Source organism: Coregonus clupeaformis, chromosome 6, assembly GCF_020615455.1.
Source record: "Coregonus clupeaformis isolate EN_2021a chromosome 6, ASM2061545v1, whole genome shotgun sequence".
NCBI lineage: Eukaryota > Metazoa > Chordata > Actinopteri > Salmoniformes > Salmonidae > Coregonus > Coregonus clupeaformis.
The window spans coordinates 34,358,120-34,460,619 of NC_059197.1; the positions used below are offsets into that span (position 1 = coordinate 34,358,120).

A 102,500-nucleotide genomic window follows, 5' to 3' on the forward strand; every position below is an offset into this window, starting at 1 on the left:
GGTAACTGGTTAGCAGCTAATTGTATCATGGACGCATTACATTGAATGGACATTCTGCTACCGGTAGCTAGCCATATTTTTACCTAACATAGCTAACCAACGTGGCATAACAAGACTTGTATAGCTAAGTTTGCTAACTACCCTATGCCACCACTGGTTAATATATTACTCAGTTACTGTAGCTACCTAGTTGGTATATGACAGGTAAAGTTATCTAGTTAGGTAGCTACTTGTTGAGATTGATAGTGGTTGTGTTGGGTGTTGTAGTTAGCTAGCTACGTTATCCCAGACTTTGATTAGCTAACGGGCACGTCATTGTAGGTAGCTAACGTTAGCTAGTCTATTCTGTTCACAGTGACACTACTATATAATACTAGCTATCATAAACAGAGTAGTTATTGGTCATGTGAACTGTTGTGACCCTCCGTGTTTGTGGTCTTCCCTTGTTGTGGTTCAGGGCTGTTCTGGAGGATCTGGCACATGGACCTGGTCCAGTCAGCGGTCCTGTATGCAGTCATGACCCTGGTCAGCACCTACCTGGTGGCCTTCGCCTACAAAAACGTCAAGTTCGTTCTCAAACACAAGTATGTTTGTTATACAAACATGAACACTCACTTAACTATGGCCTCTGTGTTCTGCAATGCTTGGAGGTATGGTGAGCATGGTATCAATCGGTAGTAGGTCGGTACCTAACTTCTAAATGGGCTTTGTCTCTTGACCACAGAGTTGCCCAGAAGCGAGAGGATGCCGTCTCCAAGGAGGTGACCAGGAAACTCTCTGAGGCTGACAACCGCAAGATGTCTCGCAAGGAGAAAGATGAGAGGTCAGTCCGTCAGCCAGTCTGTGATTGGACAGATAACATGTCAGTCACTCCTCTGAGGTTGTTACTGGAGGATGATAAGGTGCCTGATGAGCTCTTGGTTGCTCATTTACAGACCTCACTAAGAGACAGTTCTTGTTCCCCAATCAATGTCATGTTGTCAAAGCTGTAGGGGTCTCACCCAAACAGCTAGCCTGGGTGCTAGTCTGTTTCTGGTCTCTTTAATATAGCCTGGGTGCCAGTCTATTTCTGGTCTATTTAATATAGCCTGGGTACCAGTCTATTTCTGGTCTCTTTAATATAGCCTGGGTACCAGTCTATTTCTGGTCTCTTTAATATAGCCTGGGTACCAGTCTGTTTCTGGTCTCTTTAATATAGCCTGGGTGCCAGACTGTTTCTGGTCTCTTGCCAACTCCTTATGGAATGTTTATGTAAAATGGCTTGACGATGGAGTAGGCAAAAGCACAAACAGATCTGGGACCAGTCTACCAAACAGCATGCACAAACACATGCACAAATGGTTGATGAACCCTTCCTTCCATATGTTAGGATCCTGTGAAAGGAGGAGGTAGCTGACTATGATTTGATAAACCGTTCTCCTCCCCATGTTAGGATCCTGTGGAAGAAGAATGAGGTAGCGGATTATGAGGCCACCACCTTCTCGATCTTCTATAACAACACTCTGTTCCTGGTCCTCGTCATCATCGCCTCCTTCTTCCTGCTCAAGAACTTCAACCCCACAGTGTATCCTTTTAAGCACATTAATCATCAATTTAACTAGACAGGTAAAGTTCCAGTAGAAACTATGGGTGCTTACTAAAGCTGAAAATAGATGGATGATCCTTTACTAATAATGATAGTTATTTTAATAATAATGATTGTTGAGGCTAGACTAACATCCTGGCATTCGCATTGTCCTGTTGCGATATAGTACTTGCAGAGGAAAGTTCTTTGCTTATTCATTGGCTGTAGTCTGTGGACTAGCCAATCACCGGTTGGTTGAAATTCAGATTGCATCCTGTATTTAAGCTCCAGGTTGCCACTGCTGCATTCTATTTACAATTCTGGATTGCTGTTTACCTCTGGCTGAATAATGTCTGAGAAGTGGGTGGATGGGGTTGAGTGGAGGATGCTTAATGCTGAAATCTGTGTGTGTAGGAGATTCTTAATGCTCACCCATATACGATAAGTATGTAGCTAAGCCTCAAGCATTATTCCCTCTCACTACTTGCCTGCCATTTCCTCCCAATAAATGTGTATGCTCTACAGATATGTTTTGTCCTTAACCCATTGTTCCCCCAGTAACTACATCCTGTCCATCAGTGCCTCATCTGGTCTCATCGCCCTACTGTCCACTGGATCCAAGTAAAGGAGGAAAGAGAGAAAGAATCTGAGAAGAGGGAATGGGGTTGGGGTCAGGGGTCAGGGAGGGCTGGGGTGAAGCTGGGGGATAGGGAGGATAATAAAATAATTCACATTTCAGCTGTAAGTCTTCATGAAATTCAGGATGTCACTCCAGGTCTGTCCTTCGCCTTTTGTACTAATTCATTAAAGTGGCCAGATCAAGAACCACTGTGTGTGTGTGTGTGTGTGGTTGTCAACCAGCAAATAATCAGAATTGATTTACATTTCCAAGAATGAAACACCAATCGACCTCATCTGCATTATGCATTTATTAATGAAGTCGTATTAATTTATACACGGAACAAAAATATGAACTCAACATGTAAAGTGTTGGTTTCGTGAGCTGAAATAAAAGATCCCAGAAATGTTCCATATGCACAAAAAGCTTATTTCTCTCAAATGTTGTGCACAAATTTGTTTACATCCCTGATAGTGAGCATTTCTCCTTTGCCAAGATAATTCATCCACCTGACAGGTGTGGCATATCAAGAAGCTGATTAAACAGCATGATCATTACACAGGTGCACCTTGTGCTGGGGACAAAAAAAGGCCACTCTAAAATGTGCAGTTTTCTCACACAACACAATGCCACAGATGTCTAAAGTTTTGAGGGAGCGCACCATTGGCATGCTGACTGCAGGAATGTCCACCAGAGCTGTTGCCAGAGAATTGAATGTTAATTCCTCCATCATTTTAGAGAATTTGGCAGTACATCCAACCGGCCTCACAACCGCAGAACACGTGTATGGCGTGATGTGGGTGAGTGGTTTGTTGATGTCAACTTTGTGAACAGAGTGCCCCATGGTAGCGGTGGGGTTATGGTATGGGCAGGCATAAGATACATACAAAGAACACAATTGCATTTTATCGATGGCAATTTGAATGCACAGAGATACCGTGATGAGATCCTGAGGCCCATTGTCGTGCCATTCATCCACCGCCATCACCTCATGTTTCAGCATGATAATGCACGGCCCCATGTCACAAGGATCTGTACAAAATTCCCTGAAGCTGAAAATTCCCCAGTTCTTCTATGGCCTGCATACTCACCAGATATGTCACCCATTGAGCATGTTTTGGATGCTCTGAATCGATGCCTGCGACATCTTGTTCCAGTTCCCGCCAATCTCCAGCAACTTCGCACAGCTATTGAAGAGTAGTGGGACAAAATTCCACAGGCCACAATCAACAGCCTGATCAACTCTATGCGAAGGAGATGTGTTGCGCTGCATGAGGCAAATGTAATCACACCAGAGACTACTGGCTGGTTTTCTGATGCAACCCCCTATTTTTTATTTTTTTAAGGTATCTGTGACAAACAGATGCATATCTATATTACCAGTCATATGAAATCCATAGATTAGTGCCTAATTTATTTATTTCAATTGACTGATTTCCTTATGAACTGTAACTCAGTCAAATCTGAAATTGTTGCGTTTATATTTTTGTTCCGTATGTAAGCAATTTACAGGGAGGTCACTGTTCTCATGACAGGATAGGAAATAAATTGGTGAACTGGATAGATGGATGGACACCGATGTTTAAGTAATATAGTCAGGGTTTCCCAAATTCGGTCCTGGGCCACCCGGGTGCACGTTTTGTTTTTTACCCTAGCATTACACAGCTGATTCAAATAATCAAAGCTTGATAATGAGTTGGTTATTTGAATCAGCTGTGTAGTGCTAGGGCAAATACCAAAACGGGCCCCCGGACCGAGTTTGGGAAACCCTGATATAGTTGGTAAATCCTCTCTCCTGATAACTTTAGAAAACAACACTTTTTATAACGGTCTGCTATCTTTAAATACAGTAGTTTACATGGTCAGCCTGGTCTAAATGGGTAAACCCATGAGGGAAGCAGGACTTGGATCTGGACCAAACAGCCATGGATGTATTGTGCTGCTGAGAGAGGAGAAACAGTGGAACACTATTTACACAATACTTAAGAGGTTATTTATAGAATACTTAAGAGGTTATTTATAGAATACTTAGAGGTTATTTATAGAATACTTAGAGGTTATTTATATAATACTTAGAGGTTATTTATAGAATACTTAGAGGTTATTTATAGAATACTTAGAGGTTATTTATAGAATACTTAGAGGTTATTTATAGAATACTTAGAGGTTATTTATAGAATACTTAGAGGTTATTTATAGAATACTTAGAGGTTATTTATAGAATACTTTAGTTTCATCTGCAACAAAGGAGGCTTGAGGTCTGTTCTGCATATGTTACAAGGTTTGCCCCGTAAAGTTTAATATATACACCCCTGAAAGACAAAAAATATTCTAACACACAGAAGAAACGTATTTTCACATACTATTATAGAATAGTATTTTTCAAAAATACTTCACCTATCTTTCGCATGATCAAACAAGCAACGCTAGCAGTTAACATTGGTCTGGTGGGAGGTCGCGTCACAGGGTGGAGGAGGAGAGGCAGGATTCTCCTCTATGGATGCAGACAGACACTCTACAGCTACAGTACAGGAGGCCACCTACTCACTCAGGTGTCTCACTGGGAGAATCTCAATTGCATTTCCTTTGGACTCCTCGCATCCTCTCTCCTCGCCTCCTTCTCAAAACCCATTGGATGAGAAAGCCAGAGGTCCCCGCCCCTCTGACCTTCTCCTCCAATGGGTTTTGAGAAGGTGGTGAGGAGAGAGGACATGAGGAATATGCAAATTGAGATTCTCCCAAGGAAATGCAATTGAGATTCTCCAGCGCTCTCTCTAAGAATCTATTGAAGATATTAGATAGCAGTTCCTCGTATGACCAGAGGGGGACGACAACATGCACATTCTTCCCCTCACAGACAGAACAAATGCCTGTCACTGAAACTCAATGTCCCAGTGTGCTCTGCTTCACAAGGTCAAACAGTGGTCAAATACAGTAGACTGGTTGGAGAGAGGAGTTTGTTTTCAAAATGCACTGTGAAAGAAGCTTACGGTATATTCTAAGTATTAACCCCTTTCTGTGTTGTTTTGTAAAATGAGCTTTTGAAGAGAACGCCCAGGCACACCAGAGAGGGGAAGCATGCAGTCAGAAAACCTACTGATACTGGGTTAGGCTGAACTGAGCTTGGTTACACTGGGCTAAGAAGGCTTGGGCTGGGCTGAGCTGAGCAGGCCTGAACTGGGCTGGATTAGACTGAGCTGAACCCCGTGGAGGTTGGTGGAACTGGATCCACAGTGGTTGTCCAGTAGTGGTTCTGCTTCCTCCTGGGTGTCTAGGAACGGTACTCCTTCTTACTGTACGGCTTGTTCTCCAGTATGTGATCGATGTCCGACACCACATGAGACGTCATTTTTGGAAGGAACTGTGGAAAATAGCAGAATTTGTGTGAGTGTACGTGTGTGTGTGTGTGTATACATGTTTTCCTTCATTATCAGGACCACAATGTCCTGACAAGTCACCAGGAAAAGAAGACATTTTCTGAAAAGTTAGGACTTTTTTCATGTCCTGAATTTGTTAAAATGCTATGTTAGACATGAGGGTTAGGTTTAGGGTTTGGGTTTAGGGTTAGAAGTTAGGGTGAGATTTAGGGTTAGGTTTAGGAGTTAGGGAAAATAGGATTTTGAATGGGAATACATTTTTACTCCTCAAAAATGTGTGTGTGTGTGTCTGTGTGTGTGTTTACCTGTATGGCACCCAGGTTCTCTGTTAGCTGCTCTGGACTGGAGGATCCCAAGAGGACTGAGCTCACCCCCTCGTTCCTCAAACACCAGGCTAGGGAAGGAGAAAGGACAGAAGAGAGGACAGGAGAGAGGGAAGTAGAGAGGGAAGGAGAGAGGACAGGAGAGAGGACAGGAGAGAGGGAAGGAGAGAGGAGAGAGAGGACAGGAGAGAGGGAAGGAGAGAGGACAGGAGAGAGGACAGGAGAGAGGGAAGGAAAGAGGACAGGAGAGAGGGAAGGATAGAGGACAGGAGAGAGGACAGGAGAGAGGACAGGAGAGAGGGAAGGAAAGAGGACAGGAGAGAGGGAAGGAGAGAGGACAGGAGAGAGGACAGGAGAAAGGGAAGGAGAGAGGACAGGAGAGAGGGAAGGAGAGAGGACAGGAGAGAGGACAGGAGAGAGGGAAGGAGAGAGGACAGGAGAGAGGGAAGGAGAGAGCGGGGGACAGTTATGGGTTGTTTAATCTAGTGTGACATTAATGGAATTCCTCATAGAAATGTGAATGTACTGCTGGCATCCACTTGGTGGTGCTCTACCATCATTAATACTAAAGTACTGAAACAAAGTAGTGTTTGTACGTGTGTGTCTGCCCATGCTCCCACTCTCACCCACTGCCAGCTGAGGGAGAGTACAGCCCAGCTTCTCAGCGATGTGTCCCAGCTCCTTCAGCTTAGCCTGCTGTTTCCTCCCGTCCTCACTCACGATCTTCTCCTTTAACCACTGGTACGACTGCAGAGAGAGAGAGGGAGGGAGAGAGAGAGAGGGAAAGAGAGTAGAGAGAAAGAGAGAGAGAGAGAGAATGAGAGGGGATATAAAATGTGAGGAAGGAGAGAGGGAGGAGAGGATAGAGGAAGAAGATCTCCACCGTATTGCCTTCCCTTATCCAGTCCCAGTGGATAGATCAGTGGATAGATCAGTGGATCAGCCAGGTCGCTCAAGATCCAAGGCGAAATTCAACAGCCGTCCAGGTACCCAGGATGTCGAGAGATGACTTAATGGGCATGAGCGGATGGGCGTAAGCCGCAAGCTCCGGCTAGGCACTCGTTTTACATTTTTGTTTTTAACCCTATCCCAAACCTTAACCCTTACCTTAACCATTTGTAGTTAATGCCTAAACTTAACCTGAAAAATTGAACGTTTATGGAGAAACGTCGGATTCTGCAGTGAGACTGTAAGAGGTTGTTGAGTGGATACAGGTCTTATTTTTTTATTTTATTTTATATTTATTTAATTTTTTATTTTAAATTTTTTTGGGGGGGATGGATCAGCTTAATATTGCAGATAGATTGTATCTTCTATCAATGTAATTGTCTGCATCACTTCCAATCCCCCATGTTCTTTTTATTTTTTATATATATATTCCCCTTTATTACTTTTCAACCCCACCATCCTTTCCCTACTTGGAGTAAATTAGTGAACAACAACGCCCAGGCCTCTACTTCCGGTCTATACTTACTATCTACACCTTATGGACAGAGTTAATTTTACAATAATTCTATATATATATATATTGTGATGTCACGAGAGGCTGTGTCCTGGAGGGACGTTACATCCCCCTGAGGTGGCTGCAAACCCAGACAGCTATGGCTCCATCTGCTGGTATGGTCGGGAACTCCACCCCTCTATGGCCAATCTTCCCACGCAGCTGAAACAAATGAGGAGCTGATGAGCTGAAGGTTTGGGCAGTGAAGAAACACAGTCTCCAACCTGGGCTCTCTGGAGGACAAGAGTGCTGCACGTCCACTTCCATGAGGAATATAAGGATTTGGAGATACTTACCTTTGGGAAATACTCACCTTTGGATATATGCACCTGTGGAAATACGTGTGGGACATTTGGAAGGACGTTTTGCTGGGTTGGCCACTAGCTGCAACGTGGAAGACAGTAAGACTGGGGAAAAGTTATTTGAGCGAGGGAGAGTTATGATTTTGGATGTGGAAGAGACATCCCTGAACTGTTAACCCTTCAGAGCCACCAGAGAACAGAATTGTGTTATACTTTCGTTAGTTTCCCAAGACCTTTAATAAAATCCTTGTTTTGGTTGAACCTGGTCTCCTTGCACTACTTGAGCAATCCCGCTGAAAGCTGTGTAGCCTCTCGTGACATCACAATATATATATATTTATTAATTTTTTTGCTCCTGAACCTCTTCTACTCTCAACCTCTCCGATCATTTTCATGATGTCCATCCGGTTTGCTTCTAAATGCCATATCTTTCTAACTGTGCTCTTTCCCAAAAGCTCCCAACATACAACCTATATACTTATTATGGACACAGTATGCTTACATTATTAGCTATCTTTGTTATTATTTGTTGTTATTTGTTATTAGTCCCATCCTTCAACTCTATTCAATACCTCCCATCTATCTCTTAACACCATCCATATAGGATTTCTATTTGCCATATATATTTCAACCGTACTGTGATGTTTTACAAAAGTTCTGAACCTTTCTATTCTCATTGCTTCTACAGATTGTGAATTAAAAATAAACATTTTTGCTAAAAGTATTATTATATTATTGATTGATTGACTATGACTTTTCAGATCACCCAGTAATGCTATCTGCAAGGTTAGTTCCAGGTAAATATTGCAATCCTTTAGCCATTCCTGGACCTGTGTCCAAAAACAAGCTACAAATGGACAGAACCAAAACAAATGATCTAATGATTCTATCTCTTCACAGCAAAATCTGCAGAGCTGGGAAGATTGTATCCCCATATAAATAACATTCTATTGGTAGCAAGAATTTTATATAATAATTTAAATTGAAAGATTCTAATTTTTGAATCCGGTGTCGTTTTGCGTGTCAGTTCATAAACACTATGCCATGGGATCGGTACGTCAAAGATCTCTTCCCAACTATTTTGCAATCTATATGGGACGGCTGTCAATCCTTTGGTCCTTAAGTGAAACTGATATACTTTTTTATTTATCACAGTTTTCCTTAACCAATTATGTTCTTTAATGCAAGGCCGACAGACAAGTTCCTTACTTTCTCCCCCTTCAACTTTCCTCTTCCACTTTTGCGGTAAGGCTGCAATTATTTGGTTGTAATTTTGGGTAGAGCAGACATTTTCATATGTTTTTGTTAGCTGCATGTGCGACATAACTCCACCAGTCCTACCGATGATATCATTTACGAAGATTATAACTTTTTAAACATTCTGTCAAAAAATAAAGGTTTTTTTGTCAATTAGTATATTTGAATTTAACCACAATATTTGTTGCATTATTTGTTCTGTCGTTTCTGGAGGATTAAATTGAAATTGCAACCAACTTTCTATGGCTTGTTTTAGAAATAGTGACATTTGGGAGATTATTTCCTTTTCAAATAACTGAAAGTGAGAGGTTGTAATCTGAATAAAGGGAAAAAGGCCTTTCTTGAACAGTGGGTGAGACAATCTTACTAATTTGCTTGAGAACCAGTTCGGATTTAAGTATAACTTTTGGATGACTGAAGATTTTAGTGATAGGTCTAATGCTTTAATATTTAATAATTTCTGTCCTCCGAATTCATATTCATTATATAAATATGCTCTTTTAATTTTGTCTGGCTTGCCGTTCCAAATAAAATTGAATATTTTTTTCTCATATAATTTAAAAAACTGTTTGGATACAGGTCTTACCTTCATGGATGCCCTGGAGGTTTCTGGGATGCCGTTCTGGTACTTCCCCGTGATGATGCCACAGGCCAGCGGAGACCACGTCATCGCCCCAACACCTGTCACCATGGAGACCAGAGGGAATATGGGAACAGAGAGGGAGGGAAGTGAGTGACAGATAACTATGAGATCTTTAGCACTGTCAATCTGACAGACACCAAACAGATGCTCTGAGGACATCATGAAATCCCCAGACTAAACCCCATCAGATGTTAGGGAAGTGGAGTGTTCTCAGGAGGGCGTTATCATATAATAATATAATATGGCATTTAGCAGACGCTTTTATCCAAAGCGACTTACAGTCATGCGTGCATACATTTTTACGTATGGGTGTTCCCGGAGATCGAACCCACTACCCTGGCGTTACAAGCTCCATGCTCTACCAATTGAGCTACAGAGGACCACGTCATATCAGTTTATCACAATAACCGTCATTCATATAAGTATTGATTATGGAAGTATCCACTGATTAGAACCCCATAACAGATGGGAGGATGGTTGTGTGAACCTCCAGCATATGTGAGCGAGGGGGCGTGGCCAGTCTGGATGATGGTGACACCTGCCTATCTTGTGGTAGAGCTCTGGCAGCTGGACCTCCACCTTCTCCCTCTGGAAGACATGGTACTCAGCCTGCTCACACACTGGAGGGATCAGGTTAAACTGTCTGGCAACAGAGTACGCCTCCTAGAGAGAGAGAGAGAGAGAGAGAGAGAGAGAGAGAGAGAGAGAGAGAGAGAGAGAGAGAGAAAGAGAGAGAAAGAGAAAGAGAGAGAGAGAGAGAGAGAGAGAGACAGAGACAGAGAGAGAGAAAGAGAGAGAGAGAGAGAGAGAGAGAGAGAGAGAGAGAGAGAGAGAGAGAGAGAGAGAGAGAGAGAGAGAGAGAGAGAGAGAGAGAGATGTGCGTTTGCAAAGAGAAATGCCAACGAATTTGGCGTGACAGCACTCCGGTTACAAATTACAGGGCTGGTTTGCCTCTCGGCTCTGTTCCCCTGCCACGCGCCACGGGAAACCCTGTGTATACCCCTGCATTATAGATGTCATCTAAATTACAGTGCTTTCATATGAGTTGCTACACTACTAAACTATCTCCACAAATCCACCCTAATCACCATCAACACAACGTCATGTGTTTAACACAGGCTGAGGGAGAAGGAGAGGGAAAGGAGGAGAGGTTGTTTACTATAGAAAAGCCTGAATTGCTTTTGCAATCAGTCATTATCAGGCTTCTTTCAGGAAATGTAGTTACCCACCACCTCTCCTATCCTCCCCTTTCTCCTCCAAATCACCTAGGACATAAAAAGGGCCACAGACAGAAAGCCTGTTCCCCCCGGTCTCCCCCCTGTCTCCCCCCAGTCTCCCCCCTGTTCCCCCCAATCTCCCCCCAGCCTGTTCCCCCCTGTCTCCCCCCAGTCTCCCCCAGCCTGTTCCCCCCAGTTTCCCCCCAGCCTGTTCCCCCCAGTCTCCCCCCTGTCTCACCACACAAACAAGAGGCTCTGAGTGTCTCTCTGATTCTCTCTCTATGGCTCTGAGGCTCTCTCTGAGTGTCTCTCTATGGCTCTGAGTGTCTCTCTGATACTCTCTCTATGGCTCTGAGTGTCTCTCTGATACTCTCTCTATGGCTCTGAGTGTCTCTCTGATACTCTCTCTATTGCTCTGAGTGTCTCTCTGATACTCTCTGTATGGCTCTGAGTGTCTCTCTATGGCTCTGAGTGTCTCTCTGATACTCTCTCTATGGCTCTGAGTGTCTCTCTATGGCTCTGAGTGTCTCTCTGATACTCTCTCTATGGCTCTGAGTGTCTCTCTGATTCTCTCTCTATTGTTCTGAGTGTCTCTCTGATACTCTCTCTATTGCTCTGAGTGTCTCTCTGATACTCTCTGTATGGCTCTGAGTGTCTCTCTATGGCTCTGAGTGTCTCTCTGATACTCTCTCTATGGCTCTGAGTGTCTCTCTATGGCTCTGAGTGTCTCTCTGATACTCTCTCTATGGCTCTGAGTGTCTCTCTGATACTCTCTCTATGGCTCTGAGTGTCTCTCTGATGCTCTCTCTATGGCTCTGAGTGTCTCTCTGATTCTCTCTCTATGGCTCTGAGTGTCTCTCTATGGCTCTGAGTGTCTCTCTGATACTCTCTCTATGGCTCTGAGTGTCTCTCTATGGCTCTGAGTGTCTCTCTGATACTCTCTCTATGGCTCTGAGTGTCTCTCTGATACTCTCTCTGTGGCTCTGAGTGTCTCTCTGAGGCTCTCTGTGGCTCTGAGTGTCTCTCTGATTCTCTCTCTATGGCTCTGAGTGTCTCTCTGATACTCTCTCTATGGCTCTGAGTGTCTCTCTGATACTCTCTCTATGGCTCTGAGTGTCTCTCTGATGCTCTCTGTGGCTCTGAGTGTCTCTCTGATACTCTCTCTATGGCTCTGAGTGTCTCTCTGATTCTCTCTCTATGGCTCTGAGTGTCTCTCTGATTCTCTCTCTATGGCTCTGAGTGTCTCTCTGATTCTCTCTCTATGGCTCTGAGTGTCTCTCTGATTCTCTCTCTATGGCTCTGAGTGTCTCTCTGATACTCTCTCTATGGCTCTGAGTGTCTCTCTGATACTCTCTCTATGGCTCTGAGTGTCTCTCTGATACTCTCTCTATGGCTCTGAGTGTCTCTCTGATACTCTCTCTATGGCTCTGAGTGTCTCTCTGATACTCTCTCTATGGCTCTGAGTGTCTCTCTGATATTCTCTCTATGGCTCTGAGTGTCTCTCTGATACTCTCTCTATGGCTCTGAGTGTCTCTCTGATACTCTCTCTATGGCTCTGAGTGTCTCTCTGATTCTCTCTCTATGGCTCTGAGTGTCTCTCTATGGCTCTGAGTGTCTCTCTGATTCTCTCTCTATGGCTCTGAGTGTCTCTCTGATACTCTCTCTATGGCTCTGAGTGTCTCTCTATGGCTCTGAGTGTCTCTCTGATTCTCTCTCTATGGCTCTGAGTGTCTCTCTGATTCTCTCTCTATGGCTCTGAGTGTCTCTCTGAGGCTCTCTCTGAGGTTCTGAGGCTCTCTCTGAGGCTCTGAGGATCTTTAGACCTCCACTGATGATTGACTGCCAGACTTGCTGTGTGTGCATGATTTGTAATGAGAGTTTTTTAGTGAAGGTTGTGTGACGATTGTTGAGAGGTTTTGTCACATTGGTTACAGGTCAGGGGTTAGGGGTTAAAGGTCATAGGGTTAACTCACCATGATCTCCATGGCTGTCCATCGAGACGTCCCCCAGTACATGGACATCCCCTGGTTGATCACATACGTCATGGCTCTCACAATCTCTGAGGAGATAAGGACATCAATCAATCAACCAATCAATCAATCAGATCATCGATCGATCAATCCATCAATCAGCTCATTAATTAAACTAATCATTATTTGTGAGATGCATTATGTTAACATTGTCAAAGCAAGTGAAGTAGATAGTAAACAAAAGTGAAATAAACAATAAATATTAACAGTAAACATTACACTCTGAAGTTCCAAAAGAATAAAGACATTTCAAGTGTCATAATATGTCTATATACAGTGTTGTAATGATGTGCAAATAGTTAAAGTACAAATGGGAAAATAAATAAACATAAATATGGGTTGTATTTACAATAGTGTTTGTTCTTCACTGGTTGCCCTTTTCTTGTGGCAACAGGTCACAAATCTTGCTGCTGTGATGGTACACTGTGGTTTTTCACCCAGTAGATAAGGGATTTTATCAAAATGCTCTCTCTCTCTCTCTCTCTCTCTCTCTCTCTCTCTCTCTCTCTCTCTCTCTCTCTCTCTCTCTCTCTCTCTCTCTCTCTCTCTCTCTCTCTCTCTCTCTCTCTCTCTCTCTCTCTCTCTCTCTCTCTCTCTCTCTCTCTCTCTCTCTCTCTCTCTCTCTCTCTCTCTCTCTCTCTCTCTCTCTCTCTCTCTCTCTCTCTCTCTCTCACTACGCTGTCTGGAAGGAGTAAGGAGGACTGAAAGTGGAGCTGGGGCAGAATTGTCCATCACACAATGGTGCTATAGAGAGAACAAAATGAGTTGGAGAGGAAGGTAGGTGGAGGAGTGAAGGAGTTGGAGAGGAAGGTAGGATAGAGGGATTGGACAAGGAGAGAGAAAGAGGCTTCCAGATGCGTAGATAGGGGAGAGATAAATAGAAATATTGGAAAAGAAAAATCAAAGACTGAATGTGTCAGAAAGAGAGGGAGGAGAGAGAAAGAATGAATGATTTGGAGCCCTGGGTCAGAATGTACTTGGCAAAGATACACAAACACTATCAGACCTGAGGGGCTGACAGCTTTACAGACTGATCTACAGTATATGCTTTCATCTCTCTTTTTGCTTTTTCACACACTCTCACTCTATGAACATATATTTTTCGAATATTTGGTAATTACGAAAGAGCAAGACTGGGGGACATCGTATTTGTTCGTTTAGATGTGTCAAGATGTGTATGGATTCATTGTATTTGTACGTGTGTGTTTGTGTAAGAGTGAGTTCCACAGGAGTGCACTCAGGGAACAGCACTTTGAACATTTTTCTTCAGTCCATACAGTCACGGCCTGGTAGGTCTACTCACTAGCGCCCTGCACGGGCATGAATTTTAAGCCTGAGCTCCACCTCCACCTCCACCTCCACCTCTACCTCTACCTCTACCTCTACCTCTACCTCTACCTCTACCTCTACCTCTACCCTCTACCTCACTCACCTCCAATCCACCTCCACCTCTACCTCCTACCTCTACCGCCTCTCACCTCTACCTCCCCACCTCCCCACCTCTACCTCACCTACCTCTCACCCCCACTCTACCTCTACCTCACCTCCACCTCCACCTCCACCTCTACCTACCTCTACCTCTACCTCTACCTCTACCTCTACCTCCACCTCTACCTCTACCTCTACCTCTACCTCTACCTCCACCTCTACCTCTACCTCACCTCCACCTCTACCTCTACCTCTACCTCTACCTCTACCTCTACCTCTACCTCTACCTCTACCTCTACCTCTACCTCTACCTCTACCATGACCTCTACCTCTACCTCTACCTCTCTATCTACCTATCTATCTATCTATCTATCTATCTATCTATCTATCTATCTATCTATCTATCTATCTATCTATCTATCTATCTATCTATCTATCTATCTATCTATCTATCTATCTATCTATCTATCTATCTATCTATCTATCGATCTAAATCCTGATTCTGCTCTGTTTGTTAGCCTGGCAGAGAAGGCAAAGCAAATCTACTGCTTGCATTAACTGCCTTAGTGTTGCTGGACCCCAGGAAGAGTAGCTTGGGGATCCTTAATAAATACAGATACAAACCAATCAGATTGTAGTATTTCAGGCTATGAGACTAATCAACCAATTGCCCTCCTGACTGACATTGGCTCGTTCCCCAATGGTGAATGCTGATAGACAGACTCACCCTCCATGGGCGTGTTGGTGTCGGGGCGGTTTGCGAAGACCACATCTACGTATTCCAGCTGCAACCTTTGGAGAGAGCCCTTCAGACCTGGACCGAGAGAGGAGGGGAGAGGAGGAGGGGAGAGAGATGAGGGGAGAGGAGAGGAGAGGAGAGGAGAGGAGAGGAGAGGAGAGGAGAGGAGAGGAGAGGAGAGGAGAGGAGAGGAGAGGAGATATCAATCAATACAGTTCACAGGGGTGAGATAGGGTGAGACAGAGTGAGATGGGGTGAGACAGGGTTAGATAGAGTGTGATAGGGTGAGATAGGGTGAGACAGGGTGATGTGTGTGTTTATGTGCTGTGTGGTCTTACCTTCAATAATGTGTTTCCTTGAAAGGCCTCTTTCAGTCTCTGCTCTGTGGGCACAGACAGGACAGAAGGCCAATTCAGTAAACTCTGTTTCTCAACCTACATGGCCTAACTGCTGTGTCTCTGTGTGTGTGTGTGTGTGTGTGTGTCTCTCTGTGTGTGTGTGTCTCTGTGTGTGTGTGTGTGTTTTATGTACAGTAATTGTCTGTGTTTAGAGTCTTCAGGACTGTGTTCCATCAACTACAATCCTTTCCTTCTCCTGCAGAAGGATGGAGGACCACAGTGATGAAGGATGAACGAGGGAACGCTGAAGGAGGGACGAAATAATGTACACCTTTACCTTCATCACTACTCTCAGCTGTATAACTGCCACTGCATGCCCCATGGAGCTGTGAGCCTATCTAGTGGGTTCGATCCCCGGGACCACCCATACACAAAAAAAATGTATGCACGCATGACTGTAAGTCGCTTTGGATAAAAGCGTCTGCTAAATGGCATATTATTATTATTATTATAAAACCTCTGCAGTGTGTGTGTGTGTGTGTGTATATGTGTGCGTGTGTGCGTATGTGCGTGTGTGTGTGTGTGTGTGTGCGTGTCTGTGTGCGTGCGTGTGTGTGTGTGTGTGTGTGTGTGTGTGGGTGGGTGGGTGGATGGGTGTTATCAGACAATGTCCCCCTAGTCAGCAGAGCAGGAGCGTATGACAGGATGTTAACAGTGAAGAGATACAGCGGCAGAGAAAGAAAAGTCATGTAGGTATTTTTGTAAAGAGCTGAGCTCTGCAGTATTTGAAACATAGTTGAGACTTTTTGAACAGGCACTTACTTTCCTCCCCAGTACAGCTTGGTAGTGATGACCAGACTTGATCGTCTAGAGAGAGAGAGAGAGAGAGAGAGAGAGAGAGAGAGAGAGAGAGAGAGAGAGAGAGAGAGAGAGAGAGAGAGAGAGAGAGAGAGAGAGAGAGAGAGAGAGAGAGAGAGAGAGAGAGAGAGAGAGAGAGAGAGAGAGAGAGAGAGAGAGAGAGAGAGAGAGAGAGAGAGAGAGAGAGAGAGAGAGAGAGAGAGAGAGAGAGAGAGAGAAATAACAGTTATCAGTGATTAAGAATGCTGTTGTGTTTCTCTAATTACATCATCTGACCCTCCCTCTCCCATCATTATATCCATGTAGATTATGTAAATGAGTTGTGGTCTATGAGTGAACGTCCTGCTGTACTACATTGTGTACTGCCAGGCAGGACTGAGTATTTACTAGTTCTACATAATGATATAAGAGTTGGACAACGGGAGGGAACCCACTGCAGTGATATAGAGAGACATGGAACTACTTTTATATAACACACACACAGGTTCAGGCATAGAACTACACACACTGAACAAAAACATAAACGCAACATGCAACAATTTCAAAGGTTTTACTGAGTTACATTTCATGTAAGGAAATCAGTCAATTGAGGCTGCTGATTGTGGCCTGTGGAATGGCTGTGCGAAGTTGCTGGACATTGGCGGGAACTGGAACACGCTTGTCGTACATGTCGATCCAGAGCATCCCAAACGTGCTCAATGGGGGACATGTAGGGTGAGTGTACAGGTCATTGAAGAACTGGGACATTTTCAGCTTTCCAGGAATTGTGTACAGATCCTTGCGACATGGAGCCGTGCATTTATCATGCTGAAACATGAGGTGATGGCAGCGGATTAATGGCGCGACAATTGGCCTCAGGACCTTGTCACGGTATCTCTGTGCATTCAAATTGCCATCAATAAAATGCAATTCTGTTCGTTGTCCGTAGCTTATGCCTGCCCATACCATTACCCCACCCCCACCATGGGGCACTCTGTTCACAATGTTGACATCAGCAAACCACTCACCTACACAACGCCATCTGCCCGGTACAGTTGAAACCGGGATTCATCTGTGAAGAGCACACTTCTCCAGCGTGCCAGCGGCAATAGAATGTGAGCATTTGCCCACTGAAGTCGGTTTACGACGCCGAACTGCAGTCAGGTCAAGACCCTGGTGAGGACGACGAGCACGGAGATGAGATTCCCTGAGACGGTTTCTGGAATTTTGTGCAGAAATTATTCGGTTATGCAAACCCACAGTGTCATCAGCTGTCCGGGTGGCTGGGCTCAGACGATCCCGCAGGTGAAGAAGCCGTATGTGGAGGTCCTGGGCTGGCGTTGGTTACACGTGGTCTGCGGTTGTGAGGCCGGTTGGACTTACTGCCAAATTCTCTAAAACGACGTTGGCGGTAGAGAAATTAACATTCAATTCTATGGCACCAGCTCTGGTGGACATTCCTGCAGTCAGCAGGCCAATTTCACGCTCCCTCACAACTTGAGACATCAGTGGCATTGTGTTGTGTGACAAAACTGCACATTTTAGAGTGGCCTTTTATTGTCTCCAGCACAAGGTGCACCTGCGTAATGATCATGCTGTTTAATCAGCTTCTTGATATGCCACACCTGTCAGGTGGATGGATTATCTTGGCAAAGGAGAAATCACTAACAGGGATGTAAACACATTTTTGCACAACATTTTTTGAGAAAATAAGCGTGGAATATTTCTGGGATGTTTTATTTCAGCTGATAGGACCAACACTTTAGATGTTGTGTTTATATTTTTGTTCATTTCATATAACACACTCACAGGCTTTTAGACTTTGGAATAGATTGTTGGATATGCCAATTTTCAGAATAGCTAGCAAAGTTTTTTTTTATTAATGGGATCTCTCCATAGGGGGAGCCTGGGCAACCGAAATGTCTGACCTTTTCCAACAGTCTGACTGTGAACATTTGTGCGAAAACCAAATTAAGGGAGACATGGATGCTTTAAAAAAAACAACTGATGATTAAGGGTGAATTCATGTGTGAGAGATATACAGTTGAAGTCGGAAGTTTACATACTCTTAGGTTGGAGTCATTAAAACTTGTTTTGCAACCACAATTTCTTGTTAACAAACTATCGTTTTGGCAAGTCGGGTAGGACATCTACTTTGTGCATGACACAAGTAAAATTTCCAACAATTGTTTACAGACAGATTATTTCACTTATAATTCACTCTATCACAATTCCAGTGGGTCCAGAAGTTTACATACACAAGTTGACTGTGCCTTTAAACAGCTTGGAAAATTCCAGAAAATGATGTCATGGCTTTAGAAGCTTCTGATAGGCTAATTGACATCATTTGAGTCAATTGGAGTTGTGCCTGTAGATGTATTTCAAGGCCTACCTTCAAACTCAGTGCCTCTTTGCTTGACATCATGGGAAAATCAAAAGAAATCAGCCAAGACCTCAGAAAAGAAATTGTAGACCTCCACAAGTCTGGTTCATCCAATTTCCAGATGCCTGAAGGTACCAAGTTCATCTGTACAAACAATAGTATGCAAGTATAAACACCATGGGACTACGCAGCCGTCATAACGCTCAGGAAGGAGATGTGTTCTGTCTCCTAGAGATGAACGTACTTTGGTGTGAAAAGTGCAAATGAATCCCAGAACAACAGCAAAGGACCTTGTGAAGATGCTGCAGGAAACAGGTACAAAAGTATCTATATCCACAGTAAAGCAAGTCTTATATCGACATAACCTGAAAGGCCGCTCAGCAAGGAAGAAGCCACTGCTCCAAAACCACCATAAAAAAGCCAGACTTCGGTTTGCAACTGCACATGGGGACAAAGATCGTACATTTTTGAGAAATGTCCTCTGGTCTGATGAAACAAAAATAGAACTGTTTGGCCATAATGACCATCGTTATGTTTGGAGGAAAAAGGGTGCGCTTTGCAAGCCAAAGAACACCATCCCAACCGTGAAGCACGGGGGTGGCAGCATCATGCTGTGGTGGTGCTTTGCTGCAGGAGGGACTGGTGCACTTCACAAAATAGATGGCATCATGAGGAAGGAAAATTATGTGGATATATTGAAGCAACATCTCAAGACATCAGTCAGGAAGTTAAAGCTTGGTCGCAAATGGGTCTTCCAAATGGACAATGACCCCAAGCATACTTCCAAAGTTGTGGCAAAATGGCTTAAGGACAACAAAGTCAAGGTATTGGAGTGGCCATCACAAAGCCCTGACCTCAGTCCTATAGAAAAATGTGTGGACAGAACTGAAAAAGCGTGTGCGAGCAAGGAGGCCTACAAACCTGATTCAGTTACACCAGCTCTGTCAGGAGGAATGGGCCAAAATTCACGCAGCTTATTGTGGGAAGCTTGTGGAAGGCTACCCGAAACATTTGACCCAAGTTAAACAATTTAAAGGCAATGCTACCATACACTGATTGAGTGTATGTAAACTTCTGTCCCACTGGGAATGTGTTGAAAGAAATAAAAGCCTGAAATAAATCATTCTCTCTACTATTATTCTGAGATTTCACATTCTTAAAATAAAGTGGTGATCCTAACTGACCTAAGACAGGGAATTTTTTACTAGGATTAAATGTCAGGAATTGTTAACTGAGTTTAAATGTATTTGGCTAAGGTGTATGCAAACTTCCGATTTCAACTGTATATACTGTAGATTGTGTGAAGCCCTCTATCACACTTGAATCTTCTCTGTGTGCCAGACCTGGATTAAAAGGCCTTACGTTTATTTTTCTGTATGTATTTATTTGTATAATTTTTACTGCTATTATTATCGCTATTATGTATTGATTTATTTTTCACTCTTTATGCAGTGCGCATTTTGCAGAACACCAGAAGAATGATCACTGAATTATCCCCATGAGTCATTTTAATCACTGTGAGTTTGTTTATGTTGCCATTAATCCTGTAAGGGATGGGTTGCCAACTAGCGATTTGACACAAAAATACACGTGCGTGCCTATGTGCGTTCCTGTGTGCATGTGTGTGTTTGTGTGTCTCTGTACCTGTATATGTCTGGACAGAATGAATGAATGAATTCTGTAGAGACACGCACAGGTACAGAGACACACAAACACACACACGCACACAGAAACGCACATAGGTACGCTCATAGGAACGCTCATAGGAATGCTCATAGGAATGCTCATAGGCACGCTCATAGGCACGCTCATAGGAATTCTCATAGGAACGCTCATAGGCACGCTCATAGGAACGATCATAGGAACGATCATAGGAACGCTCATAGGCACGCTCATAGGCACGCTCATAGGAACGCTCATAGGCACGCTCATAGGTATGCTGATAGAAACGCTCATAGGCACGCTCATAGGTATGCTCATAGGCACGCTCATAGGAACGATCATAGGAACGCTCATAGGAACGCTCATAGGCACGCTCATAGGAACGATCATAGGAACGCTCATAGGCACGCTCATAGGCACGCTCATAGGTATGCTCATAGGCACGCTCATAGGAATTCTCATAGGAACGCTCATAGGAACGCTCATAGGCACGCTCATAGAAACGCTCATAGGAACGCTCATAGGCACGATCATAGGAACACTCATAGGAACGATCATAGGAACACTCATAGGAACGCTCATAGGCAAGCTCATAGGCAAGCTCATAGGCACGCTCATAGGCACGCTCATAGGAACGATCATAGGAACGCTCATAGGCACGCTCATAGGCACGCTCATAGGCACGCTCATTGTAAAGAAAGAGATGATGAGTAGGGGTTAATGGTCTAATGTTATTTGGCGAGAGAGAGGGAACATGATCAGAGTCATCTCTGGAGCTCCAAGCTGAGGATCCCCTTCTGATGTTCCTGGGGTCTAACTGGGGGGGAAGGTTTATGGTGGGACGCTTTATAGTGGGATAAGATCAGTTCCCTCCATTGGGAAACAGACTGCTTCTCCTCAGATGGGACTATATATGTAACAGATTTACTGAGAGGAGCTGCAGGGGAACGGAGGAAGTGTGTGAAGGGAGTGAGTGAGTGTGTGGATCTCTGTTGGAGTCTCTTCATCTTCTCCCCCACTTCTCTCTAAACTTCAGGTCCTTGTGTAAGTAGCTGTCAACTCCTTCATAGAAAAAGCAGGTCAATCAATAAAAAATGTTTGAATGAAAACCAAATCTTCAAAAGGAGAAAATATGAAAAAGAAGCTCTATCTCTCCCTGGCCCTACCACGGAACTCTCAGCGGCTCCCAGCCTTCTGGAAGCATCTGCCAGTCAACATGGTTACCTAGACAGGAAGTGCTTAAGGGAATTTGGAGGTGGAGTTGAGGAAGCAAAACAAAACGGCTGACAAGACTCAGATCAACGCATCTGTGGACACACCGGCGTCACGGCAGCATCACTTTGTTTGACTAACCTCCTGTTTTATACAAACTGTCACGATCGTCGAATGAGGAGGACCAAGGCGCAGCGTTGAAGGTGAACATATTTTATTAATTAGAATGATAACACAACCAAAACAACAAACGATAACGTGACGTCCAAAGGTGCAAAACACAAACCTATACAGGAACAAGATCCCACACCATACTGTGGGAAACAGGCTGACTAAGTATGGTTCCCAATCAGAGACAACAAGCAACAGCTGATTCACGTTGCCTCTGATTGAGAACCACACTGGCCAACATAGAAACACAATACTAGACCGAACACAAATGAAAACTCACACCCTGGCTCAACATACTAGAGTCCCCAGAGCCAGGGCGTGACACAAACACACTGTCTCACGTCTAACCTGTTTTACACATACACTAGATCAAACACACAGTAACCTACCTCCAGGACTTCTTTTTGATGATATTACCCAATATGACTTCAGCTCTGAAAAGCAAGAAGGCATGGCAAATCCTCTCAGGGCTCAGTATCACACAGCTGACCTGTTGTTACAGTAAACTGGTGTATTATTATATCCTGACTCACTTTCCAGCAGCGTACACCTCCGCCGTGTCAAACAGGTTGACTCCACTCTCATACGCTATGGTCATCAGCTGCTCGGCCACCTGGGAAAACACAAAGAGGCCAGAGGTCAAATATGTCACACACTCAACACTTAACATACACATACAGACACACATCCTCATCATCATCATCATCATCATCATACATCAGATGTAGGAACCACTGGTTAACAGACAGGATTTAATCCATCTATCTAGCGTCATAATGCTGTTTGGTTGAAGAAACCCTCTTTATGTCTGTCTCTGTCTCTGTCTCTGTCTCTGTCTCTGTCTCTGTCTCTCTGTCTCTCTGCCTCTCTGTCTCTCTGTCTCTCTGTCTCTCTGTCTCTCTGTCTCTCTGTCTCTGTCTCTGTCTCTGTCTCTGTCTCTGTCTCTGTCTCTGTCTCTGTCTCTGTCTCTGTCTCTCTGTCTCTCTGTCTCTCTGTCTCTCTGTCTCTCTGTCTCTGGCTCTGGCTCTGGCTCTGTCTCTGTCTCTGTCTCTGTCTCTGTCTCTGTCTCTCTGTCTCTCTGTCTCTCTGTCTCTCTGTCTCTCTGTCTCTCTCTCTCTCTGTCTCTCTGTCTCTCTGTCTCTCTGTCTCTCTGTCTCTCTGTCTCTGTCTCTGTCTCTGTCTCTCTGTCTCTCTGTCTCTCTGTCTCTCTGTCTCTGTCTCTGTCTCTGGCTCTGTCTCTGTCTCTGTCTCTGTCTCTGTCTCTGTCTCTCTGTCTCTCTGTCTCTCTGTCTCTCTCTCTCTCTGTCTCTCTGTCTCTCTGTCTCTCTGTCTCTCTGTCTCTGTCTCTGTCTCTGTCTCTGTCTCTGTCTCTGTCTCTGTCTCTGTCTCTGTCTCTGTCTCTGTCTCTGTCTCTGGCTCTGCTCCTCCTATCAGTTCCACTCTCTTCTTTCTCTCTTACTATAGATAGTGTTTCCAGTCTGATGCTATAGTTGTCCCTCTAGAGAGCTGAGCTGTTCCTCTCTCCCGTGTGTTTCAGTGTGTCAGCAGGCTGAGGCAGCAGACTTTACAGTGATTCACCCAGACAGGAGATCATACATCATCAGACTGAATTGTTCCCAGATTCAATTCCCTTTTATGGTGCGCTTATTGCAATGTGGCTGTAAGTGAATTTGCTATAATTTCCCGCTGCAGAGGTGTGTGAGCAAGTGTGTGTGTGTGTCTCTTTGTGAGACTGGGAGTGTCAGTGTCTGTGTGTGAGACTGTGAGTGTGAGTGTCTGTGTGTGTGTGTGTAACCCTCTCCCTGTTTGAGTCGCAGAGGTCTTTGGAAGCATTGCCACAAACAGAGTTTGCTAATCCAATCTCCTCCACTCTGCTGAGGAACTGTCCGTCAACTCTCTTAACATTATCTTTGCCACTGCGGCTAGAAGTAGGCAGGGATCCAAACCCGTCAGATGAAAGAGGAGAGAGGGATTAAAAATAAATAAAAGAGAGGAAAATAGCTTGAAACACTGGCTGCTGAAACACTGGCTGCTCAAACACTGGCTGCTGAAACACTGGCAGCTGAAACACTGGCTGCTGAAACACTGGCTGCTGAAACACTGGCTGCTGAAACACTGGCTGATGAAACACTGGCTGATGAAACACTGGCTGCTCAGAATGACTGGTGACAACAGTCAGCCAATCTCAAAGTGGTTGTGATAGAACAGGGACAATAGACTGTGAAATTAAACACTGATTAATGGATGACTGACTGACAGAGAGAGAGAGAGAGAGAGAGAGAGAGAGAGAGAGAGAGAGAGAGAGAGAGAGAGAGAGAGAGAGAGAGAGAGAGAGAGAGAGAGAGAGAGAGAGAGAGAGAGAGAGAGAGAGAGAGAGAGAGAGAGAGAGAGAGAGAGAGAGAGAGAAGGAGAGAGAGAGAGAGAGAGAGAGAGAGAGAGAGAGAGAGAGAGAGAGAGAGAGAGAGAGAGAGAGAGAGAGAGAGAGAGAGAGAGAAAGAAATAGAGGAATAGAGACAGGGAGAGAAAGGGAGTAGTAGGAGAGAAAGGTAGTGGAAGGAGAGAAATACACATAAAAAAGAGAGAGAGGTGGCCTTAGAGAGAGGTGAAGAAAGACATGAGATATTGTACTTTTTTCATGTTCCCAAAAACCACCTAAGGTGAAAACTGCAGCCTTCAGCACTATATCAATGGGCTTATCTATCAACTGAAAGATGACCTTCTCTAGAACAACACAGCAGGAGAGAGAGAGAGAGAGAGAGAGAGAGAGAGAGAGAGAGAGAGAGAGAGAGAGTGAGAGAGGTCATCTGCCTTTGGCCTAAAGAGCAGGAATCTGGACTTCACCAAAGAAATCGGAAATACAGACATTGTCATCCTACAAGAAGCATGGTATAGAGGAGACGGACCCACTGGTTGCCCCACTGGTTACAGAGAGCTGGTAGTCCCATCCACCAAACTACCAGGTGTGAAACAGGGAAGGGACTCAGGGGGTATGCTAATTTGGTATAGAGCAGACCTAACTCACTCTATTAAATTAATCAAAACAGGAACATTTTACATTTGGTTAGAAATTAAAAAGGAAATTATCTCAACTGAGAAAAATGTTCTCCTGTGTGCTACCTATATCCCCCCACTAGAATCCCCATACTTTAATGAAGACAGTTTCTCCATCCTGGGGGGGGAAATCAATCATTTTCAGACCCAGGGACATGTACTAGTCTGTGGCGACCTAAATGCCAGAACTGGACAAGAACCTGACACCCTCAGCACACAGGGGGACAAACACCTACCTGGAGGTGACAGCATTCCCTCCCCCATATGCCCCCCTAGGCACAACTACGACAACATAACCAACAAAAATGGGTCAGGAAAAATGGAAGGAAAGTAGTGTTGAAACCTACCAAAAAACAATTAGGAAACAACAAATTCAATCCATTCTAGACAACTTCCTGGACAAAACGTTCCACTGTAATAGTGAAGGTGTAAACTTGGCAGTAGAAAACCTAAACAGTATATTTGACCTCTCAGCTTCCCTATCAAATCTAAAAATCTCTAACAGAAAACCAAAGAAAAGTAATAACAGTGATAAATGGTTTGATGAAGAATGAAAAAACCTAAGAAAGAAATTGAGAAACCTATCCAACCAAAAACATAGAGACCCAGAAAACCTGAGCCTACGCCTTCACTATGGTGAATCACTAAAACAATACAGAAATACACTACGGAAAAAGAAGGAACAGCATGTCAGAAATCAGCTCAATGTAATTGAAGAATCCATAGACTCTAACCACTTCTGGGAAAATTGGAAAACACTAAACAAACAACAACACGAAGAACTATCTATCCAAAACGGAGATGTATGGGTAAACCACTTCTCCAATCTTTTTGGCCCTAAAACAGAGAACAAACAGCAAAAAAATATACATGATCAAATGCAAATCTTAGAATCAACTATTAAAGACTACCAGAACCCACTGGATTCTCCAATTACATTGAATGAACTACAGGACAAAATACAAACCCTCCAACCCAAAAAGTCCTGTGGTGTTGATGGTATCCTCAATGAAATGATAAAATATACAGACCACAAATTTCAATTAGCTATACTTAAACTCTTTAACATCATCCTTAGCTCTGGCATCTTCCCCAATATCTGGAACCAAGGACTGAAAATCCTCTGCATTACCATTAACAGCAGACTAGTTCATTTCCTCAGTGAAAACAATGTACTGAGCAAATGTCAAATTGGCTTTTTACCAAATTACCGTACGACAGACCACGTATTCACCCTGCACACCCTAATTGACAAACAAACAAACCAAAACAAAGGCAAAGTCTTCTCATGCTTTGTTGATTTCAAAAAAGCTTTTGACTCAATTTGGCATGAGGGTCTGCTATACAAATTGATGGAAAGTGGGGTTGGGGGAAAAATATGCGACATTATAAAATCCATGTACACAAACAACAAATGTGCGGTTAAAATTGGCAAAAAACACACACATTTCTTTCCACAGGGCCGTGGGGTGAGACAGGGATGCAGTTTAAGCCCCACCCTCTTCAACATATATATCAACGAATTGGCGAGGGCACTAGAACAGTCTGCAGCACCCGGCCTCACCCTACTAGAATCTGAAGTCAAATGTCTTCTGTTTGCTGACGATCTGGTGCTTCTGTCACCAACCAAGGAGGGCCTACAGCAGCACCTAGATCTTCTGCACAGATTCTGTCAGACCTGGGCCCTGGCAGTAAATCTCAGTAAGACAAAAATAATGGTGTTCCAAAAAAGGTCCCGTTGCCAGGACCACAAATACAAATTCCATCTAGACACCGTTGCCCTAGAGCACACAAAAAACTATACATACCTCGGCCTAAACATCAGCGCCACAGGTAACTTCCACAAAGCTGTGAACGATCTGAGAGACAAGGCAAGAAGGGCCTTCTATGCCATCAAAAGAAACATACAATTTGACATACCAATTAGGATCTGGCTAAAAATACTTGAATCAGTTATAGAACCCATTGCCCTTTATGGTTCTGAGGTCTGGGGTCCGCTCACCAACCAAGAATTCACAAAATGGGACAAACACCAAATTGAGACTCTGCATGCAGAATTCTGCAAAAACATCCTCCGTGTACAACGTAAACACCAAATAATGCATGCAGAGCAGAATTAGGCCAATACCCGCTAATTATCAAAATCCAGAAAAGAGCCGTTAAATTCTATAACCACTTAAAAGGAAGCGATTCCAAAACCTTCCATAACAAAGCCATCACCTACAGAGAGATGAACTTGGAGAAGAGTCCCTAAGTAAGCTTGTCCTGGGGCTCTGTTCACAAACACAAACAGACCCCACACAGCCCCAGGAACAACAACAACAACAACACAATTAGACCCAACCAAATCATGAGAAAACAAAAAGAAAATTACTTGACACATTGGAAAGAACAAACAAAAAAACTGAGCAAACTAGAATGCTATTTGGCCCTAAACAGAGAGTACACAGTGGCAGAATACCTGACCACTGTGACTGACCCAAACTTAAGGAAAGCTTTGACTATGTACAGACTCAGTGAGCATAGCATTGCTATTGAGAAAGGCCGCCGTAGGCAGACCTGGCTCTCAAGAGAAGACAGGCTATGTGCACACTGCCCACAAAATGAGGTGGAAACTGAGCTGCACTTCCTAACCTCCTGCCAAATGTATGACCATATTAGAGACACATATTTCCCTCAGATTACAGCGATCCACAAAGAATTCGAAAACAAACCCAATTTTGATAAACTCCGTTATCTACTGGGTGAAAAACCACAGTGTGCCATCACAGCTGCAAGATTTGTGACCTGTTGCCACAAGAAAAGGGCAACCAGTGAAGAACAAACACCATTGTAAATACAACCCATATTTATGTTTATTTATTTTCCCATTTGTACTTTAACTATTTGCACATTGTTACAACACTGTATATATAAATAATATGACATTTGAAATGTCTTTATTCTTTTGAAACTTCTGAGTGTAATGTTTACTGTTAATATTTAGTGTTTATTTCACTTTTCTTTACTATCTACTTCACTTGCTTTGGCAATGTTAACACACGTTTCCCATGCCAATAAAGCCCTTAAATTGAAATTGAATTGAATTGAATTTAGAGAGAGAGAGAGAGAGAGAGAGGGGGGGGATAGTGAGATAGAGAGGAGGAGAGGAAGAGAGAAGTGAAGGGAGGAGTTTCAGAGAGAAGAAGAGGCCAATTGAATGAGAGGGAAAGGGAGAAGAGAGCAGTCCAGAAACAAGGAGAGGTAAGGAGAAAGGGAGCGAGAGAAAGTCTGAAAGATGTAAGAAAAGGTCAGAGAATGTTGCAGTATCGTGGTTGCTCTGACACGCCTTCATAATCACGTTCACTCACTGCAATTTAAAAATCAAATTACTGCTAACCTCTCCACTGTCACCACATGAACCTCCCTACTGTCTACTTACTGCAACCCCCAGAGCCAAACACCACCCCAAGTTCATGTGTCACCATCAAACCACCACCCCAAATTGTTCCCCTGTTACACAATAGGTGCTGCGTGTGTTCATATTGTCCCCCTGTTACAACCCACATGAAAAAATACTATACTATGGTAGAAATAGTATAGTATTCACTGTAGTATTTTTGCGGACTAAAGACTAAAGTAGTATTTACAGTTAACTATAGTATAATTACTGTAGTAAAATAAAACTGTAGTATATACTATAGTAATTAATGTAGTGTTTTGTGGACTGTACTATACTGAAGTATTTACTGTAGTGTTTTTGCAGAAATTACTGTGGTATTTACTAACTAACTGGTGCCGCTGCACATTGACGCTGTACCGGTACCCCCTGTATATAGCCTCCCTACTGTTATTTTATTTTACTGCTGCTCTTTTTACTTATCTATTTTTTACTTCTTAAAACTGCATTGTTGGTTAAGGGCTTGTAAGTAAGCATTTCACTGTAAGATCTACACCTGTTGTATTCGGCACATGTGGGAAATACAATGTGATTTGATTGATTTGATTTGATTTGTTTTATTATCTTTTACATAAAAGTGGAGGCTTTCTCCTTGAAGAAACTTACTGGAGAAATACTAAAATAGCACATTTTCCATAACCTGTAGGTAGGTAGGTAGGTAGGACTGGGGTCTTTTCTATAACCTGTAGGTAGGTAGGTAGGACTGGGGTCTTTTCTATAACCTGTAGGTAGGTAGATAGGACTGGGGTCTGTTCTATAACCTGTAGGTAGGTAGGTAGGTAGGTAGGTAGGTAGGTAGGTAGGTGGGTGGGTAGGTAGGTAGGTAGGTAGGTAGGTAGGTAGGTAGGTAGGTAGGTAGGTAGGTAGGTAGGACTGGGGTCTTTTCTATAACCTGTAGGTAGGTGGGTAGGGACTGGGGTCTTTCTATAACCTGTAGGTAGGTAGATAGGACTGGGGTCTGTTCTATAACCTGTAGGTAGGTAGGTAGGTAGGTAGGTAGGTAGGTAGGTAGGTAGGTAGGTAGGTAGGTAGGTAGGTAGGTAGGTAGGTAGGTAGGTAGGTAGGTAGGTAGGTAGGTAGGTAGGACTGGGGTCTTTTCTATAACCTGTATGTAGGCATGTAGGACTGGGGTATTTTCTATAACCTGTAGGTAGGTAGGTAGGACTGGGGTCTTTTCTATAACCTGTAGGTAGGTAGATAGGACTGGGGTCTGTTCTATAACCTGTAGGTAGGAGGTAGGCAGGTAGGTAGGTAGGTAGGTAGGAGGAGGTAGGAGGTAGGTAGGTAGGTAGGTAGGTAGGTAGGCAGGAGGACTGGGGTCTGTCTCTATAACCTGTAGGTAGGAGGTAGGTAGGTAGGTAGGTAGGTAGGTAGGTAGGTAGGTAGGTAGGTAGGTAGGTAGGTAGGTAGGTAGGTAGGTAGGACTGGGGTCTTTTCTATAACCTGTAGGTAGGTAGGTAGGTAGGTAGGACTGGGGTCTTTTCAATAACCTCTAGGTAGGTAGGTAGGACTGGGGTCTTTTCTATAACCTGTAAGTAGGTAGGTAGGACTGGGGTCTTTTCTATAACCTGTAGGTAGGTAGATAGGACTGGGGTCTGTTCTATAACCTGTAGGTAGGTATGTAGGTAGGTAGGTAGGTAGGTAGGTAGGTAGGTAGGTAGGTAGGTAGGTAGGTAGGTAGGTAGGTAGGTAGGTAGGTAGGTAGGTAGGACTGGGGTCTTTTCTATAACCTGTAGGTAGGTAGGTAGGACTGGGGTCTTTTCTATAACCTGTAGGTAGGTAGGTAGGACTGGGGTCTTTTCTATAACCTGTAGGTAGGTAGATAGGACTGGGGTCTGTTCTATAACCTGTAGGTAGGTAGGTAGGTAGGTAGGTAGGTAGGTAGGTAGGTAGGTAGGTAGGTAGGTAGGTAGGTATGTAGGTAGGTAGGTAGGACTGGGGTCTTTTCTATAACCTGTAGGTAGGTAGATAGGTAGGTTGGACTGGGGTCTTTTCAATAACCTCTAGGTAGGTAGGTAGGACTGGGGTCTTTTCTATAACCTGTAGGTAGGTAGGTAGGTCTGGGGTCTTTTCTATAACCTGTAGGTAGGTAGATAGGACTGGGGTCTGTTCTATAACCTGTAGGTAGGTAGGTAGGTAGGTAGGTAGGTAGGTAGGTAGGTAGGTAGGTAGGTAGGTAGGTAGGTAGGTAGGTAGGTAGGTAGGTAGGTAGGTAGGTAGGTAGGTAGGACTGGGGTCTTTTATATAACCTGTAGGTAGGTAGGTAGGTAGGACTGGGGTCTTTTCTAAAACCTGTAGGTAGGTAGGTAGGACTGGGGTCTTTTCTATAACATGTAGGTAGGTAGGTAGGTAGGACTGGGGTCTTTTCTATAACCTGTAGGTAAGTAGGTAGGACTGGGATCTTTTCTATAACCTGTAGGTAGGTAGGTAGGACTGGGGTATTTTCTATAACCCCGTGAGGTAGGTAGGTAGGTAGGTAGGTAGGTAGGTAGGTAGGTAGGTAGGTAGGTAGGTAGGTAGGTAGGTAGGTAGGTAGGACTGGGGTCTTTTCTATAACCTGTAGTTAGGTAGTTTGGTAGGACTGGGGTCTTTTCTATAACCTGTAAATAGGTAGGTAGGACTGGGGTCTTTTCTATAACCTGTAGGTAGGTAGATAGGACTGGGGTCTGTTCTATAACCTGTAGGTAGGTAGGTAGGTAGGTAGGTAGGTAGGTAGGTGGTAGGAGGTGGGACTGGGGTCTTTTCTATAACCTGTAGTTAGGGCAGTTTGGCAGGACTGGGGTCTTTTCTATAACCTGTAAATAGGTAGGTAGGACTGGGGTCTTTTCTATAACCTGTAGGTAGGTAGATAGGACTGGGGTCTGTTCTATAACCTGCGGGGTAGTGCAGGTAGGTAGGTAGGTAGGTAGGTAGGTAGGTAGGTAGGTAGGTAGGTAGGTAGGTAGGTAGGTAGGTAGGTAGGTAGGACTGGGGTCTTTTCTATAACCTGTAGGTAGGTAGATAGGTAGGTTGGACTGGGGTCTTTTCAATAACCTCTAGGTAGGTAGGTAGGACTGGGGTCTTTTCTATAACCTGTAGGTAGGTAGGTAGGACTGGGGTCTTTTCTATAACCTGTAGGTAGGTAGATAGGACTGGGGTCTGTTCTATAACCTGTAGGTAGGTAGGTAGGCAGGGAGTGGGTAGGTAGGTAGGTAGGTAGGTGGCAGGTAGGAGGTAGGAGGAGGTAGGGCAGATAGGTGAGGTAGGTAGGTAGGTAGGTAGGTAGGACTGGGGTCTTTTCTATAACCTGTATGTAGGCATGTAGGACTGGGGTATTTTCTATAACCTGTAGGTAGGTAGGTAGGACTGGGGTCTTTTCTATAACCTGTAGGTAGGTAGATAGGACTGGGGTCTGTTCTATAACCTGTAGGAGGTAGGTGGTAGGTAGGTAGGTAGGTAGGTAGGTAGGCAGGTAGGTAGGTAGGCAGGCAGGGAGGGAGGGAGGAGGAGGTAGGACTGGGGTCTGTTCTGTAACCGTGAGGAGGAGGAGGAGGAGGAGGAGGAGGAGGGAGGAGGCAGGTAGGCAGGCAGGGGGCAGGTAGGGTAGGCAGGCAGGGCAGGAGGATGGGTTTCTATAACCCAAAAGGCAGGAGGGATGGGGTCTTTAAAACCCCATAGCAGGAGGGACTGGGGTCTTTTCGTAGAACCTGAAGTAGGTAGGTAGGACTGGGGTTTTTTATAACTGTAGGTAGGTAGATAGGACCTGGTGTCTGTTCTATAACCCTAGGCAGGCATGTAGGAGGCAGGCAGGGGAAGAGGTAGGCAGGCAGCAGGGAGGTCTTAAAAGGCAAGGTAGGAGGTTTTCTATAACCCTAGGCAGGCAGGTAGGATGGGGTTTTCTATAACCGGAGGCAGGCGAGACAGGACTGGGGTCTGTCATAACCTTAGGAGGAGGCAGGCAGGCAGGCAGGGCAGGCAGGCAGGCAGGCAGGCAGGAGGCAGGCAGGCAGGCAGGCAGGCAGGAGGACGGGGTCTTCAGAACCTGTAGGTAGGTAGATAGGCAGGGGATGGGGTTTTTCAGTCAACCTCAGTAGGAGTAGGACTGGGGTCTTCTATAACCTGCAGGTAGGTAGGCAGGTCTGGGGTCTTTTCTATAAGGTAGTAGGCAGATAGACTGGGGTTGTTTAAAGCAGGAGGCAGGGAGGCAGGCAGGCAGGCAGGCAGGCAGGCAGGCAGGAGGAGGAGGGAGGAGGAGAGGAGGAGGAGGATGGGTTTTATATAACCGAGGTAGGTAGTAGGTAGGACTGGGGTTAAAAAGGTAGGCAGGTAAGGAGTTAAAATGAGGTAGTAGGCAGAGGGATGGGGTTCTTTTATAACTGAGAATTTTAAACCTAGTAGGAGGGAGGACTGGGTCCTTCTATGAACCTGCAGGAGGCAGGCAGGAGGCAGGGCAGGCAGGCAGGCAGGCAGGCAGGAGGCATGGAGGCAGGCAGGAGGCAGGCAGGAGGCAGGCAGGCAGGAGGTAGGAGCAGGACTGGGGTTTTGATAACCAGTTAGGTAGTTTGGCAGGACTGGGGTTTTTCTATAACCTGTAAATAGGCATAGGACTGGGGTCTTTTCTATAAGTAGGTAGGCAGGTAGGATGGGGTTTTTATAAGTAGGCAGGCAGGCAGGCAGGCAGGTGAGGTAGGACTGGGGGCCTATAATAGTTAGGCAGTTTGAGTAGACTGGGGTTTTTTATAAAAAGGAGGTAGGATGGGGTTTTTATAATAGTAGTAGATAGGACTGGGGTTATAACCTGAGGTAGGTAGAGGAGAGGAGGGCAGGCAGGCAGGAGGCAGCAGGCAGGCAGGTAGGCAGGCAGGAGGCAGGCAGGAGGATGGGGTTTACAACCCGTAGGAGGTAGATAGGTAGGGTGGATGGTAATAAAAAGGAGGACTGGGGTTTGATAACCGTAGAGTAGGTAGGGACTGGGGTTTTTATAACTGTAGGTATAGATAGGACTGGGGTTGCTATAACTGTAGGTAGGTAGGTAGGCAGGGAGGAGGAGGAGGCAGGTAGAGGAGGCAGGCAGGCAGGAGGCAGGCAGGCAGATAGGTAGGCAGGTAGGTAGGTAGGACGGGGGTTTTTATATAACCTGGAGGTAGGTAGGTAGGACGGGGGTTTATAACTGTATAGGTAGGTAGGATCTGGGGTTTTTAAAGAGGAGGTAGGTAGGTAGGACTGGGGTTTTTTAAATAGGAGAGGAGGACTGGGATTTTTCTTTAACATGATAGGTAGGCAGGACTGGGGTTTTTCTATAACCTGCAGGAGGTAGGTAGGACTGGGGTTTTATAACTGTATGTAGGCAGGCAGGTAGGACTGGGTCTTTTCTTATAACGTAAGGTAGAGGTAGGATGGGGTTTTCTCATAACTAGGTAAGTAGGTAGGACTGGGATCTTTTTATAATTAGGTAGGTAGGGGTAGGACTGGGGTTATCTATAACCTCAGGTAGGTAGGTAGGGACTGGGGTTTTTATAACGTATGGAGGTAGGGCAGGCAGGACTGGGGTTTTCTATAACCCGTAGTGAGGGGGGCAGGGACCGGGGTCCCTTCAAAATGTCCAGGCAGGTAGGAGGGGGGAAACGGCAGGCAGGAGGCAGGCAGGCAGGAGGAGGGAGGAGGCAGGCAGGGCAGGCAGGCAGGTAGGCAGGAGGCAGGATGGCAGGCAGGCAGGCAGGCAGGAGGGCAGGGAGGCAGGGCAGGCAGGCAGGAAGCAGGTGGAGGACGGGGTTTTTATAAGTAGGTAGCAGGCAGGATGGAAAAGGAAGAGGAGGTATAAATAGGCAGATAGATGGGGTGTTCTATAACCCTTTAGGCAGGCAGGCAGGCAGGCAGGCAGGCAGGCAGGCAGGCAGGCAGGTAGGCAGTGCAGGCAGCAGCAGGGCAGGACTGGGTTTTATAATTAGGCAGGTAGATAGGTAGGTTGGACGGGGTTTTCAACAACCCTAGGTAGGTAGGTAGTTGGGGTTTTTATAAAGGAGAAGGACTGGTTTCTATAACCGAGTAGGCAGAAGGATGGGTTGTTTATAACCCGCAGGAGGAGGCAGGAGGGAGGCAGGCAGGCAGGCAGGCAGGCAGGCAGGAGGCAGGAGGAGGAGGAGGAGAAGGGGCAGGCAGGCAGGCAGGCAGGGAGGGAGATAGGCAGGCAGGCAGGCAGATAGGCAGGTGAGTGCAGGTAGGCAGGACTGGGGTCTTTTACAGCAACCTGTAGAGGTAGGAGGGAGGGGCCCTTCTATAACCCCATAGGTAGGTAGGAGGGGTTCTATAACCTGCAGGTAGGCAGAGGAGGACTGGGGTTTATAACGTAGGTAAGTAGGCAGGACTGGGATCTTTTCTAGTAACCGTAGGTAGGTAGGCAGGGACTGGGGTTTTATAACCAGTAGGTATAGGTAGGATGGGGTTTTTTTCTATAACCTGTATGTAGGGCAGGTAGGATGTTTTTTCTATAACCTGTAGGTAGGTAGGTAGGTAGGGACCGGGGTTTTCTATAACCTTGTAGGCGCAAGCAGGGAGGGATCATAACCTGCAGGCAGCAGGCAGGAGGGTTAGCATAACTGTAGGTAGGCAGGTAGGACTGGGTTTTTCATAACGAGGTAGGTGGGTAGGATGGGGGGGTCCTTAATGAGGAGGAGGGCAGGGACGGTCAAGAGGAGGCAGGAGGAGGCAGGAGGAGGCGGAGGCAGGCAGGAGGCAGGCAGGCAGGCAGGAGGAGGAGGAGAGAGGAGGGGAGGAGGGAAGGGCAGGCAGGCAGGCAGGCAGGCAGGCAGGTAGCAGGCAGGAGGAGGGGAGGAGGAGGCAGGCAGGAGGCAGGCAGTAGGAGGACTGGGGTTTTCTATAACCTTAGGGTAGGTAGGTAGGACTGGGGTTTTTCTCATAACCGGTAGGAGGTAGGTAGGACTGGGGTTTTTATAACGTAGTAGGTAGATAGGATGGGGTTGTCTAAAGGAGAGGTAGGCAGGGCAGGCAGGTAGGTAGGTAGGCAGGTAGGTAGGTAGGTAGGTAGGATCTGGGGTCTTTTCATAACGTAGGGAGGTAGATAGGGTAGGCTGGACTGGGGGCTTAAACCCTAAGGTAGGTAGGATGGGGTCTCTTGACAACCTGGGTAGTAGGAGGACTGGGGTTTTTATAACGAGAGGGAGATAGGACTGGGGTTGTTCTATAAACTGTGAGGCAGGGCAGGCAGGCAGTGCAGGCAGGCAGGTAGGCAGGTGCAGGCAGGCAGGCAGGCAAGGAGAGGCAGAGGGAGGCAGCAGGCAGATAGGTAGGCAGGCAGGCAGGCAGGCAGGCAGGCAGATAGGTAGGTAGGTAGGGTAGGTAGGTAGGACTGTGGGGTTTTTTATATAACCTGGAGGTAGCAGGCAGGACGGGGGCTTTCTAAACCTTAGGTAGGTAGGCAGGACTGGGGTCTTTTATAAGGTAGGTAGGTAGGTAGGACTGGGGTTTTTTATAACCTGTAGGTAGGTAGGTAGGACTGGGGTTTTTTATAACCGTAGTAGTAGAGGGATTGGGGTTTTAGAACCTAGGAGGGATAGGATTGGGGTTGTTCTATAAACCCGTATAGGCAGGAGGAGGAGAGGAGCAGGAGGAGGCAGGCAGGAAAAGAGAGAGAGAGGAGAGGAAAGGAAGAGGGAGGTTAAACAAGAGATAGGTAGTTGGATGGGGTTAAAAACCATAGCAGGAAGCTGGGGTTTTTTATAACCTGTAGGTAGGTAGGTAGGACCGGGGTCCTTTTATAACGGAGGCATAGAGAGGACTGGGGTCTGTCCTATAACCTGTAGTATGGCAGGGGGAGGCAGGCAGGCAGGCAGGCAGGCAGGCAGGCAGGCAGGCAGGCAGGCAGGCAGGCAGGGCAGGGCAGGGCAGGTAGATAGGGGAGGTATGTGGCAGGGGCAGGGGACTGGGGTCCTTACATAACCCATAGGTAGGTAGGATGGTTTTTATAACCTAGTAGTAGGTAGGATGGGGTTTTCTATAATAGGAAGGAGGATGGGGTTTTTTATAACCTGTAGGTAAGCAGGTAGGAGGGGATCTTTTTATAACTGTATAGGCAGGTAGGGATGGGGGTTTTTTAGAAGTAGGCAGGTAGGTAGGACTGGGGTTTATAAGTATGTAGGTAGGCAGGAGGACTGGGTTAAACTGTAGTAGGTAGGTAGGTAGGACTGGGGTTTTTTATAACCCTAAAGGATGGGATTTTATAAATAGTAGGTAGGATGCTATTAAAAGTAGGCAGGGTATAAATAGGTGGGCAGGGACTGGAAAATGAGAGGAGGCAGGACTGGGGTTAAAAGAAAAGGAGGCAGCAGCAGCAGAGGCAGGCAGGCAGGCAGGCAGGCAGGCAGTGGAGGGCAGGAGGGCAGGCAGGCAGGCAGGTGTGGTAGGCAGGCAGGCAGGCAGGCAGGCAGGCAGGCAGGAGGCAGGCAGGCAGGCAGGCAGGCAGGTAGGTAAGGGACTGGGGTCTTTCTATAACCTGTAGGTAGGTAGGTAGGACTGGGGTCTTTTCTATAACCTGTAGGTAGGTAGGTAGGACTGGGGTCTTTTCTATAACCTGTAGGTAGGTAGATAGGACTGGGGTCTGTTCTATAACCTGTAGGTAGGTAGGTAGGTAGGTAGGTAGGTAGGTAGGTAGGTAGGTAGGTAGGTAGGTAGGTAGGTAGGTAGGTAGGTAGGTAGGTAGGTAGGACTGGGGTCTTTTCTATAACCTGTAGGTAGGTAGATAGGTAGGTTGGACTGGGGTCTTTTCAATAACCTCTAGGTAGGTAGGTAGGACTGGGGTCTTTTCTATAACCTGTAGGTAGGTAGGTAGGTAGGACTGGGGTCTTTTCTATAACCTGTAGGTAGGTAGATAGACTGGGGTCTGGTTCTATAACCTGTAGGTAGGTAGGTAGGTAGGTAGGTAGGTAGGTAGGTAGGTAGGTAGGTAGGTAGGTAGGTAGGTAGGTAGATAGGTAGGTAGGTAGGTAGGTAGGACTGGGGTCTTTTATATAACCTGTAGGTAGGTAGGTAGGACTGGGGTCTTTTCTATAACCTTTAGGTAGGTAGGTAGGACTGGGGTCTTTTCTATAACCTGTAGGTAGGTAGGGAGGACTGGGGTCTTTTCTATAACCTGCAGGTGAGTAGGTAGGACTGGGATCTTTTCTATAACCTGTAGGTAGGTAGGTAGGACTGGGGTCTTTTCTATAACCTGTAGGTAGGTAGGTAGGACGGGGTCTTTCTATAACCTGTATGTAGGTAGGCAGGGGAGTGGGACTGGGGTCTTTTCTATAACCTGTAGGTAGGTAGGTAGGTAGGACTGGGCGTCTTTCTAGCAACCGTAGGAGTAGGTAGGACTGGGATCTTTTCTATAACCTGTAGGTAGGTAGGTAGGACTGGGTCTTATCTATAACCTGTAGGTAGGTAGGTAGGACTGGGGTCTTTTCTATAACCTGTAGGTAGGGTGGCAGGGACTGGGGTCTTTTCTATAACATGTAGGTGGTAGGTAGGACTGGGGTATTTTCTATAACCTGTAGGTAGGGTAGGTAGGGTAGGACTGGGGTCTTATCTATAACCTGTAGGTAGGTAGGTAGGACTGGGCTCTTTTCTATAACCTGTATGTAGGTAGGCAGGTAGGACTGGGGTCTTTTCTATAACCTGTAGGTAGGTAGGTAGGTAGGTAGGTAGGTAGGTAGGTAGGTAGGTAGGTAGGTAGGTAGGTAGGTAGGTAGGTAGGTAGGGTAGGTAGGAGGTAGGTAGGTAGGTAGGTAGGTACTGAGGTCTTTTCTATAACCTGTAGGTAGGTAGGTAGGTAGGTAGGACGGGGTCTTTTCAATAACCTCTAGGTAGGTAGGAGTGGGACTGGGGTCTTTTCTATAACCTGTAAGTAGGGTAGGGTAGGACTGGGGTCTTTTTCTATAACCTGTAGGTAGGTAGATAGGACTGGGGTCTGTTCTATAACCTGTAGGTAGGTAGTGTAGGTAGGTAGGTAGGTAGGTAGGTAGGTAGGTAGGTAGGTAGGTAGGTAGGTAGGTAGGACTGGGGTCTTTTCTATAACCTGTAGGTAGGTAGGTAGGACTGGGGTCTTTTCTATAACCTGTAGGTAGGTAGGTAGGACTGGGGTCTTTTCTATAACCTGTAGGTAGGTAGATAGGACTGGGGTCGTTCTATAACCTGTAGGTAGGCAGGTAGGTGCAGGTAGGTAGGTAGGAGGTGAGGTAGGGTAGGTAGGATGGGTAGGTCAGGGTGGTAGGTATGTAGGTAGGTAGGTAGGACTGGGGTCTTTTCTATAACCTGTAGGTAGGTGATAGGTAGGTTGGACTGGGGTCTTTTCAATAACCTCTAGGTAGGTAGGAGGGACTGGGGTCATTTTCTATTAAACCTGTAGGTAGGTAGGTAGGTCTGGGGGTCTTTTCTATAACCTGTAGGTAGGTAGATAGGACTGGGGTCTGTTCTATAACCTGTAGGGTAGGTAGGTAGGCAGGTGGTAGGTAGGTAGGTAGGTAGGTGTAGGTAGGTAGGTAGGTAGGAGGTAGGTAGGTAGGTAGGTAGGTAGGTAGGTAGGACTGGGGTCTTTATATAACCTGTAGGTAGGTAGGTAGGTAGGACTGGGGTCTTTTCTAAAACCTGTAGGTAGGTAGGTAGGACTGGGGTCTTTTCTATAACATGTAGGTAGGTAGGTAGGTAGGACTGGGGTCTTTTCTATAACCTGTAGGGTAAGTAGGTAGGACTGGGATCTTTTCTATAACCTGTAGGTAGGTAGGTAGGACTGGGGTCTTTTCTATAACCTGTAGGTAGGGTAGGTGAGGTAGGTAGGGGCAGGTAGGTAGGGTAGGTAGGTAGGTAGGTAGGGTAGGTAGGTAGGTGGGGACTGGGGGTCTTTTCTATAACCTGTAGTTAGGTAGTTTGGTAGGACTGGGGTCTTTTCTATAACCTGTAAATAGGTAGGTAGGACTGGGGTCTTTTCTATAACCTGTAGGTAGGTAGGTAGGACTGGGGTCTTTTCTATAACCTGTAGGTAGGTAGGTAGGTAGGTAGGTAGGTAGGTAGGTAGGTAGGTAGGTAGGTAGGTAGGTAGGTAGGTAGGTAGGTAGGTAGGTAGGTAGGACTGGGGTCTTTTCTATAACCTGTAGTTAGGTAGTTTGGTAGGACTGGGGTCTTTTCATAACTCTGTAAATAGGTAGGTAGGACTGGGGTCTTTCTATAACCTAGGTAGGTAGAGTATGGGACTGGGGTCTGTTCTATAACCTGTGGTAGGTAGGTAGGCAGGTAGGTAGGCAGGTAGGTAGGTAGGCAGGAGGTGAGTGGGTAGGTAGGCAGTGAAGGTAGGTAGGTAGGTAGGTAGGGGGACTGGGGTCTTTCTATAACCTGTAGGTAGGTAGATAGGTAGGTTGGACTGGGGTCTTTCAATAACCTCTAGGTAGGTAGGTAGGACTGGGGTCTTTTTCTATAACCTGTAGGTAGGTAGGTAGGACTGGGGGTCTTTTCTATAACCTGTAGGTAGGTAGATAGGACTGGGGTCTGTTCTATAAACCTGTAGGTAGGTAGGTAGGTAGGTAGGGAGGAGGAGGTAGGTAGGGAGGAGGTAGGTAGGTAGGTAGGTAGATAGGTAGGTAGGGTAGGTAGGTAGGACTGGGGTCTTTTATATAACCTGGGTAGGTAGGTAGGACTGGGGTCTTTTCTATAACCTGTAGGTAGGTAGGTAGGACTGGGGTCTTTTTCTATAACCTGTAGGTAGGTAGGTAGGAGGGACTGGGGTCTTTTCTATAACCTGTAGGTAAGCAGGTAGGACTGGGATCTTTCTTTAACCTGTAGGAGGTAGGGTAGGACTGGGGTCTTTTCATAACCTGTAGGTAGGTAGGTAGGACTGGGGTCTTTTCATAACCTGTATGTAGGTAGGCAGGTAGGACTGGGGTCTTTTTCTATAACCTGTAGGTAGGTAGGTAGGTAGGACTGGGGTCTTTTCTATAACCTGTAGGTAAGTAAGCAGGTGGACTGGGATCTTTTCTATAACCTGTAGGTAGGTAGGCAGGACTGGGGTCTTATCTATAACCTGTAGGTAGGTAGGTAGGACTGGGGTCTTTTTCTATGAACCTGTATGTAGGTAGGCAGGTAGGACTGGGGTCTTTTCTATAACCTGTAGGTAGGTGGGTAGGACTGGGGTCTTTTCTATAACATGTCGGTAGGTAGGTAGGACTGGGGTCTTTTCTATAACCTGTAGGTAGGTAGGTAGGTAGGTAGGTAGGTAGGTAGGTAGGTAGGTAGGTATGGTGGTAGGTAGGTAGGTAGGTAGGTAGGTAGGTGGGTGGGCAGGTAGGGAGGGAGGGAGGTAGGTAGGTAGGTAGGTAGGGAGGCAGGCAGGTAGGACTGGGGTCTTTTCTATAACCTGTGGGTAGGTAGGTAGGACTGGGGTCTTTTCTATAACCTGTAGGTAGGTAGGTAGGACTGGGGTCTTTTCTATAACCTGTAGGTAGGTAGGTAGGACTGGGGTCTTTTCTATAACCTGTAGGTAGGTAGGTAGGACTGGGGTCTGTTCTATAACCTTTAGGTAGGTAGGTAGGTAGGTAGGTAGGTAGGTAGGTAGGTAGGTAGGTAGGGTAGGTAGGTAGGTAGGTAGGTAGGTAGGTAGGTAGGTAGGACTGGGGTCTTTTCTATAACCTGTAGGTAGGTAGATAGGTAGGTTGGACTGGGGTCTTTTCAATAACCTCTAGGTAGGTAGGTAGGTCTGGGGTCTTTTCTATAACCTGTAGGTAGGTAGGTAGGACTGGGGTCTTTTCTATAACCTGTAGGTAGGTAGATAGGGACTGGGGTTGTTCTATAACCTAGGGGTAGGAGGCAGGCAGGCAGGCAGGCAGGCAGGCAGGCAGGCAGGCAGGCAGGGGAGGCAGGCAGGCAGATAGGCAGGCAGGTAGGTAGATAGGTAGGTAGGTAGGCAGGTAGGACTGGGGTCTTTATATAACCTGTAGGTAGGTAGGTAGGACTGGGGTCTTTTCTATAACCTGTAGGTAGGTAGGTAGGACTGGGGTCTTTTCTATAACCTGTAGGTAGGTAGGTAGGTAGGACTGGGGTCTTTTCTATAACCTGTAGGTAAGTAGGTAGGACTGGGATCTTTTCTATAACCTGTAGGTAGGTAGGTAGGACTGGGGTCTTTTCTATAACCTGTAGGTAGGTAGGTAGGACTGGGGTCTTTTCTATAACCTGTATGTAGGTAGGCAGGTAGGACTGGGGTCTTTTCTATAACCTGTAGGTAGGTAGGTAGGTAGGACTGGGGTCTTTTCTATAACCTGTAGGTAAGTAGGTAGGACTGGGATCTTTTCTATAACCTGTAGGTAGGTAGGTAGGACTGGGGTCTTATCTATAACCTGTAGGTAGGTAGGTAGGACTGGGGTCTTTTCTATAACCTGTAGGTAGGTGGTGCAGTGGGACTGGGGTCTTTTCTATAACATGTAGGTAGGTAGGTAGGACTGGGGTCTTTCTATAACCTGTAGGTAGGTAGGTGGGTAGGTGTGGTAGGGTGGTGAGGTAGGAGGTAGGTGGGTAGGCAGGGGTGGGCAGGTAGGGTAGGCAGGTGGGTGGGTGGTAGGTAGGAGGGAGGGAGGGAGGGAGGGAGGGAGGGGGGGTGGGGGGTGGTGGCAGGAGGGGGGGGTAGGTAGGAGGAGGAGGGTAGGTAGGTAGGTAGGTAGGTAGGTAGGTAGGGGTAGGTAGGTAGGAGGTAGGACTGGGGTCTTTCTATAACCTGAGGTAGGTAGGTAGGACTGGGGTCTTTTCTATAACCTGTAGGTAGGTAGGTAGGACTGGGGTCTTTTCTATAACCTGTAGGTAGGTAGATGGGACTGGGGTCTGTTCTATAACCTGTAGGTAGGTAGGTAGGAGGTGAGATAGGTAGGTAGGTAGGTAGGTAGGTAGGTAGGTAGGGTAGGTAGGACTGGGTCTTTTCTATAACCTGTAGGTAGGTAGATAGGTAGGTTGGACTGGGGTCTTTCAATAACCTCTAGGGAGGTAGGTAGGACTGGGGTCTTTTCTATAACCTGTAGGTAGGTAGGTAGGACTGGGGTCTTTTCTATAACCTGTAGGTAGGTAGATAGGACTGGGGTCTGTCTCTATAACCTGTGGTGGAGGAGGGAGGTGGGTGGGTAGGTAGGAGGTAGGTGCAGGGAGGAGGGGAGGAGAGGAGGTAGGTAGGTGGGGTAGGTAGATAGGTAGGTAGGTAGGTAGGAGGTAGGACTGGGGGTCTTTTATACAACCTGTAGGTAGGTAGGTAGGGACTGGGGTCTTTTCTATAACCTTTAGGTAGGTAGGTAGGACTGGGGTCTTTTCTATAACCTGTAGGTAGGTAGGTAGGTAGGACTGGGGTCTTTTCTATAACCTGTAGGTAGGTAGGTAGGACTGGGGTCTTTTCTATAACCTGTAGGTAGGTAGGTAGGACTGGGGTCTTTTCTATAACCTGTAGGTAGGTGAGATGGGACTGGGGGTCTGTCTCTATAACCTGTAGGAGGTAGGTAGGTAGGTGGTAGGTAGGAGGAGGTAGGAGGTGGAGGTAGGTAGGAGGTAGGTAGGAGGCAGGAGGTAGGAGGTAGGTGGTAGGTAGGTAGGTAGGTGGCAGGTAGGTAGGACTGGGGTCTTTTCTATAACCTGTAGGTAGGTAGATAGGTAGGTTGGACTGGGGTCTTTTCAATAACCTCTAGGTAGGTAGGGTAGGTCTGGGGTCTTTTCTATAACCTGTAGGTAGGTAGGTGGACTGGGGTCTTTTCTATAACCTGTAGGTAGGTAGATAGGACTGGGGTCTGTTCTATAACCTGTAGGTAGGTTGGTAGGTAGGTAGGTAGGTGGGGTAGGAGGCAGGAGGTAGGTAGGTAGGTGGTAGGTGGTAGGAGGTAGGTAGGTGGGTAGGTAGGTAGATGGGTAGGTAGGTAGGTAGGTAGGACTGGGGTCTTTTATATAACCTGTAGGTAGGTAGGTAGGACTGGGGGTCTTTTCTATAACCTGTAGGTAGGTAGGTAGGACTGGGGTCCTTTTTCTATAACCTGTGGGTAGGTAGGTAGGTAGGACTGGGGTCTTTTCTATAACCTGTAGGTAAGTAGGTAGGACTGGGATCTTTTCTATAACCCTGTGGGCAGGTAGGTAGGACTGGGGTCTCTTTCTATAACCTGTAGGTAGGTAGGTAGGACTGGGGTCTTTTCTATAACCTGTATGTAGGTAGGCAGGTAGGACTGGGGTCTTTTCTATAACCTGTAGGTAGGTAGGTAGGTAGGACTGGGGTCTTTTCTATAACCTGTAGGTAAGTAGGTAGGACTGGGATCTTTCTATAACCTGTAGGTAGGCAGGTAGGACTGGGGTCTTATCTATAACCCTAGGTAGTAGGTAGGACTGGGGTCTTTTTCTATAACCTGTGGTAGGTGGGTAGGACTGGGGTCTTTTCTATAACATGTAGGTAGGCAGGTAGGGACTGGGGGTCTTTCTATAACCTGTAGGTAGGTAGGTAGGTAGGTAGGTGGGTAGGAGGTGGCAGGTGGTGAGGTGGAGGTAGGAGGTAGGGTAGGTAGGCAGGTGGTGGGTGGGCAGGGTGGGCAGGTGAGGAGGTAGGGTAGGTAGGTGGGTGGTAGGTGGTAGGTAGGTAGGTAGGTAGGTAGGTGGGTAGGTAGGTAGGTGAGGTAGGTGATGGTAGGTAGGTAGGTAGGTAGGACTGGGGTCTTTTCTATAACCTGTAGGGTAGATAGGTAGGACTGGGGTCTTTCTATAACCTGTAGGTAGGTAGGTAGGACTGGGGTCTTTTCTATAACCTGTGGTAGGTAGATAGGACTGGGGTCTGTTCTGATAACCTGTAGGGTAGGTAGGAGGTAGGTAGGTAGGGTAGGTAGGTGAGGTGGTAGGTAGGTAGGTAGGTAGGTAGGGTAGGTAGGTAGGTAGGTAGGACTGGGGTCTTTCATAACCTGTAGGTAGGTAGATAGGTAGGTTGGACTGGGGGTCTTTTCAACAACCTCTAGGTAGGTAGGTAGGACTGGGGTCTTTTCTATAACCTGTAGGTAGGTAGGTAGGACTGGGGTCTTTTCTATAACCTGTGGTAGGTAGATAGGACTGGGGTCTGTTCTATAACCTGTAGGTAGGAGGTAGGAGGTAGGTGGGTAGGCAGGTGGGTGGGTGGTAGGTAGGTGGGCAGGTGGTGGGTAGGTAGGTAGGTAGGTAGGTAGATAGGTAGGTAGGTAGGTAGGTAGGACTGGGGTCTTTTATATAACCTGTAGGTAGGTAGGTAGGACTGGGGTCTTTTCTATAACCTGTAGGTAGGTAGGTAGGACTGGGGTCTTTTCTATAACCTGTAGGTAGGTAGGTAGGTAGGACTGGGGTCTTTTCTATAACCTGTAGGTAAGTAGGTAGGACTGGGATCTTTTCTATAACCTGTAGGTAGGTAGGTAGGACTGGGGTCTTTTCTATAACCTGTAGGTAGGTAGGTAGGACTGGGGTCTTTTCTATAACCTGTATGTAGGTAGGCAGGTAGGACTGGGGTCTTTTCTATAACCTGTAGGTAGGTAGGTAGGTAGGACTGGGGTCTTTTCTATAACCTGTAGGTAAGTAGGTAGGACTGGGATCTTTTCTATAACCTGTAGGTAGGTAGGTAGGACTGGGGTCTTATCTATAACCTGTAGGTAGGTAGGTAGGACTGGGGTCTTTTCTATAACCTGTAGGTAGGTGGGTAGGACTGGGGTCTTTTCTATAACATGTAGGTAGGTAGGTAGGACTGGGGTATTTTCTATAACCTGTAGGTAGGTAGGTAGGTAGGACTGGGGTCTTATCTATAACCTGTAGGTAGGTAGGTAGGACTGGGCTCTTTTCTATAACCTGTATGTAGGTAGGCAGGTAGGACTGGGGTCTTTTCTATAACCTGTAGGTAGGTAGGTAGGTAGGTAGGTAGGTAGGTAGGTAGGAAGGTAGGTAGGTAGGAGGAGGAGGGTAGGTAGGTAGGCAGGTGGTAGGCAGTTAGGTAGGACTGGGGTCTTTCTATAACCTGTAGTTAGGTAGTTTGGTAGGACTGGGGTCTTTTCTATAACCTGTAGTTAGGTAGTTTGGTAGGACTGGGGTCTTTTCTATAACCTGTAAATAGGTAGGTAGGACTGGGGTCTTTTCTATAACCTATAGGTAGGTAGGTAGGACTGGGGTCTTTTCTATAACCTGTAGGTAGGTAGGTAGGACTGGGGTCTTTTCTATAACCTGTAGGTAGGTAGGTAGGTAGGACTGGGGTATTTTCTATAACCTGTAGGGAACACAATAAATGACCTATACATTTGCATGTAGGTTTCTCACAAATTGGGATATGGGGGAGGGGAAAAGGAAGGGCATATGCAAATTAAATACTGTAGTATTTACTATAGTTTTTGAAAAATATAGTGTTTTGCAGACAGTGGTGTTTCTGCAGAAATTAATGTTGTATTCACTACAATGTTTTTTTTCAGATAATACTGTAGTATTTTACAACATTCTATATTAAGTACTACACATGATTGAGCGATACTACAGTGTGTAGTATAGAATTCTACACTATACTACAGTTTACTACAGAATTCTATAATTAATACTGTAGTACTCTATAGTAAACTGCATATTTCTTTGTGGGACAATAGGTGCTGTGTGTATCCATATAGAAGAGTTAGTCTTTCAAACGCTGAAGGTCATGACGTTTTGGTGGGTTGTGTATGTGTAATCTGAGCAACTCATCAAAATACGTTACTCATTCAAAATGGCTGCCTGTAGCCACTGTAAATGTCAACCTGGGTAACTTGTCCTAAGCGAGAAGCACATGTCATCACACCGCCATTGCCTAAGCCCTCTCTTCTCATACCCTGCTAACTACTAACTACTAACTCCTAACCCTAACCCTAACTCCTAACCCTAACCCTAACCCTAACCCTAACCCTAACCCTAACTCCTAACCTTAACCCTAACCCTAACCCTACCTAAACCCCTATTTTCATACCCTCCTAACCCCTAACCCTAACCCTTCTTCTCATACGCTCCTAACTCCTAACTCCTAACTCCTAACTCCTAACCCTAACCCTAACCCTAACCCTAACCTATACCTAACCCTAACCCTAACCCTAACCCTAACCCTAACCCTAGTCCTAACCCTAACCCTAACCCTAACCCTAACCCTAACCCTAAACCTAAACCTAAACCTAAACATAACCCTAACCCCTCTTGTCCTGTGGCAGATGGAGCTAATGACCAGTGACAGGGGAGTGTGGGGTTCTGAACACACACAGAGGCTTCCCCTCCCTGGTCCATAGAGACACAGTGCTGAGTCACCATGTTATTGGGTGTGTGTGTGTGTGTGTGTGTGTGTGTATGTGTCGTGTGTGTGTGTGTGTTGTGTGTCCTGTGTGTCCATATAATAGTGACAGGGATGGAGACGAGTGTACTTTTAATGCCAACAGATGAGGGCAGGGACCTTGGCCTGTAGGGGAGGGGGTGGGTAGTGAATTAAGAAGAGAGTGTCCAGAGGGACTGTATTGTAGGCAGGCCCAGCTGTGTGTGTTGAGGGTGGACGTCAGAGAGACAGGGACCCTGTAACCCCAACCATAGGGGACAGTGTGGGGGTGGGGAGACATGCAGTGGATAGGTTCTGGGGGAGAATATGGGAGAAGGGATAGGGCTGTGGCAGTCATTACATTTTGTCAGCCTGTAATTTTCATCATAGGTACACGTCAACTATGACACACAAATTGAGAAAAAAAAATCCAGAAAATCACATTGTAGGATTTTTAATGAATTTATTTGCAAATTATGGTGGAAAATAAGTATTTGTATTAATGGCACCTGTTTGAACTTGTTATCAGTATAAAAGACACCTGTCCACAACCTCAAACAGTCACACTCCAAACTCCACTATGACCAAGACCAAAGAGCTGTCAAAGGACACCAGAAACAAAATTGTAGACCTGCACCAGGCTGGGAAGACTGAATCTGCAATAGGTAAGCAGCTTGGTTTGAAGAAATCAACTGTGGGAGCAATTATTAGGAAATGGAAGACATACAAGACCACTGATAATCTCCCTCGATCTGGGGCTCCACGCAAGATCTCACCCCGTGGGGTCAAAATGATCACAAGAACGGTGAGCAAAAATCCCAGAACCACACGGGGGGACCTAGTGAATGACCTGCAGAGAGCTGGGACCAAAGTAACAAAGCCTACCATCAGTAACACACTACGCCGCCAGGGACTCAAATCCTGCAGTGCCAGACGTGTCCCCCTGCTTAAGCCAGTACCTGACCCTCACCCTATACTATTGTAAACAGCAAAAAAATGTTTGGGACATTAGGTGTTGTGTGTGTCCATATAGAAGGGTTAGTCTTTCAAACGCTGAAGGTCATGATTTTTGGTGGGTTGTGTGTGTGTAATCTGAGCAACTCATAAAAATACGTTACTCATTCAAAATGGCTGCCTGTAGCCACTGTAAATGTCACCCTGGGTAACTTGTCCTAAGCGAGAAGCACATGTCATCACACCGCCATTGCCTAAGCCCTCTCTTCTCATACCCTCCTAACTACTAACTCCTAACCCTAACCCTAACCCTAACCCTAACCCTAAACCTAACCCTAACCCTAAACCAAAACCAAACCCTAACCCTAAAGCTAACTTTAACCCTAACCCTAACCCTAACTCCTAACCTTAACCCTAACCCTAACCCTAACTTCTAACCCTAACCCTAACCCTAACCCTAACCCTAAACCTAAAGCGAACTTTAACCCTAACCCTAAACCTAACCATAAACCTGAACCTAAACCTAAACCTAAACCTAAAGCTAACCCTAACCCTAAACCTAAACCTAAACCTAAACCTAAACCTAAACATAACCCTAACCCTAACCCTAACCCTAACCCTAACCCTAACCCTAACCCTAAACCTAAACCTAAATCTAACCTAAACATAACACTAACCCTAACCCTAAACCTAACCCTAAAGCTAACCCTAAACTTAACCCTAAACCTAAAGATAACTCTAACCCTAACCCTAACCCTAACTCCTAACCATAACCCTAACCCTAACCCTAACCCTATCCCTAACCCTAACTCCTAACCCTAACCCTAACCCTAACCCTAACCCTAACCCTAAACCTAAACCTAAAGCGAACTTTAACCCTAACCCTAACCCTAAACCTAACCATAAACCTAAACCTAAACCTAAACCTAAACCTAAACATAAACCTAAAGCTAACCCTAAACCTAAACATAAACCTAAACCTAAACATAACCCTAACCCTAACCCTAACCCTAACCCTAACCCTAAACATAACCCTAAACCTAAACCTAAACCTAAACCTAAACCTAAATCTAAACCTAACCCTAAAGCTAACCCTAACCTAAACATAACACTAACCCTAACCCTAAACCTAACCCTAAAGCTAACCCTAACCCTAACCCTAAACCTAAAGATAACTCTAACCCTAACCCTAAACCTAAACCTAAACCTAAACCTAAACCTAAACCCAAACCTACACCTACACCTACACCTAAACCTAAACCTAAACCTAAACCTAAACCTAAACCTAAACCTAAACATAACCCTAACCCTAACCCTAACCCTAACCCTAACCCTAACCCTAAACCTAAACCTAAACATAACCCTAACCCCTCTTGTCCTGTGGCAGATGGAGCTAATGACCAGTGACAGGGGAGTGTGGGGTTCTGAACACACACAGAGGCTTCCCCTCCCTGGTCCATAGAGACACAGTGCTGAGTCACCATGTTATTGGTGTGTGTGTGTGTGTGTGTATGTGTCGTGTGTATGTGTGTGTGTTGTGTGTCCTGTGTGTCCATATAATAGTGACAGGGATGGAGACGAGTGTACTTTTAATGCCAACAGATGAGGGCAGGGACCTTGGCCTGTAGGGGAGGGGGTGGGTAGTGAATTAAGAAGAGAGTGTCCAGAGGGACTGTATTGTAGGCAGGCCCAGCTGTGTGTGTTGAGGGTGGACGTCAGAGAGACAGGGACCCTGTAACCCCAACCATAGGGGACAGTGTGGGGGTGGGGAGACATGCAGTGGATAGGTTCTGGGGGAGAATATGGGAGAAGGGATAGGGCTGTGGCAGTCATGACATTTTGTCAGCCGGTTATTGTCTTGCAAAAGACTGCCGGTCTCACGTTAATTGACCATTAATTAACATAAACATGTTTAGCATCTCCAGGTCTCCACCCATACAAGCTGCTGATGTGCGTCTTTGGAACATCTATATTTAAAAAAAAAGTATAAAAAATCAATTTAATATACACCATCACAATAAATCCATTATTTATTTTAGTTAGGTCTAACGAAACTTTATGATATGAGAATATGAGTTGGCCTACTGTAAGCCTGTGTTATCTGGCTATGCTTCATGCCATAGGCTGTCGGCTTGTTCATTTACAGTGGGGAAAAAAAAGTATTTAGTCAGCCACCAATTGTGCAAGTTCTCCCACTTAAAAAGATGAGAGAGGCCTGTAATTTTCATCATAGGTACACATCAACTATGACACACACATTGAGATTTTTTTCTCCAGAAAATCACATTGTAGGATTTTTAATGAATTTATTTGCAAATTATGGTGGAAAATAAGTATTTGGTCACCTACAAACAAGCAAGATTTCTGGCTCTCACAGAGCTGTAACTTCTTCTTTAAGAGGCTCCTCTGTCCTCCACTCGTTACCTGTATTAATGGCACCTGTTTGAACTTGTTATCAGTATAAAAGACACCTGTCCACAACCTCAAACAGTCACACTCCAAACTCCACTATGGCCAAGACCAAAGAGCTGTCAAAGGACACCAGAAACAAAATTGTAGACCTGCACCAGGCTGGGAAGACTGAATCTGCAATAGGTAAGCAGCTTGGTTTGAAGAAATCAACTGTGGGAGCAATTATTAGGAAATGGAAGACATACAAGACCACTGATAATCTCTCTCGATCTGGGGCTCCCCACAAGATCTCACCCTGTGTGGTCAAAATGATCACAAGAACGGTGAGCAAAAATCCCAGAACCACACGGGGGAACCTAGTCAATGACCTGCAGAGAGCTGGGACCAAAGTAACAAAGCCTACCATCAGTAACACACTACGCCGCCAGGGACTCAAATCCTGCAGTGCGAGACGTGTCCCCCTGCTTAAGCCAGTACATGTCCAGGCCCGTCTGAAGTTTGCTAGAGTGCATTGGGATGATCCAGAAGAGGATCGGGAGAATGTCATATGGTCAGATGAAACCAAAATATAACTTTTTGGTAAAAACTCAACTCGTCGTGTTTGGAGGACAAAGAATGCTGTTTTGCATCCAAAGAACACCACACCTACTGTGAAGCATGGGGGTGGAAACATCATGCTTTGGGGCTGTTTTTCTGCAAAGGGACCAGGACGACTGATCCGTGTAAAGGAAAGAATGAATGGGGCCATGTATCGTGAGATTTTGAGTGAAAACCTCCTTCCATCAGCAAGGGCATTGAAGATGAAACGTGGCTGGGTCTTTCAGCACGACAATGATCCCAAACACACCGCCCGGGCAACGAAGGAGTGGCTTCGTAAGAAGCATTTCAAGGTCCTGGAGTGGCCTAGCCAGTCTCCAGATCTCAACCCCATAGAAAATCTTTGGAGGAAGTTGAAAGTCTGTGTTGCCCAGCGACAGCCCCAAAACATCACTGCTCTAGAGGAGATCTGCATGGAGGAATGGGCCAAAATACCAGCAACAGTGTGTGAAAACCTTGTGATTATAGTAAACTGCATATTTTTATTTGGGACAATAGGTGCTGTGTGTGTCCATATAGAAGAATTAGTCTGTCAAACGCTGAAGGTCATGATGTTTTGGTGCGTTGTGTGTGTGTAATCTGAGCAACTCATCAAAATACGTTACTCATTCAAAATGGCTGCCTGTAGCCACTGTAAATGTCAACCTGGGTAACTTGTCCTAAGCGAGAAGCACATGTCATCGCACCGCCATTGCCCAAGTCCCTCTTCTCATACCCTCCTAACTACTAACTCCTAACCCTAACCCTAACCCTAACCTTAACCCTAACCCTACCTAAGCCCCTTCTTCTCACCCTCCTAACTCCTAACTCCTAACCCTGAGAAATGTTCACTTATTTAATTATTTATTTATTAGTGGATTTATGTTTTTATATATGTTTTTTAAGCACTTACCTTGAATATGATGGCACTTTTTGTTTATTCCTTAGTGTGGCGTGTATTGTGGCACTTATTTTTTTATTCCTTAGTGTGGTGTGGTTTTATCTCATTTATTGTTTGTATATTCTTACAGCACTTATTTTGAGTTGAAAGTATGTTGATTTGTTTATTGTTGATTTGTCCTGTTTGATAGCACTTATGATTGTCCTTATTTATTTTTTATTTGTTTATTTATTGGGTGGTTCTCCCTTTTGGCCTTCCCCTTTTCCCTTATTTTTCTTTCCTTGATCCCTAACCTAAACCCCTGGTTCCTAGCACCCTTACCTTAACCTAACCCTTACCTTAACCTAACCCTTAACTTAACCTAACCCTTACCTTAACCTAACCTTTACCTTAACCTAACCTTTAACTTAACCTAACCCTTACCTTAACCTAACCCTTACCTTAACCTAGCCTTAACCTTAACCTTAACCTTAACCTTAACCTTAACCTTAACCCTAACCCTACCTAAGCCCCCTCTTCTCATACCCTCCTAACTCCTAACCCTAACCCTGACCCTAACCCCTGACCGTAACCCTAACCCTTATACTATAGTAAACTGCATATTTTTATTTGGGACAATAGGTGCTGTGTGTGTCCATATAGAAGAGTTAGTCTGTCAAACGCTGAAGGTCATGAAGTTTTGGTGGGTTGTGTGTGTGTAATCTGAGCAACTCATCAAAATACGTTACTCATTCAAAATGGCTGCCTGTAGCCACTGTAAATGTCAACCTGGGTAACTTGTCCTAAGCGAGAAGCACATGTCATCACACCGCCATTGCCTAAGCCCCCTCTTCTCATACCCTCCTAACTACTAACTCCTAACCCTAACCCTAACCCTAAACCTAACCCTAAACCTAAAGCTAACCCAACCATAAACCTAAACATAACCCTAACCCTAACCCTAACCCTAACCCTAACCCTAACCCTAAACCTAACTTAACCCTAACCCTAACCCTAAAGCTAACCCAACCATAAACCTAAACATAAACCTAACCCTAACCCTAACCCTAACCCTAACCCTATCCCTATCCCTAAACCTAACCCTAAACCTCCAAACCAAGCTGCACCATTTTGATTTCTCCCCAACCCCCTTCCCTCTCCCCCTCCCTACCTCCTCCAGTTCCTTCCTTAGATCCTCCAGTAGAGGTGGCAGTTCCCCCCTCCTTATCCAACATCATGAACTTGTCAAAGTCTTTTCAATTTACAGCACCGCAGGCCCAACTCCTGGAGAGAGGGTTGTCATTCATTCCCCGTCCAATCAAATTCGACTGGGAGGAACTTCATAGGGACACCCACAAATACCATAGACGACTCAAACTTCTCGACTATTTTGACTATCGGACAAATGACAACTACTTACCATTCACCCTTCCTTCGACCTGGGAACCTAAACTGTCCCAGGTAGACAGGAGGGTCCAGAATCTAATCAGAACGGACAAAGACACCCTTCACAACTACCACACCCAGGCAGATAGACAGGACAACCTCACTAGTATAGAAAGACAAGCCATAAAATAACTTATAAACAACCCTCACATAATATTGAAACCAGCAGATAAGGGATCAAAAACAGTGATCCTAGACAAACATCAATACACATATGAGGCAAACAGACAGTTATCCAACACCAAGTACTATGTACCAATAGAAGAAAGCCTACAACCACAGACTCAGACTAAGCTACGCCGAATCATACAAACACTTTATGATAAACGGTACATCAATAAGAAACAACGAGACTTTCTATTTGGACCAGACACCCTACTTTGTAAAATTCACAAAGAACCAGACACCTGGACAATTCCCCATGAAGTTCCTCCTGGAAGGCCCATCGTATCAGACTGCAATAGTGAATCGTACAACATAGCTCAATATATTGACCATCATATCAACCCTCTCTCCACTAGACACCCCAGCTACCTCAGAGACACTTACCACTTCCTTGAGAAGATTAAACCCATAGTTGTTCCCTCCCAAACATACATATTCACTATAGACATTGATAGCTTATATACCAACATAAATACAGCAACAGGAATACAGACGGTTAGAAATCTACTCCATGCACACCCAGATAGGAATAGACCAGACAATGAATTACTACAATTATTAGAAATTAGTCTCACACACAACGATTTTATATTCAATGATAGGCACTACTTGCAGGTGGAGGGAACGGCTATGGGGAAGAAATTTGCCCCTGCATATGCAAACATCTACATGGCTGAATGGGAGAGAGAGGCATTGGCCAAGTGCCCACATCAACCCACATTTTATTACAGATTTCTAGACGACATCATAGGAGCCTGGCCTCATGACATCCAACTATTCACTGAATTCATCAGCATTCTCAACAGTCATCACCCGTCCATTAAGGTTAAATACACAATAGATCCATGTGAAGTACATTTCTTGGATACCACAGTATTCTTTAATCAGATAAATCAATCCCAAAAAACATTACTCACTAAAGTTTATTTCAAACCAACAGATACACATGCTCTACTCCATAAACAGAGTTATCATCCCAAACATACATTTAAAGGCATCGTCAAATCCCAAATTATACGGTTCCATAGGATATCCTCCTGTAAACAGGATCTGGACACAGCAATTCAAACACTATTTCATGCACTTAGACAAAGAGGCTACTCAAAACGATACCTCAGAACCATAAAAACCAGTACCTTGGCGGCCCTCTCTCCCATTCAGCTAACACACCCACAAAACACAAGTCTGTCAATCACTCTTTCTGACCACAACTTTCATTACACAGGTTCTGGAGGCACTTCCAAATCCCCCCCTTCCCCTGACCTTAACCCTGACCCTAACCTTAACCCTTACCCTAACCAGGGTTCGTATCCTGCTCCCGCCCCTGACCCTAACCTTAACCCTTACCCTAACCCGGGTTCGTATCCTGTTCGAACTCCTTACCCCACCCCCCAACCCTAACCCTAACCCTAACCCTAACCCTAACCCTAACCCTACCCCCAACCCTACTCCTAACCCTACTCCTAACCCTAACCCTAACCTTAACCCTTACCCTAACCAGGGTTCGTATCCTGCTCCCGCCCCTGACCCTAACCTTAACCCTTACCCTAACCCGGGTTCGTATCCTGTTCCAACTCCTAACCCTACCCCCAACCCTACTCCTAACCCTAACCCTACCCCCAACCCTACTCCTAACTCTAACCCTAACCCTACTCCTAACCCTAACCCTACCCCCAACCCTACTCCTAACCCTAACCCTAACCCTGACCCTAACCTTAACCCTTACCCTAACCCGGGTTCGTATCCTGTTCCCACCCCTAACCCTACTCCTAACCCTAACCCCACCAAAACCCCCCCCTCTCTGAATCACAACCTTCTCTCCTCTTCTGATTCCTCTTCCAATCAGCAGACAGTCCTTATCCCCTTAGTCACTACATTCTCACATAGGATCAGACCGCTACATCAGGCATTCAAACATAATTTTCTCATTACTCAACAGGCATACACACCCTTTCAGCCATATAGAATTATCTCAGCATTCAGAAGGAATAAGAGTCTCAAAGACGTCCTAATCAAAGCAAAATACAGCACTAAGCCCCCACAACCACCCAAACCTCAGACGGCCCACTTCAAACAAAGAAAATTCATTTCAAATCCACACAGCAAGACCTCCACTCCAGTTCTAGACTCTATCTCACTCAACACTCCAAATGTCATTTATATAATTACCTGTACATTATGCAAAAAACACTACATCGGGGAAACTCAGTATACAATAGAAACTAGACTTAAACAACATCTATTCAACATCAAACGGGCCCATCTACACACAGAACTAGTCACTCATTTCCAGGATCACCCCATCACTTACCTCAATATATCCGGCTTACAGTCATGTTCTGGGTGGACCAGTGGGCGGCGAAAAGCAGTGGAACGTGGGTGGATAAGAGATCTTCAAAAATTACACCCACCGGTCTGAATGAGCGTTTTAACCAGTTAGATGGGATCAATCGAAAGGGATAGCACTTGTTTACAGGGATCTCAAGGAGGTGAAAGAAGGATGCACTATTCAAACAAAAAATAAAGTTTAAGTGGATTTGTCTAATATTTAATATTTGCATGCTTATCTTAAATAGTTTTATTCCTTCCTTTTTTAGGTATTTGATTTTGTTTTGACATTTTAGCACTTTATCTCTTAGCACTTTGTCTTCTAGCGCTTATATATGTGTATATAATTGTGTTTGTATATGTATTATTAAAGCATCTATCCCCTGATCCCTTGTATATTTTAATATCTCAGTCCCTTCATGGTCCTAGATAACCACTCAGACTATCATTTAGAAACAATAATAACCTACTTACTTTTGGTAAGGTTTGTAGGGGGTAATCTAGATAATTTTAACAGTTGAATGGTTTATAGCATTATATTGGAGGGGCACACAACAATAGGCCTGCGCACCACAAGACAAACCAGTCTCTTTTTAACCCTACCCTAATTCAAAACCTAACCCTAACCCTAACCCTAACCATAACCCTAAAGTTAACTTTAACCCTAACCCTAAACCTAAACCTAACCCTAACCCTAACCCTAACCCTAAACCTAAACCTAAAGCTAACCCAACCATAAACCTAAACATAACCCTAACCCTAACCCTAACCCTAACGCTAACCCTAACCCTAACGCTAACCCTAAACCTAATGCTAACCCAATCATAACCCTAACCCTAACCCTAACCCTAACCATAACCATAAACATAACCCTAACCCTAACCCTAACCTAAACATAAACCTAAACATTACCCTAACCCTAAACATAAACATAAACATAAACATAAACATAAACATAAACATAAACATAAACATAACCCTAACCCTAACCCTAACCCTAAACTTAAACCTAAACCTAACCCTAAACCTAAAGTTAACTTTAACCCTAACCCTAAACCGAAACCTAAACATAACCCTATTCATTATGATGTCATTACCTAAATGTTTGGCCGATTTAGAACCTACTACAAAAAAATTAAAATAATAATACTATTCCTTATTGAGGCCTGCTGGGGGAGGAGTTCCCAGGCGGTCTATCCAATTATGTCTCTCTCTGGAGAAGTCATTTATCTCTATCTCCTCCCCTACGTGGCTCCTTCGCCGATAAAATGCCCATATATAACGTAAGGCTCTTAGTTCATGATTACGGCTGTTGAAATGCCTGGCAACAGGTGGTTTGTCCTCATGGTTACGGCTGTTGAAATGCCTGGCAACAGGTGATTTTTCATAATGGTTATGGCTGTTGAAATGCCTGGCAACAGGTGATTTTTCATAATGGTTATGGCTGTTGAAATGCCTGGCAACAGGTGGTTTGTCCTCATGGTTATGGCTGTTGAAATGCCTGACAACAGGTGGTTTGTCCTCATGGTTACGGCTGTTGAAATGCCTGGCAACAGGTGGTTTGTCCTCATGGTTACGGCTGTTGAAATGCCTGGCAACAGGTGGTTTGTCCTCATAGTTACGGCTGTTGAAATGCCTGGCAACAGGTGATTTGTCCTCATGGTTACGGCTGTTGAAATGCCTGGCAACAGGTGATTTGTCCTCATGGTTACGGCTGTTGAAATGCCTGGCAACAGGTGGTTTGTCCTCATGGTTACGGCTGTTGAAATGCCTGGCAACAGGTGGTTTGTCCTCATGGTTATGGCTGTTGAAATGCCTGGCAACAAGTGGTTTTTCCTCATGGTTGTGAACGGAGCTCTTGTGCTCACATATCCTAATTTGGTTCACGTTTGGTCTTACCCACATAATTAAAGTTACAGGAACACTGAAGGAGATATACGACATATTTCATGTTACATGTTATTCTACCTCAAACCTTTATCCTCTCTCCAGAATTGGGACAGAGTTCCCTCTGATCATGGCATCACAGTTGCGACACGGTTGCGACAAGGGAAATGATAGACATTAAATGCAATGCTTTTTTCTTTGGAAAATCTGACCTTTACTAAACAATCCCGTAAATTTAAAGGTCTCTTATTGCAAAACCTCAGGGTGTCTATTAACCACATCCTTGATTGCAGTTGTGGAAAAAGTACCCGGATAGCCAGGGGCACATTCCAACACTCAGACATCATTTACAAACAAAGCATTTGTGTTTAGTGAGTCCGCCAGATCAGATGCCACTAGGGATGACCAGGGATTTTCTCTTTAAGTGTGTGAATTAGACCATTTTCCTGTCCTGCTAAGCATTCAAAATGTAACGAGTACTTTTGGGTGTCAGGGAAAATGTACGGAGTAAAAAGTACATTATTTTCTTTACGAATGTAATGGAGTTAAAGTAAAAGTTGTCAAAAATATAAATAGTACCCCAAAAAACTACTTAAGTAGTACTTTAAAGTATTTTTACTTAAGTACTTTACAACACTGCTTGATCGACCTTGAAATAGGACTGTAGGTGGACACCAAAGTTACAGAGGGAGGAGAGGGATTCTTTGACGTGGTTTGACATAATGCATTCCGCTCAGTTCGTCTTTACTCTCTTAAGGCAATTGTCCAATAACTATTCTTTATACCCTCTCGTTTTGAATCTTTCACATAGATCTTTGGCATTGTACTAATGCGCCTAATGCGAAGGGAATTGGATATATGGTAAACTATTTCTTACTGCTGAAATAAAGAAAGGTATTTATATCCGTTTATTTTCTATACACCTACCACACATTACGCTGCATTACTGTACACTAACTGAAGCAAAGGGATTTTACCCAGAGTACACTCTGATACCCGACTAACTTTGTGCCTGCTAAAGTCCAGAGTAGTTGTAGAGCAGTAAAAACCAGTGAACTCCAGACTGCATCCATTTCCTATCTCCATAAAACCAAATGGAAAAGCATTAGGAAATCATCGTCTTACCTCATCTGTGATCTGACCGCCAAACGTTACCCACGTACCTGAAACAGAAACAGAGATAGCAAATTAGAGGTTGTAGCATCACATAATCGTAAAACGTTGGTGCTTCCATGTGCAGTACTATACATACAGATATGCCCGGTATTTCACTTGGGCAGGAGCTCACCGAAACTAAATACCGGCAACTCAAATTTTATTCTGCTTGAGTTCGGTACCTCCTATAGAATATTAGCTCAAAAAAAGATTGAGGAATTCCTTCACCTAAATATAAACGGTACCGGCACCCAAAATGAGTACCAGCACCTATTTCAGTCCTAGTCAATCACTGCATATGCCATTGTCAGAATCTCAGACGTTGTGCTAACAGTTACTAAACATGTGTAAAGGCTGAGACTGGGATGTCAGTGGGAGTAATTCCTACAGGCCTTATCCCTGAGACAACACTGATGAGCACCTGCAGACTGCAGACAGACAGAATAAGCTGCCGGCACTTCAGATCGAATCTGTCCTGTCAGGAGAATAGCATGCAAGCAGATAACAGCATGTGTACAGAGCAGTGGAGGCTCCTCAGAGGAGGAAGGGGAGGAACATCCTCCTCAGTGAATTTCATAAAAATAAAAATAGTAAACATTAAAAAAGTTTTCCTTTTTAGATAAAACTATACTAAATATATTCATGTCACCAAATAATTGATTAAAACACACTGTTTTGCAATGAATGTCTACAGTAGCCTCAACAGCACTCTGTAGGGTAGCACCATGGTGTAGTCGGAGGATATCTAGTTTCCGTCCTCCTCTGGGTACATTGACTTCAATACAAAACCTAGAAGGCTCATGGTTCTCACCCCCTTCCATAGACTTGCAAAATAATTATGACTACTTCTGGAGGACGTCCTCCAACCTATCAGAGCTCTTGCAGCATGAACTAACATGTTGTCCACCCAATCAAAGGATCAGAGAATGAATCTAGTACTGAAAACACAAGCTACAGCTAGCTAGCAATGCAGTGCATAAACATGTAGTGAGTAGTTGACTCAAAGAGAGAGAAAGACAATAGTTCAACAGTTTTGAACAAATGCATTTCTTTAAAAATTATGGATAAGCAATAGAGAGAGAGAGAGAGAGAGAGAGAGAGAGAGAGAGAGAGAGAGAGAGAGAGAGAGAGAGAGATAGTTATATTTCATTTTATTTCTTTCACTTTCATGTTCACTTAGCTAGTGAATGCAGCTTGCTAGTTTAGCCTACTCAAACACCCGGCTCAAACAGAGAGGGATGCTATCATAGCTAGCTGGCTATGGCTATCCAACACTGGAACTCTTCCAAGTCAAGGTAAGCTTTTGGTTTTATTCATTTATTGCCACCGGGGCCCGCCGGTGTAACTGCTAAACTGCTTGCTGACTGTACACTGTACTGTATGATTGTAGTGTTTTTTTTGGTAATACGTTAGTTGTAGTAGCTATGTTGACTATGATGTTAGCTAATATGGTGACAACAATGTAGGCTGTGTGTAGCGGTTAGCGGTTATGATATGAAAGTTTAGCTTGGAAAGTTATTTTTTGCATGGTCACAGACAGCTGATTCGTTGTGCACTGAAGTCCACAAGTGAAGGGAAAAGGTGAGAGGAGGAGAGTGTGTAGATGAGAGAAGGAATTATGTGATCATGCTGTTTTCCTTTCACACAATTATCTTCTTGTATCTTTCTATCAGAATGGCTTCATCACCCGGTGCACTGTCCCCGTGCGTGTCCGGGTGGCAGGGGGGCTGTGGGAGGATGTCCAGTTTTTTATTGTGGACTTTCCGGAGTGTCCCCTCGTCCTCAGGCACCCCTGGCTGGTTGCCCAAAAACCCCGGATAGACTGGTCCACGGGGCGGCTCAACCTGGAGGGAGGCTCCGCCTCCGTCCTGTTCCGGTGTCCACCAACCACTCATCAGCCCAAACCACCGTCCCAGACCACCTACCTGTTCTCACCTCTTCCCCAGGTCCCACACTCCAAACCGCCTACCGCCCTAGCGGCGGTTGCCCCCGGGAGGACGGCGGCTAAAGTCACCGGCCCAGACCTGGCAGAAGTTCCCCGGGAGTATTGGTATCTGGGGGAGGTGTTTAGTACGAGGCGTGCCATGGGCCTACCTCCCCACAGGCCATACGACTATGCTAGCAATCTCCTGCAGGGCGCCATACCCACACGAGGGCGATTGTTTTCCTTGTACGGGCCGGAGACACTGGCTCGTCGAGGGTCACATCCGTCCCTCTATTTCACCCGCAGGCGCGGGCTTCTTCTTCGTGGAGAAAAAGGACGGTGGGCAGCGGCCGTGCATTGATTACCGGGAGCTCAACGACATAAAATAAAAATAAATAAATAAATATGCCATTTAGCAGACGCTTTTATCCAAAGCGACTTACAGTCATGCGTGCATACATTTTTGTGAATGGGTGGTCCCGGGGATCGAACCCACTACCTTGGCGTTACAAGCGCCGTGCTCTACCAGCTGAGCTACAGAGGACCACTCCTGGTTAAGAACCGCTACCCACTCCCCTTGATTGGGTAGCGGTTCTTAACCAGGACAGAGGACATCACGGTTAAGAACCGCTACACACTCCCCTTGATGACGACTGCATTCGAGTCATTGCAGGGAGCCCGGGTCTTCACCAAGCTGGACTTACATAATGCCTACAACCTGGTGAGGATTCGGGGGGGGGGGGGGGGACGAGTGGAAGATGGCTTTTAACACACCCAGTAGACATTACGAGTACCATGTCATGCCGTTCGGTCTAGCCAACACGCCTGCAGTGTTCCAGCCGTTGGCTCTGAGACCTCCTGAACTACAGCGTCTTCGTGTATTTGGATGACATCGTAATATTTTCAAAGGACATGAGTGAACACCAGCAGCACGTTCGGCAGGTCCTCCAACGCCTTCTCCGTCACCAGCTCTACATCAAGGCGGAGAAGTGCATGTTCCACACAGAGACAGTCTCTTTCCTGGGCTTCATCATCACTTATTATTTATATTATCACCCAGGGGGACCTACGGATGGACCCAGCCAAGGTCAGCGCGGTACTGGATTGGCCCCAGCCCTCATCCCTCAAGAAACTACAACGGTTTTAGGGTTCGCTAATTGTTATAGGCTATTTATTTGCAATTTTAGCTCCCTAGCAGCTCCCCTGACAGCCCTCACCCAGACGAGCATGCGCTCCTTCGCCTGGTACCCCAGAAGGGGGGAACGCATTTGATGCGCTTAAGCGGTGCTTTACATCGGCCCCGGTCCTAGGGCATCCTGATCCGTCCCTGCCGTTCATTGTGGAGGTGGATGATTCAGACGTTGCGGTGGGAGAAATCCTGTCCCAGCGGTTCCTCACGGATGATAAGACTCACCCCTTCGCGTTTTTTTCCCGTCGGCTGTCCCCGGCAGAGCGGAATTACGACGTGGGGAACCGTGAGCTGCTAGCGGTCAAGCTCGCCCTGGGGGAGTGGAGGCATTGGCTAGAGGGGGCAACCCATCCATTCGTCATAAAAACTGACCACAAGAACTTAGCCTACATTCAGGGGGCCAAGAGGCTCAACTCGCGCCAGGTGGGCGTTGTTCTTCACCAGGTTCCGGTTCATGATCACATACCGTCCGGGGTCGAAGAACACCAAGCCTGACGCGCTCTCCCGGCAGTTCGACCCCATGGACCTGGTGGAGAGGGACAAAATCATTGTCCCCAACGCCCTGATTGCTACCCCAGTTTTGTGGGGAATCGATAGGCTGGTCAGAGCAGCGCTACGGCGGGAGCCCGATCCAGGCGGAGGTCCATCGGGGAGGATGTACGTACCCAAGGCTGCACGCTCGCAACTGCTTCAGTGGGTGCACGCATCTGACCTCACCAGCCATACAGGGGGTGCCAGGATGTTGGAGTTCCTGCGTAGGAGGTTCTGGTGGCCATCAGCTGAGGGGGATATGCGCGCCTTCGTGGCTGTTTACCCGGTGTGCGCGCACACGAAGTACTCACGTCAGCCCGCGGCAGGGCTGCTCCGATCCCTGCCTATCCCCAAGCGCCCCTGGTCCCATATCTTGCTGGATTTAATTTAATTAACCCCCCTCTGATGGATACACAGTCATCCTGGTCGTTGTGGACCGTTTCTCGAAGGCTGCCCACTTCATTCCCCTTCTCAAACTCCCGTCAGCCCTGGAGACGGCTAAGTTGGTGGTGCAGCATGTTTTCCGGGTCCACGGCCTTCCCCAAGATGTGGTGTCAGATCGGGGCCCTTAGTTCGCCTCCATGTTCTGGAAGGCGTTCGCCACCTGCCTCGGCGCCTCCATCAGCTTGTCTTCCGGCTTCCATCCCAAGTCGAATGGGCAGACGGAGCGCATCAACCAGGATCTTGAGGGGGTGCTGAGGTGCTACGCCTCCAGCAACCCAGCTACGTGGAGTCAGTGACTGGCGTGGGCCCACAACACCCTTCTCTGCTCGTCCACCGGCCTGTCCCCCTTCCAGTTCCAATACGGGTACCAAACCTCCCTATTCCCTGAGCAAGAGGAGTAGGCGGCGGTCCCGTTAGTCCCACATCAGTCCCTGTCGCCGCACTTGGAGGCAGGTTCGGGCGGCACTTAAGAGGGCCTCGGTCAGGTCTCAACATCAGGCCAACCACAGGCGTCGCCCGGCCCGGGTTTTTCTCCCGGGACAGAGGGTGTGGCTCTCCACTGTTACAGGAGGGGGTCGCAGTTCCGGACCAATTTGCTCCTCCTTTATTTTATCGTGACAAGTCCGTTATTTTGTATCCTGGTTTTGGGACCACCAGTAAAGATCCTTGTTTCACCATCTCTGCCTACTGTCTATCCTGCACCGCACCTGGGTCACACCTCACACCAACCCCACCACTGCCCAACTCCACCTGTCTGCTCACAGACCCAGCTCTGTCCCGCTAACTAACACAAACACAGTCTGTGCCCTTTTAATACCATAAAAAACATTCCCCTACTCGTCTGCTCTAGTCAGTCCAACTGTCCCTTCTCATCTACACACCAGCTACACCACGGCTATATGGTCTGTCTCATTGACTGTCCCAAACCCTGGTAAACCCTCCTCCACCTGAGATCAGGGAGACACAAGCGAAGGAGGAGAGTGGATGGAGAGGTCGAAGAAGAGGAGACGAGAGGTGACGTGAAAAGGTTATTCAGAAAGTGCTGATGGATCAGATCGGGGTGAATGAAGGGTCCTCTGTAGCTCAGCTGGTAGAGCACGGCTCTTGTAACGTTAAGGTAGTGGGTTCGATCCCCGGGACCACCCATACACAAAAAAAAAAAATATTATGCACGCATGACTGTAAGTCGCTTTGGATAAAAGCGTCTGCTAAATGGCATATTATTTATTTTATTTATCAGATTACACTGATCAATTTCTCCCTCACTCACACTCTGTTGCCTCTTTCCTAGCCAATTAGGGAAACACACTCGCACGCACACGCACACAGAAACTCCGTTTCTGTCCTCCCTCCCAGCCAATTAGCATGAGGGAAACACACTCGCACGCACACGCACACAGAGACTCCGTTTCTGTCCTCCCTCCCAGCCAATTAGGGAAACACACTCGCACGCACACGCACACAGAGACTCCGTTTCTGTCCTCCCTCCCAGCCAATTAGCATGAGGGAAACACACTCGCACGCACACGCACACAGAGACTCCGTTTCTGTCCTCCCTCCCAGCCAATTAGCATGAGGGAAACACACTCACACGCACACGCACACAGACACTCCGTTTCTGTCCTCCCTCCCAGCCAATTAGCATGAGGGAAACACACTCGCACGCACACGCACACAGACACTCCGTTTCTGTCCTCCCTCCCAGCCAATTAGCATGAGGGAAACACACTCGCACGCACACGCACACAGACACTCCGTTTCTGTCCTCCCTCCCAGCCAATTAGCATGAGGGAAACACACTCGCACTCCGTTTCTGTCCTCCCTCCCAGCCAATTAGCATGAGGGAAACACACTCGCACTCCGTTTCTGTCCTCCCTCCCAGCCAATTAGCATGAGGGAAACACACTCGCACGCACACGCACACAGACACTCCGTTTCTGTCCTCCCTCCCAGCCAATTAGCATGAGGGAAACACACTCGCACTCCGTTTCTGTCCTCCCTCCCAGCCAATTAGCATGAGGGAAACACACTCGCACTCCGTTTCTGTCCTCCCTCCCAGCCAATTAGCAAGGGAGAAAGCCAGAACTGCAGTGAGGAACTTATCGACCGCACCACAAAACAACCGTAAATCGACCGGCGGTCGAAGTGCTAACCGGTTTTGGTAATTGTATATTTACAGCAGCAGTTCATTCTTAGCAGTAAACATGTCAAGAGGGATTTCTCGTATTGAATCTTTCAATCTATCAACACTCTGTATCAGCAGAATTCAGGACTGGAGTACCGAGAGCACAGATGGCCATGAACCAAACACCATTTTATTTAATCACCTTATATCATGTATTTAACAGGAATGTATTTCTGACATAAAAGTGCCAGAGTTGGCAAAACAGTCTAACTGCAGAGCAGTCTACAGTTCACAACATACATCCAATATACAGTACAACCAATTACCAAGCCCTTAGCTGTCAGCTACACCATTTATAACCCACAGAGCTCCCAGACATGTCCTACACAGCGGAGCTCTTCAGATTGTACTCTTCTATAGAGTCAACAGAGCGGGAACATATTGTAGGGTTCAAAAGGTACAAAGAGAACAAGGGGAAGTGGATTGTTAGTTTGTATACTCTAGTGGATAACCTTCATTGTTAGCGTATACTCTAGTGGATACCCTTCATTGTTAGCGTATACTAGTGGATACCCTTCATTGTTAGTGTATGCTCTAGTGGATACCCTTCATTGTTAGTGTATACTCTAGTGAATACCCTTCATTGTTAGTGTATGCTCTAGTGGATACCCTTCATTGTTAGTGTATGCTCTAGTGGATACCCTTCATTGTTAGTGTATGCTCTAGTGGATACCCTTCATTGTTAGTGTATACTCTAGTGAATACCCTTCATTGTTAGTGTATGCTCTAGTGGATACCCTTCATTGTTAGTGTATACTCTAGTGGATACCCTTCATTGTTAGTGTATGCTCTAGTGAATACCCTTCATTGTTAGTGTATATACCCTAGAGCAGGGTATTCAACTCTTACCCTACGAGGTCTGAAGCCTGCTGGTTGTCTCTTCTACATGATCATTAATTGCACCCACCTGGTGTCCCAGGTCTAAACCAGTGCCTGATTAGAGGGTAACAATAAAAAATCACAGTGGAACTGTCTTCAAGGTCCAGAGTTGAGTTTGAGAGCCCTAGAGTAAACCAATAGCCCAGCTCCAGGTCAGTGTGTATAACTTAGAGTAACAAAAACAAAATATTGCTCTTATCTCGCCCGCTGTCTCCCTTCTCTTTCCTTCTCTCTCTGTCTCGCTCTATCCTCCTCTCTCAATTAAATTCAATAACAACGGGCTTTATTGGCATGGGAAACATACACTACCAGTCAAAAGTTTGGACACACCTACTCATTCAAGGGTTTTTCTTTATTGTTACATTGTAGAATAATAGTGAAGACATCAAAACTATGAATTAACACATATGGAATCATGTAATAACCAAAGAAGTGTTAAAGAAATCAAAATATATTTTATATTTGAGATTCTTCAAATAGCCACCCTTTGCCTTGATGACAGCTTTGCACACTCTTGGCATTCTGAGACACTGATTTCAACAGACCATTTAAATGGACAGTCTCGAAGCGTTCGTTCTGAAACTATTTTGTTCATTTATTTATCTTGCTCGGTTAAAACACAATCTGTCTAAAACAGTTGATTTGTTGAAAACAGACTCATTTAATCACATAGCTAACCAAGTTAGCAAGCATGTCATTTTATTTTGACTGCGCACAGCACGGCGCACAATTTAAGCAAGCAGAGAGAGGGTTCGATGAATCTGTCCTGGGGTACACCGGGCTATGGCCCGTCACATCATTGGGGGCTAAAGCAGGGGAGGGACGGCATATAAAAGTGTTTAATTTGCATGTGAATACACAGAATCCCACTCATTACTACATGCGCTTAATTACGTCACTTTTGTTTTGAGCCGACTTCGCCGTTGGACAGAGCTGAGGGAGGCAGCCCGGTTCCAAATTGAATGTGATCCATTTTCAGGCGGTGCAAGACACGGGTACCCGGTCGAGATTGATCAAACCCCCTCAATGATTCTGATGTTGTTTTACCTTGCTGCACCCCCTTGACTACTTTTTACTTGTTGATGGCAACTTCATATTTTTTGGGAACACACTGAAAAGTATCTTGACACTGTGATAATCGGTCAGCACAAATGTGGATTATAGTAATGACAAGGCAGGAGAGGGAGTGTATGGCGGTCGGAGCTGGAATGTATTCTGCGTGTTTGAAACAGCGATGCTGTTCGATGGTAGCATGCATTTGCACACTTGCAGTTCACAACTGAACTGAGATTTTGTTTAGACGTGCGTTTGGAGTTCAACCATTGACTATAGCTATATGTGGTTCATAACTAGCTTACTTTTTCTTAACAAAGCAATTTGTTTTCTCAGCTATGGTTTGTTGTGGTCTTGGTTGTTCTTTTTTGAGGAAATGTAGCGTAGCTAACTGCAATGTTTTTCCTGTCTGAAATCGGTCGACCTCGTCTTACCGTAGCTTGGTCTGTGCAATGCAAATGAACGTGAGCAGCGTGGCAGTTTCCCAAAGTTTGGTGGTTTTAAACATAATGTAACTAACGTTAACTAGCTATGTTTTGTGTAAGAAAGTATGATATATTGTGGTGCATGAACTGGCCATACACGTTAGCTAATGCTACAGTGTGAAGTGTGTGTCTATGTGTGTGGGAGGCTGCCAGGTGGAATGAGACTGACCTTATCTCTGCAACGTCGGACCACCTGGCCAGTCTGACTCAGACACCCATCCCTCCTTACTCCCACTCCAAGTCCCCTTCTCCTGTCAGACCAGCCACCCCTGCTAAGCTCTACCACCTCTCTCTCGCTCTCTCTCTCTCTCTCTCTCTCTCTCTCTCTCTCTCTCTCTCTCTCTCTCTCTCTCTCCTCTCCCTCTCCCTCTCCCTCTCCCTCTCTCTCTCTCTCTCTCTCTCTCTCTCTCTCTCTCTCTCTCTCTCTCTCTCTCTCTCTCTCTAGTATCTATCTTTCTCTCTCTCCAGTATCTATCTTTCTCTCACTCTCTCTAGTATCTCTCTCTCTCTCCAGTATCTATATCTCTCTCTCTCCAGTATCTATCTCTCTCTCTCTCTCTAGTATCTCTTTCTCTCTCCAGTATCTCTCTCTCTCTCTCTCTCTCTCTCTCTCTCTCTCTCTCTCTCTCTCTCTCTCTCTCTCTCTCTCTCTCTCTCTCTCTCTCTCTCTCTCTCTCTCTCTCTCTCTCTCTCTCTCTCTCTCTCTGTCTCGCTCTCGCTCTCTCTCTCGCTCTCGCTCTCTCTCGCTCTCTCTCTTTCTACTTGACCAACCTGATTTAATCTATACCGCCACTCTCATCCTTTCTCTGAGACTACCAGCTAAAAAGCTACATATTCAAATGCTACATATTCAATTGCTACATATCCAAATGCACACACATACACTCACACCATCTCTCCCTGTCCAATTTGCAGTGGCAAATACAGCTATTAATGGCAGAGACAAGAGCTTTCCATCTGCTGAGAGGCAGCCCATTGATCCCTGGGGGAGCTCAGAGTTTGAGTGTGTGTTTGTGTGTGTGTTTGTAACCCATCAAGGCTAGTGGGAGTAAGCAGAGACAGAGAGAGAGAGGGAGAGAGAGAGAGAGAGAGAGAGAGAGAGAGAGAGAGAGAGAGAGAGAGAGAGAGAGAGAGAGAGAGAGAGAGAGAGAGAGAGAGAGAGAGAGAGAGAGAGAGAGAGAGAGAGAGAGAGAGAGAGAGAGAGAGAGAGAGAGAGAGAGAGGTTGTGAAGGGCCACTGGAGGCAGGTATCAGATGTTTAAATGAAGAATAGAAGCCATGGCAACACAGACAAGTGCCAAATGACAAATGATTAACATTCCCAGTGAGTGGGAGTTTGTGTTTTATAACCGTGTGTGTGTGGGAGGGTGTGATTCATACACACACACACACACACACACACACACACATACATACAGTCCCAGCGGTATATGGTTCCTTAAATATAAATGTTCTGCCTTTATTTCTTAAAGAGCACAGCTGCTCTTCCACCTCTTCCACCTATGAGATGAGACCACAAGATGTAGGATGAAGTTGCAGCTGGACACTGATCTAAGATCAGTTTTATATTCCCCCTATTGTGGCTAAAGTTATAATTTGTGGAAGGTAAACTGATTCTAGATCTGTGCCAAAGTGCAACTCCTACTCAGAGCAGGTAATGCAGTCAGGTCACCCGTGATTCAAGTCAGCATTCGACGTCCATCCATGTCTGAGGACGTCGGGAGTTGACATGGAAGGTTGCAAGTTTGAATCCAGGAATAGAAAGTTGTTTTTGAGATTTTTGTTTTTTCGCCTATCCCAAATGTTAACCCTTACCTTAACCATTCAGAGTTAATGCCTAAACTTAACCCTAATCTTAAAAATTCTGAGTTAATGCTGAAACGTAACCTTAAACACTTCGAAATTTGACGTTTGCAACAACTTTGAAATTGGAAGTTTGAGAAACATGGATGAACGTCTAATTCTGACGTGAGACTGTGAGAGCTATTTGAGTGATGGGGTTGAAAAAGGTAAACGTACTTACCCAGTCCCAAGCACGACACTCTAAGTCCTGACTTCCCCAGGTTCCTAAGGAGAGAAACATAGACGTTGTTAATGAATCAACTCAGATCAAGACAGTAGAGCTGATGGGCTAAGCATGGTGTGTGTGTGTGTTTGTTCATGTGTGTGTGTTTGTTCATGTGTGTGCATTGTTGTGTGTGTGCAGTGATGTTCAGGTTCACTTACAGCGCAGTGACCAAGCCGTCCCCAAACAGACAGACAGTTAGACCTCAGACATATTACTTATCCTGACAGAGCTGAGGGAGGCAGCCCGGTTCAGTGACCACACTAAGACAGACAGACAAACAGAGTTAGACCTAATGACTTATCCTCTCACTCACACAGCGCTGCCAAACATCTGACCCTTTATCTAACTCTTTAATTACATGGTTATTTCATTCAAACTAAATCTAGCTAAATAAAAATATGTGTACATTCGGAAACAAGTAAACAAGCTTAGGTTCACTTCAGATGAGTACACAGGACAGGGGAGGTGGAGGGAGGTTGGGAGGTCATTGGCTCTGTGATGATGCCATTAAGCACACACAGGTGTGACAGTGGAACACGGCTGTTACCGTACACACTGTTGGACCCTCAACCCTGGCAGTGAGAGGCGTGTTTAGGCAAGTGTAGCCAAGCGAGTGTGTGTGTGTGTGTGTGTGTGTTTGTGTGTTTGTGTGTGGGCAAGTGACAGCTGGCTAATGGCAGTAGAATCAGTCATATTTTGATTAGACCCTTAACAGCAAGAGCCAGGGAAACAGAGAGTGTTGTCTGTCTGTCTGTATGTCTGTCCATCTGGCCAACAAGAAGTGATGTCCTTGCCTCAGTTTGTGTGTCTCTCCTCTGGTTTTCTGTCATGTTGTGTTACGGCCGGCCCTGATGACGCTGAGCGTTCCTGACGTTCTGTGACATTGCCCATCAGACGGATAAAAGAAATATCACCGTTTTAAACCCACCCCAACCAAACACAGACCTGTAAATCCCGACTGTGACCAATAACAGAGCAGTAGAACCCTGCCATGACCAATCACTGACTGGTGGAATCAATCAGGCCTCAATTTGGGTCTCAGGTCTGTCATGTCAACTTCCTGACAAGCCGTATCCACTGGGCTGACAGGTGGATGACACATGACTATATAGAAAAGAACAAGCACGCCCAGACACACACTACGACTCATCAGACCCTTGTTATTTGGTAGCACAGTTTGACCTGGACACTGCTTTACAATGTGTTACGTCTTCACCTTGTTTAGCACTCTAGAGATGTTTGACCTGCTTTTCCAATGACACTGCAACACAATGAAGAAACTGACAAGGTAAGAGTGACACGGTCTCTGGCATGAAAAACTGTAACCACTGGCCTCCTGACAATTGGCCTCACAACCTTGGCCCCACAACCTTGTCCTTACAACCTGAAATTATAATTTAATTCAATGTCTATGAAAATATTGAGACGAATTGCCTCAGAGAAACAATAGTCCAAACCCTATGTCTCTACCATATCTACTTCAAAAGTGACATACTATTTACTCAGATAATTTAGCATGATTAGAGTGAATAGAATGTCATTACGGCCATGGTCAAAAAGTGGTCGCTGCTCAATGGAACTCTGTCACTGCTCCGTGGGCAGAACGGCGCAACTTCCAACGTCAACTGACAAGCTAGTTATTGGCTGCAGGTTTGTGTGTGATAACATGGGCTTTAAAAAAAAATGAAATCTGCCGAATACAAAACAAAATTGAGCCTATATACAGTTGAAGTCGGAAGTTTACATACACTTATGTTCGAGTCATTAAAACTTGTTTTTCAACCACTCCACAAATGTATTGTTAACAAACTATAGTTTTGGCAAGTCAGTTAGGACATCTACTTTGTGCATGACACAAGTAATTTTTCCAACAATTGTTTACAGACAAATTAGTTAACTTATAATTCACTTTATTACAATTCCAGTGGTTCAGAAATGTACATACACTAAGTTGACTGTGCCATTAAACAGCTTGGAAAATTCCAGAAAATGATATCATGGCTTTAGAAGCTTCTGATAGGCTAATTGACATCATTTGAGTCAATTGGAGGTGTACCTGTGGATGTATTTCAAGGCCTACCTTCAAACTCAGTGCCTCTTTGCTTGACATCATGGGAAAATCAAAAGAAATCAGCCAAGACCTCAGAAAAAAATGGTAGACCTCCACAAGTCTTGTTCATCCTTGGGAGCAATTTCCAAATGCCTGAAGGTACCACGTTCATCTGTACAAACAATAGTATGCAAGTATAAACACCATGGGACCACGCAGCCGTCATACCGCTGAGGAAGGAGATGCGTTCTGTCTCCTAGAGATGAACGTACTTTGGTGCGAAAACTGCAAATCAATCCCAGAACAACAGCAAAGGACCTTTTGAAGATGCTGGAGGAAACAGGTACAAAAGTATCTATATCCACAGTAAAACGAGTCCTATATCAACATAACCTGAAAGGCCGCTCAGCAAGGAAGAAGCCACTGCTCCAAAACCTTCATAAAAAAGCCAGACTACGGTTTGCAACTGCACATAGGGACAAAGATCATACTTTTTGGAGAAATTTCCTCTGGTCTGATGAAACGAAAATAGAACTGTTTGGCCATAATTACCATTGTTATGTTTGGAGGAAAAAGGGGGAGCTTGCAAGCCGAAGAACACTATCCCAACCGTGAAGCACAGGGGTGGCAGCATCATGCTGTGGGGGTGCTTTGCTGCAGGAGGGACTGGTGCACTTCACAAAATAGATGGCATCATGAGGAAGGAAAATTATGTGGATATATTAAAGCTTGGTCGCAAATGGGTCTTCCAAATGGACAATGACCCCAAGCATACTTCCAAAGTTGTGGCAAAATGGCTTAAGGACAACAAAAACTTCTGACCCTTTGGGAATGTGTTGAAAGAAATAAAAGCTGAAATAAATCATTCTCTTTACAATTATTCTGACATTTCACATTCTTAAAATAAAGTGGTGATCCTAACTGACCTAAAACACATTTTTACAAGGATTAAATGTCAGGAATTGTGAAGGTGGAATGGCTAAGGTGTATGTAAACTTCCGACTTCAACTGTATATATATATATTAATTGACAAAGCTAACAGGCTGAATTTCAATATCTACCCTCCTGAAATATGGAAAAGATACAACCAAGAGCAGCGCAGTCTAAAATAGCAATGGTCACAACAAACTAACGTTCTTATTTCATCAACACTGTCAAGTACAAATATATTAAGGTTGTAATATTGTAGAGAACAATCTTGTGATTAATTACGTGTGATTAATGATGACATAGACTAAAGGAATCTAGGTTTAGACATTAATTTAGTAGCAACAATTTCCCAGTATTTCACTACATTCTACAGCAGTGAGTGAATGCCCTACAACCTTGGGGCCCCACAACCTTGGCCTCACAACCTTGGTCTGACCTTGGCTTCACAACCTTTGCCTCACAATCTTGGCCTGACCTTGGCCCTACAACCTTGGCCTTACAACCTTGGCCTCACAACCTTGGCCTGACCTCTGACCTCTGAGGGTGTTCTCTATGGCCTAAAAAGGTGTCCTCTTGCACCAAAGTATTGCTTGAACAAGTAGAAGAAGAAAGAAGAAGAGTAAGAATAAAGAGGAGAGAAGGAAGTATTTTCCACGTCATCCGGCCCCGCCCTCTGTACAACACAACAGAACTGTGGAACTTTAAAACCTTGGGCTGACTACAGCTGGTGTTGTGTAGAATTTAGAGCAGGGATGAGAATGCGCTGAGTCAGTCAACAGGAGATTGATGATGATGTCGTAGTTGGGTAGCTCAGGCCCTGAGTGATCACACAGGTGCGCTCTATTTCAGGGCCAAACAAAGGCTGGGCCACAGCCAGAACACAGAGATAGATCACCTGGACAAGAGTTTCACTGTGTAGAGCTGTACATGATCAGGACCTCACTGTCCGTCGCGTCGCATTTCTATCTGTATATTCTGTAAACGGCCAATATGTTTGCAGTCAACGTTCTGGACTTAGTGTGGTGGTTAGTGAATGAAACACGTAGCTACATATCCATGAGTAGAAGTGTTATTTAAAAATATATATTTTTATAGACACTACATGACCAAAAGTATGTGGACACCTGCTCGTCTAACATTTATTCCTCCTCCACCAAACTGTACAGTTGGCACTATGCATTCGGGCAGGTAGTGTTCTCCTGGCATCTGCCAAACTCAGATTTGTCCGTCGGACTGCCAGAGAACACTTTTCCACTGCTTTACACCACTTCCCGCCGACGCTTGGCATTGCGCATGGTGATCTTAGGCTTGTGTGCGGCTGCTCAGCCATGGAAACCCATTTCATGAAGCGCCCGACTAACAGTTATTGTGCAGACGTTGCTTCCAGAGGCAGTTTGGAACTCGGTAGTGAGTGTTGCAACCGAGGACAGACGATTTTTACGCGATTCAGCACTCAGTGGTCCCGTTCTGTGAGCTTGTGTGTCCTACCACTTCGCGGCTGAGCCGTTGTTGTTCCTAGATGTTTCCACTTCACAATAACAACACTTACAGTTGACCAGGGCAGCTATAGCAGGGCAGGAATTTGACGAACTGACTTGTTGGAAAGGTGCCAATGTTTGTCTATGGAGATTGCATGGCTGTGTGCTCGATTTTATACACTTGTCAGCAATAGGTGTGGCTGAAATAGCCGAATCCACTCATTTGAAGGGGTGTCCACATACTTTTGTATATACAGTATATATATATGTGTTTTTAAATATGTTTAGATTGGTAGTATGGCATCTCTCTCCCCACTTTCAGACTCTAACAGCGAGAGGTCTAGATAATGATAGAGATGGAGGGGATAAAGGATGAAGAGAATAGGAGATGGAGAGATGGAGAGAATAGGAGATGGAGAGATGGAGAAAATAGAAGATGGAGAGATGGAGAGAATGGGAGATGGAGAGAATGGGAGATGGAGAGATGGAGAGAATGGGAGATGGAGAGATGGAGAGAATAGGAGATGGAGAGATGGAGAGAATGGGAGATGGAGAGATGGAGAGAATAGGAGATGGAGAGATGGAGAGAATATGAGATGGAGAGATGTAGAGAATAGGAGATGGAGAGATGGAGAGAATAGGAGATGGAGAGATGGAGAGAATAGGAGATGGATAGATGGAGAGATGGAGAGATTGAGAGATGGAGAGATACTGACTGCTTCATTCAAATACATTTTTCATTCAACCTCTTCCCCTAATTACTATTTATTCATTGAAATAGAAATACCCCATCCCCTTGTCCTCTAAACCAGTGGCCCCTCCCCTTGTCCTCTAAACCAGTGGCCCCTCCCCTTGTCCTCTAAACCAGCGCTACTAGGACCCCTAGGTCCTCTGTAGCTCAGCTGGTAGAGCACGGCGCTTGTAACGCCAAGGTAGTGGGTTCGATCCCCGGGACCACCCATACACAAAAAAAATTATGCACGCATGACTGTAAGTCGCTTTGGATAAAAGCGTCTGCTAAATGGCATATTATTATTACTTGGCCTATCCACAGAGGGTAAATGAGAAGACTCCTGAGACCATAGGCCTACTGATAAAATGCACATGAGGGGGTACTTCAGGGGGTACCTCAGGCAGAGTGAAATTCTGCTGGTGGTACAGTAACCGAAAAAGGTTGGGAACCGCTGCTATAAACCAGCCTTTCAATAGGCCTACCCCCTCCCCACAACCACGTTTAGATAATCATTTAAATATTATCCAATAAGTCATATCGCCCTCTCTGCCATCCCAGGCAGCCACATACAAATATGAATTCATTTACCCACTTCCATATTCACACACTTATTGAGATATACAGTACCTTCTCCTCAGTCTTTCTACAAACATCCACTTAGAAGAAAAAAACATGGATGGTGAATGGCCATCCATCTACACACAACATCTCCATTGCACCAATGATGGGTATGGTTAATAGGCAGTTTATCCTAATACCCCAGATATCTAAGTCTCTCTCTCTCTCTCTCTCTCTCTCTCTCTCTCTCTCTCTCTCTCTCTCTCTCTCTCTCTCTCTCTCTCTCTCTCTCTCTCTCTCTCGCTCAAAAAAAATTAGTCTCCAAACAAAGTTCCACATCTCTTAACCCATCAATACCTCACAGACTCAGTGGCGATGGGGTGGGTAATTTCACTGGGGAAGTCAAGCCAGAAAAAAATACGTATTACAACCTGCAGTACCAGTCAAAAGTTTGGACACACCTACTCATTCAAGGGTTTTTCTTTATTTTTACTATTTTCGACATTGTAGAATAATAGTGAAGACATAAAAACTATGAAATAACACATATGGAATCATGTAGTAACCAAAAAAGTGTTAAACAAATCAAAATGTATTTTATATTTGAGTTTCGTCAAAGTAGCCCTTTGCCTTAATGACAGCTTTTTTGGTTACTACATGATTCCATATGTATTATTCTATAGTTGTGATGTCTTCACTATTATTCTACAATGTAGAAAATAGTAAAAATAATGAAAAACCCTTGAATGAACAGGTGTGTTCAAACTTTTGACTGGTAGTGTATGTGTTGTGATAATTGCATTGTTTGCTCTATAACCTCTTAGTTCATATGCCTTGCTACCGTGATATATAGGCCTAAAGGCCGAGACAATAAGAAGACACAATGGCAGAATAAATTCAACCACACCTTTGTTTCATCACAAAACCGGAGAGCTACCAATCTGTCCGGTGAAGTCCACAAAACATATTGCATGTAATAAACAGTTACATGACCTACAGCGTGGTCAATCAAGTTAACGTTTCCGATATTTTTGGACCACTAAACAACTAGCGATTCAGAACACCGGAGAGCTGCCGCCAAGCCACAGAGAAATCAGGAGCTGCCTCCACCGTTCCAGCACCATTTCAACATAATCAAATCACCTCTGCTTAGTCTAATATTTAGGAAAGGGCCGATTTTAAGATAGCTAGCTAAGCCACTGGAGGACAACAAACCAACGAGATGCCACGAGATGCAAGTTTGGCTTTTGGTGTGATGTGATTGACAAAGCTCATTGTTCTCTCTGTGTGATTGGTGTGAAGCCAAACTGGCTTCGCTTGACACTTTTCTTTTGGTGCGCCAGGACCATTCACAGTTTAGCTCAACGCTTATTGGTTATTATTGTATTTTTTTTTTATCAAGGGAGGCCAAATGCTCGCTGGCGTCCCTTGTATTCCATGCTAAAGGCGGCAACAATGTAATACTCATCTTGACCAGACAGCATCAGACAGATGGGCTATACATAGAGAGACAGAGGGGCACTGTTTCATTCGTTTGAGATACATTCAGCCTCTTGTGAATTTAAGGAAAATTATGAAACACTGAGATACAAAAAAAAAAATATTTTATAGGCTTGTATTTTTTTATTGGTACATTTTTGGGGGAAGCCTGGCTTCCCTTGGCATCCATGAATACACACCACTGCACAGACTTCAGCTTATCACAACACAGCAGTGACTACGTGTGTGTGAATAATGCACATTAATGTATGTGTTTGTGTGAGAGTGTGTGTGTGTGGGAGTGTGTGAGTGTGTGTTTGTTTGGTGCTACTAGGATGAACCTGAGGCTTCGCCAAAGTAGGTTACAGTGTTAATCACACCGTTTCCAGGGGCAACAGTAACCGTGGGAGCACAGTGTTCCTAATGTAATAACATCACTTCCTGTTATATCTCTTTCTCTCTCTACCCTTCGTCTTTCACCCTAACCTTCTTCCTCTTCCTCTCTGTTCCTCAAGCCAATGCTTACAAATACAGTGCCTTGCAAAAGTATTCATCCCCTTTGGCGTTTTTCCTATTTTGTTGCATTACAACCTGTAATTGAAATTGATTTTTCTTTGGATTTCATGTAATGGACATACACAAAATAGTCGAAATTGGTGAAGTGAAATTAAGAAAATAACTTTTTTCAAAGAATTCTAAAAAAATAAATAACGGAAAAGTGGTGCGTGCATATGTATTCACCCCCTTTGCTATGAAGCCCCTAAATAAGATCTGGTGCAACCAATTACCTTCAGAAGTCACATAATTAGTTAAATAAAGTCCACCTGTGTGCAATCTAAGTGTCACATGATCTGTCACATGATCTGTGTATATACACCTGTTCTGAAAGGCCCCAGAGTCTGCAACACCACTAAGCAAGGAGCACCACCAAGCAAGCGGCACCATGAAGACCAAGGAGCTCTCCAAACAGGTCAGGGACAAAGTTGTGGAGAAGTGTAGATCAGGGTTGGGTTATAAAAAAATATCAGAAACTTTGAACATCCCACGGAGCACCATTAAATCCATTATTAAAAAATTTAAAGAATATGGCACCACAACAAACCTGCCAAGAGAGGGCCGCCCACCAAAACTCACAGACCAGGCAAAAACAAAGTACTAAGTAAAGGGTCTGAATACTTATGTAAATGGCATATTTCCGTTGTTTTTTTTTTATACATTTGCAAAAATGTCTAAAAAGCTGTTTTTGCTTTGTCATTATGGGGTATTGTGTGTAGATTGAAGAGTGGAAAAAACGATGTAATCAGTTTTAGAATAAGGCAGTAAAGTAACATCTCTCTCCCCAGTTCAACTCGTTCCCACTCAGATTCCACACCTTTCAACAACATCCCAGCAGGGAGGTATAACCTGACAGACATATAAGAGTGGTGTCTGTGTAATTGGGTTGGTCTGTAGAGACAGTCATCAGAGTGGTGTCTGTGTAATTGGGTTGGTGTGTAGAGGCAGTCATCAGAGTGGTGTCTGTGTAATTGGGTTGGTCTGTAGAGACAGTCATCAGAGTGGTGTCTGTGTAATTGGGTTGGTCTGTAGAGACAGTCATCAGAGTGGTGTCTGTGTAATTGAGTTGGTCTGTAGAGACAGTCATCAGAGTGGTGTCTGTGTAATTGGGTTGGTGTGTAGAGGCAGTCATCAGAGTGGTGTCTGTGTAATTGGGTTGGTCTGTAGAGACAGACGTACAGCTCTGCTATCTTAATTTGATCACTGATGTTGCAGAGAATTTTCCTGCACGGCAGGAAATGCTAATTGTAGTGTATTCAAGGTTTAAAAACTCTTCTGAAGTTTGTAATTTCCACTTTAAAATGTCGAACTTGATTTGCCCCAAAGAAAAACGTATCAACCCCTAAGGCTATTAATTATAATGCACATAATCATTCAAATTTCCTAGTGCTGCAGGACATCCTGTAAGGCAGCGACCTACATTATCTGTATTAGAGCTCATCCCAGAGTAGGTTACAGCTAATTATTCCTCTATGGAGAGATAGTAATTTATATTCTATTGCGTGTTAATTAAATGTACTCTAGCTGAGTGAAACTCTGTGGATCATGCATGTAGAGTGTGTGTGGGGGTGGAGGGAGTGTGTGTGAGAGAAAACGAGACGCACCTAAAAACCTCTGGGGGAGAGAGAGAGAGAGAGAGAGAGAGAGAGAGAGAGAGAGAGAGAGAGAGAGAGAGAGAGAGAGAGAGAGAATGGAGGTGTGGGAGAGAGAAAAACAGAGTGATAACGTCAATAAGAGAGACAGAACAGCAGAACCGGGGCTGATACAGGAAGCATGGTCATATCTGTATGCTGATGGATGACCCAGTGACATTAATGAAGATTACATTAAAAGTGTTATCATTAAGAACAAGCCCTGCCTTCAAATTAAAAGTCATCATAAAGAACGAGCCCTGCCTTCCAGGTTACAGCCACCTGTAGCAGCCCATACACGGTGAGTGTTTTATTTAAATGTATCTTGACAGGGAGTCGAAGGTGAGACCAAGGTCTCTTTTCCAGATGAGCCCTGTACAGCACCACAATACACATCAAATTACAATAAATACATTAAACTACACGTTATTATACACCACAATACACGAAAAGCAAAAACACGATCATAGAAAACAGACACATTCTTCAGGAAAAACGTCCACTAACTACCGTCTGAAATGCCCTAGAGGCACCAAATTCTCACATTTGAAAGTGCTTTGTAGATCATTCCACGCACAAGGCACAAGGAAACCAAAGGCTGATCTACCTAACTCTCTAGACAGCAAAGGAGTCTCCAGAGTTAACCATCCCTGTGAACCGGTTTGATAACTAGTCATTTTAAATCTTAACCTGTGACGTTAGGTAAGTAGGACGTTTGTGGAGCAGGGCTTTGTGAACAAAAAGAGCGTAATGATGTGATCTACATGACCTCAAAGAGGTCCAGACAACCTTTTGGTAAAGAATACAGTGATGAGTAATGAAACTGTCTCCTGTGATAAAACGAAGGGCGCTATGAAAAAACGGCATCCAGGTGTTTAAGAGTAGTGGCAGATGCACTTTGATAAATAGTATCACCATAATCAACAACAGGTAGAAAGGTTGACTGCACAATCTGCTTCCTGTTGGACAGAGAGAAACAAGATCTGTTTCTATAAAAAAAATAAGCCCACTTTCAATCTCAGTTGCTTAACAAGCTCAGTCATGTTTTTTAAAACGATAAATCACTGTCAATCCAAATACCAAGGTGTTTGTATGCAGGGACTCGTTGGATTATAGAACCATCTGATGAGTGAAGATGTAATCCATCTGAGTCAATCTTACCAGAACTTGAAAACAACATGTATTTAGTTTGGCCTGTATTAAGCACCAGTTTTAAATCAGTAAGGGCTTCCTGTACAGCTGTAGAATCAGACCGTAGCCTTGTCACAGCCAGGACATCAGTCGGGCCATTACGTACATAATAGTATCATCCGCATATAGACGTTTTTTTTAAATAGACTATAGAATATGGAATATGGAATATAGAATACAGAATACAGAATACAGAATACAGAATACAGAATATAGAATATGGAATATGGAATATGGAATATACTATATGGAATACAGAATTTGGAATATGGAATATGGAATATGGAATATGGAATATATAATATATAATATGGAATACAGACCAGGGAATATAGAATATGGAATATGGAATATGGAGTACAGAATATAGGATATGGAACACAGAATATGGAATATACTATATGGAATACAGAATGTGGAATATAGAATATGGAATATGGAATAAATAATATGGAATATGGAATATGGAATATATAATATATAATATATAATATATAATATGGAATACAGACCAGGGAATATATAATATGGAATAAAGAATATGGAATATGGAATATGGAATATGGAATATAGAATATATAATATGGAATACAGACCAGGGAAAATAGAATATGGAATATGGAATATGGAATATGGAATATAGAATATGGAATATAGAATATAGAATATAGAATACAGAATATGGAAAATGGAATATAGAACATACAGAATGTAATTGTCTACGACTAGATCCATACATTCTATGGGACACAAATGTCAATCCTCAGCTGCACGGCTTTCATGACAGAAGGGGTAACAATATTGAGACTGATATAGAGATTCCCACAGTGCACCTGCATTTCCTGAATATAATACCAGGATGTAAACAACATGCAATTAAAGCTGTTCTCTGATATACACGCTGACAAAAACACACCATCTCATTCTATTTCTCTCTGTTCTGTCTCTCATAAAAACACGCATGGATGAATGCGTGACCCAACACACATCCAGCGAGACTCTCTGATTTCTGACCTACAGTCGGTGTGTGATATCAGCAGCAACCATCTATAAAACTGCTTCATAAGCCTCCCTCTTTACTGTAACTATGTTTAATAACCAAGGCGATATCCATCTTCCTGTTTTAACAGCGTCCCAGACCCAGACACATTGTCCTCCCGTTGTGAATGGGGCTTGCAAGGAGCTCAGACACTGTAGTATCTATCCACCTCCAGGCTCTCTATGGGATAATTAGATGCTTGGTTTAACAATGCACTGATCAGCATAAACAGTCTGATTGATGACCGTGGTGTCTGGCAGAGAGACAAAACGTCTCCTGCAGTTATCTTAGATTGCAAGGTTGTAGGTATGGCTGATAATGTAGGAAGATGATGACTTTATGGGGAAACTTTTAGAAAACTGCAGATAGGTAGTAGAACAAGGTATTCCAGATATGACTGCAGTGGTAGGTTAATGCTGGAAAATGTCCCAGTCCCCATTCTCAATGGGCTACATGGTTCTGTACAAGTCTGCTTTGTAATTACAGTAGTTTACTTGTAAAAATATATGTTGCTCTGTACTCTCTATGAAGAACAGTTATAGCACTTTACTCTCTATGAAGAACAGTTATAGCTCTGTACTCTCTATGTAGAACAGTTATAGCTCTGTACTCTCTATGTAGAACAGTTATAGCTCTGTACTCTCTATGTAGAACAGTTATAGCTCTGTACTCTCTATGAAGAACAGTTATAGCTCTGTACTCTCTATGTAGAACAGTTATAGCTCTGTACTCTCTATGTAGAACAGTTATAGCACTTTACTCTCTATGAAGAACAGTTATAGCACTTTACTCTCTATGAAGAACAGTTATAGCACTTTACTCTCTATGAAGAACAGTTATAGCACTTTACTCTCTATGAAGAACAGTTATAGCACTTTACTCTCTATGGAAGAACAGTTATAGCCCTTTACTCTCTATGGAAGAACAGTTCTAGCTCTTTATTCTCTATGGAAGAACAGTTGCCTAATTTCAGAAAGTCCATTTGGACCTGGTGGGGTAAGAGCCAAGAGCCAAAACAAACAAACAAACATATCCTCAGAATCGTCTCTGAGCCTTCAGCTGTACAAAGATAACCCATCACATTACATTCTTACAGTGTTACACAGATAACCCATTACATTACATTATCACAATGTTACACAGATAACCCATTACATTACATTATCACAGCGTTACATACGGTGGTGTAAGTGGTATGACCATATTGTCCACATATACTTAGGTTGACCAGAGTCATGTCTCTTGTCTGATGCGGGCCAGTCAATCCTCCTCACTCAGCCACACAACCCCAGTTAGACAGGAGGAACCACAGACACAACCCCAGTTAGACAGGAGGAACCACAGACACAACCCCAGTTAGACAGGAGGAACCACAGACACAACCCCAGTTAGACAGGAGGAACCACAGACACAACCCCAGTTAGACAGGAGGAACCACAGACACAACCCCCAGTTAGACAGGAGGAACCACAGACACAACCCCAGTTAGACAGGAGGAACCACAGACACAACCCCAGTTAGACAGGAGGAACCACAGACACAACCCCAGTTAGACAGGAGGAACCACAGACACAACCCCAGTTAGACAGCAGAGTCTAAGGCACAGTCCTACTGGTACCCCTGACAGTGCCTCAACTCCTCCACTGTATCAGTAGGCAGATGAAGGAGAAGTCTTATAGTACGTGTCACACTTGTTGTTTTTGTTTGTTTGATGTTTTGTTTGTTTGTTTACTTTTTTGTTCTTTGTGCATGTCACTCTAGAGGAGGAGTGTGTGAGTCGCCCATCGTTCACAACCACAAGGCATCTGGGCCTCGTTTCCCAGTTCAGATGGAACTTAAGCGTTACGATGATCCTACCAGATGCGTCGTTATTTACGAGCCAACTTTGTAGCCCTTTCCTGCAGTCAATGACCAAAAGCGCCCTCTTTGGCCTCATGGGTGGAATGCTATTAATATTTTTCATAATTTCTTAATTAATAAATGCAGAAAATCTGGTGTTTCTATGTCAAACGGTTTTCTTATATTTCAGTCTTCTGTGATGTATATAAAGTGTAATATTGGGATGCAAACTCAAAATGTAAAACTCTATATCTGACATGGTACAGGTGTCTTCTTTTTTTAAGCCCATAACCATGTGTGTGAGGTGTATACTTTTGTTTCAAAGTAAATTAGTTTAAGACTAACAAGAATCACTCTGTGTGACCTTGATTTAGCCTACTGCAGCAAAAGGTTATTAAGAGTGTTTCCCAAACGAGCATGTAGAGAGAATGTTTGCTAAGTGCGTCGTTAGACCATGTGTTGATACTGATGGGATCGAAAAAAAAGCAGCGCTGCTCTCGGATCAGCTTTCTCCATTCAAACTTTACCATTAGAATTAAATCAAATCAAATCACATTTTATTTGCCACATGCGCCGAATACAACAGGTGTAGGCCTTACAGTGAAATGCTTACTTACAAGCCCTTAACCAACAATGCAGTTTTAAGAAAAAATTTAATAAAATAAAAATAGAAAAAATAAAATACAAATAAAACCAAAAGGTACAAAATTATAAATGTAAAAAATTAATAAGTTGAAAAAACTTAATAAAAAGTGTTAAGTAAAAAATAAAAATAGCAAATAATTAAAGAGCAGCAGTAAAATAAAAGAACAGTAGGGAGTCAATGTGCGGGGGGTACCGGTACAGAGTCAATATACAGGGGGTACCGGTACAGAGTCAATATACAGGGGGTACCGGTACAGAGTCAATATACAGGGGATACCGGTACAGAGTCAATATACAGGGGGTACCGGTACAGAGTCAATATACAGGGGGTACCGGTACAGAGTCAATATACAGGGGGTACCGGTACAGAGTCAATATACAGGGGATACGGTACAGAGTCAATATACAGGGGGTACGGTACAGAGTCAATATACAGGGGATACCGGTACAGAGTCAATATACAGGGGGTACCGGTACAGAGTCAATATACAGGGGGTACCGGTACAGAGTCAATATACAGGGGGTACCGGTACAGAGTCAATATACAGGGGGTACCGGTACAGAGTCAATATACAGGGGGTACCGGTACAGAGTCAATATACAGGGGGTACCGGTACAGAGTCAATATACAGGGGGTACGGTACAGAGTCAATATACAGGGGGTACCGTACAGAGTCAATATACAGGGATACCGGTACAGAGTCAATATACAGGGGATACCGGTACAGAGTCAATATACAGGGGGTACCGGTACAGAGTCAATATACAGGGGATACCGGTACAGAGTCAATATACAGGGGGTACCGGTACAGAGTCAATATACAGGGGGTACCGGTACAGAGTCAATATACAGGGGGTACCGGTACAGAGTCAATATACAGGGGGTACCGGTACAGAGTCAATATACAGGGGGTACCGGTACAGAGTCAATATACAGGGGATACCGGTACAGAGTCAATATACAGGGGATACCGGTACAGAGTCAATATACAGGGGGTACCTGTACAGAGTCAATATACAGGGGGTACCGGTACAGAGTCAATATACAGGGGGTACCGGTACAGAGTCAATATACAGGGGGTACCGGTACAGAGTCAATATACAGGGGATACCGGTACAGAGTCAATATACAGGGGGTACCGGTACAGAGTCAATATACAGGGGGTACCGGTACAGAGTCAATATACAGGGGATACCGGTACAGAGTCAATATACAGGGGATACCGGTACAGAGTCAATATACAGGGGGTACCGGTACAGAGTCAATATACAGGGGATACCGGTACAGAGTCAATATACAGGGGTACCGGTACAGAGTCAATATACAGGGGGTACCGGTACAGAGTCAATATACAGGGGGTACCGGTACAGAGTCAATATACAGGGGATACCGGTACAGAGTCAATATACAGGGGGTACCGGTACAGAGTCAATATACAGGGGGTACCGGTACAGAGTCAATATACAGGGGGTACCGGTACAGAGTCAATATACAGGGGGTACCGGTACAGAGTCAATATACAGGGGGTACGGTACAGAGTCAATATACAGGGGGGTACCGGTACAGAGTCAATATACAGGGGGTACCGGTACAGAGTCAATATACAGGGGGTACGGTACAGAGTCAATATACAGGGGGTACCGGTACAGAGTCAATATACAGGGGATACCGGTACAGAGTCAATATACAGGGGGTACCGGTACAGAGTCAATATACAGGGGGTACCCGGTACAGAGTCAATATACAGGGGGTACGGTACAGAGTCAATATACAGGGGGTACCGGTACAGAGTCAATATACAGGGGGTACCGGTACAGAGTCAATATACAGGGGGTACCGGTACAGAGTCAATATACAGGGGGTACCGGTACAGAGTCAATATACAGGGGGTACCGGTACAGAGTCAATATACAGGGGATACCGGTACAGAGTCAATATACAGGGGGTACCGGTACAGAGTCAATATACAGGGGGTACCGGTACAGAGTCAATATACAGGGGGTACTGTACAGAGTCAATATACAGGGGGTACCGGTACAGAGTCAATATACAGGGGATACCGGTACAGAGTCAATATACAGGGGTACCCGTACAGAGTCAATATACAGGGGGTACCGGTACAGAGTCAATATACAGGGGGTACGGTACAGAGTCAATATACAGGGGGTACCGGTACAGAGTCAATATACAGGGGATACCGGTACAGAGTCAATATACAGGGGGTACCGGTACAGAGTCAATATACAGGGGTACCGGTACAGAGTCAATATACAGGGATACCGGTACAGAGTCAATATACAGGGGGTACCGGTACAGAGTCAATATACAGGGGGTACCGGTACAGAGTCAATATACAGGGGGTACCGGTACAGAGTCAATATACAGGGGATACCGGTACAGAGTCAATATACAGGGGTACCGGTACAGAGTCAATATACAGGGGGTACCGGTACAGAGTCAATATACAGGGGGTACCGGTACAGAGTCAATATACAGGGGGTACCGGTACAGAGTCAATATACAGGGGGTACCGGTACAGAGTCAATATACAGGGGGTACCGGTACAGAGTCAGTGTGCGGGGGCACCAGTGAAACAAACAAACACGCACTGAAACACACAGAAACACACTCAGCTTGGACGTGAAATGACATAAGTAATTTGGAGATGCTGTCAGGGACTGAGGGCTGAGTGTGTGTAGAGAGAATGCAATGACTGGGGGCTGAGTGTGTGTAGAGAGAATGCAGGGACTGGGGGCTGAGTGTGTGTAGAGAGAATGCAAGGACTGGGGGCTGAGTGTGTGTAGAGAGAATGAAAGGACTGGGGGCTGAGTGTGTGTAGAGAGAATGCAGGGACTGTGGGCTGAGTGTGTGTAGAGAGAATGCAGGGACTGTGGGCTGAGTGTGTGTAGAGAGAATGCAAGGACTGAGGGCTGAGTGTGTGTAGAGAGAATGCAGGGACTGTGGGCTGAGTGTGTGTAGAGAGAATGCAGGGACTGTGGGCTGAGTGTGTGTAGAGAGAATGCAGGGACTGTGGGCTGAGTGTGTGTAGAGAGAATGCAAGGACTGAGGGCTGAGTGTGTGTAGAGAGAATGCAGGGACTGGGGGCTGAGTGTGTGTAGAGAGAATGCAGGGACTGGGGGCTGAGTGTGAGTGCTGAGAGCAGTGTGTGTCCAAACGTTCAGGTTGATCCAGTAAAGCATTGCAATAATGGACTATTTTGTATCAAGTCTGCCCAAATGTGCCAAATTGGTCAATTGATACATAACTATAGAGTACATACAAAAATGATATGGTAATACAAAATGTAAGTTTGCACACTCCCAGGAATGTCATACATGATGGATCATTAGCTTATACACTAACTTTCACACATCTAGATGGCCGGGCGGGGTGGGAGTGGAGCCAGAGACAGCAGGGGTTCAAACTGTATAATATAATAATAATATGCCATTTAGCAAACTGTAGAACCCAGTTCCTACATTTGAATATAAAAATGGATTTTATCAAACAAAACTATGCTACATTTTATCTCTGGGACCCTTAGGATGACAAATCAGAGCAATATTACTGAATGTAAGTACATTATTTACCTTCAGAGGTGAATGTATCAAACCAGTTGCTGTGATAAGTTTTTAGTTGTTGTGCACTCTCCTCAAACAATAGCATGGTATTTTTTCACTGTAATAGCTACTGTAAATTGGACAGTGCAGTTAGATTAACAAGAATTTAAGCTTTCTGCCCATATAAGACATGTCTATGTCCTGGAAAGTTTGCTGTTACTTACAACAGTCATGCTAATCACATTAGTGCACGTTAGCTCAACCGTCCCGTATATGGGACACCAATCCCGTAGAGGTTAATGGATGGATGACAAAGCCTGTTTCATAGTACAGTTTATATGTATTTATAAGAGACAGGGAAGGAGATAAAGGATATTGGGGAGATAGATTTGAGGAGAAGTTCCTCTGGTCTTTAACTGAGGTTGTTCGGATTGATTACCTGTCCATAGCTCTCGGTCTCTCAGAAGTGAGGAAGACCCCATTTCCTCTTTACTAATCTACTGCCTCAAGGCCCCCTGCGCCATCGACCCAAAGGGGGGGTAGGTGTGTATATTTCATGAATAATCAGCTACAGTATGAACAAGTTTACCTGCAGTCTTTGACACGCTGCAGAATATTGTGATGCATTGACCTTCAGTGTAAGATGTATATTGTCTTCAAATCAAATGTAAATGTTATTTGTCACATGCGCCGGATACAACAGGTGTAGACCTTACCGTGAAATGTTCACTTACAAGCCCTTAACCAACAATGCCGTTTTAAGAAAATAGAGTTAAGAAAATCTAAATAATACAAATAATAAAAGTAACACAATAAAAGAACAATAACAAGGGGGTACCGGTACCGAGTCAATGTGACGCTCCGGTACCACTCGAACACATTCACAAGGCTATATACAGGGGGTCAATGTGACGCTCCGGTACCACTCGAACACATGCACAAGGCTATATACAGGGGGTCAATGTGACGCTCCGGTACCACCTGAACACATGCACAAGGCTATATACAGGGGGTCAATGTGACGCTCCGGTACCACCTGAACACATGCACAAGGCTATATACAGGGGGTCAATGTGACGCTCCGGTACCACTCGAACACATGCACAAGGCTATATACAGGGGGTCAATGTGACGCTCCGGTACCACTCGAACACATGCACAAGGCTATATACAGGGGGTCAATGTGACGCTCCGGTACCACTCGAACACATGCATGCACACACTTAGCTTGTGTAAACTGTAGATGTGTTTCTCGTTAAACATTGTTACCTGTCAAAATACATCTAATTGTAAGTGGGGCGGCTACACAGAGGATTTACAAGGTGTGAGAGAGAGAATACAAGAGGTGAGAGTCAGAGAGACATGATGGAATAAGAGAAGTGAAAGAGGTGATAGACACATGATGTATGCAGGCCAGTCTACACATTTTAATGTTAGTTGTCCTTTACTACAGCTGATTGTGGTCAACCCCACATCTTCTAAGTCTTCAGTAACATATATACTCATATCAGCAGATGCAGTCTACAGTAACATATAGACTAATCTCAGAATATAGAGTCTACAGTAACATATAGACTAATCTCAGATTATACAGTCTACAGTAACATATAGACTCATTTCAGATTATACAGTCTACAGTAACATATAGACTAATCTCAGATTATACAGTCTACAGTAACATATAGACTAATCTCAGATTATACAGTCTACAGTAACATATAGACTAATTTCAGATTATACAGTCTACAGTAACATAGACTAATCTCAGTAGATACAGTCTACAGTAACATAGACTAATCTCAGTAGATACAGTCTACTGTAACATATAGACTAATCTCAGTTGATACAGTCTACAGTAATATATATATACACTAATCTCAGAATATAGAGTCTACAGTAACATATAGACTAATCTCAGATTATACAGTCTACAGTAACATATAGACTAATTTCAGATTATACAGTCTACAGTAACATAGACTAATCTCAGTAGATACAGTCTACTGTAACATATAGACTAATCTCAGTTGATACAGTCTACAGTAAAATATATATACACTAATCTCAGAATATAGAGTCTACAGTAACATATAGACTAATCTCAGATTATACAGTCTACAGTAACATATAGACTAATTTCAGATTATACAGTCTACAGTAACATGTAGACTAATCTCAGATTATACAGTCTACAGTAACATATAGACTAATCTCAGATTATACAGTCTACAGTAACATATAGACTAATCTCAGATTATACAGTCTACAGTAAAATATAGACTAATTACAGTTGACACAAGTGGTACTCATCACTCAGCCAACAGAAAGTTTGTAATTGAATCGACTTTTGACAAATGACATTTTAAATGCAAAACTGACAGATTCATAATGTTTAGTGGTTCCTATCATCTAACAGACTCATACATTCATAATGTTTAGTGGTTCTTGTCATCTAATAGACTCCCCTTGCACACACACCACACACGGTGAAAGGCCAGCTCTCACCCACACCTAGAACACTCTAATTTCTCTCAAGTAAAGCTATTCACATCTCCATGGAGACCGGAGGATAATTACCTCACCTCCATATGTTCTGTTTCCATCAGGAAGGCAACAAAATACAACAGTAAAGAGTAGACCTCAGAGCAAACTGACGCTACGTGCTATTGCACTGACAGGGTCAGGTTTCATTATTGAAACTGTCAGAGGATCATCTTGACCATATTCAACTGAAACTGGTTTAACAGAGAGATACTGTAGATAAAGAGCTAGATAGACCAACAGTAACATACTCAGGTTGCAGTGGATGTCAATAAATTCCTATTGTGCGATCACAGAGAACACTAGCATAAAGTTGACAGAACATGGTAACAGCCTCGGGGCGCCGTTAGCACATTCCTAGAACGCATATCAAACGCTACACGAGTTAGCCGAGGTAGCACGTATCTTGTATGTCTTCCATTTCCTAATAATTGCTCCCACAGTTGATTTCTTCAAACCAAGCTGCTTACCTATTACAGATTCAGTCTTCCCAACCTGGTGCAGGTCTACAATTGTGTTTCTGGTGTCCTTTGACAGCTCTTTGGTCTTGGCCATAGTGGAGTTTGGAGTGTGACTGTTTGAGGTTGTGGACAGGTGTCTTTTATACTGATAACAAGTTCAAACATGTGCCATTAATACAGGTAACAGGTGGAGGACAGAGGAGCCTCTTAAAGAAGAAGTTACAGGTCTGTGAGAGCAATACATCTTGCTTGTTTGTAGGTGACCAAATACTTATTTTCCACCATAATTTGCAAATAAATTCATAAAATATCCTACAATGTGATTTTCTGGATTTTTCTTTCTCAATTTGTCTGTCATAGTTGACGTGTACCTATGATGAAAATTACAGGCCTCTCTCATCTTTTTAAGTGGGAGAACTTGAACAATTGGTGGCTGACTAAATACTTTTTTCCCCCACTGTATATGATCTCTCATGGCTCTCTGTTTTCATTTCCCAGAGACAGACATCACATCACATTCAGGGAGAGGAGAAGTATACAACACACACACACAAACACACACACAAACACACACACACAAAACACACACACACCAGCAATGGATCAATAACCACGCTGTCAGTGATTCTGACAATCCCATTCGTATCTCTCTCTCCCCTCTGTCTCTTTCTGTCCTTCTCTCTTCACTTCTCCTTGTCTCTTTCTCTCTCTCTCCCCTATATACTGACAGTAATTCAATCTAAATATGCTATGTTTGTCAGTGGGGCTGCGTGGACTGCTAGCCATAACTGTCTGACTTTTAATGGGCAAGTTTCTCATATTTGCTGAAAGAGAAACTGGACAGAGACAGAGAGAGAGACAGAGAGAGAGAGGGAGTGGGAGAGACAGAAAGAGGGAGTGGGAGAGACAGAAAGAGAGAGAGAGAGAGAGAGAGAGAGAGAGAGAGAGAGAGAGAGAGAGAGAGAGAGAGAGAGAGAGAGAGAGACAGAGAGAGAGAAGGAGTAGGAGAGAGAGAAAGAGAGAGTGGGAGAGACAGAGAGAGAGAGGGAGAGACAGAAAGAGAGGGAGAGTGTGGGAGGGACAGAAAGAGAGGGATATTGAGTGATATGAGGGAGGGAGAATTTCTGTAGTTGAGTAAAGAGTAAGATCGAAATAGAGCGGTAGTATTAACAGCCCAGAACACAGGACTGTTTTACAAACCACATGCTGCCAGGGGCATACATCCTATTATTACCACTGCTATAGCCTCCTATTTAAACTGATGTTAACGTACCATTACTAAGATATGTTATATAAGCTTCCTCACACTTCAAGGTGCAGATGCACAACACCCAATCCTCCATTCACTTCACTTCAATGTCCCTAGCTATAAATATATTCTATCCTGCCTAGACTCATGAACATATTGTTAATGTATAGCATCCGGTATACACTAGCGATGCTAGAGAATACATAGCATAAGCCTACTTCAGCACAGTCTTGGCTCTTCTTCCCAGAGCCATCACCTCCCTGTCTCTCTGCCTCCCCAGAGCTCCTCTATCCCCGTCTCAGCCCTCTCTGACAGGCCCTGTTTATTGGTTAATTGGAGCTCCTCTAACCCCGTCTCAGCCCTCTCTGACAGGCCCTGTTTATTGGTTTATTGGAGCTCCTCTAACCCCGTCTCAGCCCTCTCTGACAGGCCCTGTTTATTGGTTTATTGGAGCTCCTCTATCCCCGTCTCAGCCCTCTCTAACAGGCCCTGTTTATTGGTTTATTGGAGCTCCTCTATCCCCGTCTCAGCCCTCTCTGACAGGCCCTGTTTATTGGTTTATTGGAGCTCCTCTATCCCCGTCTCAGCCCTCTCTGACAGGCCCTGTTTATTGGTTTATTGGAGCTCCTCTAACCCCGTCTCAGCCCTCTCTGACAGGCCCTGTTTATTGGTTTATTGGAGCTCCTCTATCCCCGTCTCAGCCCTCTCTAACAGGCCTGTTTATTGGTTTATTGGAGCTCCTCTAACCCCGTCTCAGCCCTCTCTGACAGGCCCTGTTTATTGGTTAATCGGGATGCCCAATAGCCTTTGCCGAAGCGGCAGCTATTCCAGCTGGGGTCAACACAAAAACATAAAACCCGACAAGTAACAAAACAGTCATACACTGATAGATAAGAACAGTCAGACACATTTTAAATACATCGATATACAAACAATACAACTAAAGCATGTGTGTTGCCCACAGAGCCCACCAGACAGGAGAGACACTGGCTGCAACACCTACTGGACATGTTTTCCCACCCTGTTCCAGCACCTCAGGGCTTCTACAAAAGGTTTTAACATGAATGTTTACCAATTACAGCCATTTTCCTCTTCATGTCTCGTCTCCATCCCACAATACTGTCACTCAGCCTAGACAGATCAACGTGATGTACAGTGAGGGAATCCCCTGCTGATTTTGTACATTTGCCCACTGACAAAGACATGATCAGTCTATAATTTTAATGGTAGGTTTATTTGAAAAGTGAGAGACAGAATAACAACAAAAAAATCCAGAAAAACGCATGTCAAAAATGTTATAAATTGATTTGCATTTTAATGAGGGAAATAAGTATTTGACCCCTCAGCAAAACATGACTTAGTACTTGGTGGCAAAACCCTTGTTGGCAATCACAGAGGTCAGACGTTTCTTGTAGTTGGCCACCAGGTTTGAACACATCTCAGGAGGGATTTTGTTCCACTCCTCTTTGTAGATCTTCTCCAAGTCATTAAGGTTTCGAGGCTGACGTTTGGCAACTCGAACCTTCAGCTCCCTCCACAGATTTTCTATGGGATTAAGGCCTGGAGACTGGCTAGGCCACTCCAGGACATTAATGTGCTTCTTCTTGAGCAACTCCTTTGTTGCCTTGGCTGTGTGTTTTGGGTCATTGTTATGCTGGAATATCCATCCACGACCCATTTTCAATGCCCTGGCTGAGGGAAGGAGGTTCTCACCCAAGATTTGATGTGACATGGCCCCGTCCATCGTCCCTTTGATGCGGTGAAGTTGTCCTGTCCCCTTAGCAGAAAAACACCCCCAAAGCATAATGTTTCCACCTCCATGTTTGACGGTGGGGATGGTGTTCTTGGGGTAATAGGCAGCATTCCTCCTCCTCCAAACATGGTGAGTTGAGTTGATGCCAAAGAGCTCGATTTTGGTCTCATCTGACCACAACACTTTCACCCAGTTCTCCTCTGAATCATTCAGATGTTCATTGGCAAACTTCAGACGGCCCTGTATATGTGCTTTCTTGAGCAGGTGGACCTTGCGGGCGCTGTAGGATTTCAGTCCTTCACGGCGTAGTGTGCTACCAATTGTTTTCTTGGATACTATGGTCCCAGCTGCCTTGAGATCATTGACAAGATCCTCCCTTGTAGTTCTGGGCTGAATCCTCACCGTTCTCATAATCATTGCAACGCCACGAGGTGAGATTTTGCATGGAGCCCCAGGCCGAGGGAGATTGACAGTTCTTTTGTGTTTCTTCCATTTGCGAATAATCGCACCAACTGTTGTCACCGTCGCACCAAGCTGCTTGGTGATGGTCTTGTAGCCCATTCCAGCCTTGTTTAGGTCTACAATCTTGTCCCTGACATCCTTGGAGAGCTCTTTGGTCTTGGCCATGGTGGAGAGTTTGGAATCTGATTGATTGATTGCTTCTGTGGACAGGTGTCTTTTATACAGGTAACAAACTGAGATTAGGAGCACTCCCATTAAGAGTGTGCTCCTAATCTCAGCTCGTTACCTATATAAAAGACACCTGGGAGCCAGAAATAATTTTGATTGAGAGGGGGTCAAATACGTATTTCCCTCATTAAAATGCAAATCAATTTATAACATTTTTGACATGTGTTTTTCTGGATTTTTGTTGATGTAATTCTGTCTCTCACTGTTCAAATAAACGTACCATTAAAAATATAGACTGATCATTTCTTTGTCAGTGGGCGAACGTACAAAATCAGCAGGGGATCAAATACTTTTTTCCCTCACTGTAGATGGAGGTCAAGAGGAGAGCAGGAGGGGTGAGATATGGAGCAGCTGGAGAGGGCCAGATGGTCAGGGTTATCATGAGGGTGTTGAGAGGGCAGAGCGCCGTGAAAGCTGACATGAAATGACACTTTAAACGGACCACCAGAGGAGAACAGGACAGTCAAGACTCCCGTCTCTTACCAGAGGCTGCCTTCTGTCACAGCTCATGAACCTCAGTTTCATCAACTTCCATTTGAATTGCTCTCGGGTCTCTGCAACTGATGATCCAGAATGGCTCACACAGGACACGGCAGGGAATGGCATCCTGGCATTTCCAATTAAAAAAGGAGAGGGGGAAACTACTTGAGACAAAAGAGGGGAGACCCGATGCGATCGGGAACAGGAGAAACCAACAGAGAGTCAGAAAATCCTTCATGCCAGATAAGGGGGAAATGCTTCCAGACCAGGAGAAAATACTTCATGTCAGATAGGGGGAAACTCTTCCAGACCAGGAGAAAATCCTTCATGCCAGATAGGGGGGAAACTCTTCCAGACCAGGAGAAAATCCTTCATGCCAGATAGGGGGAAACTCTTCCAGACCAGGAGAAAATCCTTCATGCCAGTTAGGGGGAAACTCTTCCAGACCAGGAGAAAATACTTCATGTCAGATAGGGGGAAACTCTCCAGACCAGGAGAAAATCCTTCAGGCCAGATAGGGGGGAAACTCTTCCAGACCAGGAGAAAATCCTTCAGGCCAGATAGGGGAAAACTCTTGCAGACCAGGAGAAAATCCTTCAGGCCAGATAGGGGGGAAACTCTTCCAGACCAGGAGAAAATCCTTCAGGCCAGATAGGGGGGAAACTCTTCCAGACCAGGAGAAAATCCTTCAGGCCAGATAGGGGGGAAACTCTTCCAGACCAGGAGAAAATCCTTCAGGCCAGATAGGGGGGAAACTCTTACAGACCAGGAGAAAATCCTTCAGGCCAGATAGGGGGAAACTCTTCCAGACCAGGAGAAAATCCTTCATGCCAGATAGGGGAGAACTCCGTGCCACCTCACTGCTCCGTGCAGAATTACTGCTTTGTGTGCCAAAGCCTCAGTGAATGCTTTGAATATGTAGCAGCTCAATCAGTTAGCAGCTAATAACAGTTTGAATCATAACTTTTTTTACAGCACTTTTATCAATGCACTTTACTTTGTATGGGAGTAACTGGACAACATGTACGTCAGGCCTAATACCTACCTGGATGATGCACAGCAGCCATTTTGCGCCAGAATGCTCACCCCACAGTAGGAATTATTATTCATTAATCAGTGTGCTGGTTTGCATGTTTTCACGGTCACTTGTCTCTGGACCTCTCCCTTCCTCCTCTCTCACTCCTCCGCTTGTTTTCTCACCCTCTCCTCTCATCCTTCACTCCCCCTCTCCTCTCATCCTTCACTCCCCTTCTCCTCTCATCCTTCACTCCCCTTCTCCTCTCATCCTTCACTCCCCTTCTCCTCTCATCCTTCACTTCCCCCTCTCCTCTCATCCTTCACTCCCCTTCTCCTCTCCTCCTTCACTCCCCTTCTCCTCTCCTCCTCTCCTCACCAGGGGGTTCAGCTGGCCCTTGGCTCTCATGTAGAAAAACAACCCTCTGTGACAGTTGGCTCGATGCTCGCTCACACACACACACACACACACACACACACACACACACACACACACACACACGCACGCACGCACGCACCCACACACAGACACACACCCACACACACACACACACAAAGGACCTGTGACAATGAAACAATCCTGAATATGTTATTCAGGGTCAAGCTGCAGGATAGGAAAGGAGAACTGATATGGGTGTATGCTTTGTAGTCTGTGTGCGTGTTTGTGTGTGTGTGTATGTGTGTGTGTGTGTGTGTGTGTGTGTGTGTACTGGAAGTCTGCATAATTTTAATGCCATTCATTTGACATAAAATACTAAAATCACCAGTAAATGAGCTCAAAGTGATTTTAATTGAGGAAATATTTTCCAAAGTGTTCCCACGCAAAAATAGAGCGCCACATGTGATTGTATCCCAATGTTATCAAGGTTTGAAATGACCCGGGGGTAAAAATATTGTGGAAAGGTGTGTGTAGGTGAAAACAAATAAAAATTCAACAAAAAGGTTTGAATTAATTCTGTTTTTGTCAAATACTATATCTGTTTGGTATTCTTGCGGTTAATTTGAAGTGTACAAATTATTTATAACTCTGACCATCTGCTGAAGGAAAAATCAGCCCACGGTTGAATGCAATTGCGGATCCCTGCCTTAGGTTTATCAACTGCTCCGGGACTTGATCCATATCAATCAACCCATTCACGTCAATCAAACCATTCATATCAATCAGCCCTGAGGTGTAAATCTATCAAATCAATCAATAGGATCAACCCCGGTCATCAGTCAGATCAAGACGTTGCTGTAAACAATGAAAAGGCCATGACAGTCCATTAGCACCTGGGTTAATGTATACTCCAGGACCTTAAAGACGTGTCATAAAGGTTTTGTATCTTTTCAGCCAGTAGTTTTGAAAGTAGTGTTCACGAGCCAAAACGGGTCCCTGAAAAATTGTGCACAATTGTGTACAACAATTGTACTCCTGAGTGGCGCAGTGGTCTAAGGCACTGCATCGCAGTGCTAACTGTGCCACTAGAGATCCTGGTTCGAATCCAGGCTCTGTCGTAGCCGGCCGCGACTGGGAGACTCATGGGCGGCGCACAATTGGCCCAGCGTCGTCTAGGGTAGGGGAGGGAATGGCCGGCAGGGATGTAGCTCAGTTGATAGAGCATGGCGTTTGCAACGCCAGGGTTGTGGGTTCGATTCCCACGGGGGACCAGTATAAAAAATATATATATATATGTAATCACTAACTGTAAGTCGCTCTGGATAAGAGCGTCTGCTAAATGACTAAAATGTACAATATGTTATGAATTTGTACGTGCTTAACTACGATCCCATTCAATCTCTTTAATTATACATCCTATGAGAAGTCAGATATGTGAATGCAGTAGAGTTGCGCCCATCTCGTTAATAGCATCTACATTGTGTGACAGACTCACCTTCCTGCTCGTCTGTCTGTCTGAGTCTCTCACCGATATAACCATTGCAGCTTTTTGGCATTGAATGCAATGTATGGACTTATGCATCGTGTACCGTGATGTCTATCTTTTCGCAAAAGCTTCACTTTCTGTGGCTGATCAATGATGCCGTGTTTGACAGAGTCTTTCTTAGTCAAATTCAAACTCTGTCAATAACTGTCAATCAATCCCAGTCACCCACTCTCATTGGTCAGGATGGGCTCTGGAGGTGGTTGCTTACTGTTGTGAGGCAACTCGCTAGATGACCATGCTGAATGATGCTATTCATTTAGTCGTGTTCCCCTGATGTAGGCATCCATCACAGATCTGGTAGGACATTAGTACCTTCTGTCATTCAGGAGATTAAATAGTGAAATACTTAGACCTCTCTGTCCACCTCCCTTATGGGATAAAGTGTGCATGCGTTTGTGTGTGTCTATAGTAGTTGTTGTGAAAAACAGGTCAAATTAAGATAGAAAATCTGTAGTATCCTTCCTACTGTCTTTCAAACAACTTTCCTCTGCATCCCTACCATGCTATACCCTCATCTCTCCACCATGAATCACTCACACTCTCTCTCTCTCTCTCAACCTCTCTCTCCCTCACACACACACACAAACGCATGGATGTGCATGCACATACACAAACACACACAAACAAACACACATATACACACACACTATGGCAAAATGTACACAGAAACAAACACCTACTGAGCAAATGTCAAATTGGCTTTTTACCAAATGACCGTACGACAGACCACGTGTTCACCCTGCACACCCTAATTGATAAACAAACAAACCAAAACAAAGGCAAAGTCTTCTCATGGTTTGTTGATTCCAAAAAGCTTTTGACTCAATTTGGCATGAGGGTCTGCTATACAAATTGATGGAAAGTGGGGTTGGGGGAAAAACATACGACATTAAAAAATCCATGTACACAAACAACAAGTGTGCGGTTAAAATTGGCAAAAAACACACACATTTCTTTCCACAGGGCCATGGGGGGAGACAGGGATGCAGTTTAAGCCCCACCCTCTTCAACATATATATCAACGAATTGGCGAGGGCACTAGAACAGTCTGCAGCACCCGGCCTCAACCTACTAGAATCTGAAGTCAAACGTCTACTGTTTGCTGATGATCTGGTGCTTCTGTCACCAACCAAGGAGGGCCTACAGCAGCACCTAGATATTCTGCACAGATTCTGTCAGACCTGGGCCCTGACAGTAAATCTCAGTAAAACAAAAATAATGGTGTTCCAAAAAAGGTCCAGTTGCCAGGACCACAAATACAAATTCCATTTAGACACTGTTGCCCCAGAGCACATTCAAAAACTATACATACCTCTGCCTAAACATCAGCGCCACAGGTAACTTCCACAAAGCTGTGAACGATCTGAGAAACAAGGCAAGAAGGGCCTTCTATGCCATTAAAAGGAACATAAAATTCTAAACATACCAATTAGGATCTGGCGAAAAATACTTGAATCAGTTGTAGAACCCATTGCCCTTTATGGTTGTGAGGTCTGGGGTCCGCTCACCAACCAAGAATTCACAAAATGGGACAAACACCAAATTGAGACTCTGCATGCAGAATTCTGCAAAAATATCGTCAGTGTACAACGAAAAACACAAAATAATTCATGCAGAGCAGAATTAGGCCGATACCCGCTATTTACCAAAATCCAGAAAAGAGCCGTTAAATTCTATAACCACTTAAAAGGAAGCGATTCCCAAACCTTCCATAACAAAGCCATCACCTACAGAGAGGTGTCATTACAACACTGTATATAGACATAATATGACATTTGAAATGTCTTTATTCTTTTGGAACTTCTGAGAGTAATGTTTACTGTTACTATTGAATGTTTATTTCACTTTTGTTTACTATCTACTGCACTTGCTTTGGCAATGTTAACATGCGTTTCCCATGCCAATAAAGCCCTTCAATTGAGTTGAATTGAGAGAAAAGCAGAAAATAAAAGAGCAAGAGACAACTTGACACACAAGCACACTAAAGTCCACAACATATGTATACTTAGACTACGTTAATGACACAACACACCCACTATGTTATCCCCCAGCTTCAGCCACACACTCTCTCTCTCGCACACACACACACACGCACACGCACATAGGCACACACACACACACACACACACACACACACAAACACGCACCTGTATTTCATTCCGGTCAGTTTCCCTGTGGACTCTTTGAGGGAGATGTGGTGTCGGGGTGCGAACGCCCCAAAGCTGCGTGCTATAATGGCCACGGTTCTGAACTTGGCCCGTGCCGCATTCCCCGGGCTGGTGGCATTCTTGTGATCTCCATTTCCACGTTTCATGTGGGGGTCAGTACAGGCTATAGACACCTGCATGGCTGGGCTGGATGGACCGACTGACACTCAGAGAGAAATGTACAGGACAGAGAGTCCAAGAGAAGCGGATGAACAGTGAGTTTCAAAAAACTAAACAGAGAGAGACTGAGAGAAAGTTTTAAAATGTCTTGATCTTTTGTTGAAATGCCCTGTTGATGTTGAAATGTCCTCCTCGTGTTAAAATGTCCTGTCTTCTTTCTGTGTTAAAATGTCCTGTCTTCTTTCCGTGTTAAAATGTTGTTTCTTTCTCAGTGTTGTTGTTCTGTAACTCAGAGTTACTGGAAGTCTTCTGAATGTTGTAGGTCCTTATCTTCCCTCTGAAGAGAAGTCAGTCCTCACAGCAAGGAGATGACAGATACTAATTAGTTGTCCAGAGAAACACAAACTTCCCCCTCCTTCTTATTCCTTCCTGTCTTCTAGAGAATATCTGACAGTGGTCGGAAGAGTGCCGGTCAGAATGCTGAGAAGAATTCCAGAGAAGCTGGAGAGATTCCAGAGGGATGCAATGAGAGTGGAATCTGGTCAGGAGTCAGGACCGGTCATCATGTCTGGTCTAACCACAGAGAGAGAGGGAGGAGAGGGTGAGGGAGGAGGGTAATGGGGGGATGAGGAGAGGGGGAAGGACGAGGGTTGATCTCAGGACGGGGCAGGGTGCTCTGTCATCCTTCACGGCGTTCCGCTCTCTCGCTTCTTCTCTTCTTATGATGTGTTTTTCTTCAAGCCTCTTTCACGTTTTCTTGCTCCAGCCTGCCGATGTTAATGTCTGTCACTAATGTGTATCTGCCCCAGATTCCCCTCTTTACTCTCTCTATCTCCTCTTATATTAGCTTTCTATCCGCCACTCTACTCTTCTTTTCTTTCGTTCTCAGCACTATAGCTCGATCTCCTCTGGTGCTCCTGCCGGGCAGTGAGTGGCATGCAGCACGCTCTCTCTCTCTCTCTCTCTCTCTCTCTCTCACTCTCTCTCACTCTCTCTCTCGCTCTCTCTCTCTCACTCTCTCTCTCTCTCTCTCTCTCTCTCTCTCTCTCTCTCTCTCTCTCTCTCGCTCTCTCTCTCGCGCTCTCTCTCTGTCTCTCGCTTTCTCTGCCTAGTTCTCTCTCGTTCTGTCTCTCTCTCTCAATTCAATTCAATTTCAATTTAACGGCTTTATTGGCATGGGAAACATATGTTTACATTGCCAAAGTAAGTGAAATAGATAATAAACAAAAGTGAAATATATATTCTTCATTTTTACAGTAAACAGTACAGTCACAAAAGTTCCAAAAGAATAAAGACATTTCAAATGTCATATTATGTGCAAATAATTAAAGTACAAACATAAATATGGGTTGTATTTACAATGGTGTTTGTTCTTCACTGGTTGCCGTTTTCTTGTGGCAACAGGTCACAAATCTTGCTGCTGTGATTGCACACTGTGGAATTTCAGCCAATATATATGGGAGTTAATCAAAATTGTATTTGTTTTCTAATTCTTTGTGGGTCTGTTCTTTGAGGGAAATATGTGTCTCTAATATGGTCATACATTTGGCAGGAGGTTAGGAAGTGCAGCTCAGTATCCACATCATTTTGTGGGCAGTGTGCAAATAGCCTGTCTTCTCTTGAGAGAAGTGGTCCTCTGTAGCTCAATTGGTAGAGCATGGCACTTGTAACGCCAGGGTAGTGGGTTCGATCCCCGGGACCACCCATACGTAAAAATTTATGCGCACATGACTGTAAGTCGCTTTGGATAAAAGTGTCTGCTAAATGGCATATTATTATTATTTATTTATTATTAGGTTTGCCTATGGCGGCCTTTCTCAATAGCAAGGCTATGCTCACTGAGTCTGTACGTAGTCAAAGCTTTCCTTAAGTTTGCGTCAGTCACAGTGGTCAGGTATTCTGCCACTGTGTACTCTCTGTTTAGGGCCAATAGCATTCTAGTTTGATTTGTTTTTATTTAAATTCTCTCCAATGTGTCAAGTAATTATATTTTTGTGCTGCTGTCCTGGGGCTCTGTGGGGTCTGTTTGTGTTTGTGAACAGAGCCCCAGGACCAGCTTGCTTAGGGGACTCTTCTCCAGGTTCATATCTCTGTAGGTGATGGCTTTGTAATGGAAGGTTTGGGAATCGCTTCCTTTGAGATGATTGTAGAATTTAACGACTCTTTTCTGGATTTTGATAATTAGTGGGTATCGGCCTAATTCAGACCCCAGACCTCACGACCATAAAGGGCAATGGGTTCTATAACTGATTCAAATTTTTTTTTTGCCAGATCCTAATTGGTATGTTTTGAATTTGATGTTCCTTTTTATGGCATAGAGGGCCCTTCTTGCATTGTCTCTCAGATCGTTCACAGCTTTGTGGAAGTTACCTGTGGCGCTGATGTTTAGGCCGAGGTATGTGTAGTTTTTTGTGTGCTCTAGGGCAACTGTGTCTAGAATGAATTTGTATTTGTGGTCCTGGCAACTGGACTTTTTTTTTAACACCATTATTTTTGTTTTACTGAGATTTACTGTCAGGGCCCAGGTCTGACAGAATCTGTGCAGAAATCTAGGTGCTGCTGTAGGCCCTCCTTGGTTGGTGACAGAAGCACCAGATCATCAGCAAACATTAGACATTTGACTTCAGATTCTAGTAGGTTGAGGCCGGGTGCTGCAGACTGTTCTAGTGCCCTCGCCAATTTGTTGATATAAATTATATGTTGAAGAGGGTGGGGCTTAAGCAGCATCCCTGTCTCACCCCACGTCTCTGTGGAAAGAAATGTGTGTGTGTTTTTGCCAATTTTAACCTCACACTTGTTGTTTGTGTACATGGATTTTATAATATCGTATGTTTTTCCCCCACTTTCCATCAATTTGTATAGCAGACCCTCATGGCAAATTGAGTCAAAATCTTTTTTGAAATCAACAAAGGATGAGAAGACTTTGCCTTTGTTTTGGTTTGTTTGATTGTCAATTATGGTGGGCTGGGTGAATATGTGGTCTGTTGTACGGTCATTTGATTAAAGCCAATTTGACATTTGCTCATTATATTGTTTTCACTGAGGAAATGTACTAGTCTGCTGTTAATGATAATGCAGAGGATGTTCCCACGGTCTCTCTCTCTCTCGCTCTCTCTTTCTGCCTAGTGCTCTCTCTCTCCCTCTCTCTCTCTGTGTCTCTCTCTCTAATTATATATATTTATCGATCTATCTAGCTGTCTCTCTCTCTGCCTAGTGCTCTCTCTCTCTCTCTCTCTCTCTCTCTCTCTGTCTCTCCCTCTCTGTCTCTCTCTCTCTCTCTCTCTCTCTCTCTCTCTCTCTCTCTCTCTCTCTCTCTCTCTCTCTCTCTCTCTCTCTCTCTCTCTCTCAATTGAATTAAATTAAATTCAAAAGGCTTTATTGGCATAGGAAACATATGTTTACATTGCCAAAGCAATAGACAATAAACAAAA

At 44.7% G+C, this 102,500-nt stretch overlaps 2 protein-coding genes across 2 annotated transcripts in view; one reads left to right on the plus strand and one right to left on the minus strand.

Moving 5' to 3' along the window:
- The window catches only part of ssr3 (signal sequence receptor, gamma), a 2,644-nt gene extending 255 nt beyond the window's left edge, over positions 1 to 2,389 (plus strand). Inside the window, exons 2-5 of the mRNA XM_041878848.1 lie at positions 458 to 584; positions 725 to 823; positions 1,433 to 1,564; positions 2,123 to 2,389. Coding sequence (XP_041734782.1) covers positions 458 to 584; positions 725 to 823; positions 1,433 to 1,564; positions 2,123 to 2,189 — 425 coding nt within the window. The 3' untranslated portion in view covers positions 2,190 to 2,389. The remainder of the gene's footprint in view (positions 1 to 457; positions 585 to 724; positions 824 to 1,432; positions 1,565 to 2,122) is intronic.
- Positions 2,390 to 4,880: 2,491 nt separating this feature from the next.
- LOC121567600 (voltage-gated potassium channel subunit beta-1-like) lies at positions 4,881 to 99,971 on the minus strand. The gene is made up of 14 exons (XM_041877774.1): positions 98,890 to 99,971; positions 68,895 to 68,938; positions 58,153 to 58,190; positions 22,137 to 22,216; positions 21,993 to 22,037; positions 16,161 to 16,205; positions 15,339 to 15,382; positions 14,989 to 15,075; positions 12,777 to 12,862; positions 10,129 to 10,249; positions 9,530 to 9,624; positions 6,510 to 6,630; positions 5,866 to 5,954; positions 4,881 to 5,544 (listed from the first exon to the last, which is right to left on the minus strand). The coding sequence occupies exons 1-14, from the start codon at positions 99,087 to 99,089 to the stop codon at positions 5,455 to 5,457; spliced, it is 1,185 nt and encodes a 394-aa protein (XP_041733708.1). The 5' UTR covers positions 99,090 to 99,971; the 3' UTR covers positions 4,881 to 5,454.
- Between the last annotated feature and the right edge of the window lie 2,529 nt (positions 99,972 to 102,500).

Coding starts and splice junctions, on each gene's coding strand:
- LOC121567600 (XM_041877774.1), bottom strand. CDS start 99,089: ATGCAGGTGTCTATAGCCTGTACTGACCCCCACATGAAACGTGGAAAT. Junction 58,191..68,894: donor AGTGTCGTGCTTGGGACTGG/GTAAGTACGTTT, acceptor TTTCTGTTTCAG/GTACGTGGGTAACGTTTGGC. Junction 5,545..5,865: donor AGAACCTGGGTGCCATACAG/GTAAACACACAC, acceptor TATTTTCCACAG/TTCCTTCCAAAAATGACGTC.